Here is a 143,302-nt window from a genome sequence, read left to right on the forward strand (position 1 = left end):
TTTCATTGAAGGCATTTTTATTAGTTTTTGTCTCTGGTCTTTAGGACTTGATTCTAGTGATTTTACTGCCTGGGAAACTGAGAATAATGAGTATGAACGTTCTAGTTGTGCCTACCTACCTCACAAGATTTTTTTTTTTAATTTCTTTAATGTTTGTTTATTTTTTAGAGAGAGAGAGAGACAGAAAGCAAGTGAGGGGGGGGGCAGAGAGAGAGGAAGACACAGAATCTGAAGCAGGCTCCAGGCTCCCAGCTGTCAGCACAGAGCCTGATGCAGGGCTCCAACTCACTGACTGCAAGATCATGACCGGAGCCTAAGTCAGATGCTTAATGACTGAGCCACCCAGGTGCCCCTAGCTCACAAAATGTTAATAGAAACATTGATTTCCATATCAGGGCCAACAAACCTTGCCAAACTCTGGCCTGCTTTTGTACAATGTGTAAATTAATAATGGTTTTTATTTTTATTTTACTTATTTTTAAGGAACATACAATGTTATATTAGTTTCAGCCATACAGTATACGACTCAACGGTTCTCTGCATTTCTCAGTGCTCATCATGGTAAGTATATTCTTAATCTGTTTCCCCTATCTCTCACCTACCTTTCCTCTGGAAACCACCATTTTGTTCTCTGTATTTAACAGTCTGTTTTTTCCTCTTTTTTTCTTTGTTTATTTGTTTTGTTTCTTAAATTCCACACGTGAGTGAAATCATATCGTATCTGTCTTTCTCAATGTGACTTATTTCACATAGTATTATACCCTCTAGATACATTCATGTTGTTGCAAATGGCAAGATTGTATCCTTTTTGTGGCTGAATAATATTCTATAATCTATATTTGTATCTATATCTCTTTATATACACAGTACATCTTTAACCATTCATCCACAAATGCACACTTGGGTTGCTTTTATATCTTGGCTATTGTAAATAATGCTGCAGTAGGATGCATGTATCTTTTTAAAATAGTATTTTCATTTTCTTTAGATAAATATCCAATAGTGGAATTACTGGATCATATGGTAATACTACTTTAATTTTCTGAGGAAACTCCATACTGTTTTCATAGCAGTTTCACCACTTTGCCTTCTCAGCAGTACACAAGACTTCCTTTTACTTCACATCTTCGTCAATACTTATTTCTTATGCTTTTTATTTTAGCCATCTGGCAGATGTAAGGAAATATCTCCCTGTGGTTTTGATTTGCATTCCTCTGACAATTACTGATATTGGCCATCTTGCCATGTGTCTGTTGGCCATTTGTATATCTTTTTTAGAAAAATGTCTATTAAGGTCCTCTACATATTTTTTAGTCAGAATATTTGTGGGTGGTTTTTTTTTTTTGGTGTTGAGTTGGATAAGCTCTTTATATATTTTGTAAATCTTTATTTAATATTATTTTTGAGAGAGAGAGGGAGAGAGCACAAGCATGAGCGAGGGAGGGGCAGAGAGGGAGAGAGAATCCTAAGCAGACTCCCCTTGTCAGCAAAGAGCCCAACACAAGGCTCGAACTCACAAACCATGAGGTCACAACCTGGGTTGAGATCAAGAATCGGTCACTCAACCAATTGAGCCACCCAGGTGCTCCCATATATTTTGGATATTAAGCCCTTATCCGCTATATATTTGCAAATATCTTCTCCCATTCAGTAGGTTGCCTTGTTTTTTGTTGATTGTCTCCTTCACTGTGCAAATGTGATTTTATTTTGGTGTAGTTCCAATAGTTTAATTTTGCTTTTGATTCCCTTGCCTGAGGAGACATATCCAGAAAAATGTTTCTGTAGTTGATGTAAAAAAAATTATTGCCTATGTTTTTTTTCTTTTTAGGAGTTTTATGGTTTCAGGTCTCACATGTAGGCCTTAAACTTTCGTGTGTTTATTTTTATTATGGTGTAAGAAAGTGGTTCAGCTTTATTCTTATGCATGTAGCTTTCCAGTTTCCCAACGCCGTTTGTTGAAGAGACTATATTTTCCCCATTGTATGCTCTTGCCTCCTTTGTCACAGATTAATTGATCATATATGTGTAGTTTTATCCCTGGGCTCTCTTCTGTTCTATCAATCTATGAGTCTATTTTTGTGTTAGTACCATAATGATTTGATTATTGCAGCTTTGTATTATATCTTGAAATCTGGGATTGTGATACCTCCAGCTTTATTGTTCTTTCTCAAGATTGCTTTGGCTATTTGAGATCTTTTGTGGTTCCATACAAACTTTAGGATTAATTGCTTTAGTTCTGTGAAAAATTCTGTTGTTGTTTTGATAGGGATTGCATTTGATAGGAATCTGTAGATTCCTTTGGGTAGTATTGACATTTTAAGAATATTAATTCTTCCAGGGGCGCCTGAGTGGCTCAGTCGGTTAAGCATCCGACTTCGGCTCAGGTCATGATCTCACGGTTCGTGGGTTCGAGCCCCGTGTCGGGCTCTGTGCTGACAGCTAGCTCAGAGCCTGGAGCCTGCTTCACATTCGGTGTCTCCCTCTCTCTCTGACCCTCCCCTGCTCACACTGTCTCTCTCTCTCTCTCAGAAATAAATAAAACATTTAAAAAATTAAAAAAAAAAAAGAATATTAATTCTTCCAATCCATGAGCATGGAATATCTTTCCATTTGTGTCATCTACAATTTCTTTCATCAGTGTTTTATAGTTTTCAGAGCATTAGTCTTTCACCTCCTTGGCTAAGTTTATTCCTAGGTATTTTATTCTTTGGTGCAATTATAAATGGGATTGTTTTCTTAATTTCTCTTTCTGCTACTTCATTATTAATTTCAAGAAATTCAACAGATATCTATATATTAATTTTGTATCCTTTGACTTTACTGGATTTATCAGTTTTAGTAGTTTTTTGGTGGATTCTTTAGGATTTTCTATGTATCCTATAATGTCATCTGCAAATAGTGTAAGTTTTACTTCTTCCTTACCAAGCTGAATGCTTTGTATTTCTTTTTCTTGTCTGATTGCTGTGGTCAGGACTTCCAGTGATATGTTGACTAGAAGTGGTGAGAATGGACATCTTTGTCTTATACCTGACCTAAGAGGAAAAGCTCTCAGTTTTTCACCCTTGAGTATGATATTAGCTGTGGGTTTTTCACAAATGGCCTTTATTATTTTGAGGTATGTTTCCTTTAAACCTACTTTGTTGAGAGTTTTTATCATGAATGGATATTGTACTTTATCAAATGCTTTTTCTGCATCTGTTGAGATAATCATGGTTTTTAGGCTTTCTCTTGTTAATGTGATATATCATATTGATTGATTTACAATATTGAACCACCCTTGCGTCCTTGGAATAAATCCCACTTGATTGTGGTGAATGACTTTTTAAATGTACTATTGGATTCAGCTTGCTAATATTGTGTTCAGGATTTTTACATTGATGATCATCAGAGATGTTGGTAGTTTTCTTTTTTTTTTTTTGCAGTGTCTTTATCTGATTTTGGTATCAAGATAATGCTGGTCTCTTAGAATGAATTTGGAACCTTTCCCTCCTTTTCTCCTTTTGGGAGTTGTTTGGGAAAAAAATAGGTATTAAGTCTTCTATAAATGTTTGGTAGACTTTGTCTGTGAGGCCATCTGGTCCTGAACTTTTATTTGTTGGAATTTTTCAATGATTGATTCAATTCATTGCTAGTAGTTGGTCTGTTTAAATTTTCTACTTCTTCTTCCTGATTCAGTTTTGAAGGTTGTATGTTGCTGGGAATTTATCATTTTTTTCTAGGTTGTCTAATTTGTTGGTATATATTTTTTCATAATATTCTGTTATAATCCTTTGTATTTCTGTGATGTCAGTTATTTCTCTTCCTTCACTTCTGATTTCATTTATTTGAATCCTCTCTTTTATTTTCTTGAGAAGTCTGGCTAAGATTGATCAATTTTGTTGATCCTTTCAAAGAACAGTTCCTGGTTTCACTAATTTGTTCCATTGTTACTTTAATCTCTATTTAATTTACTTCTGCTCTAATCTTTATTATTTCCTTCCTTCCACTTGCTTTGGGTTTTGTTTGTTCTTTCTTTCTTAATTGCTTGCTTTTTTTTTTTTTTTTTAGCTCCTTTAGGTGTAAGGTTAGGTTGTTTGAGATTTTTTCTGTTTATTGAGGTAGAACTGTATTGCTATAAACTTGTGTCTTAGAACAGCTTTGTTTCATCCCAAAGATTTAACTTTTTTAAATGTTTATTTATTTTTAAGAGTGAGACAGAATGTGAATGGGGGAGGAGCAAAGAGAGAGAGAGGCGGGGGGAGACACAGAATTTGATGTAGACTCCAGGCTCTGAGCTGTCAGCGCAGAGCCAGACACAGAGTTCGAACTAACAAACTGTGAGATCATGATTCGAGCTGAGGTTGGATGCTTAACTGACAGAGCTACCAGGTGCCCCGCATCCCAAAGATTTTAGACCACTGTGTTTTCACTTATTTGTGTCCATGCGTTTTTTAATTTCCTCTTTGACTTATTGGTTTGCCCACTCATTGTTTAGTAGCATATTATTTAGTCTACATGCTTTGTGTTTTTTCCAGATTTTTTTCTTGTGATTGATTTCTAAAGTAATTTTTTTTAAATATTTTTATTTATTTCTAGGAGAGAGAGAGAGAGAGACAGCGTGAGCAGGGGAGGGTCAGAGAGAGAGGGAGTCACAGACTGAAACAGGCTCCAGGCTCTGAGCTGGCAGTCAGCACAGAGCCCGACGCGGGGCTCGATCCCACGAACCGCGAGATCATGGCCTAAGCGAAAGTCGGATGCTTAACCGACTAGGCCACCCAGGCGCCCCTCTTGTGATTGATTTCTAATTTCATACTGTTATGGTTGGAAAAGACACATGATATGATTTCCACATTTTTTAATTTATTGAGACTTTTTAAAATTTATTGTGACTAATTTATGACCTAACGTGATTTATTTTGGAGAATGTACCATGTGCACTTGAAAAGAATGTATTCCACTCTTTTTGGATGGAATGTTCTGACTATATCTGGTAGGTCCATCTGGTCTAATAAGTCACTCACAAGTGGTGAGATCATGACCTGAGCTGAAGTTGGACACCCAACCAACTGAGCCACCCAGGCACACTCCCCAGATGCTTTTCAAACTGCTCCTTCTATGCTGTGTCTCAAGGGGCTGTTTGTTATGCTGGCTCTTTAAGGTTGGGGACTCCGTTTTATATCATCTTCTGACTCTCCTAAGCCTGCTGACTTTTAAAGTACCCAGAGTTAAGCCCTACTGATTGTAAAAATTCACAAAATTAAGCCCCACTGGTTTTCAAAGCCAAATATTATGGGGACTCATCTTCCCAGCTCAGGTCCCCTTTGCCTGGTGTACCTTGGTATGGGTCTGCTCTTCTCCCTTATTGGGCTGTCCCTCCTCTTTGTGATTAGTTTTGCCAGGGGTTTGGTTCCCAACAGGGCCTCTGCCCCTCCTACCCTTTTTGAGATACACACACACACACACACACACACACACACACACACACACACATTTATACTAATAGTTAACAAATGCTTCTTCAAAACTGATGACTATATATACGTAATATTTATCAATGTACAAAGGATATTGTTTAGAATAGACTCAGTTACCTTGGGCACCTAAAATTTATAAAATATCTTATTTACTTATATTTCAACAGCTTTTCATAAGAATGTATCATCTGGAGTATATACCTGTGTATAAAATTAATAGAATATTTAAGGAAGAGAGTAGACTTATTTATCTTTTTTTCTTTTTTCTGTTTTTATTGAAATATAATTGACATGTAACATTGTTTTAGGACTACAACATGATGATTTGATATGTGTATATATTGTGAAATGATCACCACAGTCAGTTTAGTTTCTTTGACCATTACTTTGAATTCTTTATCAGACGTACTGTAATATCCATCACCTCACATAGTTAAATTTTTTCTTGTGATAAGCACTCTTACAGTCTAATCTATTAGCCATTTTCATATATATGACACAGTATTGTTAACTTTAGTTTCCATGCTGTACTTTACATCCCAGAACTTACTCATCTTATGCCTAGAAGTTTATATCTTTTGGCCACCTTCATCCACTCCACCCACGCTCGCCTCTGGAAGCCAGCAGTCTATTTTCTGTTTCTATGAGCTTGGTTCTTTTAGATTTTAGATGTAAGTGAGATCATATAGTATTTGTCTTTAAGTTATTTTACTTAGCGTAATGCCCTCAAGGTCTATCTATGTTGTAGCAAATGGCAGAATTTCTTTCTTTCTTATGGCCAAATAATATTCCATTGTGTGTGTGTGTGTGTGTGTGTGTGCGTGTGTGTGTGCGTGTGTGTACACATCACATTTTCTTTTTTAAGAAAAAGTTTATTTATTTATTTTAAGGGTGGGGGAGAGAGAGAGCATACATGCCTGAGTTGGGGAGGGGCAGAGAGAGGGAGAGAGAGAGAACCCCAAGCAGGCTCTGTGCAGTCAGCAGGGAGCTAGACGTGGGCTTCATCTTACAAACCCTGAGATCATGACCTGAACCGAAATCAAGAATCGGATGCTTAACCAACTGAGCCACCCAGGTGTGCCCACATTTCTTTATCTGTTTATTTGTGAGTGGACACTTAGGTTGTTTCTGTCTTGGCTAATGTAAATAATACTGCAAAGAACAGTGGGATGGAGCTATTTCTTCAATATAGTGATTTACTTCCTTTGGATAAGATGTGGAATTGCTGGATCAGTTGATAGTTCTATTTTTAATTTTTTTTGAGAAACCCTCACGCAGTTTTCTATAGTGGCCGCACCAACTTACATTCCCACCAAAAGTGCACAGAGTTCCCTTTTCTCCACATTCTTGGTAACACTTGCTATATCATGTCTTTTATTTTATTATTATTTTTAAAAGATTTTAAATGTTTATTTATTTTTGAGAGAGAGAGAGAAAGAGAGAACGCACGCGCACGAGTGGGGGAGGGGTAGAGAAAGAGGAAGACACAGAATCTGAAGCAGGCTCCTGGCTCTGAGCTGTCAGCACAGAGCCTGACACAGGGCTCTAACTTATGAGCCATGAGATCATGACCTGAGCCAAAGTTGGACACTCAACCTACTGAGCCACCCAGGTGCCCCATACCTTGTCTTTAAGATGATGGCCATTCTAACAGGTGTTAGGTGATATCTCATTGTGGTTTTGGTTTGTATTTCCCTGATGATTAGTGATGTTGAGTACCTTTTCATGTATCTGTCGGCCATCTGTTTGTCTTCTTTAGAAAAATATCTGTTCAGTTCCTCTGCCTATTTTTTAATCATATTGTTTGAGGTTATTTGCTATTGAATTATATGAGTTCTTTATATATGTCAGATATTAACCCCCTGTCAGATATACAAGTATTGACCTCTTTATCAAGGCTACCAAACCTTGCCTAGTCATAGCCCGCTTTTGTACAGTCTGTGAGCTAAGAATGGTTTTTAGATGTTTAAATGGTCAGAAAAAACTTGAAAATAATATTTTGTGACATGTCAAAATTATATGAAATGCAAATTTTAGTGTCCATAAAACAAGTTGTATTGGAACACAGCCATGCCTGTTTGCTTATGTATTATCTATGGCTGCTTTTGTGCTATAATGACAAAGTGGGTTCATTGCAACAGAAACCATATAGCCTGCAAAGTCTATAATATTCACTCTCGGGCATTTTATAGAAAAAACTTGTGGACTCCTGATCTAATGCATTTAGAGACATTGCCTTACCCAACTGAACACCTTTCAGAGGGTTCCCATCCATAGTAGACGATATAAGATAGGTGTTCCACATGACTTGAAATCAAGTATTGAAACTTCTGTTAGCTAAATTTGTAGTGCTGCTAAATCAGACAGGAGGAGGAAATAGTTGTTAATCAAATACCAGAAAAAGTATTAAAAATGAATATGATAAATGATTAAGTTGAAGTGGGCATTTAGGTTCTAAAATGAAATACTACAGGTACAAAATAAGTAAGGCCTGAGATTATGACATTAACAATCTAATGAATGATGTCAAATTATAGTGTTAAATAGAAGTGCTGTGTTCTCAAGAGAAGCAAACAAGATATGGTTTAATAGCAAGGAATGCCTATCGATTTGAGATCAATATTTGACTCAAGCTTGGGGCTGCACTTTTTGGTGCTTTGGATCCCCTCACAACACACTTAGTCCATAAAGGCTATTGACACATGACTTGGTCTATATTATGGTGTCTCGATTTTGGATCTTCAAGCTCTAGAAAGATATGGGACTGAGGGTTCTACAAAGATGATTTTAAGTGGGGAGGAAACAGGTATATAAAATGGTCAAATAATCCGATGTGTTTAAACAGGAATAAAGAAGGAGCAGCTTTGATGCTGTAGAGCAAGGGGACATTATAAAATAAATGACTTGGTCTATAATGCCCAGTCTTGTCACTTACCGGTCATGTACTTTAACCTATCTAAGCTTCTTTATCTAAGTTATAGAAATATCTCCCTTAATGATTCTTGGAGAAATTAGGATAATATTAAAAGAGCTTTGTAAATTCTAAAACACAGACAGATATGGGACGATGTTATTGCTAGGAAGCCAAGCTGTGATAATGATTATTCTTGAGTACTGATGAATTATTCTATATAGTTGTAAAGTTTGTGCACTGCAAAAAGGGTTGCAGCCAAGAAAGCCAAATGGGAGCGTGCCAAACTGCTCTGGCTCAGGCAGAATGCATCAGTGAGAGGAGTACCTTTTTCTCGCACCGTGGCATCTTTTGCTCACCAGAATATGCACCCACTTATAAGACATATCTTTGCTCATTCATTCTCATGAAGGTGCTGTGTAGTTTTAACATATTGATATATAGATATATAGTTGCACTATATATTTCAACAGCAGTCAAGAGGATAATGCTACATAGTTGTTTTTCATTTTCTTAAGAGGGGATGGAATATTTGGTCAGCTTGCAGCAATGAAGAACTCAGCTAGGCAGAGAAGCTGTCTGTTGATCTAAAAGAGTTCAAATGCTAGACTATGTGAGGTGAGAACAGAATATTCATCTGTGCAAAATCTTTTAAGACAAAATAGAAAAGCTTCCAAGTGTTTACTATTTAACATCTGCCTCACGCTCCTGTTTCTCTGATTCTCAAATCATGCTTCATGACTTCTCTGTGCTTCAGTAACCAGAAAATAAAATCGTGTCTTTTTTTTTAATGTTTATTTTTTAAGAGACAGCACGAGCAAGTGAGGAGCAGAGAGAGAGGGAGACACAGAGTCCTAAGCAGGATCCAGGCTTTGAGCTGTCAGCTCAGAGCCCATTGGGGGGTGTTGAACCCACAACTGGTGAGATCATGACCTGAGCCAAAGTCAACCTGTTAACCACCTGAGCCACCCAGGTGCCCCAAATTGTGTTTTTTTGTTAATTAGACTTGTATTTATCAAACACCAAACTGTTCTACATGATAATAAGAAAAACAGGAAATACTTGCAACTTTTTGGAGTCTTTATATCTTATGTCCTGTTCATATATCTTATTTACAAAAATTTTCTGACTTTTGTTGATTAGTCCATTTTATGTATGTATGTATGTATGTAAATTCTATACCCAATATGGGGCTTGAACTCATGACCTTGGGATCAAGCATTGCATGCACTTTTTACTGAACCAAACAGGCACCCCAATACATTACATTTTAACTAGCTCTGTGGAAATGCTTCCTGTATGATGTTTCTGCATCAGCAGGAAGCTGACAGTAACAGTGAGCAATATCGTCTGTAGGCATCAGCAGCAATAATACTGTCTGCCCTGAGCCAAGAGTCAAAATAAAAGCAAACAGGTAAGCTCTTTGCCTGAGCCTGATGTAGCTTTCAATAATCCCAGCATGCTGATTTCTTTCCAGTTTTGGGAATCCTGTGGATATTTTTAGCTGAATCTTTCTGGGCTGAAATAACGGCTTCCCTCTTAGTAATACTTTATGCAGAGGATTCTTTGCTTTCAATGTATTTTTGTAAAACAATGACCTTGTCATCTGTATAAATTTGTAAGATAGAGGACCATCTGTTTTTTTTTCAGTGATAGCAAGTGGCCCACAACATAATACTGCTTAGAATGCATTCAGCTACCAAAGGGATGCTAGAACACTAAAAAAATTTTTTTTTTGTTTATTTATTTTTGAGAGAGAGAGACAGAGCAAGAATGCGAGAGAGGCAGAGAGAGGGAGACACAGAATCAAAGCAGCTCCAGGCCCTGAGCTGTAAGCACAGAGCCCTATGCAGGGCCTGAACCCATGAAGCGTGAGATCATGACCTGGGCCAAAGTCAGACGCTCAACTGCTCAACCGACTGAGCCACCCAAGCACCCCTAGAACACTTTTAATACAGAATGGTTGACATTCTAAATGCCTTTCTATATTATATAATCTTTTATAAGAACTCTCTATGAGACATAGCCAAATATGATCCTTGTTTAGCAGAGGAGGAAATAGAGTTGGAAAGAAGTTAAGTATTGCGATTAGGATCACACAAGAAGTCAGCAGCTAAATCAAGTTTGACCCATTACTCTTGTCAAGTTCTTTTTAGGCTACTGCCTGAATAAGAAGCAGGAAAAGGCAGCTTATTTTTGGCTATTCTGAACGATAATGAGCAGATACCACCACCAGATCACATCGGGTGTTAAATTATATTACTTCAGTCAGCCTCCTTGCTGCTGCATTTTCTTGTATCATTTGGTTTTAAAATTATTTCTGGGGCTCCTGGGTGGCTCAGTCAGTTAAGTGTCTGACTCTTGGTTTCAGGTCAAGTCATCTAATGATTGTGAGATCAAACCTCGCATGGGGCTCTGTGCTGAGCGCTGAGCGTGGATTCTGCTTGGGATTCTCTGCCTCTCTCCCTGTGCCCCTTTTCCCCACCTGTGCTCTCTTCCTCTCTCTTTGAAAAAAAAAATTATTCTTCTGAGGTCTTATGAGAAGAGCATGGGATAAGATAGGTCTTCACCTGCTTTTAAGTGTTCTTTATTTCTCTTGATTTAAACCTGTAGAGGTTATTTTCATTCCTTCATCAATCAATAAAACTCCTCATTCCTTTGAGAAATTTATAATTGAGTCAAGGGGACTGATTATACTTATTCCAAATGGAAATTTTAAGTGTAATCCCAGTGTCCAAAGCTGGTAAACGCAACTATGATCCCATTAACATACATATCCACATCTTGATGGCAGTTGATGAATGAAGGTCCAATGTCTTCCAATGTCTTTCTCCCCAAATAAATCTTGGGATTCCCAGAGATGCACACTTGTGTCCAAGACCCAGTCTTGGTTATTGAAGCTACAGTGGGTGACAAAGCCAAGGTCCTGAGCTCCTGGTTCTGACAGCCCCCAGAAGTATCTCTGCTGATAGTGAAACACTGTCATACTCTGCATGGCCACTGAGAAACTACACATGTGGTCACCATGAGGATGCAGCTGGGCTGTACTTCCCAGTGTTGAGAATACTTCTGTGCTGTCCTCCATCCATGCAGGAGAGGGAAACCTATTCTTACTGACCATCCATTACATGCCAGGCACTATTACACCTAGGTACTGAGGGCACAGTGGTGAATAAGACAGAGTCTCTCTTCTCATGAACCTTATGTTTCTTTTTTTTTAATGTTTATTTTGGGGAGAGAAAGAGGGAGAATAAGTGGGGGAAGGAGAGGGAGAGAGGGAGACACAGAATATGAAGCAGGCCAGGCTCTGAGGTGTTAGCATTGAACCCGATGTGGGGCTCAAGCCCACAAACCATGAGATCATGACTTGAGCCAAAGTTGGACACTTAACTGACTGAGCCACCCAGGTGCCCCATGGAACTTAATGTTTCTAATGGAAGAGAAAGACAATAAACAAGCAAGAACACAATTCTGTCAAAGCAAACTCCTAAAAAATCAGTTTTCCCAAGGGCCTGTGTCTCTTTCTGGTGCAGTGTCAACAATAAAGAGTGGAACAAGGCAAGCATGTATGAAGATAATTACAAATATAAAAATACATTTGAACCTGTTTTGCATCCAATTTTTAGTCAGTCTAAGCCTAATTAGAAAAGTAAATCTCAAAGGATTGGTTTGATAAGTTTTAATTAACCAAGTGACTATTATCCCCTTTATTGGTTGTTTTGTCTTGTTTGATGTATGTACCCAGTTACAGAAAAATGCACTAAATATTATCGGACTACCTCTTGGCCAACCAGGAAATAGACTAGAGCAGTTTCATTATTTAGGACTATTTTAACCAATACATTTATACTAGCCTCTTAAGCAACTCAAGATTGAGTTTTCTTATTTTATTTTGGGGCCATCATCAGACATAAATTATGAATCTTACATTATAGTTCAGGAATCCTTGTATAAGCCAACAAAATCTGTATTAGATAACTCTTGGTAAGTTATCCTGTAAAGACCTCAATAAAATGTGAGTAAATGGTAGAATGGGTTTAAATGCTTGGAAAGGCCAGATTACCATCACCAAAAAACAGATTACATTTTAGTATGTTAAAGACAAGAAGGCTATTCATTATTCAAAAATAGACTCAAAGTGGAGCACCTGAATGACACAGTCAGTTAAACATCTGACTCTTGATTTCAGCTTGGGTCATGATCTCATGGTTTATGGGTTCAAGACCTGCATCAGGCTCTCTTCAAAATGTATTGCATTGCATTTTTTCCTCAAGTAAGCTTTATGCTCAATGTGTGGCTTGAACCCAGGGTAGATTTACGGCTGACCTTTCACTGGGGTCTCTTTGAATATATTTGATCTCCTAAATCTGTATCATGTAGTGATAATTTCAACCATGTACCTTTTGGAATGGCAGCTCACATATGTTGGACCTATGATCACATATCTACCTGATCACATCTGACAAGGCCAAGTGGAATCTTCCAGGGAAAGAGTCAAGCTGATTCTCACAGGGCTTTATGCAACAGTTTTATACATTGCATATTTATGGGGATTTTTACAGATCCCATTAAAATGGAAAACTGGAACAGTTTTTATTGTCAAAAACCATTAGCTGATTTTATGTTCTTAGAGTTTCAGGAATAGTATGTCAACGACATATTTCTTTAAATATTCCCTCAAATATTTTAACTTTAAAATCGATTTCCTTTAGATATTACATTGTTTCCAATAAGTAGACATTTATTTTTTAAATGTTTGATTGGAGTTTCCAGAGAGGTTAGAAACCCCTCCTTCTTAAAAACAATATGTCAAAATCATGAAAAACCTCAGCTTAGACCTGCCTTAATTGTGGCATGCTTATCTTAGAACTATCTGAGAAGAATGAGCTATTGGTAACAGAATATCTAGAATCTATTGCTCATACAACACAAAGTGTACATTGATTATTCTTTCTTTTTAAACTTTTTAATGTTTATTTATTTTTGAGAGAGAGCAGAGGAGGGGCAGAGAGAGAGGGAGACACAGAATCTGAAGCAGTTTCCAGGCTCTATGCCATAGGAACAGAGCCCAGTGCAAGGCTCAAATTCATGAATCTTGAGATCAGGACCTGAGCCGAAGTCGGACACTTAACCGAATGAGACACCCAGGGCCCCTACACTGATTATTCTTAAGATTTGAGCAATCACCAAATATATCATTGTCATGAGGACAGAACATCAAATCAGAACAGAAAGTGTGATGTCATGAAATTTGCTTATGTTAGAAAGGGAGTGGTGTGATGTGCCTGAGTGGCTCGGTCCTTTGAGTTCCTGAAATTTGATTTCAAGTAATTGAAAAATGTCCTTATCTCCTGGTCATGTGGTTGAGCTTTGAGTTGGGCTCTGTGCTGAGTGTGGAGCCTGCTTGGGATTCTCTCTCAAAAAGGGAAGGGAAGGAAAGGCAAGGAGGATGGTGCCTGGCTGGCTCAGTCTATAGAGCATGCAACTCTTATCCTGGGATTGTGAGTTCGAGCTTCATGTTGGGTATAGAGACTACTTAAAAATTTTTTAAATATTTATTTATTTTTGAGGTGGGGGGATGGGCAGAGAGAGGGGGAGACACAGAATCTGAGCTATCAGCACAAAGCCCAACGCAGGGCTCAAACCCCATGGACCATGAGAACATGACCTGAGCTGAAGTCTGACGCTTAACTGACTAAGCCACCCAGGTGCCCCCAAAATGTTTTTAATTAAAAATAAAAAGGAATGGAAGCGAGGGTTATTGGGTTCAGACCAAAGTAGCATTTAAGCAGTGTGTTGGAAGCAGACAACACAAGAATTTAATAGGTGATAATCAACTGGCCTAAAGTGCTGCTTATCATTGGGTTGCCTCCAGCAGATAAACAAGGTGGAGAAGCCTTAGATGAGGTGTTAGGAGAAACATAAGCAATGAGTTTATGATAAACTCCTTGTTTGGAATAGTACTCTTAAAATATAACCTTGTCCTTTATGCACAGATTGTGAGAAAGGGTTAGTATAGGTCAGAATGTCCATAAAGTTCTTGCTTAAGAAAGGAAAGGCTCATTTGGCATCTGGATCCAGAAAGCAGGCATTGATACAATTATTTCAGTCACTCATATAGCTGATAGAGCTACTTAAAATATAAAGAGCATGAAACATACCTTATTATTCTATAATAATAAGGTGAGGGGATAAACCTTTTTTATTATCTAGGAACCATCTTTTATGAGGTGAGTGGATAAATCTTTTTTGTTACTTAGGGACCATCTAGAAACCGCAAAGATAGTTTAGACTTAAAAGAATCTCCACATATATATTTTTTTAATAAAGTTTGAATTGGTGGTTTAAATTTAGGAAAGGCAAAAGAGTCTTTCTGCATTTAGGAATAATGATCCAGCATCTGTAGGATGATTTGGAGTGGAGAAGTTCTGCAGCCAAGGAGATTCGTTAGGAAAATATTGCCATAGTCTAGGTATGATGTAATGAGGTAATGAACAAGAATTTGTCCTTGAGAATGGAAAGGGGGAATGATGTGCAGCAGTAAATGAAGTGAGGACTGGCAGGTCTTAGTGACTGCCCGAGAGAGAAAGCACAGAAGAGGCTAAAGATGATGTCTAACTGTGATCCCAGGTCACTGAGAGAAAAGAAAGGAACCCAGGACAGAAATGGGTGTAGAGTACAGTGAAGCTGAAATGTAAAAGGCAAGGGAAAGGCATGTGTAACCTTGTAAAGGAAGAGATCAAAGGAGTGATAGGTATGTTTTCATTCATTCATTCATTCATTCAACACATCACCTCATTCCACAATGAAATGTGGTCTGAAACCATTTATAAAATTATATAGAGTATATATAGATTAGAGAAACAGACACAGAAAGTATCAATCAGATGTGGTATTAGCAGATAGGTTTGCATGCTAAAGATACTACACTTCATGTTACTGGGGTTATATTATAAATGTGGCTGTAGACTTCTGAATGACCTGTGTAGGTACAGAGGAGAATTTCCAGTATCCATGAAGATAAATCTACTGTTTGGTGGCAGCACAGCTTTTCATGATACATGTGAATGTTTTCCTGTGTTCATAGAAAGAAGACAAAGTGATATAACAGATGATGTAGTCTCTTGTTTAATCCCTGTAGGGATTGGAGATGATGCAAATTTATTAATATATGAATGCTGCCAGCCTTTCCCTCTCCTTGCTTCTTAAAGAGTATTTTGGTTTTGCTAACTAAGCCTCTTCTCCCCCTCTACCATTCGAAGACAGTTCTGCCTTTGCAGACTTTTTTTTCCCCCATGGATTTTGTTGATGACTAATTGGAAGAAAGGGAGAGGGATGGGAGCCAAAATATGTGTGAACTAAGATTGGGAGAGAAACCCTTTAAGGAGTTTTGGAGAAGTTTTGGCTTGAAAAAGCCATGAAGGATGAAAAAAACAAACACAAAGAGAACAAAATGCTTTGTGAGGGGTGCAAAAAAATATGAGTATTCCTAGCCTCTCCTTCTCATGCCTCTACTTCTTTGAAAGGAAGAGTCTGGCTTTAGCTAATTAGTTTTCTTCCTTTCTCCTGTTGCGTAAGTAGTGTCTTGCCTTTAGTAGATCGGTTCTTCTGAGGCTTCATGATGAAGAACTGATAGGAAAGGGAGTAGGATGTTGAAGGACAATGGGTAGGCAGGATAGGACAAGTCAGGAATTTTCCTAGAGATTTAGGAGTTGAGAGAGTTGGTGGGAACTACAGGGTAAGATGGCTGATCACAGATGGTATTTTTTCCGTAGCTTTGTTACTTTTTACAGCTTCATTGAGGTTTAATTGACATATAGTAAACTGTACATATTTAAAGTGTACTATTTGATGAGTTTTTCTATGTGTAGACAGTCATGAAATTATCATTACAATCAAGATAATGAGCCCGGGGGTTCACCCTGAGTGTGGGTGACTCGGTTAAGTGTGCAACTTTGGTCTCAGGTCACGGTTTGTGAGTTTGAACCCCACATCGGGCTCTGTGCTGTCAGTGCAGAGCCTGCTTCGGATCCTCTGTCTCCCTCCTTCTCTACCTCTCCACTGCTCTCTCGCTCTCTCTCTCAAAAATACATAAACATTAAAAAAATGATAATGAGGGGCGCCTGGGTGGCTCAGTCAGTTGAGCATCTGGCTTTAGCTCAGGTCATGGTCTCATAGTTCGTGGATTCAAGCCCCACGTCGGGCTCTGTGCTGACAGCTAGCTCAGAGCCTGGAGCCTGCTTCTGAGTCTGTGTCTCCCTCTCTCTCTGACCCTCCCCAGCTCACACTGTCTCTATCTCTCTCTCAAAAATAAATGAAACATTTAAAAAAGTTGTTTTTAATGATAATGAACTTGTGAAGATAAAACCTGATTAAAAATGGAGCTTTCATGCACTACCATTCATACTCCAGCAGGAGGAGGGGAAGAACTTCTCCATGTCCAGCAACACCCCAGCCAGTGAGAACTGCTTCACTCAGCTAGTGAAATGCCATTACCAGAACTCTTGGAAGCAGTCACTCCTGACTTCCTTCTTTCTTCCATAAAAGCAAGTTAGCCTCCCCTGTTATCTGGTCTTACCTGTGGTTTGCCATAGTTTGCTTATTCCAAATTGCAGTTCTCTGGTATTCCCAAATAAATTCACTTTGCTGCTAAAAGGGATGGCTTTTTTTTTTTTTTTAAAGACAACCAACTTATAGAGGACATTTTAATAAACACTGCTATGAACCATGTATTAACTTTGCTGTATTTAAGAAACAAAAGAGTCTGTGTTATTTTTTTTAATAAATTTTATGTTTTAATTTATTTTTGAGAGAGAGAGAGAGTGCGAGCGAGAGATATCGAGTGCATGTGTGGGGGAGGGGTAGAGAGAGAGGGAGACACAGAACCTGAAGCCGGTTCCAGGCTCTGAGCTGCCAGCACGGAGCCCACCGTGGGGCTCGAACTCATGAACCGTGAGATCATGACCTGAGCTGAAGTCAGACGCTTAACCGACTGAGCCACAGGCGCCCTGGGTCTGTATAATTTTTAAATTACTTTTTAGTTGCTGGACTATGTTTCTTTGACAAAGACTCCACTCAGATTCTGGGCCATTGCCTCAGTAGGGTTATATAGAATGCAGAATTTAGATGGCTGTTTCTTTGAGATTTTTCAGTTGAAAATATAATTTCAAAATCTAACTCTGTGGCTGACTAGTGTCTTGAGGGAGGAAAGGAGGCCTAGCAGTATAGCCGTGTTTTCTGGACAGTCTGCGTGAGCCAAGGGCAAAGTTTCTAATCTCCAGCAGAATGATGGATTATGTGCCTTTGTCAAGCTCCATTTTTGTAGCTGAACTTTGGATCCGTCTTGGACCACAGAGAGTTGAAAGTTGTAATATTTAGCAAAACTTGAAATCGAGATATTCTGAGTTGCTAATTAAAACCAGATCCAAATCTTTGGCAATCAGTAGAGTCAACAGTAAGATTATAATCCTCCTACTGAAATGAAGGAGCCTGACCAGGACAGTTGTTGGGACAGAACCATGGCAGAACAAAAATCATGCTCAGGAAACAATTCGGGGAGAGATGTTTTATTAGAAATAGAATGAAAACAAAACAGAACGTCCCAAGAAATGACCAACTTGTTTTCCATGTCAATATATATGAATGCCTCCTTTTTAAGAGAATTCCAAGAAGAGATATAGGTCAGATCCATATTCTAGGTGCCTGTGATTATTCCAGTGGCACATTTAATTATAGGACATTTCTTTGTGAGTGCTGAAAAAAAATAAGTGCTCCTAGCCTCTAAGTAATTATTAATTTCCCACCAAAGTCATAGAAAGCTGTAAGTTACCATAGAAATTCTGATTTTAAGCGGTGTACCTTTCTGGTTTGCTCACCAGTGTAAATGAATTCTAAGTTGTACAAAAGATAATGGAAACTGAAGAGGATGTCTAGTTAGAGAGCGTCTTACTGGTGGGGAATCAAAAGGAAGAGAGCATTGCTCTAAAATCTGCCTGGCTGGCTATGTGACCTTGAAGAAATGACATTATGATTTTGGATCTCTAGTGCCTCCTCTCAAACATGGATGTAATATTTTGTCTATCTGAAGGTAAGGCATATGCCAGATGCTTTGAAATACTCATTGATTTCTGAGCATCTGTGATCTTTGATTATTCCTTCTCTGTAGAATGAGAGCGTTGAATGACATAGTCTTTGATAGATCTACTTGTTCTTAATATGCTGTGGTTCAGTTCTCTAGGCTTTTCAGGGACATGGAGGCAGGCAGGAGGATGCAGAAGAGACCTGGGCAGGGAGAAAAACTTAGCCCAGTCTCAATGGTGAATTTGGAAGTAAGCATATGGAAGGATGAGCAAGAGGGTTCTGAGTAGCACTTAGAACCTAGCTAAGGTCACGTGAGCCCAGCCAGACTCAGCAGCCTGAGATCGAGATTGCAGTGGGAAAAGCTGGAGGCTGGAGAGACCCAGACAAGGCCAATTATGCCAGGAAAGCTATGAGATAGACCCTAAGTCCAGCCTCTGTGTGGAGAGAAGTGAATCCAGAAGCAGGTTGGTGTTCAAAGCAAATGGACTGGAAGGGGTATTGCCCTGTGGGACTTTGGTTCAGGTTAGCCTGAAAAAGCAGAATTCTGAAAGTCAATTCAGAGAAAGAGACTTGAAGGTTAAGGTCTTGGTGGTGAAAAGTTGTGGTCACTGTGTAGCCTGGGAAAATTGCACGTGGAGGAAAGTTAAAAAAAAAATCTGTGCTCTAGGCACACAATTAATAAGCTGTGCAACCTCAGAGAAAGGATTTCACCCCTTGGAGTCCTGTCAGTGGAACAAGGTGCAATTCTAAGCTCCTGTTTGTCTTTCCGGCTTCCATAGTAATGGGGGCAGTGGTGGTACAACTCATGGTTCAGAATAAAGAAGCAGCTGTCCATAGAATATCTTGACTTTACCCCGCTATAGAGTATATCAAATACATTACATGTTCCCAACAGTCTGTCCAGCAAAAGGAGGAGGTGGATGGTGAGGATAAAGAGGAAGTGATAGTACTTCCCCAGAACCCTGGAGGACCTGTGAGGGACCATCCTTTCCACATCCTTCCTTCACCAAGTTTACAGGGTGTAACTTCCGGAACTCCACCAGTAATCTTAAGTCATGTCTGCTCTCTCCTTTTCCTGCCCCACCCCTGCATGCCCTGGCAACAGAGGGAAAAATGAATGGATGACCCTTCACCCAACTGCCCATTGGACGGCCTTGCGCTATTGTGCCTCCCCGAAAGGACATCAACGGGAGGGTGACCAGCTACTCCTTTAAGATGTGGGAACTGGGAGGAAGGCTTGGGAGTGGACAGGAATCCAGTCCTGTGGTTGTCTGGATTATTCTACAGCACGGTGTGGGGGACCTCAGGCCCAGGCCCTTCATCTACATGCCTCTGAACCAAAGATTTTTATACTTTGAATATTTATTTCTCTGGGCTCTGTGCATCTGGACATTTTGAAGTTTGTTACACCCAAAATTTTAGCTAGTTTTTTTTTTATAAGAAAAACAAAAAGGATGAAAGCTTTAGGATATTCTAAGTAGGAAGATTCTCTTATTGGCATTGTATCAAATTCTTTTCTCTGGGGGAGGCCTGCCTTTGGGGCAGGGTGGGGTGGGTTCAAAAGGGTTGTAACATATTCTGGCTTTGGGCCCAACATTGTTGAAAAATGCTCAGAGGAGACTCGAAGCACTTAGATGTTTGGCTTTAAAACTTTCTTTGTTTAGATGTTCAAATTTGTTTAAATATTTTCTGAAACAGAAACAATTAAAGAACTTGAATAGAAATTTTTTTCCACGAAGCAAATAGTTTCCTGACTTAGACTGACAAGTTCACTCTAAAATCACATTCATATCTTTATTTAGTATCATGCAAAAGATGTGAAATATGTTTAGGATTTGGGTAAGTTTTAAAATAGTCCAGACTTTTCACAACAATAATAACAACCACTATCAACAACGATTTTGATGTTAGGTCCCAGGTCCTCTTCTAAGTGTTTCATATACCTTATCTCACTTAGTCTTCTCCATAGTCTTTCAACTAGGTAGTTTAAATTCCACTTTAAGTGTCAGGAATCAGACTCTGGCTCAAGGAACTTGGGTACAGTAGTGAGTGTCAAAGTTTAGGTTTGGGTACAAACCTAGATTGATTTGACATCAAAGCTTGGTCTCTGTCAGTAGATCTGTAATTCATCGTTGCTGATCAATATTCAATAACCAGCCCTCTCGTGTGGGAGGGGATGTCTGCTTTACAGTGTTTGCCGATTTCCAGTAGTGACATATTCAACTACCAGCTACCAAACTATCAGCCACCAAATGTTCAAGCCACCAATGTGATCTCACTTAGCAGAGAGCTGGTAAGAAATACACAAAATCAACTCTCACTGCTATCAGCTGCCTCTAGCACACCACATCTTACCTCGTAGATTATGTTGTCGCCGAATACATTTTGGAGCCTGGAGCAAACCTGCCTCATTCGCCATTTAGTGGCAAGGTCCACAGTCTTCCTACTCCTCATATCCCCACACACTTTTCTTGTAAGGTACCTTCTTAGAGCACTTTTACTGGGTCCTTGATTTGGCCAAGCACTGCCATAAATGCTTCCCATGCATTTTCTTGTCCGCTTTTCTCTACAGCCATTTTGAGGAGACTGCTGTTGTCCTTCCTATCTCACAAAATGGGGAACCAGAGGCTCAGAGAGTTTAAGTAATTCGGTGAAGCTCCCACAGCTCACAAGTGAGTAAAGTATAGTTAAACTAAGGCTAGACTTGAGCCTGTGAATCCTGTAGATGACGAATTTTCCAGGAAGAACTGGAAAATAAATAAAGGTGGGAGAGAGGCATTATTAGACAAGTAAGATCGGACATAAATGAAGTTTTTCTTTATGATGCCAAAAAAATAAAAACTATGAGTCATTTGTATCTGGATAATAGTAAATATCAAAATGATTAATTGTGTTTTTAATTTTAAAAGTCTGGATAATTCAGGAAAAGCAGCTGTGGTACAGTGAAAAGAACGTGGAGGAATTGAAGGGTCTGGATTGAGTTCTCTTTAGCCAGTGGATGGATAGATAGATGATCTTGGATGTGTCCCTTGACCCTTCCTAGCTTTGACAATCTCATCTCTAAAATGGTTGAATAGGCCAATCAACTGAGACAATTTAAGTGAATGGCGTCAATCATCCAAATGTTTATATAATATTAAGTTTTGGTGTTGAACAGACACAGCTGAACAAAAGGAATTTCCTTTTGTTCATAGCTTTTGAGCTTTCAGGGAAAACATTAAAAATTGAGAAATAGATCCATTATTGTGTAATTTGGGTTTTGATGATAAAAAATGATACATTATTTTGTAATCTTCAAGAGCTTTCAAAAATATGTCAAAAAAAGTATTTTTCATTTTTCATACCTAAAAAGGTACGAATTTAAGGATGAATATCTAGAGTCAGTCTTCTCCAGGAGAACTTGGTCCATTGTATTATTCTGTTTCTTAGACCTTTTGTTCTTGGTGATTTTAAGGCTAGGATAGAAAACCCCTGAATCCAGATGGCCTACACTGTTGTTCTAGTCCCTTTTTAGGGCTGCCTCTCTAAATTCACCGTACATGGAAATGGTAGGTGTATCTAGCCACAGGCTTATGAAAGTTTTCTCATACATTGATAACACGCAAATTGCAGGTAGTATTAAGCTTAATGCTTAAGGAATTAAATCCTCTACATTCTCTTTTGACCAGAAGGAATGTTGAGAAAGAAAAGTATAGCTCTGTTTCCCCATGGATGTGATAAAGTCTGAGCCTTGCAAAAGAGCTTAAATAGTACAACTTGTGTAAGAAGAATTCTTTGGGTGTAGTTAGTATAAACAAAGGGTCCTTGGCACAAACAGAGAACTAAGCAGCTGCAAGAGATTTGCTTAAAAAACCAAAAGATTAAATACTCTTAGGAGAGAGAGAGAGATTGAGAAAATACCACTAAGGTCTCTGATATTTCCTTTTTCTTTCCTACTTCTGTATAGTCTTCTAGGATTAAATAATGCCTATCTCTAGTTAAAAAGACCAAAAGAATCTCCTACTTAAGAATGACCATATTGTCAGCATTTTCCCTTTATCTCTTTTAATTTAAGCAAGCATAGAAGTCTAAGGTTAAGTCACAAGAGATAAATCATTTACATTCCCTTGCCACCATATCTATTCTCTGTGAGATCATCAGTGAAAGGATACTGATAGTAATTTAACCCCCGTGAGAATATTATGAGTTAATGGGAGTGATTGATGCATAAGGAAATTGCCTTGAAATGAAATAATTAAACGAACCAGTTTGTTTATTATGGAAAACCCCAGTGAGCAATAATACAGTGTAATAAATGTCTTTGTAGTCTTGCTGTTCTTTATGATACAGCAGCTACTCATATACCAAGTTTCTTAAGACATAAACAAGAAATTGACTAGACTTTGTTTCTCATATTTCCACACAATTCAACTGGTCACATCTTTCTAAAACAGTCCTTATTGCTGCAACATAATTCTCAATTCAAAGCTAGGAAATGTGCAATGTATAATTTCATCAGGAAATTTGTACAACTTTAAAATTTACTCAAACATGCTAGAAATACAATTGCTATTATGTTTGAAGCACATGGAATTGTCAAAACGTGATTTTTTCACATAAAAAAAACCCAGAACATTTTTGTTTTATTAGAAAAGAGAATATATAAGATGATGGAATAAAGCATACAATTGATTACCATGATGTCGAAGGCTCTCCAAGATTATTATTAAGTGATAAAAGCAAGTTTTCACACTATATATAAAAAATGCCACTGTTTTTGCACTTGTATAAAACTATACTATATACATAGTATAGCACATACATGGGAATGATATAGAGGAATTATGCTAAGCTGTCAACAGTAGCTATAACTAGAAAGTAAAATTATTGAATGAAACTTTGGTATTCAATACAACATACTTCTGTAATATTTTAATTTTTTTAATAACAAGCATGTATCATATTTGAAATCAGATAAAGAATATTTTTTAAAATCTGTATATACGGATGATAAGTAAGCTTATGAAAAGCTCACCATCATTAATAATTAAAGAGCATAAATTAAACCATAATGAACTACCACTATATATTATCATAATGGCTAAAGTGAGAAATAGTGGCAAAATTAAATGCTGGAGAGCATGTAGAAAAAAAAACCTAAGTCAGTGATACATTGCTGGCAGGAATGTAAAATGGTATGACCATTCTGGGAGACAGCTTGGCAATTTTTTTTTTTTTTAAGAAATAGGGACTGCATGTATGAGGGGTGGAGGAGGGGAGAAGGGCGGGGTGGGGGAGAGAATCTTAGGCAAACTCCATGCTAAATGTGGAGCCTGACACAGGGCTCAATCTCACCATCCTGAGACAATGACCTCAGTCAAAATCAAGAATCAGATGCTCAACCAACTGAGCCACCCAGGCGCTTCCCAGTTTGGCAATTTCTTATAAAGTTTAACATACATTTAGCATATGACTCAGCAATTGCACTCCTTGGACAAGAGAAAGAAAAACTTATTTTAATGCAAACACCTGCACAGGAGTGCTTGTAGCTGTCTTATTCATAATCATCAACATCTGAAAACAGCTTAGTGTCTTTCAACTGGTAAATGGATAAACTGGTATGCCAATAAAATGAACTACTATAAAGCAGCAAAAAGAAACAAGCTACTACACATGTAACAACATAGATGAATCTCAAATGCATTATGTTGAGTGAAAGAACTCCAGGCCAAATAGCTGTATGATTCCACTTCTGTGGCATTCTGGAAAAGGCACACCTGTAAGCTGCTACCCAGGGATTAGGGGTGGGGTAAGGAAAGTGCAAGCCCTGGACAGTGCGTTAGGGTGATGGAATTGCTCTGTACTTTGATTGCAGTGGTGGTTCTACAACTCTAAGCGTTTGCAAAACTCATAAACTATACACCCAAAAGTGAATTTTATTGCAGGTAAAATTTAAAAATACTTCAAAAATGCCATTGAAAAAAGATCTAATTGATGTTTTATTTTTAAAATTTGACAAGAATTGATTAGTCTTGTAAATTTTCTGGGTTAAGAGAAATTGCTTTAAAAAAAAAGAGAGAGAGAGAGAGTGGTGGGGGAGAGAGAGTGGACAAGCCAGGGAAGGGGCAGAGAGAGAATACATGGGGCTCAATTGCACAACTCTGGGATCATGACCTGAGCTGAAATCAGGACTCTGACACTGAACAGACTGAGCCACCCAGGCGCCCCAAGAGAACCTGCTTTTAAATTGACAAAGGTAGTTGCCAATTTTAAATTAACTGATATTCTTGCTACCTAAGGAGAGATTGGGAGTTCAAAGCCCTAGCTTGCAAACTCTCGGTGTACATGCAAACCGTATGAAGTGTGTGTGGGTCAATACTCAGTTATTCAGGAGCAGACTCTTTAGATTGTGAATGCTGTCCTTTAAGGCTTTAATCCCCTTCACACTGGAAGGTTGACCTGCCCACCCATCACTTAGATGCAAAAAAATTGTTTGATCATGTTTGTCTCAAATTCCTATGCTCCTTCTTCCTTTTATTCAGACCATGAGTAAAGAAGGCCCTTAAGGACCAGAGGAAGCAAGGTTCTATCTCCTCTAACAGTTTTGTGGACCCTAACTGCATTCTGCTTGGGCTTGAAAATGTAAAATGCAGTGCATGAGAATCATCTCTTTAGCAGTTAGCATGGAATATGGCCAAATAAAAGCACTGTTTCCAAGTATATTTTTCCTTTAAGGTTGTGCGTCTTATGGAGGGGCAATAAAAAAAAGATAAAATAAATTTAATATTTTTTAAAAGAGGTAAAAGAAGGAAAAGGAGAGAATAACAACACAACAAAATCTGCTGGCCCATAGCCAGAAGCCTGAGCTGTCCTTGGCCACCTCCATTTTCCAGCTCAGCCTAGAAAGGAAGCCTACCCTTTGCACATGGCTTATTAATGAGTCAGACTCGACAAATTGGGTTTAATAGAAGAGACTGAAACAGATTGTTCCATATAAGTAAGTTCTTATTTTCACTTATTTTTATTTTTATTTAATTTTTAATGTTTATGTATATTTGAGAGACAGAGCGTGAGTATGGGAGGCAGAGAGAAAGAGGGAGACACAGGATTCAAAGCAGGCTCCAGGCTCTGAGCGCTCAGCACAGAGTCTGATGTGGGGCTTGAACCCACGGACCCATGACCTGAGCTGAAGTTGTATGTTTAACTGACTCAGGTGCCCCTCACATAAATAAGTCTTTAAAGTGGTACCCTAAGTATGGTTATGATGCACCAGATGTTCTTAGTGAAGTGACCACCTCACATAACAGCATACACCTAAGAGTCTAAACTGAAGGAAGAACCCTCCCCCAAATGTCTATCATTTTATTTCCCTTCATCTAATAGAACACCCCCTCTGCCCCCCCCCCCCATCAGAAAAATAACAGTGGGAAACTAGCTTGCTGCCTATTTGATTCTGTTATTCTGTTTACTATGGCTGCCAGCTGCTTCAAGTATGTGCTAAAAAGGGGGTCTTTTCAACCCAAATCATCAAGTTAATAGGTGTGTTGAGCCCTTCCTATGTACCTTATCTTTGACAGGGTAACAGCCAGAAATCTCACGAAAGTGAGTGTCACCAATGCTTGGAACTGACCTGACAGAGGATGCTTCTTCTCATCATCTGTTTATATCTGGCATGCCTGTTTACATCTGGACAGCAAGGGCTGGAGTTTCAGCTCAATGATTGCTAGCCTGGGAACTAGGCTGGATTTTGTTCCTACTGGTGCTGTGATGTGTGACCGTAACTTTCTGAGTCAGAGTTTTGTCACACTAAAACAAGGCGATTAGATGACGGGATTTCCTGGGGCCCTTCCAGTTCTAAAAGGCCATGAGCCCATGAACTAAGGGGGAAAAATGAGATCATGAATCAGTAATGGAGTTCAAGGATACATAATACCTAGGATGCTTTCTGAATGATTAACTCACCTGTGTGTCAGAGTGTCATACTCATTCAATATACAGAATACAAAGTAAAGAAGGTGGAGACAAATGACACTATCAAAGGAGGACAATCTGAAAAGATTGGAGGTATTTCTAAAGTTCTTAGGGTACATGTCAGATAGGTTTCTGAGTGAGCCTGCCTGGCTTCCAATGTTAGTCTCAGCACTTGGTAGCCATGTATCCTTAACCATATTTCTTTTTTTTTTATATAATTTTATAATTGTTTTTAATGTTTATTCATTTTGAGACAGAGAGAGACAGAGCATGAGCAGGGGAGGGGCAGAGAGAGGGAGACACAGAATCTGAGGCAGGCTTCAGGCTCTGAGCTGTCAGTACAGAGCCCAACATGGGGCTCGAACTCACCGAGCTCACAAACCATGAGATCGTGACCTGATCTAAGTCGGCAGCTTAATGGACTGAGCCACCCCGATGCCCCTAGCCAGGTTTCTTTCTTTGAGCCTCTGTTCATCAAGTGTAAAAGGTGATAGTAAAATTCTCCTCAAAGAGCTGCTCTGAGGATTAAATACAAATAATTCATGCTTGCCTGGATTGTGAAACATTGGAAGTCAATTACTAACACCACTTCTGCTGCTGCTGCTGCTACATAGTCTTGAGGAAATTATATACTCCAGAAAAACATGGAGCAGCAGATGGTGGTGGGGAAAGGGACGGCTGTGGTGGAGGGCCACCAGACTTGGGTTCCAAAGCCTAGGGTTTTAGTTCAAGATAACACAGAGATCAAGAATGTGCCCACAAATTCCACAGTCTAAATTACATTAGGCATGTACTCTCACTTCCTACCTGGGTGACTTTGGCCATGTCACCCAACCTCTCCGAGCCTTGGTGTCCCCATGAGGGTATTGATGTCTATCTCTCCAGGATGTTAATATGAACTCTGAGAGATAGTGCATGTGAAATCATGCACTGAAAACCACAAACTCTGCAAATGCAAGGGTTGTTAGGAGCTAGTAAGATGATGAATGAAAACCAAAGGATAGAAATCTTTCTGAAAGAATACATCCGTTTCTCTGACATGTTGAAGTAATTTGCAATTTTTTTTGATGACTCAGTGTTATCTTCATGAAGATCTATTACTGACAAAATATACCTGTCCGTGGCGTTTCACCCCTTTAACCTGCTGTCACCTACATAACTTCCTTCTGTTCCCACAGAAATGTACATAAGCTGTTTGTCCCCATCCTGACCCCGTGCTTAGTACCCATCAGCATCTTCCCTCGCAGCTCCCATGGTCTGGCCGCGGCTCCCACTTCTTTTCTCTTATACCACATAGTTATTATTGGAAGCAGATGTAAGAATAATATCAAACACTCATGTTGAATGCTAGGTCAAGGGGAGTCTTTGAGTAAGGAGGGGCATTTTCAGGTGTTTTAGAAAACTTACTTAGCAGCAGTTGATCTGATAGACTGGGAGATGGAAACTGGGGTCAGGACAGAGGGACGTTATTTACTGACAAGGAAAGATGGTAAGAGCCTGTACTTGGAGGATGGGAGGCAGAAGGACATAAAGACTAAAGAGACTAGGAGACAAGGCAGTAAGTCTATAGAACCTGATTCACTCAGTAAGTGGTCTTTGAACCTTTACCATGTGTCAGGTATTGCACCAGGGGCAAGAAATACATCAGTGAATAAATTAGGTAGAATCTTAATCTCTGTGAAATTATGGTCTGTTCCATTTGCAAGTAACTGGGTGTCAGTGAGAAGGAAAAATGGGAAATCAAACAGAGGTGAATGAGGTTTCCTTCCAGCTTGAGCGTCTGGGGAAATGGTGGTACAATTGACAGCAATAGAAGGCAGGGGGTGGACTTGGTGTGGAAGGTGACACATTCAGTGTTCAGCACAATGAACTTAAAGAATTGATAGCTAATTGAAATGCTTTCCTAAGTGAAATGAGCTCTGGGTTTAACTCTTGAGTTTTGTGACTGGCACCAGGTGATCTATGTAGAATGGTATAGTTTCTCAGTACCTAATTCAAGAGACATACAGAATGGATGGAAGACATTCATTCCTGGTCCCAAATTTTAGGAGACATTTTTTTTTTATAAACCTTATATGAGAAAGTTCATTAACATAGATAATATCTATATGGTTTCTATAAATAGAAAGATACTAAAATATATGTCAAGTTCACTTTTCTCAATAAGACCTTCTATAAAATTTGAGAGCATACAAGTGCATCTTAACCCAGTCAAGGTATTTTTTGGAGGCAGCAAGACAAAATAATCCAAGTGCATTTATTTATAATAATATTACTTACTATAGGGATGGAATATAGGGATGGTAGGCTGTGTTTCAAATATCAGATGTATCTTGGAAACTCTTGCTAAGGGCCAGATTTTAGTTAATCCCTGAACAAATTCTCTGCCTAGTACATAACACAGCAGTATTCAGTGTGACTCATCAAAGAAAGCTCTGTAGGCCACAGATATATACCAACAAAGTTGACATGCTACTGGAAAATTTAGAAGCCTTACTCTTTTATTCTTTCCCAGGCCAAAGATCATTCTACTTCCTCACAGAAGTGGGCCACAGAGATGGTAAGATCATTGTTTCTCTCTCTGCCCCACCCCCCCTACAAAGAAGTATATTGAATCTGTTCATACTCCTAAAGGATTTGTTTAAACCTTACTGCTATGTACTATAGCTACAGAAGAGACCATTTTATCTTGAAAAAATATTGAGTATATTCAAACACTCAGTGACTTACAAATAGGTTTTCCTTAGGTCAAAGTGGCCAGCATGACCTATTTATAAGGTGTCTATAGAACAGTGCTTTTTCAACCTTGGCTATACTTTGAATCACCTTGAAAACCTTAAAACATACTGATACCTGAGTCTGACTCCTGGGGTTCTGTTTTAATTCGTCTTTGAGAGATAAAAAATGCCCAAGGTAATTCTCACGTGCAGCTTTTGTTAAGAACGATAGCTATAAAACATGGGATTTGGTATAAGACTATATCCCAGTGGGCCTTGCCAACATAAGCTGGCTAAAAAATAACGTCCAAATAAAGAAACTTATTTTCTATGAAACATGTTAAATTAGTGCCTGTCACTCTGATGTACTTTACATTGGCAGTAGAAATGCACCATAGCCAGTTCACAGAGTATCTTTAATAGGTTACATGTCCATGGTAAAAATAAAACAAGAAAAAGGAGGGCAGCCATAGGACATAGCCCACTGTACATCATTTAGAATTTGAGAGCTTGTTCTTACTTATGCTAAACTTGGTGGTATTATTAAAGTATAAAGAAACATGAGTAGCATCTGACACGGACATTCCTCTGCTTGGGGAATCTATCGATACGTTAATGGAATCAAGTACTGCGAAGATTTTGTAGCCTTCACATCTCTGTCTTTTCTTCATTTATTTGTTGTTTTTGTTATTTCTGACGTTTATGCTTGGAAGATTTCTGGCTCATTTTGGTGCTCACGGTCATTCTGGATGACTTATGTACTAGGTTCCTTATCACCGGATGCAAGAAACACAGCCACATTTACATCTGATATGACTGTTGGGGCCATCAGATCCTAGCTCAGCTACTGCTAGTTGTTATAGCCTGAGCAAGTCAATTACATTCTCAGAATCTCATTTTCCTTACCGTGTAGGGTTGTTGTAAGGACTGCAAATAATATATTATCTTGTCTACTGCATAAGAAATGTTCAATAAATTATAGCTGTTATTATCTCCAAATCTAGATTGCAAACTCCTTAAGGGTATTGGGTCATATTTCTGTATATAATTTAGGTATTTATAATTCCATAAACATGCATGAGATGGTTTTCAATAAAGATAACACAATTCCAACTTTATAAATAATAGATAATGTTAGAACTGATTACTTCTATCAGGCTTGCAGAATTAAAGGTACTGTCGCTGACCGTATTACCAAGCACAGTGACTGGTTTACCAGAGAATCAGATCCACAGTCTTAGGAGGTTAAAATCTTGGGTCCTGGAGTCGGATCACCTGAGTTTGAATTCTGGCTTCAATTCTTGTTGGCTGAATTCTTTATCAAGTTGCTTAATCCCTCTCAGCCCATTTCTTTGTCTGCAAAATGGGTGTGTTGAATGGATTAATGAAATAATGTATATATAGTCCTTAACTAGAACCTGGTATGTTATAAAGGTTCAATTAAGCCTTGCTAATCTTATTTTTGGCATTATTAGCATTGTTCTGACTTATGTACTAACTTCTAGAGAAAGGGACAATGGCCAGCAGGTCACATGCAACAGAAATGAGGTGACTCAGCTTGGTAAGACGCACAGGATATCTAGGAAAGAAGCACAGATGAAGCCAAGGACAACAGCCTTTGGAAACACAACCACAGCCACAACACAACGGAGACAGCACACGCTGAGGTCACTCTTGGGCAGTCACTCAACTCATTAGAAGTTGACCTGCCCTTATTTACTCAACATTATGTCAGATAGAGTGGGAGTCTTAAAGTAAGTGAAAAACAGAACCTGTGAGGAACTTAGAGTCTGGTTGGGGAGAGAAGTCTTTGTCAAGAAGATGGATGCTGATGTTAAGTGCTAACTTGTGAGGTTTGGCCTCTGCCTGCAGTAGAGTTATAAGAGGAGAGAGAACAATGTTGGCCTTTTTACACCATTCTGTCTGGAGGAAAATAACACCATTATCCATAAAACCTTCAAATATAATCAGTAATGAAGCTATTCTGGCTACCAATATAAATGGCCACACCTTTTAATTCCTTTCATTTCACAGCAATCCAGATTATAACTAATATGTGAAGAATCTGGGAGTAGATTATTCATGGAAAAGTATGGGAGTTATGGAAGATTTATTTTTATTTCTTTTTCAGAAAATTTTTAAAATGTTTAATAGAGAGAGAGACAGCATGAGTGGGAGAGGGTCAGAGAGAGAGGGAGATGCAGAATCTGAAGCAGCTCCAAGCTCTGAGCTGTCAGCACAGAGCCCGATGTGGGGCTTGAACCCACGAACTGTGAGATCATGACCTGGACCAAGGTCAGACACCCAACATCTGAGCCATCCAGGTATCCCTATTTATCTTTATTTTTAAAGTTGACTTATTTATTTTGCACGCACAAGTGGGAGAGGGCCAGGGAGAGAGAGAATCCTGGAGGCTGATATGAGGCTCAAACTCACGAGCCTCGAGATCATGACCTGAGAAGTCAAGTGCTCAACCAACTGAGCCACCCCGGTGCCCTGATTTCTTTTTATTTCTTTACTTTTGGGGGAAGATTTCCTTACAATACTTTTTCCTAATTCAAATTAACAATAGTTGGGGTGTCTGGATGGCTCAGTCGGTTAAGTGTCTGACTTCAGCTCAGGTCATGATCTCACAGTTCACGAGTTCCAGCCCCACGGACTCTGTGCTGACAGCTCAGAGCCTGCAGCCTGCTTCAGATTCTGTGTCTCCTTCTCTTTCTCAGCCCCTCCTCTGCTCATGCTCATGCTCTGTCTCTCTCTCAAAAAACAAACAAACATTAAAAAGAACTTAAAAAAAAAGAAACAAATCAACAATTGTTTATGAAACAGCCCAGAAGGTCGTACCAGGTACTATGATAGACCTGTGACATTTAGAATGAGGAAGATTGGTCCTGCCTTCAGGGATGGTTCACATACTGGTAATCATGTGGGACTGTCAAGTCCTGTCTCTTTTTCTATGCTCAGGTTTGTGGCAAAAATGATCTGAAATAGACGTGCTGAGGCCTTAAGAGTGCATAAGAGAAAAAAGAAGACGAATATGCCATTAAATGAAAACTACCCCTGAGGCCCTTTTAACCAGTCTAAAAGGACAGATACAAGGAGACCATTTCAGTATTTTTGGTGAGGACCTGAGACGCAGGTGTGCCCAGGTATTACAACCACGCAGGGTGGTTCTCTGCCAGAACTCCGTGAGGCTGCGTATGTGGTGTCTGAATTAAATCCTGGAGGGAATGAGAGATCATCAGGAGGTAGGAAGGGTGTTCCAGGCAAGGAATAGCATAAACAGAGGCACACTGGCATCAAGCTATCTGTGCGGAGGGGAAATTACTATAGTTCAGGATTGCTAAAGGTAAAGGTAGGAAAGGGCAAAAGATGACAGATAGAGGCCACGCCACAGGGCCTTTCCAGCTTAAGATTCAGCGTAGAGGTGGGAGAGAATCTACCAAAGGGTCCTAGGCAGGAACATGTGATGGCCAAATTTGTGGGTTTATTTATTTATTTATTTATTTATTTTAATGTTTTTGAGACAGAGGTTGCAAGTGAGTGTGGGGCAGAGAGAGAGAGAGAGAGAGAGAATCCCAGGAGGGCCAGAGAAAGAGAGAGAGAGAAGTAGGCTCACCCTAAGTGAAGTGGGGGATGTGTTTTACCCTAAGTGGGGCTCGTGCTCACCGGATGCAGAACTTGAACTCATGAACCTTGAGATCATGACCTGAGTTGAAGTCAGATGCTTGACGACTGAGCCACCCAGGTGCCCAGATTTGTGTTTTAGATAGTTGTAGGGAAAGGAGTTAGCCAGGTATCAGGATAGGTGCATGTACCAGTGGCTAAGCCAATGGGGGGTTGTTTTCTTACATAACAAAAAGTCTGGAGGTAAGCAGTTACTTACTCACTAAGACACTCTTCTCTCTCTCTTTTTGCTTTGCCATGTTTTTGTCCTCATAGTTGTCACTTTGTGGTTAGAAGAGGGTTGCCCAAGCTCAAACCAACACATCCATGTTCAAGGCAACACACATGGAGAAACTGTTCCCTTTAATCACCAAGTAAAAACCCTCCTGGAAATCACCGGACTTCCTGCCCACAGCTAGCGATTCGGTCAGGACTGTACCAGATGGTGACTCTCAACTGCAAGAGAAGCTGAGTGAGCACTCATCTTCTCCCATCTAGGGGGGATTCATGCAAGGGAGGAGGTTGGGAATAAGGGGTGGGTAGATATCAGGTGAGAGCTGAGGAGGATGAGAAATAGGCAATGGTAATAAAGAAGAGTGGCTATTGCTGCCATTAACAAAAAACTGAAAACTCAGAAATTCACAGGAGCGGATCTAATTCTAGAAGTGGCTTTGATGTGCCATCTCACCTGGGGAGGGGTATAAATGAAACCTCAAGTGAAAGTTGGAGGTCATTAGAGTGTAGGGATCTCACCGACTATATCTCAAGCCCTACTCAGAATCTCTAAGTAGTGCATGGTTTTTCTTAGGCCTAACAATTTCAATCAAGTCTAAGTCCGTGGAGATGTGCTAATTTGCACAGCTCTGTTTTTTTCCACATGCTAATATACCCACCCTGGAATTTAATGGATAGTAAAGTTATGCAAAGAATCAGTGTGTGCAACCAAGCACCAGAACACTTTCTGCCAATCCCCCCCCCCCAACACAAACACATACACATACCAGTCAGTGCTATACATAGAACTTGCTCTTGAATCCCAACATCTATTTGCCACACTGTGGAGCAAATGTGTTTTCATTCTCTTGATCAAAATAACAGGAAGCATCATCATTCTTGAAGTCTTGGTATTTACAACAGACATATAACCACACGCGTAAAAACTGTGGAGACTCTTGCTGCCGTCTATCGGCGAGGCATCTGGTACCATTCCTGCAAAAGTCCTGCACTTAAAAATCTCACCTCTCGAGCCATGCTCAGAGCTACTATGAAGATGTCATCCAAGAGAACTAAAACGTCTACAGAAGAAGTCCTCTGTAACCACCAACCCAGAAGGGGCCTCTGCCTCTTTAGCCGGGCTGGCAGGTCATGGAAATTCTACTCTGGTACTGGATACAAGAGAAATATTTCTTCAGGATTTACTTGGACCAATGAAATCACTATGACAGATTTTTTCTTTTCCCCGAGACACAGAGTGACATTTTCAGGGAGAAACCACTCTTTGGGTGCCATAGTCTTCTAAAAAATAATATCAGAATAAGAGCTCAACGGAATGTCTGCTCCAGCACATCTGTCTATAGCCTCATATTTCAAGAAGAATGTGGCCACTTTAAGCAGACAGGAAGCCGGGACTGCCCAGGTCAGCCTCTTCCCTATTGGGTCGAACTCGGTTGTACGCAGCATCTGATTCGAAACCAGTGACACCCTCCTGGTGCAACGGCCCTTTTGTCTGCTTTGCGGCTAAATCCACGCTACGTCGCGGTGTTGCTGCTTTTTCATATTTCTACTTTGTTTTCCAGACCAGATCAAGGGCGCCCCAAGGTCAGCGGTCACACCTTATACTCCATTACGTCTTGCAGAGTTGTGTTTGGTCACGGTCAACTTACAGGAAGTTGTAGGATGGATGAATAAAAGAATGACCCAAACTGGAAAACAGTGAAAGGTGGGCTGTGCTGCTGTCTGGTAAAGCGATCCTGAAACACAGGTTAGATGAGCAGGAGACGTGGTGTGGGGGAAAGAATGTTTCATTTGAGTCAGCCCACAGGGACCGCAGCGCCAGGTCGGCTAGCTTGCTTTCACTCATTCAACAAACATGTTTCGAAGCTTCTGCCAACGAGCCGCCGGGAGAGTATCACGACAAGCCCTGGATAAGACAAAGTCCCTGCTCTCAAGGTGTGGTGGTGGCCGGTGAGGGGGACATGAGGCAATCAGGGACTGTAGGAAATATGGTATAATTGGCAGCATGATAATGAAAGGCACAGGGCACATGGAGATTCTAATCAGACTGCGCTTTCCAGGAAAGCTTCCTAAAAGAGAAGGATTTTTTGTTCAAGTGAAGGATGAGTGAGTGATGGCTAGAAGAGACTAATTGGGAAAAGCATTATAGGTAGTGGGACAAGCATGTGAAGATGTTCCAAACCATAACATAGGAGGTTGCATTTGTGGATTAAAGTCTCAGCTGAAATGGCAGCTGTGTGGCCAGAGCCGAAGTTAGAGAGATAGGCTGCAACTACCTGGCAAAGAAAGGACCTTGTGGCAATATGATTTAGTGCCTCGGCAGAGGTTTAGAAATCAGGCAGAACTGAGTTCAAATCCCAGCTCTGGTACTTACCAGCTCGGTAACTAACTGATTTTCTTTTTAAACTCCTCAGTTTCCTTTACACAGTATCTACCGTATCTCTTCTCTAGCGCAGAATAAGCCATTATCCCAAACCGTAACAGTGTAAAACAACACTTGTTTATTATGTTCTCACAGTTTCTAGGGGTCCAGAACCTGGGCCCTGCTGAGTAGGGTCCTCTGCGTCAAGGTCTCCTTCCACAAGGCTGCAGTCAAAGTGTCAGCCGGAGATGAGGTGTCATCTCAGACATGACCAGAGAAGGATCCATTTCCAAGCTCCCCATACATGGTGGTTGTTGGCAGAATTCAGTGCCTGGCTGGCTGTTGGCCAGAGGCTGCCCTCAGTTCCTTGCCATGTGGGCCTTCCCAGCCTTAATAGCTTGCTTCATCAGTCAGTGAGACAGAGTGACTTCTTGTCACTGTTACCACATTCTGTAGGTGAGAAGTCACTAGGCCAGCCCATACTCTGGGGGGTTCATGTGAAGAGAGATGGGATTATACAAGAGAATACACACCATGAAATGGGGATCTTTGGGGACCATTTTGGAAATTTTGGGGGGCCTATAGCTAGTAGCTTATAGCTCATTACCTATTAGCCTATAGCTTATATTACACTGAATAAATGTTAGTTATTTTTATTATGCTGAATTGAGAGATTTGGAAAACCTAGAGAAAGCCCATGAAGGATTTTCTATCAAAGAGTAACTTTTGGTGACTTTGGCTAAATCCAATCACCTCATGTCTTTGTTCCTCCTCAGTCCAGTGAAAATACCGATCTCCTAAAGGAATGAGAATGTATATGCGCAAGCACAAATACATCTTTGTAACAACAAATCTACAACTCTTCACAGTCGGAGGAAGCCTACTGCTTTGGGCCAGATTTCCATTTTGTGTTGGTTCTGTGAGTCTCACAGTCTGGTGTCTTCAGGGTTTTCAGGGCTTGGCCCCTTCAGCCCAGAAGGATTTGTATAACTGGAATAAACACCCACAAAAAGAAATTTGTCCTTTGAACATCCCTTAAGGCGTTTCCAAGGGTTAACTTTTTTCCTTCTTTTTAAATACCTTTGTTCCAAGGACCCCATGGTGTGTGTGTGTGGGGGGGGGCAAAGAGAAAACAGACTATCTGGGAAATTTCAAGCTCTTGATAATAAAAGTGGTAATAAAATCTCGCTGGCTCCCGATGCATCACAGAGGGGCAATTGGTGGTGGATGGGGTTCCCCCACACCTAGCTGCTGGTTTCAAGGCTGTGCGGTTTCCAGCCCCAGGGAGCGGCTCAGGTTACCGCCTCCTCGCCCACCGGGTGAGAGACCCAGGGTACCCCCACCCTGGCGCCTCGCCCATTTCCGCTTGGTGCTCAAATAGGATGCTTCGGTCCATGCCCTAAATGGAGCCGATCACACACACAGTAGTGTTTCGTGGTCTTCCCAGGTGCAGTTTTCCCCGGGAAAGGTAAACAGCTCCCTCTCTCCCTCTCTCTTTTTAAACAGCCCCTCTAGACCTAGACGGGGGGGTGTGTCGGCTGCGCAGCCCGGTTTTCCCGGTCTGTGGCCTTTGGACCGGGGTCGGAATTTAGGAATTAACCCTCTCCCCGCCTCGCCCACCCCCGTTCCTTTTCCATACAAAGGCACGCTTCTCCGCAGGGCGTCTCCGGGTGGAGCCCAGGAGCTGCGGCTGCGACATTGCCCGGAGCGAGGGGCGCCGGGTACCCCCCCCCCCCGCCGCCTGCCTGCAGCTGCACACGCCGCCGCGGGGTTCCCCCTTGGCGCTGAAGTCCTCTCCCGCAGCGCCGCCGTGGTCGGACTTCGAGGGCCATTTGGCCTCGGGGGAGGGGCTCGCCCGCCCCGCGGAGCAGCCCCTGCGGGGGGGCGGGCGGGAGCGCGGCCGACAGCTCTCGGGTGGCGGAGGCGGAGCGGAGCAGCACTCCCGGCAGCCCTGGCCCGAGGCTTCCACCTCGCCAGCCCCGCCGCTCCCGCGACCGCTGCCTTAGAAAACTTTTAACGAGAACCAGATGTGGCAGCCGCTGTCGAACTTTCCCCGAGCCGGCGATTGGTCCCCGGCCGAGGGCCGCGGCCAGTCGGCGCGCCGCGAGGGCCCGGAGTCCCCGCCCGCCCCGGCGCCCGCGGGGACCCAGGTCGGAGGCTGGCGCCGCGCCGCTCGCGGGCTGGCGGGCAGGGTCGGGACGCGCTCGGCCGCGGGGCAGCCCAGGAGCCGAGCCAGCATGCGGGGGGACCGGGCGGCCCGGCGGCGGGCGCTGCGGGCGCTGCTGCCGCCGCCGCCGCCGCCGCTGCTGCTGCTGTTGCTGCTGCTGTCCCGCGCCGCGGCGCTGCACCCAGACGAGCTCTTCCCCTACGGGCAGTCGTGGGGGGACCAGCTTCTGCAGGAGGGCGACGACGAGAGCTCAGCCGCGGTGAAGCTGGCCAGTCCCCTGCGCTTCTACGAAGCTCAGTTCAGCTACCTCTACGTAAGTTCAGCCCACGCTTGGTGTGGGAACCCGCACCTTTCTCGCAGCTTCTTCCCAGGGGTCCGTGCAGTGTGGCTCTCACCGAAGCCGTGCCTTCCGAGGGGAGGAAACAGTCCGCACGCCCGGCTGTCCCCGAGCGCCCCTGGGGTGGGACCTGGCTTTGCAGCGATGCTGCTGTCTGACTTTCTTTTCTCCATCTCGAGGCGAAGCGCAAGAATTCAGCCCCACAAATTCGCAGCCACATAAGCGTCCCAGGCAGCAAAGGAGGTGGGGATGCTGGGGCGGCCAGGGGTCTTTCCAGGAAGGACCTCGAGAGGGCTGTGCGCGTCTGCAGGGCTGGTGTATTCCCTCCTCGGACCCAGAGGCTGACTCCAGCGGGGTGCGGGAAGGGAGATGTGGGAACCAGGAGTTTCAGGACTTCTGGACCTATCGCACCGCGCTGTGGGGTAGCAGTGGCGGGTGGGACAGCGGCTAAAGTTGCTCTGAGTCAGGAGTCGGGCTCCCAGCCCGTGCGGAAGGGGAGCTCCAAGCCCTTGCCGGTTCTCTTCCCTCCTCCATGTGGAGCAGGGTGGGCGCGCACATTTGGACCTTTGGTGGCCGCCCGTGGGCCTCCTGCCGCGTACGCGACCGTCACCCTTTGTCCCCCTCCTCTCACAGGTGGGCACCAACGGTATCATCTCCACTCAGGACTTCCCTAGGGAAACCCAGTACGTGGACGATGATTTCCCCACAGACTTTCCGGCCATTGCTCCCTTCCTGGCAGACATCGACACGAGCAAGGGCAGGGGCCAGATCCTGTACCGTGAGGACACGTCCCAGGCGGTGCTGGATCTGGCTGCGCGCTACGTGCGCTCAGGCTTTCCGCGCACCGCGGCGCACTTCACCCCCACCCACGCCTTCTTGGCCACCTGGAAGCAGGTGGGCGCCTACGAGGAGACCACGCGCCGGGCGCCGCCCTCGGAAGAGGTAATTGACCAGGGGTGCTGGGCCGCAGGGCCCGTGGAGGGATGGGTCTGAACTCCGGGCTGGAACTCAGGGTGTGGCTTGGAGTTTCCTCGGAGTCCCCTCTCATGCTGAACCTGATATATCTTGGGGTGGGACTTGGGCTGAGGTGGCTTGAAAGTGAAGAAGCCTGTTTTCTTTATAAGGCGTCCTCTGAGGATCTGAGAGGTGGCTGCAGAATTCTCGCAAAGGGACAGGAGGGCCCCAGTGCGGACGCGGAAGGCCCTCCGAACACAAGGCGGTTCACTGTTTGGTTGTTTATTTTTAGAGTCACCTCTAAGTATATAAGAATTAATTCTAATTATATGTTCATTGAAGGAAAAACATCAGCAAATACAGGCAATTAAAAAAAGAACAACTGCTCATTTTCCTACCACTCAAAGGTAATCACTGTTAAACATTTTCATTTATATCTTCCGGAGGTTTTTTTCCCCCCCTATTAATATCTGTATTTATCTGTTACCGTCTATTAACAATAATGGGTTCACACTGCACATACTGCTTTGTAGACTATTTTTTTCCACTAAATAATATATTGTCAAAATATTTCATTGTAACGAAATATATTTCTCCAACATCATTTATAATATCTGAATAATACTCTATGCAGTGAATTGATGACCATGTTCAGTGGTCATTAAGGTTATTTCCAATTTTTCATCATTATACATAATTTGGTGAAGCACTTTTTTTTTAGCTAAATCTTTTGAACGTGTCCTTACTGGATAGTCTAGGAAGTGAAATTGATGGGCGAGAGAGAATACACTTTTTCTTTTTTCTTTTATTTACTTATTTATTTATTTTAAAGTTTGTCTTTTTTTAAAATGTTTATTTTTAAAAAAAATTTTTTTTTAATGTTTTATTTATTTCTAGGAGAGAGAGAGAGAGACAGCGTGAGCAGGGGAGGGTCACAGAGAGAGGGAGTCACAGACTGAAACAGGGTCCAGGCTCTGAGCTGGCAGTCAGCACAGAGCCCGACGCGGGGCTCGAACCCACGAACTGCGAGATCATGACCTAAGCGAAAGTCGGACGCTTAACCGACTAAGCCACACAGGCGCCCCATTAAAATGTTTATTTTTGAGAGAGTGAGAGTGAGAGCAGGGGAGGGGCAGAGAGATAGAGAGGGAGGTACAGAATCTGAAGCAGGCTCCAGGCTCTGAGCTGTCAACACAGAGCCTAACACAGGGCTTGAACTCACAGACTGTGAGATCATGACCTGAGCCGAAGTCAGTTGTTCAACCGACTGAGCCACCCAGGTGCCCTTATTTATTTATCTTTGAAAGAGAGGGTGTGTGTGGGCAGAGAGAGGGGGAGAGAGAGAATTCCAGGCAGTCTCCATGCTACCAGCGCAGAGCCCAGCGTGCGGCTTGAACCCACAAATTGTAAAATCATGACCTGAGCTGAAATCAAGAGTTGGATCCTTAATCAGCGGAGCCACATAGGCCCCCCTATTTATTTATTTTTTTAAGTTTATTTACTTTGAGAGAGAGAGAGAGAGAGTGTGTGTGTGTGTGTGTGTGTATGTATGTGTGTATGTTTGTGTGCGTGCAGGTGTGCATGTATGCACAAGCTGGGGAGGGACAGAGAGAATGAGAGAGAGAATCCTAAGCAGGTTCTGTGCTGTTAGTGCAGAGCCCCACACAGGGCTCCATCCCAGGAACCATGAGATCATGACCTGAGTGAAATCAAGGGTCTGATGCTCAACCAACTGAGTCACCCAAGCACCCTGAGAATACACTTTTCATCAGGTTCTTAATAGCTTTTGCCAAATTGCCCTGCAGATATCAGTTTACATGCTCCCTAGTTTACAGGGGACTGGCCTCCATTTGTTTTACAGTCTCTACCTGAGCAAGTAAACCAACCCAAGCTCTCGGTCTTTAGGCTTAGCAACAACATTAAAATACTCCAAATGGACATCAGGTGGGATCAGGGTAGCTTGGCAAATGGTGAACTGCCTCATTCTTACAATAGGTAAGGGCTCCTGTGAAATTAGACCTCAATCTAAAATGTCATACTTGAAGGGCTGAAAGTCTTATAATTTATCTCTATTTTAACTCATCATTGTGTGTCTTAGCTATAGAATGATGGCACATTTCCTCCCTGAAAGATCAAGATCAAGTAGCTTGTCCACACTCCCTGAGTAATTCAAGATGGTGGCTATTCTTGTTTTGTGTTCTGTAAGAGCAATATTCCCAGAAGGCTATTCTAAGAAGATCCAGAAGAAAATATTTGAATTTAGGATATTTTTGACATTTGTTTTTTGGTCAGGCAACACTTAGTGTTGTTCATTGAGTAATTTTTTTTGACAGATGTGGATTTGACATTTCAATTATTCAGTTCAACAGAATACATTCAATTCAAACAAATACATTGAGCACTTTCTTAGTGCAGGGCATTGGGCTAGGTGGAAGGTTGGAGAAAGATGAATAAGGTAAGGCTCCCCATCATTATGTTGCATTCATTCATTCATTCACTCTTCCATTCATTTTTGTAAGTAAGTTTAAAAAACTTACTTACAATTAAATACAACATACCTATAACCAAAGACTTGGAAAATAAGAAAACAAATATTATTTACTGTTTCACTAATCAGAGATTACCACTGCTAATAACCTCTTCCAGTCTCCTTTTGTAAACATATTTCTTGTATGTGGAAGATGTTTGTGTGTGTATAAGTAATTTATATTTAAATGTAGTTAAGATTTATTCACCTTACAAATTGTTTTTGTACACTTACTATATTTCAGAACTGGTGTAGATATAGTGAAAGGAAATACTCTTTACTCCCAAGGACCTCATAGTTTAGTGGGGACATTGATTATGTGAATATAAGTGTAATAGCATCTTCACTTAAAAATTTTTTTAATGTTTATTTTTTATAGAGAGATACAGAGCATGAGCAGTGGGTCGGGGTGGGGGGGACAGGAGCAGAGAGAGAGGGAGACACAGAATCTGAAGCTGGTTCCAGGTTCTGAGCTGTCAGCACAGAGCCTGATGAGGGGCTTGAACCCACAAACCGTGAGATCATGACCTGAGCCAAAGTTGGATGCTTAACCGACTGAGCCATCTAGGCGCCCCTTATCTTCACTTAAGAAGACTAACTTTGACCCTTCCTGGTTAGAAGACTCAATCATTTAGGTGTTTTTTGTTATGTTTTGTTTTGTTTCAATTTTTTTACATGTTCTTATTTATTTTTGAGAGAGAGAGACAGAGTACAAGCCCACGAGGGACAGAGAGAGAAGGAAACAGAATCTGAAGCAGGCTCCATGCTGTCAGCACAGAGCCCAACAAGATGTGAGATCATGACCTGAGCAGAAGTCAGATGCTTAACCGATTGAACCATTCAGGCGCCCCTCCATCTGGGAAGGTTTTAATGAGGAAGTAGTTTTGAATCTGAGTTGAGCATAGTGAGTCTCAGAAAAAATAGTGTGTGATATATCACCCATGTGCTGTAAAGTATGATGTGTTTTGGGCATTGCATGTGGTGCATTATTACTGAAGAGGAAGGGTTGTTGGGCACAAGGATGAAAAGGCCATGGGGTGGGGACAGATCATGTCTGCTTGGAGTTTGGACTCGGTTCTTTGGCAGTGGGAAGAGTTTTGAAGGATTTAAGCAGGGGATTGAATTTTTTTTCTTCAAGTTCTTTTTGTTTGTATTGAGAAGGTAAGGGCAGGGGATTGAATTTTTTTTCTTCAAGTTCTTTTTGTTTGTATTGAGAAGGTAAGGGCTCAAAAGAAAGATTACTAAAACAATTACTATATATGTTGTTTATTCAGGTTATCTAGTTAATTCTTAAAACAATTATTTTATCATACTGTCTTCCCACAACAATCCTACAAGTACAAGAATTATGTTTGCATCTCACAGATAATGGCAAATAGAAGATAATGCAGTTGTCCAGAATTCTCCTCATGAGGCAAAGGCAGGCTTAGAGTACACATTTCTCAATTCTTAGTTTTTTAATTGCTTTTATTTTTAAGTAATCTCTACACCCAGTGGGGGCTTGAACTCATGACCCTGAGATCAAGAGTTGAATGCTCTACTGACTGAGCCAGCCAGGTGCCCCAGATTTTTGTTTTGTTTTTTTTTTTTGTTGTTGTTGTTGCTTTTAACTCAGATTTTTCATGCAAGACCCATTTCTTTGGCTTGAGTGATGTTGGTGGACACAATAATAATTGTGCTTTTTCCACAGACTTCCAATAAATAAGGCTTGGTGTGATCTTAGTACAAAAAGAATGCTTGGAATCCTATTTCATTCAAAGGAAGAATGAACTTGCAATGAAATTGGCTCCCAAGGATGCTATTGATGCCATATTACTTCTAAATTAATATTCCAATGCTCTGAAGAGAATTCAGCTGCTGTCTTACTTCTGTTCTTACTTTTCAATAGAATAAAGAGAGGTTCAGAGAGGTGAACAGTGACACAGAAGTGTTGGGGTCGTGAAATCACACTAGAGTTTTATGATTCCATTTTTATCAGCACTCATTTGAAACCAAAAATGACAATACAGACAAGGTGAATTTGTTCATTGTTTTTTCAGTTTCATCTGTAGCCTCAGAATACTGCTCTCTCACCAAATTTTTGGGTGGTTGTCAAGACAATGACAATATAATAACATCTTGAAAGAAGATGTAGATTATGAAAGGTTAACCATTGACTTTGGAAGTAATGAAAGCCTCATTCTTAGTTTCCTAACCTGTAAAAGGGGGGAGCAATGCCCCCCTTACAGAATTGTTGTGAGAATTAACTAATGTGGCAGTTTTAAACATATTTTTAAATTTTATTTATTTAGACAGAGAGAGAGAGAGCATGCGCGTGCATGCACGCACACACACACACACACACACACACACACATAGATACACACACGCGTGCGCGAGTGAGTGGGGGAGGGGCAGAGAGAGAGAGAGACAGAAAATATCAGGCAGGCTCCACGATCAGTGCAGAGCATGACATGAGACTTGATCCCATGACTGTGAGATCATGACCTGAGCTGAAATCAAGAGTTGGTCACTTACCTGACTAAACCCCCTGGGCATCCCTAACTAATGTGGCATTTTTAAGTAGTCCCTGTATTCCTTTAGACCTAGTGGATATGGATACTCAGCTGATCTGTGTGACTTTGTGTTGGCCTGATAGGACCAGATTCTAGTTTTTTAATTTCTCTAACTTGTAAGGACATTGTGATGTAAGCCCTTTGCATAAGGCTTCTTTAAATACTAGGTTTTCTGAACTGCAACTTTTGTCTGGTCTCTTTTGGGTGAGAAGGACAAGAAGATTTGTAGATTCCATCTCTCTTTTACTTTTCTAGTTAAAATCATTCTCCAGACATCGCCATATGCTCAGTTGGCTTCAGAATTTGTTTCATTTTGAGAGGAGATAAGGGTTCTGCTTGGAGAGAGGCTGTTTTTTCAGTTACCCACATTGAAGTTTCTTCTGAATACTTTAAAGAGCCCTGTGATTTGAGTTCTTATTTTAATAGCTCTCTGGAGATAGATTTTGGCAAGCAGTAATCTGCCTTGCCTGAAGTGCTGTGTGAGTTCTGTGTGACTTTCTTAAACCTTGACACGCTAACCTGATGTCACAGAGTTGCTGGAAACTTGAAGATATTAGAGGAATGACATCTTTACCATTTAAAACAATTTCAGTGTTGCTCTTTCCTTCCATGGACATGATATTGCAGGAAGGGCACAGTGTGATTGCAACTAAAAAAAAAAAAAAAAAAAAAAAAGAATAGTGTTATCAGTTCAGGTAATCTGAGATTCCTCGGACTGTCTTACGTACCTCATAGGGCAACGAAGTCACGGTATTGACCTTCAGAGAACTTGTTGACGGATATAAAGAGAACTAGTGTTTACTTTAGCTGTGGTTTTTTGGGAGCGGGAGGTACTGTTTTATCATTGTTTGAGTGATGGGAGTTATGGAGAACCAGGTCACACAGATCTGTGTGATATGGGGGATGTTTTGTGGACCTGGAATTTAAGTTGAGCTGAAGGACTGAAAGAATGGATCTTGAGAATAAGGCAGCAGAAGAAATTGTTCCGAGCGGGGCTTGTCCTGACCCCGGAGAGTGGATGTGAAGGGAGGTACGGGACAGACGCACAAGATGAGTAGAATGTTGCAAGTCGGAGGCCTCAGTCTGGAGACTGCGGTGTGTTGACTTGTGTCACAGGATGATTGTTGTTGATGGAAGGGGTGGTTCCACAGAGAAAATGAGAGGTAAAAGCAGGACTTTCTTGTAGCTTGTTGATTTCTGGAGCTGAAGCCCAGAAGAGGAGAAGTCTGACATTTTATCTGAAAGAGTTTAACCTGAGTCAAAGATATAGTTATGAAGATGTACTAAACAGAGACATATATGGAAATTGGTTAATGAAATACTGAAGGTTTGCTAAAGACTAAGAGTCAGGGAGGATGTCACATTAGAGACTAGAGAGTTTATCTTTGAATTTGGGGCAGGCTCTGCAGGATTTAGGGCATAAAAATGAACAAGGGGAGATCTTGCATGTGACGGTGATGTGTAGGTACATGGAGATGGAGAAATCTCTTAAAGAGTGGAGGTTAGTGCTTGCACCAAACACGGGAGACCAGAAGTCAGTGATGCCACCACGTAGAGAACATGTGACCCTAAGGAAGATAGGAAAGAGAACTTTGTGACCCTTGCAGGGAGTTATCCTACTTCTTAATTTTCATTGTATTTTTTGTAAGTTTTTATTTATTTATTTTAATGTTTATTTTTGAGAGAGAGAGACAGACAGACAGAGTATGAGTCAGGGAAGGGCAGAGAGAAAGGGAGACACAGAATCAGAAGCAGGCTCCAGGCTCCGAGCTGTCAGCACAGAGTCCAACGCGGGGCTCAAACTCACGAACCATGAGATGATGACCTGAGCTGAAGTCAGACACTTAACCAACTGAGCCACCCAGGCGCCCCAAGTTTTTATTTATTTATTTTTGAGAGAGAGACAGAGTGAGAGAGAGCAGGGGAGGGGCAGAGAGAGAGGAGCAGAGAGAGAATCCCAAGCAGGCTCCGCACAGTGAGCGCAGAACCCTATACAGGGCTCGAACTCGCAAATCACAAGGTCATGACATGAGCCGAAACCAAGAGTCAGATGCTTAACCCCAGCTGAGCCACCCAGGTGCCCCTTTCACTGTAATTTTTGTGGGCTGCTATAGGCAAATTTGGGACAAGGCTGGCTGGCGCTGTTCTGATTTTTTGCCAGATGGCTGAAATCCATGAAATGGATTGCAAACTCAGAAGCTTGCAGAGGGGCATGTTTTATATCCACCAGCGTGGCTCTGCCCAGCGTCAAGTCAACACTGATTGGTGATGTCCCATACCTGCAAGGGAGAGGCAGACCCTGCCTGGTTTCTGTTGATGACTCTGGCTTGTCTCTCTTTCTGATAACAGAAGGGCACAAACCTTGAAGCAAGACAGCTGCTGGCCCTGATCCTCTCTGTGCTGCCTCTCTTCCCTTAGAGGACTCACCCTCCTCCATGAGGTCCTGAGGAAGTTGGGAACCAGTGACCCTTTTGTGGGGTTTGGCAGCCCATCTGAGGGTATATCTTGAGAGAAAGAACATGTGGGGCTCTTGCAAAGGCTCTTGTCTCCAGGGATGTGAAGACCTTCCCGGTCTGGAAGCCAGTCGAGGGGTGCTTTGGGAGGAGGACCCCTTCAGGACTTCATGAAGTGTGCTCTTCAGCAATTAGATGTAGAATTTTGTGGAGCCGAGACAGAGAGCTTTAAAAGTGATCATTTGGTGTGTGGGTGGTTTTTAAACAGCCAACCTCTTTTGGCCTGTACTTTGGGATCATAAATTCTATCTAAAACCCTCCTATTTGCCTATTTCAGTGGAGACAAGTACAGGAAATAAATGCTTGTCACCTGTTTAATCAGCGCTTGGCTTAGGGATGGCATATAAAAGGCATGGAATAAATTTTTATTGGAATGAATTTATTGACTGATTGAAAGAATGAATAAAATAAAGTGCTAAATTCCCAGGCCCTGCAGTAAAAGCCAGACACTCCCCTTCACAGCTCTGTTTACTTTCTCCCTCCCTTCTTCCCCCATTCCCTTCAGTTCGCTCACAGTCTGTAGAGACACCCCCCACCCCACCTTATCTTGCAAAATGTCTCTAAACTTAGAACCAGGAATCTTCCTTTCTCACATCTGCTGTAGGTAATCAATGCCAGGAGCTTTTTGAAAGTTGAGATGATTACAACGGGTCCTTTCTCCTTCCTCCAGTACTTTTCTTTCCCTAGCTGAACATTGTTGATTCTGACAAATGGGGTACTCAGAAGTTACGGAATCAACATTAATTGATGGTGTGGGATATATTATGTATAGATATGATGACTTTGTTGACATTCGGCAGAAGTTCTGGTTTCCTAGATTTGAGACATTCTAGAAAGCATCCTCTGCCCTTTGTTTTCAGAACACTCAAGCTTTGCTAATGAAACAATCGACAACTACAAAAATAACAAATACATCAGTGCTCCCCCCCCCCGCCAACTCCACCTCTGCCATCTTTAATTGTCTGAGCTTAAAGAAAGAAAGCAGGGCTGCCTGGCTGGCTCAGTCAGTAGAGCATGTGACTCTTGATCTCAGGGTTATAAGTTTGAGCCCTATGTTGGGTGTAGAGATCACTTAAAAATAAAATCTTGGGGTGCCTGGGTGGCTCTGTCAGGCGTCTGACTTCAGCTCAGGTCATGATCTCACGGTTCGTGGGTTCGAGCCCCGCTTCCGGCTCTGTGCTGACAGCTAGCTCAGAGCCTGGAGCCTGTTTCAGATTCTGTCTCCCTCTCTCTCTGACCCTCCCCTGCTCACACTATCTCTCTCTCTCTCTCAGAAAGAAATAAAACATTTAAAAAATAAAAATAAAAAAATAAAATCTTTACAGGGGCACCTGGGTGACTCAGTCGGTCAAGCGTCCGACTCTGATTTTGGCTCAGGTGATGATCTCACAGTTCATGAGTTCGAGCCCTGCCTCAGGCTCTGCGCTAACAGTGCAGAGCCTGACTGGGATTTTCTCTCTCTGTCTCTGCCCCTATCTCTCTCTCTGTCTCTCTTTCTCAAAATAAATAAATAAACTGAAAAAATAAAATAAAATCTTTTTAAAAAAGGAAGCAAAGTAAGGTAAGTTTTTCTGTTAGAGAACAAACAGAAAGGTTGTATGATATTTTTTTCTTAAAAAGCGTTTTAACACCTAAATTGCTTTGTCCTATAAGCAAAGCCTCAAAACTATATTTTGAATTTAAGCTTGTGAAAGGAAGACTAAACGTTAGGAGACGAGTCCCCATATGGGGAAGGGCCCAGGACAGAATGAAATACAGGACACTTTCCTCTTGTTTGCCTTGATTTACTAAGATGTGATGTTCTTCTCTGTGCCTGCTTTTATCTGTCTAGCAAGATGGAGAAATTATACTCCTTGCCCATAAATAAGAGTCCCATTATTTAGAAAGTAGTGTTATTTATAAATACTTCCCAGTTCCCTACCAAATTGTAAAAGGAGGGGGATTTAGTGAGAGAAGCCTTCTCCAAGTCCTAAATATAACATCGTTTTAACATAAGGAAGTACCATTAACAGATCATCTGGGGTTGGGTGGAGATAGCCTTATGTAGGTAAAGGCAAAAAGTGTCTGGCTGAAAATACAAGAGTAAATTGAACTTGAAGAAGTGATTCTATTAGGACCTGGGGGTTGGGTGTGGGGCTCATTCAGTCTCTCACTCTGGTCTGCCTTGGCTCCTTCCTGTGTTTATAACATTCACAGGCCGCCTCTGTGACTCCTCCCCAGCCCAACCCTGAGGTCTCACACAGCCTCCTCTGGCCTCTACAGTCTTCTCCAGTAATTCTCCGGAATTCCAGCCATGGCCGTTCCCTCTCTGAAATAGTGAGAATATCCTGAGCAGACCCTCCCTTCCTTTGCTCCTTTGCTTCTTCAGCACCAAGCATAATGTCTAGTGCTCTGTAGGCACATAGTGGGCACTTGGCTGAATTAATGTGCAAGTGAATTAATAGCGGAGTTTACAAACAAATAGCTAACTAGGCAAAATGAGGTGAATGCTAACCAGAAACACCCACAAATGTGTTATGGATGGTCAGAGAACAGAAATAAATCTATAAGGAATCGCAAAATACCTCAGAAGTACAGCATTAGAATGTTAGGAAGGTTTCCAGGCATGGGGGAACATGAGCAAAAACACAGAAGCACGAAAGTACGTGACACAGGTGGGGAACATTGCATAGTCTGAGGAAGGCGCAGGGGATCTAAACCTGGGGAGAGTTTAGGGCACTTACAAACCACCTTGAATGGCATGCGAAGGAGTAGGTAGGGTGGCCTAGTGGTGCAGGGCATGGACTCTGGAGCCGGCTGGCCTGCCGTCACGTACTAGCTCCCAGACCTCAGGCAGATCTGTTATCCCTCAAGTCTTGTTTCCTGATCTTTGAAGTGAGAGTAGGCTGACTCGGGTGCTGGTGTGAAAAGGCAGATGAAAAGAGAAAAGAGAACAAGCCTGTGAGAACAGTAAGGAAGCCTATAGATCAGCCAGTGGCTAATACCATGCCTGCCCACCATAGTCATTCAATAAACAGGTGAATGAATGAATGAGTGAATGAATAAACAAGTGAATAGATGAGTGATCCACATGAGTGCCGGGGGCAGTGAACTAGGCCAGCGGCTGTAGGAATTTACAGGTTAATTTTGTATTAACTTCGCTCTTAGCTCTTAAAGAGGCTTGCGTGAGAGGGATATGAAACTTTAAAAACATTATTTTTGTAACCCATGTTTCTTACCTATGGACATTTCAAGTGTTTTCCTAAGTGATAAAGAATTATGATAATACAGCTTACAAAGTTACAACTTGGAGAGGAAACTGAGAAGAATATAGCAATTTGGAGGAATCCTAAGAAGGGGGCAAACCGTGTGTACTTTATGATCCTTCATCTGCATTCTGTTTTGTTTTTCTTTTCTGTTTCTTTTATTAAGAATATTTCCTACTTTTTGTTTTTCATAGCGGAACACTTTCCAAGCAGTCTTGGCATCTGATGAGTCCGATACCTACGCCCTCTTTCTCTACCCTTCCAATGGCCTTCAGTTCTTTGGAAGCCGCCCCAAAGAGTCTTACAATGTCCAACTCGAGCTTCCTGCCCGGGTAGGCTTCTGCCGAGGGGAGGTCGATGACTTGAAGAGAGAGGGTCCCTACTTCAGCCTGACTACCACTGAACAGTCTGTGAAGAATCTCTACCAGTAAGTAACACTGGGCGTAAGCCTTTTCCTGTCTGATGTGGGGACCCTTTGGAGCTACCTAAACTCAAGCAGCCATAAGATCATTAAATAATATCTTGATGACTTCTACGGGAGGCATCAGGTCAAAACCAGGAACTAGATTAGACCCTGGGGGAATATAAAAGGCCTTTTCTTTTTCCTGCCCGATTGGGTACAGATACCGGAAACAGAGCAGTGTGTATGTGTTTGCACAGCCACTGAGGCTTGCTATGGAAAACATTGCTCTTGGAGCCACATAAAAATATCCAGTAATATAACTGCCGAGACTGAGATTTTTCCACGTTAATCATTTCACAGGAGGAGATGTTGTGATTTAGTCTTTTAGACAGATACAGGCTAAAAGTTCAATCAAGAATAGTGTAATTTGGGGAAAAGGGAAAATCAAACACACTGGTAGCATTTTCACGGTCTCAGGGTTTCTGTACGGCTTCATTGACTGAAACCAGACTCGGTTTTCTGTGAGGTCGCCAGAACTGAGAGCATTCCCGAGTCCCATCAGAGGCTTCCCCTGCCAGGGCAATAATACGCCCTTGTGCTGTGTGTCAGTACACATCAATAATACACCCTTGTGATGTGTCAGTACACATCAGCACGGTATCTGGGTCGGCCCCAGTTGATGTTTATTAATTGCAGGTCTTGTAAAACATGTCTTTGCTTTTATTCCTTTCCCAAATACTGGGCTAGAGTCCAGGCAGAACACTTTTCCTCACGTTGGTTACGTACCCTCCCGTTATGTTATTCCTGGGCGCTGGTGCACCTTACACTTTCCAGGCCATCTGCTCCACTCAGCTCCCAGAGAGCAAGCCCTACCACCAGATACGATTACTTAGTGCTGACATGTTTTGCCAAACATTGTGTAAAACACTTTCCAGAAGTTGTCTTAGTTAAAACTCAAAAGATTCCTGGGAGGTAAGTTCTACTGTCTTCTCAGTTTGATAAATGAGCTTAGGGAAGTTAAGTTACAACCTCAAAGTAAGTAAGTGGCAAAGCCAAAATTCAAGCACAAGTCTGGAGTCCCAAACTACTTCTGTTATGCTGAGTTCTGGTCCACTTTCCAGTCTTATGACCAACCTTGGGTATCTTTAGGTCTCCATCCAGGCTGCCTTTTAGTTCAGACGTGAGAACACTTAGCTGTTCACTTTTTCTCCTCTGGTTTCACCTTCCTCCTCTTCTCTGGAGGCCACAGATTCTCTACTCCTCAGACATTATTAAGAGATCACAGTGGGCAAAGCACTTGAAATGCAAAATGTTTGAGACACAGGCCCTGCACACTAGCAGCCTGCCCTCTGGTAGGGTAGACAGACAAATGGGTAGAACTTCAGAGCACTGGAATGAGTGCTAACTGTACTCCTGGTACAGTAGGCAGTGGGGGCCAAAAAGCCTGTGGGAGAAAGCACTTGTGTTCCCCCACCATGGTGATAAAGACCCCTTGGAACGAACATACACACTTACACATGTGCACACACATGCACACACACACAGACTTGCATACACACACAGCCCTATTTGTATCTTTGATGCTTCCTAAGAACCTGAGTTGCTTGCTGAGAACAGAAAGATATGGGACTGATAGAGGGATTTTTCCTTATTTATTTAAAAAAATTTTTTAATGTTTTATTTATTTCTGAGAGAGAGAGAGAGAGAGACAGTGTGAGCAGGGGAGGGTCAGAGAGAGAGGGAGACACAGAATCTGAAACAGGCTCCAGGCTCTGAGCTGGCTGTCAGCACAGAGCCCGATGCGGGGCTCAAACCCACGAACCGCGAGATCATGACCTGAGCCGAAGTTAGACACTTAGCCAACTGAGCCACCCAGACACCCCAGGATTTTTCTTTAGTATAACCCATACTTAATATAAAAAATAAAGTACAAACAATGCAGAATAATGTGAAATAAAAGCACAAATTACCCATTATAACTGCTTTAAGCTATAACCAATATTACCAGTCATTCGAGGACTTAAGGATTATGTAAAGACATTTTAAAAACAAAATGGTTCTTTTGCTATACATGCAGCATTTTCCCATTTATCAATGTCTTATGGGTATCATTTAGTAAGATACCTGTTTTATTATTTTAAGCCTACAGAACATTACATCATATTTATATGATACTGTTAAGATAATAAGTTACTGATGAATTTATTTTTTTATTTTTCCTTTTAGAAATATCATTGCTATAAACAACATGACACACATTGCTCAGATTCTCATTTCTTCTAAAGATCACTTCTTAAGAGTAGAACTGCTGAGAAAGGATAGATAGAATTTAACACTTTGATGTACATCAACAAACTGCCGTTCAGATATATGTGCAGTTTCTATGCTCACCAATGGTATAGAACTGTGATTGACAGCTTCTTTTCTTGTTAAAATTTATGAATCTGATAGGTATCAATTGTACTTATCCTCACTCTGATTTCTTTGATTAGATCCTCACTCTCATTTCTTTGATTATACCTTTTATAGGTGTAATAGCCAATTATCCATCTTTGTGACTTCTCTGCCCATGCCCTTTGCTATTTTTTATTGGGGTGTGCACAGAGAGCTCTTATAAATAAGAAAAATCATAGCAAGGGTATTAGTCTTCTCATATGCTATGAATATTTTTGCCCAGTTGTTCATCTTTAAAGTTACTTCACTTGAAGTTTAGTGTCATCAACGTTAGTGCTCTTTTCCTTTGTTATTCTTAGAAAGGCTTTCTCTACCTCCCCATTGTAGAAATGTTCCTCAGTTTAACCTTCTCTTTTATTTTTCCTTATTTAAATTTTCAAAAATACACAGAAAAATGGAGAAAATAGCTGAAAGAATACCCAGAAGCTCATCACTTAGATTTAGAAGCTGTTGACATTTTGCCATGTTATTCTTTTTTTTTTTTTTTTTTTTTTTTTTTGCTTAAGTATTTTAAAGTAAATCACAAGGGGCACCTGGGTGGCTCAGTCGGTTAAGTGTCTGACTTTGGCTCAGGTCATGATCTCACATAGCTCGTGGGTTCAAGCCCCACGACAGGGCTCTGTGCTGACAGAGCCTGGAGCCTGGAGCCTGTTTCAGATTCTGTGTCTCCCTCTGTCTCTGACCCTCCCCTACTCATGCTGTCTCTCTCTTTCTCTCTCAGAAATAAATAAAACATTTAAAAAAAATAAAGTAAATCACAAACATCGTGTTAATACTAAATACTAAATACTTCAGCATGCCTCTCTAAAGAATAAAGTTATTTTCCTAGTCAGTGGAATCTGTGTCTTCCTCAACTTGTCTTATAATTGTGAGCTTAAAGGTAATGAGTTATCTAATTCGTAATGTATTTGACATAGTGTATTTGGCATAACTCCTCTTCTGCAAATTTAAATGTGAGTGCACACATTTGTGTTTTTTGAAATTATACTTTGCTGTCTCCTTAAAGACAGTAATTGCTAAGTACTAATCATGTGCACGGCTGCATGCTAGGCATTCTATATGGTGTTCTTACTTAATCCTCCTAACAATCCAGGGAGGAAGGCACTGTCATTTCACTTTGTAGCCTTGTTTACCTTTCTAGAAAAAAAATTAAATTTTCTCTCTCTCTCAGCTTTCCAAATGACGTCTGATTTTAGGATAAACTCAAATGGGTTACTTTCCCATCACTCACAACAACAAAAACCAGGATAGTGATTTGTATTTCATTAGAAGGTTATTTTATTTAGCTGTTTTTGCCATAATTTGTATTTTCCTAGTCTTTGAAGCTTTTATAGTTTTTCTAACTTCAAGAAGAAATTTCACAGCTGCAACACCTCTGATGCAATAGTAAACTGAGTATCCTCAGATCTCAGGATTTTCTCTTCTTACTAAAGTGTTCCTTATTTGCTTGCCAGAAAAACACAAGCATTGAATCTTAGAACGTACCAAGCATACATAGCATGCTGCATGAGAGATCACAGTTTTGCTTTCTCTGCTCCTCTTTCCCTAAAGTAACTATCACAGCAGCAGCAGCAGAAATAACCACCACCACACACACACACCCACACAGGATAGAAAGAGGGAGAGGGAAGGTGGAGAGGGGAAGAGGGAGAAAGAGGCAAGGGATTGACAGGTAAGGAAGGAAGGAGACATTATTAGAATTGTACTGGAATTATTATTGCTATGGAAATCCATGTGAACATGATGAGTTCCTATCCAAATGAGCAAGGGTCTCTTGTTCTTATGACGATTTGATTAACTTATTATTCTCTTAATTAACTCTTATGCCTCATTGACCCTCATAATTTCTTCGATAAGAGGGAGGACTTTGAGGTTGGTATTTCGCACATACACCAGAGGAGTACAGAAACCTGTGCATTCAAGCTAGCCAGACCCTTGTTTGTTCAAGTTTTTGTTGTTGTTTGTTTGTTTTAGTTTTTGTTTGTTTGTTTGTTTGTTTGTTTTTACAAATCTTTTATGTAGTTCTCTTTAGAATGTATCATTGACTAAAATAATGGGTCCTTGGGACATTTAGAAAACTGAATGGGGTCCATGTTCTTTTCTAGTAAAGAAAACACGTGACCTCTCTGGTCCAGATGTTTTTGAACACCACTCACCTATAACTATAACCTATGGCATTTTTATTAAACTATTTTCTTTTTTTCCTTAAGTTTATTTATTTATTTTGAGAGAGAGAGTACATGTGCACATGCAGGGAAGGGACAGGAGGAGAGGGAGAGGGAATCCCAAGCAGGCTCTGCACTGTTAGTGTTGAGCCTGACGTGGGACTTGATCCCACTAACCATGAGTGAGATCATGACCTGAGATGAAATTGAGAGTTACATGCTTAATGGACTGAGCCACCCAGGTGCCCCAGAAACTACTTTCTTATATTTCCCTTAACTTTGTTCTGCATTTGCTCAACATTTTTTACACTTGGGCATTTATATTTCTTTGAGTTTTCTTACATTGACTCACAATTCTATGTGAATTAGTTTATTGATTAATCCATGTGATTAAACAGTAAAATGTCTGTAACATTCTGAAGACCAGTGATCATTCACATGCTGATTGACTCCAGTATATTGGTCTTTCTGACATAATGTAGATATTTAGAGTATGTGCTTTGGTGTTAGTGGTGAATTCATGTCCAAGTTTTGCCAGTTATTAGTTGTATGACCTTAAGATTGGTTAGCCTCTCTAAACTATTTTCACCGCTGTAAAATTGGACATAACAACAGCCCCTACCTTGTAGATTGTACTGAAGAACATTAAGCACTTGGTACATCGCTAACTCTCTAAAGTACGTTGTAGTCATTGTTGTTTTAAATGTTTGGCAAAATGGGGCATCTGGGTGGCTTAGTCGGTTAAGCGTCCAACTTTCGCTTAGGTCAGGATCTCGCGGTTTGTGGGTTCGAGCCCCGCGTTGGGCTCTGTGCTGACTGCCAGCTCAGAGCCTGGAGCCTGTTTCAGTCTGTGACTCCCTCTCCTCTCTCTTTGAACCCCCCCCTGCTCTCTCTCTCTCTCCTAGAAATAAATAAAAAAAACATTTAAAAAAAATAAATGTTTGGCAAAGATGTATAAGCATACATTTTCCTAAGTGTGTTAAAAGTAGAGGAAGTATAAAATATTCCTGCATTCTCTATTTGTTTTCAGATAGCCAGATTTTAGATAAAACACATAAATTTTAGAGGTTTCTTTTTTAAAATGTTTATTTATTTATTTTTGAGAGAGAATGGGGAAGGGGCAGAGAGAGAGAGAATCTCAAGCAGGTTCTGTACTGTCAGCGCAGAGCCTGATATGGGGCTCAAACTCCCAAACTGAGAGAGATCATGCCCTGAGCTGACATCAAGAGTTGGAGGCCAAACTGACTGAGCCACCCAGGAGCCCCTTAGAGAAGGTTTCTAATTTGATGGCCCAGCATTCTGAAAGCTAATCCTGAGTAAAAGGCAGTTTACATCAAAATTCCAGTATAATCCTTTTAGTTATAACATAAGCCTGGTTTTATGTGGTTTTATACACTGGTGAAAACTATGAATCTGATCTTAACAGTGCTTAGGTTTTAAAATAAATTACTCTAATATGGAACCAATTTGACAATAAATTATATTAAAAAAAATAAAATAAATTGCTCACCTTTGTAGGGTTGTGGGTGAATGAATGGACACTTTGGTCATGCACCGTTTCCTTTTTATTTAGACAAAGCAACCTGGGGGCCCCTGGAGTGTGGGCTTTTCATATTGGCAGCAGCAGCACCCCGCAACCGGACAATATCAGGCCAGCAACAGTTGGAGGAGACCTCGCCAAAGGCCACTCCTCAGCCCCTCCGGAGCATTCCTCCAGCCTCCCTGCAGTCCTGGAAAGTGACTACACTGAGGACAATTTGGATTATTATGATGAGAATGAGGGGGGTGTAGAATACCCACCGAGTGAACCAGAGGAAGCACTGAATGGCCACAGCAGTGTTGATGTTTCCTTCCAATCGAAAGCTGAGTCAAGACCCTTAGGGGGTGGAATGTATCCGCCAAATTCTGATCTGGCCTCCCCTTCACCGCATCTGGCCACTAGTAATTTGCCATTCTACCCAGAAACAGAATCTGCCACCTTGAACCCTCAACCCAAAGAGGCAAGACCTCCATGGGGGATGGACACCCGAGATTTAAATGGCCACGTTGAGTCATCTGAACAGCCAGGGACCAGAGGCCCGGCTCCATCAGAGATAGAAGGAGAGTCACTGGATCCTTCCCAGGGAACCCTGCCTCCGTACCCTGAAAACAAAAGCATCAACCCCTCCACACTTGGAGGGGCACCACCGTCAGAAGTGGACGTTCCTCCAGCCCGCCCCGAGGGAAAGGTGGTTCTACACTATCCCTCGCCAGCTCACAGTATTCCACTGGGTCAAGGGAGGCAAGTGTTAGGAGTGGAAGACGTCATCACTTCCAACACTGAAGGTAAGTGCATGAGAAAACTGAGCACGGAGACTTCATTTTTAAAATGCTGGTTTTGCACAGAGTTGTGATTTTTCCCTCCAGGGAGTTGGTGAAATGTTCAGCAAAATGAAGGTTGGAACTGACTTTTAAACCTACGTTTCAGGAGATGGAGTATCTTTCCTCTGCCAAATAAATCTTGGCAGGCAAAGTCTGTTGGAATCTCTTGACCATTAATAATGCTTTTTGGTTTTTTTTAAAGTGGGCCTCATGAAGCAAGTGGGGAAGAACTAGGTTGTTCGTGTCGGTTATGCTGTCAAGTGTAATGAAGTATTTCAGTTTGAAAGTTCAGCAAAAGTGGGGCACCAGGGTGGCTCAGTCAGTCGGTTAAGCGTCCGACTTCTGCTCAGGTCATGATCTTGGAGTACGTGAGTTCGGGCCCCGTGTTGGGTTCTGTGCTGACAGCTCAGAGCCTGAAACCTATTTCAGATTCTGTGTCTCCCTCTCTCTCTGTCCCTCCTCCACTCATGATCTGTCTCTCTCTCTCTCTCTCTCTCAAAAATTAACAAATATTAAAAAAAAAGTTCAGCAAAGGTAAACGTTCTGAGTCTTCGTATACGCTATAGTGATGGAGGGGTGAAGGCTTTAGTTTTAAGTGGCTGGTTGTGCTTCCTCAGACACACATTCTAGGTTCTTGCTCTGTTCTGGGACAATGCTTGTGCTCCCCTTAGTTAGAGACGCACTGCTGGTGTGTGGGAGGGGAGACGCACGGGGAAAGAAGGCTGCTAACCACCTGTGCCCTGTCATTTCTGGTTCGTGGCGGTGCAGCTGTGGTATTCACCCCCCTGGAATCTTGTCCTCACGTCATGACTCACCGACTAGGGTGAGGGGGCCAGCAAAGAAATGCCAAGAGGAGGCAGTGGTTAATTAATACAGACTTGGAGCCATGTCGCCTTCTCTTCCAACTCAAGTCTTGTCACATCAGCTCTTTCTTGCCAGTCAGGGATGGAAACACATGAGTGGGAAACTGAGCACAAATTCATTCCCCTTGTTCCAGGGATTGCTCATCTGACCTCTAATAGGAGGCGAGAGGCCAGAGGTGAAAGCACTCTTGAGGACCTCTGCCCCCACCCCCCCTTTTCTGTTTCCCCTTCCTTTTGTAGTAAAAACATGTTGACCTAGCAGAGGGCCTTCTGGGTTTTTCTGCTGTGGTAGCCATCTTGAAGCACAAGCTGGAAAAAGTGCTTATTTTAGGAGGATAGAAACTATTTTGTGATGAAAGTGGCATTGTGTAATGATTAGAGGGAGAACACTGGTGTCAGACTTAGGTTCAAATCCTCGCTGCCTCGCTTGCACACTCACTTGCTGAGTGACCTGAGGCAACTCATGAAACCCTCAAACTTCTGATTTCTCCTCAGTTTGCTGAGGGGACCATCTGAGATAACAAAGTTCTCAGTGTCTGCACGGCTTGATCCTTAATAAATGGTGGCTGCTTTTACTAATTATGGGAGATTTAAGGCAGTGGGAATGAGGTAGGGCAGGGGGGTGGCTGGAGGTTAGACAAGAGGCTTGTTAAATCACTGTGCCTTAATTTGTGCCTAAGGGCCACTTTTCTGTCAAATCGAAGATGTGAATTTTATTGGGAGCCTTTTCAGTGAAAATTACACATATCTAAAGAAAATTTAAAGCCAACTACCAAAGATTTTTAGTAAAGGGAATTTGGAGGTAAAGATGCAATCCTAAAATGATCTTTTCACTTGATTTCCTGCACTGGGAAGAGGTTGGAATATTAAAAAGCACATCTGTTGGCCAACAGACACATGAAACGATGCTCAGCATCCCTCCTCATCAGGGAAATACAAATCAAAACCACACTGAGATACCACCTCACGCCAGTCAGAGTGGCTAAAATGAGCACATCAGAGAACTCTAGATGCTGGCGAGGATGTGGAGAAACGGGCACCCTCCTGCACTGTTGGTGGGAATGTAAACTGGTACAGCCCCTCTGGAAAACAGTGTGGAGGTTCCTCAGGAAACTAACAATAGAACTCCCCTAGGACCCAGCAATAGCACTGCTAGGAATTTACCCAAGGGATACAGAAATGCTGAGGCATAGGAGCACATGTACCCCAATGTTCATAGCAGCACTCTCCACAATAGCTAAAACATGGAAAGAGCCTAAGTGTCCATCAACAGACGAATGGATCAAGAAGATGTGGTTTATCTAGACCATGGAATACTACATGGCAATGAGAAACAATGAAATCTGGCCATGTGTAGCAACATGGATGGACCTTGAGGGTGTTATGCTGAGCGAAATAAGTCAGGCAGAGAAGGACAAATACCATATGTTTGCACGTATAGGAGGAACTTGACGGAGGACCAAGGGGGAGAAGAAGGGCGGAAATGGTGGGGGAAAGGGAGAGAGGCAAACCATGAGAGACTCTTGAATGCTGACAAAAACTGAGGACTGATGGATGTGGGGGGGAGGGGGGGATGGGCATGAAGGAGGGCACTTTGGGGATGAGCACTGAGTGTTATGTAGAAACTAATTTGACAATAAACTATTTGTAAAAAAAATAAATAAATAAATAAAAAACAAAAAAAAAAATAAAAGATCCCTAGATACAGAAAAATGAAGGTTACCATTCAAGAACATTGAAGCAAAAAAAGCCATTAAGTGTAATAAATAATAGCATTATTAGAAATATAAATAAAAAAAAAAAAAAGCACATCTGTGGAGTGATTGATTAAAGGGTTAAGAAGAAAGGGGCTACACAGCCTGCCTTGAGCTGTGAAAGGTTGAGCTCGCTGGAGTGAGGGGAGGAGGCTTAAAGAATATAGAGAACAGAGGCGGCAGCCATAACCCTCCTAGAGCATGAACTGTGGTATTTAGCAGCTGCTGGAGGGCATCTACTCCTGACGTCCTAGAAACGGCAAAATGCATATGAAAAAGCTGGTTAGTACACTGAGATGTTATTAAAAAAATACCTAACTAGGAATTTTTGAACCGTGAAGAAAAAAAAATCAGCAACCGCATATTAGCACAGAGGGAAGACTTTAAAACTTGAGAGGAGAGAGGGAAACTTGGTGAGTTTGTGTTTTCACCTCAGGCTTTAGGAAGACTGTGTGGATTGTAGAACCATGGAGTTATTACATACTTTTTTTTTTTTTTTTCCAAATGAAACACTGGCGCCCCAGGGGTCCATCCAGCAGAAGTGGACTTCCTCTGTGATAGCTGCTGGAGGGGGGCAGCAGCGACTCACACGGAACATTGCCTACAAGTGGCCAGTGGAGAGCTACCTGCCTGGCTGTTTCTCCCAATGGAGTGAGGGAGGAGGATTTGGGTGTTGGGTGACTTGTGCTCGATTCTCAGCTCTGCCCTGTGGCTTGGAGTAAGACATATACTCTGACCTTCTTTTTCCTCAGCTATAAAATGGAGAAAATGTAAACCGTGTGAAGTAGCTGTGAGGATTAGAATTGAGTATGGCAAGCACCATGCCCAAAGCACTTTAATCTCCCCTTTAAACTTACAAGTCGTGTTGCCAAACCAAAATATTAAGATTTAGTTAAAGAACCCCCAAATATCTCTCCCTCTCTTTTCAAACTTTTTTTTCCCTTAGGGACTCTTTGTATAGACTTTTCTTCTTGTTGAGAAATCTAGAGTCTTTTTCAGGTCTGCTGACAGCTAGCTCAGAGCCTGGAGCCTGCTTTAGATTCTGTATCTCCCTCTCTCTCTGACCCTAACCTGCTCACACTGTCTCTCTGTCTCTCTCAGAAATAAATAGAACATTAAAAAAAAATTTTTTTTAGAGTCTTTTCAGAACATGTGTACATCACTCAAGAATGTCCCAACCACACTCTATTTTTAAAAATTTATTTATTTTGAGAGAGGGGAAGGGAGGGGCAGAAAGAGGAAAGAAAGGATCCCAAGCAGGCTCCGCACTATCAGCACAGAGCCTGACACAGGCCTCCAACTCATGAACCCTGAGATCGTGACCTGAGGCAAAATTAAGTTGGACGCTTAACCGACGGACTCACCCAGGGGCCCCCATATCACACTCTAGTTCTGGCCTTAAGTGTATTATTTGCTTTGTTCTATTTTCATAGACCACAGAGCCAGCAATAAAATGGATATGCAAGCACCTTCTATCTAAGGTGCCTTATTTGTCCAGGGAGCTCCAGGAGCTTGTTGGCAGAGCAGAAAGTTACCTGAGCACCTACCACGGGCCCTGCTCTGACCCAGACACTAGTGGAAGTGGCATTTATCACATACACCCTGGGACTCTAAGTGGGAAATACTTTTAGTTTGTGCTGTGACAATCAGCCTTCAGAACTGCGCTGTGTGCTTGGAGATGCTGCTATTCTTCCCATTTTATGGAGGAAGAAGCTGAAGCCTGGAAATACTGAGTGACTTGTCTGAGTAAGAGACAAGGAGGCCATGGGAAGGATTGGCACACACTGTAAGGTGACACAGCAGAGGGCGGACCCACGCATCCCTGCAGTCTGGGAAGTCTTTGTGAAGGACAAGGGCCTTGAGCCAGACCATGGCGTCAGAGTCTGAGCTGAGAGAGGGAAACAGGGGAAATGGTCTGGACGGAGAACTGACAAGTGAAAATGGAGAGGGAGAGCGTGGAGGGGGTGGGGGAGAGAGGTAAGGACTACAGCTGACTAGGACCAGGTCTGGCTGTGTGGTGGGTGGTGGGCATGATGGCCTGCAGAGCTCGCAGATACTCCTGAACCCGGTGGGGTGGTGCTGTGAGCGCCGTCATCTAACCTCAGCCTGCATGATGAAACCTCAGCTGTTCCCGCTCACCGTGGGGTCCTGGTGTTCCCACTTAGACAGCAGTCGAGCCGGGAAAGCGCAGGGTATCCCAGGGATTTCCCTGTGGCTTCTGGTCCAACCCTCCTTCCGGCTTTGGGAAAGGCTGCAGGAATGTGTTACTCGTGAGCTTCCACCCTGGGATGAATTAGAGCCGGCTCTACCTCCCACTCCCGCCCTTCCAGATGAGAAGTTGTCTCTCCTGGGGACACGTCCAGGTTGCTGAGGGTCTGTGAACACAAAGGCTTCCCTTCCCTGTGGACACACCTGCATGGGAGCGCCTGCTGGTGTCATGACAGTAGATGTAAACCACTGCTCATACCACCCCCCAACTCCTAGTAACTATCTACCCAGCCAGCATCACTGTACACTACACACACACACACACACACACACACACACACACACACCCCAGAAGAAAACAAACTGAAAATTGGAGGGAAAAGTATACCACTGTTTTTTTTTTTTTAATTTTTTTAATGTTTATTTTTGAGAGAGCGACAGAGCATGAGTGGGGGAGGGGCAGAGAGAGAGGGAGACACAGAATCGAAAGCAGGCTCCAGGCTCTGAGCTGTCAGCACAGAGCCTGACATGGGGCTCGAACTCACAAGCTGCGAGATCATGACCTGAGCCAAAGTCAGACGCTCATCTGACTGAGCCACGCAGGCGCCACTATACCCCTGTTTTTCATTACAAAGTTGGATGTGGTATTTCATACTAGTCAATCATTCTACAAGGCAGGGAAACTTAGGAAGATCTTTCCTGCAGTGAAAATGTGGGTCCTTTTCCTGAGCAGTAAAAGCTGTTGAAAGTAAAAAGCCACTCCAGCTGCCAAGGTCAGCTCCCTGTGAAAGCCCTCATCTGCTCTGTGTTCCTATACTGCCCAGAGCCAGTCTGCCTTCCATGTTCCTCGATGGCTGGCCAGAGCCTTTAGGGAAGGAGGGCGGTCCCAAGGGTGAAATTCGGTACATATGTATTGCTGGCAGAATGAAGACTGAAGGGCAGATCAAATCTAGGGCAGAGAAGTTTTCCTTTTTTTTTTTTAAGTAGGCTTCATGCCTAGCGTGGAGCCTAGCGTGGGGCCTAGTGTGAGGCTTGAACTCTCCACCCTGAGATCAAGACCTGAGCTGAAATCAAGAGTCTGTTGCTTAACCAACGGAGTCACCCAGGCACCCTTATTTTCAATTTTCTTTTTTATTTAGAGAAGTTTTCCATTTTTGTGAAGAACTCCCAATGAAGACGAATCTCAGGAAATTTGAAAGGTGCCTTCTTTATGTATCCCCACCCCATTTTTCTTTCTGTGAAGGATATGAGAAGAGTGAAAAAGCATTAAAGCGGAAAATGAAATGAGATGGGAAAGTCCTCATGTTAACAAACCTTTGTAAACTGAGCACATTCAAATCTGGCCGGCCTCTGCCCTCCTGCTGTGCCCGGGCACAAGCCAGCCGACTTGTCTCTAGCATTTTGACTCCCTGTGACAGGTGCACCCAGGCAGAGAGTGGGTCTCAGGAGGGTCTGGAAGACAGCCTGTGGATACATTCAGGAGAGAAGAAACCATGGAAGAAAAATGATTTCTCCAAGTGTGGGCTTTAGTCCCCTAGCATCTGATTCACCTGGGGCCCTTGTTTAAAATGCCGATTTCCACACCCCTCCTCCACCTTCTGAACCAGAATCTTCATTTTTAAACTAGGTCCCCTGGTGTGATGGAAGGGGCATGGGATTTAGAGCCAGAAGATCATATCACCTCCATGGGCCTCAGTTTCTCATCTAGAAAATGGAAGTAATACCTCTTCACCAGAATAGGAAAAAGTAGATGAAAATGCATTCAAAACTCTGATGTAAAGAGGCATATAAATGATCAGTGGAGAAGAAAACGGTCACTTGTTTTGGGATACGCTCATGGCACACTCATCCAGCTCGGATTCAGACATTGATTCTATACCTTCAAGTGGCTCAGCATCTTTGGATGTACCCGCAGTTCCCGTAGAAATTGGAGAAGGCACGTTGGCCAGAAGCCTGGCTTTTCTTGCCTTGGACTGATAGCTGCATGTGGGATCCTGTTTCTAGGTCCAGTTCTGCCTCTTCATCAGGGAGGGGATTGAGCCTCTGGGCTGGTGGCTCTGGGCCCAAGCTGGCAGTAAGCGCTGAGTCCTGCTGCTCCACTGGCCAGGAATGAACGTGAGGGCATTGCCTGAAACCCCGCCACCCTCAGTGGCTGCTAACTCTCAGGTGAAATTCATTAACTCCCTTTAAGGAGCATCCTCAAGCTCAGAAATGGAAAATCTACAAATGGCCTGAAGGTCATCACCAGTGGGCACAGGAACCCCCTGGGGAGTGGCTCAGGTGCAGGCGCCTGGGACGCACCCCTAGAGACTGACCCTAAGGTGTGCCCTGGAAATGAGCATGTTGAAGAGGCACCCCAGATGATTGTGATGCAGTGGTTCCCCATGGTCCACGGAGAAATGCAGCTCTTCCGAGTGGCTGAATGGTGCCCTCCCAGGGTAGAAGTCCTGTTGGAGGGGGCAAGAGCATCCCTGATGCCTCCCCACCATTGCTGGTACGGTTCCCTCACAGACCTGCTCTTCCAGTCTCCCTGTCTCAGGCGATGGCAGCTCACCCAGATGTGAACGTCACCGTGGGCTTCTCTCTGTCTTCTCTCTTAACTCTCACCTTCTCCCCCTTTCTGCACTCCATCCAACCCATCACCAAACCCTGTTGACCCCGTCACCAAAATATTCTCTCCACCAGATCTTCCAGCTGCCGGGTACACACTCACTCAGTGGCTCGTTCCTGAAGTATCGTAGGTCAGATCTCGTCACTCTTTGGCTCAAGATGGCCTGTGGCTCCCCTTCTCTCAGATTAAAGCCCAGCTCCTTCCTGTGACCTACAGGGCCCTGTGACAACTGGCCAATATCTCCCCAGCCTTCTCTCACCACCCCTGTTCCTCTCACGTGCCCCTAACTCCAGACCTCTGCCCGGAGGTCACCTTCTCCCAAGGTCCCCCTTGATCCTGTGCCCGTCATCAATGGGCGCAGGAACGCCCTGGGAAGTGGCCTAGGCCCTGGGGAGTGGCCTAGAGCCAAGTCTCCGCTCCTACTCCCAGCCCTCTCCACCTTCCCTGACTTAAGATTCTGCACAGCTCTTAAAAACAACCTCTGTACTAAATAAGTTACCTGTTTGTTCAGTGCTGCCTAGGAGTATGTAAGCTGCAGGACAGCATATTAGTCGGTTGTCGCCCTAATTCCTGGGTCAGAGTCAGGCAGTGCTCAGAGTGAGTGCTCGCTCACATTATTTGTTGAATTAATAAATGAAAAGTGCAACAGGCATTTACCTACGTTTTGCCTGACAAGCCGATACTGTATTAAGTGTGCATATCTGCGTGCACACCTGTGTGAAGGCAGGCACACTGAGGAATCCTGAGGGGAGCCTGTGTTTCCCTCTGTCAGGAGCGAACTCCACTTCTTTCCCTTGTAGCTGTCACGGGGCAGGAAGGCTGAGCTTATATTTGTAGCTCGACAAGCTCCATCCTGAGAATGCAGTATTCTACAACAAAACCTGCTTACAAATCTGCCTGAGCCAGTTTACTAATAACCAATAACCTGTTCTAATTATAGTTTGTCTCATAATGGCCTTTCATGGGACCCTACCCATTACTTACTTTAGAAAAATGCAGTCTGGGGGGCGCCCGAGAGGCTCAAGGGGTTAAGCATTTGACTCTTAATATCTGCTAGGGTCTTGGCTCCTCCCACTCCCACTCTCAAATAAGCTTAAAAAAAAGAAGAACAAAAATGCAGTCAGTATGCCCATCAGCTTAAACTTTTGTACTGTTGCCTTTGTAAGTGCTGAGCAGCTGTTTTACCCCTATGAAAGCCGTGCCTGCGCCCTTGCTTTTTAGTTAAATAAACCTCAACTCTCCCAATCTGCATTCCTCCTGCATCCCATCTCTCCGTGCGTGATGACCAGCTCTTGCAATGGGGGTTGGGTGCAAGAACAAGTCTTCACGAGAGAAACGGGGAATACGATACAGGGAATACAGACCCACTGTTTCTTTAATCCAGGAGAACAATGTTTAGGGTTTGGTTTTGTTTTTACTGGACTTAACCGGAATATGGCTACCCTTTAGAGCTGTGTCCCATCGCTTTTGTACCTTGGTCCTCAGAGGTACGTTCAGGAAAAAATGTGATTGCTGGCAACGGAGGTGTGAGAAGGGGTGTCGCCCTGATTTTAGAGAGCATTTCTGTGGTTTGCACAGAGCCACGGCCAAGGTTGAGTTCTAGAGGTTGGGGTCCTCCTGCCACTCCCCCCCACCCCACGTCCCTCCCACCTTGTTCTGGAGGAGAGTCCAGATGGCAGCTCTGCGCTGAGAACTTGCCAGGGTGCCAGCTCCCCCAGGAACTCCTTCTTCACACTTAGCTGTTCCCTTCGGAGCTGGACGAACCCAGGCTGACAAGTTACTTTTTACTCAAACTGGGTCCCAGCCTCTTAAATCAGTGGTAGACGACGATACAGTTTTCTTCACAGCAGGCTCTAGACTACCCATTCTGGATTGTTTTTGGGGTGGGGGGAGTTCGGAGGTGGTTGTGAGTTCTGTGTCCCTTTCCTAGTTAAAAAAAGAAAAAAAACCTTCAGGATTATGGCTAAATTTCTACTTTATCAAACTAGAATTTCTCAGCTGTGTCGTCAAGGCCTAATACCAAGTCTTGAGTCCCTGACTTCATTCTCACGCTGTTCCCAGAGGTTTCACTTGCGTCCAGATTACCTGCCCCGCCAGCCCCTCAGCCTGCTGCTTTCTCAAGAATCTGTCAGCAGCAGCCAAGTGCTGCCCCGGAAGTTAATGCTCCTGCTGCTCCTCCCTCCTCTTAACCTGTGCTCTTCCCCACAACACACCGCGACCGCTGCCTGGGTCCCCTCAGCTCTCTTCTACCATCAGGCTTGATTTATAAAGTGCGCCTCAAATCTTACTTGCTGAAGCCAGTGCTGATCACCCACCAGCATCTGATCAGACCCTTAAGCCAGCTCTTGCGGCCCGTGTACTTGGCTCCCACTGGAGTGCAGCTGGAGCCAGACCTCCTGGGTTCAAATCCAGTTGCCTGTAGTGACTTCAGGAAATTCACTTTAATCTGTGCTTCAGCTTGTTTATCTGCAGAACAGAGATAAAAACAGTCCCTGCTCTTGTGCATACTGAAGGCGTTAATAAAGTACATAGAGTGGTATGTGGGGTAGAGGAAGCGCTACTTAAATGGTAACTTTGTTGTCTTTTTACCTGCTGATACAAGTCTCTGTCTGGCTGTGTTTACTTACCTGGGGGTACAGCTCCCCTCCTTTGGTTTCCTTGTTTGCTGTTCTTCCCTGGAGTCCTGTGTACATGTTAATCTTCCCATTTCTTCCTTACCCTCCGGTTTCCTCCTCAGACCTAGGTCCGGAGCCCAGGTCCGGAGGAGTAGGGCGTCTGTCTCCCTCTGGAGCTGGCACCCCGCAGCAGCAGCAGAGCCCAGCGCTAGAGTTCTGTGCTGTCCCTGCTTGTCCCCGCACTCCCCGAGTCTCCACCCAACCCCCCCCCCATTCCCCCGCCCCCGGGATGTGAAGACCAGGTGTGCACAGCCACTTTGCCTCCTGGTGGCCACGCTCTGGCTTAACATCATCCCTGGTGTCTGAAGAGAGCCCTCTCTTCTCCGTTAGCGCCACCACACCCCCACCCCACTCTCTTGGCCATTTCCTTTATGGAAATAGCATCTGCTCAATTCCTTTGTTTCCTGGTAGTACAGATTGCCCCCCCCCCATGTTTTTTTTTTAATGTTTATTTATTTATTTTGAGGGGGGAGTGGGAGGAGGGACCTAGAGGGAGAGAGAGAGAATCCCAAACAGTCTCTGCACTACCAACGCAGAGCCCGACACGTGGCTCGAACTCACAAGCCATGAGATCATGATCTGAGCCGAAACAAAGAGTGGGACGCTTAACCGACTGAGCCAACAGGTGCCCCTGATGGCCCCTTTTTTTTTTAATGGGCAGAATAAGTGGGAGATGGAAGGAACCCCTACTGCGCCACTGTGGTTTCGTAGAAGAGCTGTAATTGTGGCCCCTCTCTCCTACTGCAAAGCAATCTGGCTTGTGCCATACCCACCACCAGACACTCTGCAAAGGCACAGGGTATTTTTTAAAAAAAAATTTGGAGAGTGCTGCTATGAACATTGGGGGCCATGTGTAGCAACATGGATGGACCTTGAGGGTGTTATCNTAGTAGTACTATAGCCATATTGGAGAACTTATCCTCTCTCAAATGAGTTTAGGCTCTAATTTATCCCACTTAGATGTCATCATGTAGCAAGTGGTTTTGACCTTTCACTATCACAAGAATTTGTACAGGATGTTTTAAGTACTAAGTGGGTCCTAGAGTCTATCCTCATTCTCATCAGGCTGGGAGAATATGATCTGTAAGTTTTTTCCTTGGAGATTACATAGCAGATTTCTCTCCTACTCCTCCTTTTCCTCTTTCTTCTCCTATTTTTTCTTCTTCATCCCCTTCTCTTTTTACTCCTCCTTCATAGAAATATAGTGTGGCTATTAAAGCTAGAGTTTTGTAGAGCTTCAAATGACCCAAAGAACCATCTAGGCACTTCTAAGACTTGGAAATTTAGGACCCACAAGGTACAGGCTCTGCACAGGACCTGTTCAAGATCATATAGCTCATACCGTCTTTAGAAATCTACCTTGAGGGTGTTATGCTGAGCGAAATAAGTCAGGCAGAGAAGGACAAATATCATATGTTTGCACGTATAGGAGGATTAGGAGGAACTTGACGGAGGACCAAGGGGGAGAAGAAGGGGGGAAATGGTGGGGGAAAGGGAGAGAGGCAAACCATGAGAGACTCTTGAATGCTTAGAAACAAACAGAGGACTGATGGATATGGGGGGAGGGGGGTGGGCATGGAGGAGGGCACTTGTGGGGATGAGCACTGAGTGTTATGTGGAAACTAATTTGATAATAAACTATTTGTAAAAAAAAATAAAAATAATGCAAATTATTATTAAAAAAATTTAATGTTTTATTTATTTCTGAGAGAAAGACAGCATGAGCAGGGGAGGGGCAGAGAGAGAGGGAGACACAGAATCTGAAGCAGGCTCCAGGCTCTGAGCTGTCAGCACAGAGCCCCACTGAGCCACCCAGGCGCCCCAGACACAGGGCACTTAACAGCTGGACCCCTCTTCCCCTCCCCCTCCTTTTCCGTACATTCTCCGTAGGGGTGTGTGTGTCCTTTAAGGCCCTTCTCTATCAGAAGGAAAACCTCCCTCTCTGGGCAGATGAGACAGGCTACAGGCTATTCTCTTTAGGTACAGGATCCCCTAGTGCTTGGACCTAAGACCACATTTGTTATTTCTCTTTTCAGTCTTCCTCTCCAGGTCCTTACTCTCAGGTCGAGTCACATAAAATTGCTATTTGACCATTGTAAACCCACAAAATGGCAGCTTGGTACAGCCGGGCCTCTCGCGTACTTGCTGGTTGGTTTGGTGCTCCTGCACTCGCCCCCGAGCCCACCAGCTTTGCGGTGGGACCAGATGGGAGCAGTCGGTGGTATGTCTGGCCAGAAGACAAAGCCAGCCGACTCCCCTGGGTTGAGTGTTGTCGCCGTCTCTTAAACATCAAAACCCCGTTTGTTTATTACTATCTAAACTGATTTTGTGGAGCAGATGTGGTGTCCACGAGGAAGCCTGGCAGGAACGATGCTGGAACCACTTAGTCCTTGTAAGGCAAGTTTGTTCTTACTTTCCAGTCTTCACGTATAATGCTGCCAGCAAGGAAACCTGTGAACGCAACCACGGACAGTGCTCCCCGCACGCCTTCTGCACGGACTACGCCACTGGCTTTTGCTGCCACTGCCAGTCCAGGTTTTACGGCAATGGGAAGTACTGTCTGCCAGAAGGTAGGAGATGCTGGATTGACTGGACTGGGGGCTGCTCTGTGTATATTTTTGCCGCTTGCCTGTTTCCAGCCGCCGCTGTGACTCTGCTTATGGACCTTGAATCTCCGACCGCCTGAATCAAAGCACTGGCAATGTGCAGGTGCTTAATAAGGAGAAATGAATGCATTTGGGCTGGTTTCCCAATTTGAGGATTAGCCAGAAATCTTTCCTCCTTATTGCCAGCTCATTAGAGTCAGGGCGGATGGGAGAGTGGATGGGAGAAAATAAATTGAAGACAGGTCTGTTTTGTACTTAGATGGATAATTGGTTGGTTAGGGAATCATGAAAATGGATAAAAGACCCGAGTTTCCGGAATTGTGAGTGGAATTATTTTCTGTGTACCCATCCCCAACCTGGACCATGGTCAGAGTTGACCGAATTTGCTCTCTTTTAGGGGTGCCGCATCGAGTCAACGGGAAAGTGAGTGGCCACCTCCACGTGGGCCACACGCCCGTGCACTTCACTGACGTGGACCTGCATGCTTACATTGTGGGCAATGACGGCAGAGCCTATACAGCCATCAGCCACATCCCACAGCCCGCGGCCCAAGCCCTTCTCCCACTCACACCAATCGGAGGCTTATTAGGCTGGCTCTTTGCTTTAGAAAAGCCAGGCTGGGAGAATGGCTTCCGTCTCACAGGTGAGCAGCAGGGGCCTTTAAGGGGGCCGATGGCTACCAGCCGTCATGCTTGGGTTTTTATTCCGTAAAAGAGGATCCGTTTGTTCAATATTCTACAGGTGTGTAGCTGGGCCTGGTTTGGTCTCACAGGACTGTTTTCTTCCACATGTTCTCCAAGTTGTCCTGAGAATTGGGATGATTCCATTTGGACCCTTTATGTCCTTTCACCGGAATTGGTTGAAGCTTGTTTGTTAGGTTGTGTTTACGTGAGTTGTGACCCACAGATCTGTCAAATAGAGATGCACAAATGGAGATTACAAGGCATCTGGTGAGGAGTTTACTTTGCCAGTAAACTTCCTCCTCTCTCACCCCCACGACTCTGACCTCTAATGGTACAGACCAGGGAATGCCTCCCACACTCTAGCCTGCAGCAGATCACCTGCAGTGCTTGTGAAAAGGCAGATTCTGGCTCTGTGAGCCTGGGCTGGGGTCTGTGATTCTGTTTTCCTAACCGAGCTTCCCAGAGATGCTAACGCTGGTCTAAGAGGATCTTTTTTTGGCTTTTCCTTCCCTACCTGAAGAGGTTGGTTTCCTGCTGGCTTTATCACAAGCAAAGTACTGAGAGAAAAGTTCTTCCCCCACCTCCAGAGCTATTTGTAGGATCTTGTTTTCAATCAAGGTTTGAATAAAACTTTGAGTCACAAGTAGGTGCAGTATACTCCGTCACATTTGAATTTCAGGTAAACAATGAATTATTTGAATAACTTAGTAAAAGTATGCCCCAAATACTGTAGGAGACGTGTTATACTAAAAGTATATTCATTAATTATCTGAAGTTCAAATTTAACTGGGTGTTCTACGTTTTTTTTGCTTGTTTGTTTTTCGCTAAGTCCAGCAACCTCAGAAAGAGAAAGGTCAAGATGTTACTAGTAGCTTCTCATGGAAAACAAGCTGTTACAAAGAGAAGCAGTGTGAAATGAGGCAGGATGAAACCACACTGTTTAATAGAAACTTTGGGGAACTGACGAAATCGGCAGCTGATGGTACTTAGTCTTGGATGGCAGATGATCTCCGTATGCACCATCGCCAACAGCAGTAGGAACGAAGAAGCGCACTGCGGTGATTGTTACTGGAAGGTGCAACACCTCCTGTTAGCTTTGTGCTGAAGTCTTTGTTCCTCCCCAGGTGCCACCTTTACCCATGAAATGGAAGTGATTTTCTATCCAGGAGAAGAGAGAGTTCACATCACTCAAACCGCCGAGGGACTTGACCCAGAGAACTATCTGAGCATTAAGACCAACGTTCAAGGCCAGGTGCCTTACATCCCAGCAAATTTCACAGCCCACCTAGCTCCCTACAAAGAGCTTTACCACTACTCGGAGTCAGGTATGTGTAACCGTTTTGACATTTGTAAAATGGGCAGAGTGCATATCTTGTAAGATAGTTGTGAGGATGACGAGTTATTACATGGAATGTCCTTAGAAAAGTGTGGTACGTAAAATGAGGTCAATATCATTTTATTACTCTTATTAAATATGTAGTATACGTGAGAGAAGTGTTGGCTCCTACACAAATGAATATCAATATTCCTATGCCAGTACTTTCAAATAATGAATGAATAGCAACTTTGTCTATGGGGGTGGGTAGGGGTTGTATAATTATATACAAATTTTAACCACCTGTGCTATCTGGGCCATGGAAAAATATTATCGGAATTTTTACTTGTCCCATAACATTGTTTCAGCCCGTTTTAAAATGAGATGCTACACTGTTTTGTACAACTAATGCTACATTTGGAGTCACAAGATAGGAATTCACATCATGGATTTGTAGCTTAAAGTAGACGAGGGCTAAGGTCACTTGCCACCTGAGAGCCTATTTTCTCATCTTGAGAATGAGCAAAAGAACACCTTTTCTCTCTACCTTCCATGGTTGTTGTGTGTAAATTGTGCTGAGTTCTAGAAAACTACCTGAATGCAAGATACTGGCGTAATCACATCTGCCGCCCTGTGGCACAGCAGTTTGCTTTGAGCCGTGCCTTTCCTGCTTCTGTGTTGTGAGAGTTGGGATGCTGGACAGAGGGTGGACAGAGGAGATTGGGCAGTGGAAACCCAGCGAGTGCACAGAGCAGCTGATGGCCAGAAGACTGGTCTGGGCTTCCTACTCCACGCTCACACTGAAAGAACGTCCCCTTCCTTTGTCCAGAACCCTTCAGACTTAAGTCGCGAGCTGTCCCTCTGTGCAATCTTGAGCAGGAAACCTTGGGGTATAGAGTCGGGCTGCCTTGTGTCCCAGTTCCCACTCTCCCACATGCTGGCCTCGCGTCTTAAGCCACTTCTTAACCTCTGCAAGGCCCCCTGCGCGCGATCACCGCACCCACCCTGCTGGGGTGAGGCATAAACAAGGCCGTGCTTGGAGAGCACCTGGCGTGGCTGGCATGCGGTGGCAGAATTGATCCTTTGCTAATAATGATGGCAATGATTGTACCTCCTCCTCCTCAGCACTTCGGCTTTGCATCTGCTCAGATTCCCGGAATTGCCTGACGGGTTTTCCATATTAACTCAGGAACTTCCCAAGGGAACATGCTCCAGGAATCATATGAAAAACAGAAAAATTGGCCCCACGTGAAAATCTCTAATATTTAAAAAACTTATCAGTTTGGCTGAATGATGTCTGTTGCAGCTGTGACCTCCACAAGTTCCAGAGACTACTCGCTCATCTTCGGTGCCACCAACCAAACACTGTCCTACCGCATCTACCAGAATATCACCTACGAGGCATGCAGGCACGCCCCCAGACACCGGGCCATTCCCACCACCCAGCAGCTGAATGTGGACCGGGTCTTTGCCTTGTACACTGAAGGGGAAGGGGTGCTTAGATTTGCTGTGACCAATCAGATTGGCCCAGTTGAAGGTATGTTTCCTTTTGTTGTTTTGGGCAAAAATTGCATCCAGCATTTTTATAATTCCTTTTTGAGTAGCCTCAAATTTCTGAGTAGCCTCAGAATGATTCACAGAAGTTACTAAGGGTTACTGAGTACCAGGCTCTGTGTTAGGTGCTGGGTGTAAGGATGAATAAAGCAGGGGCTTGTCTGTGAGGTGGAGAGAGAGGTAGAAATGGAACTTTTAGAACAGTGCTCCTACCACACTAAGGAATAGAGTACAATACACGAGGCTGGTTGGTGGCAGCACACCACGTTTGTGCCAGTCTCTGTTGTGGATATATCTGTGAACAAGGTGAGGCCAAGTTAGGAGGGAGAATCATGCTGACAAGTATTTGTTACAATACTGATAAGAGCATGACGCTATGAGCCTAGTCTGTAAGAGTAGGGAAGAGGTCTTTGAGAAGGGACACTTTAGCTAGAACTTAAAGGATAAGGATTTCACCAAATCAAGATAAGACAATGAGCCAGTGCCTGGAAGAACAAAAGGAACCACATGTGAGAGAAACCCAAGTTAACATTATACTCAGTGAGGAAAGCCTGGATGCTTTCACTCTAAAGATAGCTATTCCTGCCACTTCTACTCAGCACTGCATCGGAAGTCTTAGCCAGGGCAATTAGGCAAGAAAATAAAAGGCATGGAGACTGGAAAGGAAGAAGTAAAATTATCTCTGTACTCCTATGATGTGATCTTATATGTAGAAAGTCTAATTCATTAAACTATTAGAACTAATAAGTTCAGCAAAGCCAAAGGATATAATTTTTGTATATTGATCTTACATTTCTGTATAGTAACAATGAGCAAACGGAAAAGGAAACTTTAAAAACAATTCTGTTCCTGAAATATTTAGGAATAACTTTTTAAGTAAAATACTTTTATACTGAAACATATTAAAGCATTTTTGAAAAAAAAATTAAGACATAAATAAATAGAAAATTAGACCTAATACCATGTTTATGAATCAGAAGACTGATTATTAGCATAGCAGTGCTTCCTAAATTGTTCTATAGATTCAACTCAATCCTATCGGTTAACCAGTTGGTCTTTCTGCAGAAACAGAAATTGATCCGAAAATTCATGGAAATTTATGGAAACCAGAATAGCCAAAACAAAATTGAAAAAGAGCAGTTGGAGGAATTCCACTTTAATCAAGACCATATAGTCCTGGCGGAGGATGGATATAAAGATCAATGGAATAGAAATGAAAGTCCAGAAATAAACACTCACAGCTACAGTCCATTGATTTTTGACAAGGTTACCAAAACAATTCAGTTACCAAAACAAAACAAGTGAGGGGAGAGAGTAGTTTTTTTAAACAAATGGTTCTGGGACAGTTGGATAGCTGCATGCTAAAAATGATTATGGACCCCTATCACGCCATATACAAAAATTAACCAAAAATGGGTCAGAGACCTTAATGTCAGTTAGCCATATTTTAGAAAAAAATACAGGGGCAAATTTTTGTGACTTTGAATTTGGCAATAGCTTCTTTTTTTAAATGTTTATTTTTGAGAGATAGCAAGCACGAGGGACAAGGGGGTTGGGGGGAGAGGATCTGAAGCAGGCGCCTCACTGACAGCAGAGCTTGATGTGGGGCTTGAACTCACAAACTATGAGATCATGACCTGAGCTGAAGTTGGACACCCAACCAACAGAGCCACCTAGGCACTCCAGCAATAATTTCTTTATGTATGATACTGAAAGCATAGGCAATAAAGAAAAAATTGGGTGTCATCAAAATTAAAAACTTGTGCTTCAGAGGATAATACCAACAAAGTGAACATACAACCCTCAGAAAGGGATAAAACATTTGAAAATCATGTATTTAATAAGAGACTTGTATCTAGAAAATATGAAGAACTCTTACCATAAAAAGAAATAATGTAAAAAATTTGGATAGAACATTTCTCAGAAGATGTGCCTACTGGGTAGTTTGTATATGAAAAGATGCTCAATATCAGTCATCAGGAAAATGCAAACACAATCAAAATCATAATGATACTACTTTACATGCACGTAGATCACTATGTTAAAAATAACAAGTGTTGGTGAAGATGTGGAAAAATTGAAACCCTCATACACTGCTGGTGGGAGTGTAAAAATACCTACTGTGAAAAATAATCCCAAAGTTAAACACAAAGTTACCACTTGAACAATTCTTTTTTTTTTTAATTTTTTAAATGTTTATTCAGTTTTGAAAGACAGAGACAGAGCACAAGTGGGGGTGGGGCAGAGAGAGGAGACACAAAATCTGAAGCAGGCTCTAGTCTCTGAGCTCTCAGCACAGAGCCCAACGGACCATAGGATCATGACCTGAGCTGAAGTCAGACATCAACTGACTGAGCCACCCAGCCACCCCACCACTTGTGCAATTATATTCATAGCTATATAACCAAGAGAAAAGAAAACTTATGTCCCTATAAAAACTTGTACATGAATATTCATAGCAGCATTATTCAGAATAGGCAAAAGGTAGAAATAACCCAGATGTCCATCAGTTGATGAGTGGATTTTTAAAATGTCCTAATCCATACAATGGAATATGATCAAGATATAAAAAGGAATGAAGTACTGATACATGTTACAATATGAATGAATTTTGAAAACATGCTGAATGAAGGTAACTAGTCACATATTGCTTGATTCTGTTTATGTGAAATCTTTCCCCAAAGAGGCAAATCTACAAAGAGAGTAGATCAGTGGTTGCCTAGGCCTGGGGCATAAGAGAAAGATATGAAGTCGATGGCCAAGAGTACAAGGTTCTTTTGGGAGTGGGTATTAAAATGTGTTAAACTTGATTGTGGTGATGGTTTTTAGTATATTTACAGTTAAGCAACTATCTAATTGTATTCTTTAGATGCGCTCATATATGTTATGTGAGTTATATCTTCACCGGAAAAAAAATTGCTGTGGGGTAAAAAACAAAAACAAAACTAAAGCAGTATTTCTCAAACTTCAATTAGAATTAATCACACCTGTAAAGCATGGTAAACATTTAGATAAGAATGTTCTAGGCTTGTTAAGGCACTAAAGGGCATGAGGAACCTTAAGTACATATTACTAAGTGAAAGAAAGCCTGAAAAGGCTACATCTGTGTGATAACTACAGTTGACCCTTGAACAACACAGGTTTGACTCCGCAGGATTACTTATGTGTGGCTTTTTTTTTTATACAGTACTGTAAATGTATTTTCTCTTATGACTTTTTTTTTTAACTTTTATTTAAATTCTAGTTAGTGTTTTTTGTGCAACATTGGCTTCAGGAGTAGAATTCAGTGATTCATCACTTATATACAACACCCAGTGCTCATCACAGGTGCCCTCCTTAATCTCTGTCATCCCTTTAGCCCGTCTGCGACCCACCTCCCTCCATCAACCCTCAGTTTGTTCTCTATCATTAAGAGTTTCCTATGGTTTGTTTCCCTCTCCTCCCCCCCTTCCCATATGTTCCTCTGTTTTATTTGTTAAATTCCACCTGTGAATGAAATCACATGGTATTTGTCTTTTTCTGACTGGCTTATTTCACTTAGCATAATATCTAGCTCCATCCACATTGGGGTGCATGTAGCCCTTCAAATCTGTATTTTTGTATCTACTGGGTAAATGCTTAGTGGTAGAATTGCTGGGTCATAGGGTAGTTCTATTTGCAGCTTTTTGAGGAAGCTCCATACTGTTCTATAGAGTGGCTGCACCAGTTTGCATTCACACCAATAATGCAAGAAGGTTCCCCTTCCTCTGCATCCTTGCCCACACCTGTTGTTTCATGTGTTGTTAATTTTAGCCATTCTGACAGGTGTGAGGTGGTATCTCATTTTTTGACTATCATTTCCCTGGTGATGAGTGATGTTGAGCATCTTTTCATGTGTCTGTTAGCCCTCTGGATGTCTTCCTTGGAAAAAGTGTCTATTCATGTCTTCCCATTTCTTCACTGGATTATTAGTTTTTTTGGGTGTCGAGTTTGGTAAGTTCTTTATAGATTGTGGATACTAACCCTTTGTCAGATATGTCGTTTGCGAATATTTTCCTCCCATTTTGGTTTTGTTGATTGTCTCCTTCACTGTGAAGAAGCATTTTATCTTGATGAAATTCCATAGTTCATATTTGCTTTTGTTTCCCTTTCCTCTAGGGATGTGTCTTGTAAGAAGTTGCTCCAGCTGAGGTCAAAGTGGTTGCTGGCTATGTTCTCCTCTAGGATTTTGATGGTTTCCTGTCTCACATCTAGGCCTTTCATCCATTTTGAATGTATTTTTGTGTATGCTGAAAGAAAGTGGTCTAATTTCATTCCTCAGCATGTTGCCATCCAGCTTCCCCAACACCATTTGTCGAAGAGACCGTCTTTTTCCATTGGACATGCTTTCCTGCTTTGTTTCCTGATGAGTTGACCATATTGTTCTGGGTCCATCTCTGGATTTTCTGTTCTATTCCATTGACAGACATGTGTGTCTCTTTTTGTGCCAGAATCCTACCACCTTGATGACTACAGCTCTGTAAAATACCTTGAAATCAGGAATTGTGATGCCTCTAGCTTTGCTTTGCTTTTTCAGGACTGCTTTGGCTATCTGGGGTCTTTTGTGATTCCGTGCAAATTTTAGGATTGTTTGTTCTGGCTCTGTGAAAAATGCTGGTGGTATTTTTATAGGGATTGCATTAAATGTGTGGATTGCTTTGGGTAGTATAGACCTTTTAACAATGTTTGTTCTGGCAATCCATGAGTATGAAAAGTTTTTCCATTTCTTTGTGTCCTCTTCACTATCTTTCCTAAGTGTTCTGTAGTTTTCAGAGTATAGATGTTTTACCTCTTTGGTTAGGTTTATTCCTGGGTATCTTACTGTTTTTGGTGCTCTCTTCTGATTTTCTTAACATTTTCTTTAGCTTACTTTATTGTTAATAATACGTTACATGATATATAAAGTATGTATCATATTTCCTTGCCTTATTGGTAAGGGTTTTTTGGTTAACAGTAGGATATTAGCTTTGGGGGAGTCAAAAGTTATATGCAAATTTGCAGCTCTGCAGGGGTCAGCACATTGTTCAAGGGTCAACTGCATGTAACATTCTAGGAAAAGTGAAACTACAGAGAATAAAAAGATCAGTGGTTGCCAGGAGTTCAGGCGGAGGGTTGTGGGGGAGGGGACTAGGGAGAGCACAGGGGTTTTAGGGCAGTGAAACTACTCTGTATGCCTCTATGTTGGTGAATAGATGTCGTTATACATTTGCCCAAACCTATAGAACTGCATAACACAAAGAGTAAGCCCTAATAAACTATAGACTTTAGGTAATAATATCAGTATTGGCTTATCGTTAAAATATATCACAGTAATATAAGAAGTTAATGAACTGCACTTGGGGGGGCTATGGAACCTTTCATTTATGCTCAAGTTTTCTGAAAACCTAAAACTGTTGTTTTAAAAAAAAAAAAAAAAGTCTTGATTAAGAAAAAATTTTTTACGTGAGCCAGAGGATGTGCCTGCAAAGTCCAGGAACCCTAACAGATAGGAAATTGTCAGATGAGAGGAAGGTTTAGTTCTGAGAGCCAATAGCTAGTGTTTTCTCCTAGAATGTGAGGCACACCTAAGGAGTAAAGAGAGGGTCTCCCATGTTTGGCTCTGTATTGATGTTGTTGAGGCCAGAGTCACTTCCATAGGTGATTCTGTGCCTCAGCAATGGAAAGGAGGGCTCAGTAAGCCTCCTCAGGCTTGAACTGTGAGCATCACTTCAGCAAGATGATAACAATATTAAGGCAAGAGGGCTGGACTCTTCACAGATTCGGAAGTGACTCAAAATGAGAATCCTGAGTTTGTAGGTGTAGGTGTGCGGGTGGTTTGGTTTTAGGAAACTTGCTTGGGGGTACAGCCATCGGGAACCCAAAGATGATAAGGTATTGAATTAATACAATGGAAATGTCAGTTGATTTTAGAGAAATGTGCATCCCACAAGGGAAAAGGTTATTGCCTATTTCTCAAGAAAAGATTTAAACAAAAACAGCTGAGGACAACATCCTTCAGCACTTTGCTGGGTGAATGTGTCTGATCTGTAAGAACAGTGATTAGTGGAAGAGCCTCCTAGGCCATGGAATCCAGCTCAGATTCTAGAATTCTGTAGTGAAAAGATAAATCTCTGGGTGTATTTTTCCTGGCGACGCACCAGATGAGAGTAACAAAAAGAATGCTGGCAAACTGGCAGGTACCAAGTTGCTAATTTGTCTTTAGAACTTGATGTGATTTTTCCCTTCCATGCAAGTTAAATATAATAGCAAAGGACAGTTTATTTGGTGCTGAGCACTGCTTTAAGTACTTTCATGAATTAACTCAGTCCCATAAAATCCACTGCCCAACAAGGGGTCATCATCCCCCATTTTACAGAGGCTGAGGTATAGACATGAAGTAACTTGCTCAGTCACAACTAAAAAGTGTCCAACTGGGTCCCAATCCCGGGCCCCAGATCTAGAGCCCACCTCCTAACTTGCCCGGCACTGCTTTTCCACATGGACTCCACTGGCCTCAGGACTGCCCCATAATTTGGGCCGAATTTCAAGAGGGAATGTGTTTTAACCCTGTGTGTTTGCACCCCGGTTCATCCACCCTTGTGGAAAACTGCAATACTATTGTTTCTATTCCCTGAACAGGAGAAAAATGGGACTGGGGGGGTGGTGAGGGTGGAGGAGAAAATAACGAACAACTGACAAAATAAAACCTTTTTACCTTTTTCTCCCTCCCCTCCTCCCCCCAGTACCTAGCAGTATCATCTCAAGTGTTGCGTTTCTCCAGAAGGAATGGCGATCTGGTTGGAATGTCTGGGACACGGCACAGCTGCCCCATTAGATGTGGGCACTTGTGGCTTCCCAGGGCTCTGGAGGCACTGCTGTCCAGTCTTCCCAGTGAGCGGTCAGAGCCTGGGGCTTGGCCCACTCTTTAGCCGCAGCACCCAACACCCCCCCCCCAATGTCTGAGCTTCAGGTGTGGGTTGGCTGTCTCCTGTGGGGTCCTCAAACAGGACCCCGTTATGCCTCCTGTCCTTGTGCCCACCTCAAGGCTCCTGGCACGTCGAGGAGACTGGGCAGAGGGCCACGCAGTGAGGCGGAACGGACTGTTCCTTGAAGGAAAACTGCTCTTCTCTTCTTGATTAAATGAGTAAATTAGTTCCAGATCCCCTGTCAGAGAGTCAAGCTGTTTAAGAGGGTGAGGGCAAAATAGAATACGTCGTAAGGAAGATAGTGTTGTTCTTGCTATAATAGGAGAAAGCTAACAAACCATAGAGAGTGAATAGCCAAATGGTTTTAGAAATACATTTTTATAAGCCATGTTTTGGAAACCAAATTCAGCGAGCAGGGCCCATGCTCAGACAGGCTTGGTTTAATGCTCTGTTGTTGTTCTCTTGAAACTCTTCATTTTTGAACAAGGGGCTCCGTGTTTTCATTTTGCACTGAGCTCTGTGAATTATATAGCCCCTCCTGTCAGTGTAGGATATTTTAAATCAATTTCATGTAATTATGGACATTTTGCCCCCTCAATTTCAGGTAGGCCAGAGTATCCCGTCCAAGTTTGCAAGTCAACTTTTGCACTGCAGGGTTGTTTTTTTTTCATGCCTAACAGGGCGGTGAGCTCTCGAGGTCTATCCATACTCACTAATCTTTGCTAGAATGTGCCACCATGCAAATTTGATGCTGGAAAGTAATGCACAAGAAGGTTAAGCATTGGTATTTACAAACGAAAACATTTCGGAGATCACTTCCCCCTTTGGCTGGGTAGGCCAGGCATATTATACAGTATCTTCTCCTAAAATGGAGAAATAAGGAATTATCTTGCTCTCAGCTTTCAGTGAGGACATGACCCTGTTCTTAACCATAGCCATGCTGTGGACTGTCTCAGGAACGCGGCCTGTACTACCCTGTAAGCACAGCAGCCTGCTTGGGTCCCGTTCACCAGGAGATCCAGAGGGGAGAACGAGGGATGCTCCAGGGTATCTGCTGGATTTGCAGAGCCAGGCTCACGCTGACATACTTAAGTTCATTGGGGTTTAAAAAGCACTGGAGCCATATGTTGGTCCTTTTTTCTTGGCAAGGTGTCTGTAACATACACCACCCAGCACCACTGAGGCAAACCAAGGATAAACCCGTGGCCCTCCTTTATTTAGCCATAATATGGGAACAAGAATATTGTTCCCATAAAGTGTTTTATAAACACTTATGTGTTTATTATAAAGTGATAGGAGGTATTTACCAGAGAGCAGGGAGTCCTTTCAGAGACTCAGCGATGGCATCCCAGCTCCTGGCATACTGGCAGAGAAAAACAGAAGAGTCCACGTGGACAGTGGGCAAGCCCTGGGACAGTAGCTGGATGTCCTGAAGGACTGCAAGGGAGTCCAGTCTGAGGCAAGTGACAGCCACAAGTGTCACCTTGCATCTAGACTAGGAGTTAACTTTGGGCAAGGCCTACCCACCTGAGGTACAGTGGGTGGGGAGATATGGGTGAGCTAGAGAGAAATAAGAGCGGATCTCAGAGGAGGTGGTGCTAGGAAGTTCAAGTAGGTGGTGTTGCCAACGTGTCTACCGATGCCAAGAGCTGGTTCCTGGAGCAGTGGTAGCTGTCAAGATCCAGGCAGAACTTGGGGTACACTGAGCTCGCTGTGAAGACAGGGACCGGGCACCGGCAGAAGTCCAAGGCAGAAGCTCCAGTTATGACTTAGATGAAGCTCTAATGGTAGCAGCGATAGCTACCACTAGATAGGGACAGCAGGAGGTTTGGATAAAGCTCTTGAAATCATTTGGATCTAAGATTCAAATCAATTCTAGGGACTGAGACATAGCTGAAAGCAAGTTGAGGATGAACAGTGGCGCCACTGAGGAGGAAAAGGGAACATAGTAAGGACTGGGTGGGCCTGCCCACTGGGGACGGAATTGCCTTCCACATACATTATGTCGGGTTTTCTTTATTTTCTTCAGTTTTACCCGATCTAAGCGTTGTCTTTATTCCCATTTCACACCTGAAGAATCAGAGGGGTAAAGGGAAGTGCCCAGAGTTAATGGATTCATTGTGTCTGGGGCTATCTCCAACACCATCTCTGTGTCCTTGGCTTAGATGAGATGACTTTATAAAGTTCCTCCAGTGGTGTCTGTAGCAAAGTGGTAGAAAGCATGGACCACCTGGCTTCTTATCCCCACTCCATGCTCCTTGTGTCTGTGACCTTTGGCACAGTACTTGGCTTTTCCATGCTATAGTAAAGATGAAGATATTAACGCTATATGTAAAGGGTTTAGAACAGTGCCTGGCAAATAAGTGCTCACTGAGCATTACTACTGTACTCTGTCTAGAAATAAAACCCTTTAGGAAAGATCTTGGGTGTTAACAGTTATCACTACCCAGTGGATGGATGGATCTCTGGCAAGGTTAATCCTGAAAAGGAAATACTGCAAAAATCGTTCCTCTTTAGTCTTCTAAATCTTATAAAAGCAAGATTTCCCATTAATGAAATTTTGACTTCTAAAATAGTGAATTTTAGTGAGAGATTGCCCACTTTCGGGGCAAAATTTGGGGGTATGAGCTCCTGCTATATCATTTCAATTTTTCCAGTGTCGCCCATGGATCTGCAAGAATAATGGGGATGAGAGCCAACCTCAAAGCTCTCTTGAGAATCACATGAGCTGATAGAGTGAAAGCACTTTAAAAGTATGCCATGTTTTGGATGTTTTTATTCCCTGGGCACAAGTCTAATGTAAGTAAGAAAAGGTTAGGTGTCTGTAGAGTAGGCAAGAGGAAGCCATTCTGGAATTTAAAACTGCAACTTGGACAATCCAGCCCAGCTTTGGGTATTAATAATTTAGTAAGGTTGCCTGGTGGGCTCCCAAACAGATAAGGACACAGTCAGTCTCATGGAGTCTTTAAATTATTGTCAAGTTAGCTAACATACAGTGTATGCAGTGTAGCCTTGGCTTTGGGAGTAGATTCCCTTGATTCATCACTTGCATACAACACCCAGTGATCATCCCAATAAGTGCCCTTCATAATGCCCATCACCCATTTTCCCCACATCTCTAACTACCCCCCCTCATCAACCCTCAGTTTGTTCTCTGTATTTAAGAGTCTCTTATGGTTTGCCTCCCTTTCTGTTTGTAACTTATTTTTCCATCCCTTCCCCTAAGGTTTTGTGTTAAGTTTCTCAAATTCCACATATGGGTGAAAACATGATATCTCTTTTTCTGACTGATTTATTTCACTTAGCACAATACCCTCCGGTTCCATCCACGTTGTTGCAAATGGCAAGATTTCATTCTTTTTCATCTCTGAGTAGTATTCTATTACATATATATACCACATCTACCTTATACATTCATCAGTTGACAGACATTGGGGCTCTTTCCATAATTTGGCTATTGTTGACAGTGCTGCTATAAATATTGGGTACATGTGCTCCTACGAATCAGTACTCCTCTCTCCTTTGGATCAATTCCTAGCAGTGCTATTGCTGGGTCGTAGGATAATTCTATTTTTAATTTTTTGAGGAACCTCCATACTGTTTTCCAGAGTAGCTCCACCAGTTTACATTCCCAACAACAGTGAAAGAGGGTTCCCCTTTCTTGACATCCTCACCTACATCCTTGTTTCCTGAGTTGTTAATTTTAGCCACTCTGACTGGCATGACTTGGTATTTCAATGTGGTTTTGATTTGTATTTCCCTGACAGTGAACAATATTGAGCCTTTTCATGTGTCTGTTAGCCATCTGGATGTCTTCTTTGGAAAAGTGTCTATTCATGTCTTCTGCCCATTTCTTCACTGGATTGTTTGTTTTACAGGTGTTGAGTCTGGTAAGTTCTTTGTAGATTTTTGATACTAACCCTTTATCCAGTATGTCATTTGCAAATATTTTCTCACATTCTGTTGGTTGCCTTTTAGTTTTGTTGATTGTTTCCTTTGCTGTGTGTTTTCTTAATCTGGATGAGGTCCCAATAGTTCATTTTTGCTTTTATTTCCCTTGCCTTCAGAGACAGGTCAAGTAAGAAGTTGCTGTGGCCAAGGTCAAAGAGGTTGTTGCCTGTTTTCTCTTCTAGGATTTTGATGGTTTCCTGTCTCACAGCTCACATTTAGGTCTTTAATCGATTTTGAATTTATTTTTGTGTCCCACGGAGTCTTTGATCTCCTTTCTGTGCCATTCTCTTTACAACAACCAGATGGTGCCAATGTGGTTTATTCCCTCTCTGCTCATGCAGGGGACTCAGCCCCCACCCCAGTGAATCCTTGCTATGATGGGAGCCACACGTGTGACACGAAAGCTCGGTGCGATCCAGGGACGGGTGTAGACTACACCTGCAAGTGTCCCTCTGGGTACCAGGGAGATGGACGGAGTTGTGTGGGTAAGTTGTATGTGCTATGTTCCTTCATGGGGTCCGGTCCGCCAGCTCTGTGTTTATAGAAGACAAGTGTGTCTGCTTTGACATCTCCACTGATCAACAAGACAAGTCTAGCAGCTGTTAACCTAAATGCTGTTATTTAAAAACTAAAGCATATTCTTGTCAGGTTTGAGCAGATAGGTTTGATGTGGGTGGGTGGGACTGGGAAAAGAAGACATCTATTGTAATTCCTACATATTTTGAATTCTTAAGTCTTGTCGTTTTAATCCTGTATTACATATTTTCTTATATTTACTAAAACGTGTTTTCAGGTTGTCTTCAGGTTTCAGACATTGTGTTTCTTTCCCCTGTTACATCCCCACAAGCCACAGAAATTTCTTTCTTTACATTTCTAAAAGAAGAATCATTAGTGTGTTTTTCTTTTAAATGTTGAGGGGTTTGTTCTAAATACTTAAAGAATTCTTGGAATATTCAGATATTTCTCCCTGTGACTTATACTTGCTGGAGATAAATATTATAAGCTGCAACGTGCATTCACATCGATGCTTAGAAGTCTTACCTTTGCTCTTCTGTTTAGTCCACCACCCATTTGTCCTGTGGAAGCTTCATAGTAGTGAGAAAACATCGTGTTTTCAGACCTTCTACCTGTAGAACCCTTGACTTAAGCAGCGCCTTTCTATCCTTATTTCTTCTTAGATATAAATGAATGTGCAACTGGCTTCCATCACTGTGGCCCCAACTCTGTGTGCACCAACCTGCCGGGCAGCTATAGTTGTGACTGTCGGAGTGGTTATGAGTTTGCAGATGACCGGCACACGTGCATCTGTGAGTGTTAAGCCATTTCTCGTTTTGGCCAAAATGGTGCTGAACCTTGCTTTTTGATTCATTAATGTTTCCACTCTGATGTACAGAAGCTCTGCTGTATGGTTTCCAAAAACCATTTGAAATAACCCTATGGCTCAGTTCAACCCTTTATTTGGATGTTGCTTTCCTCCAAGTATATACTTTTGGTGTTGAGTTATTGGAGGGTGTTCACCCAGTTGGGATTCCGTTTGTCTTGGTATTTGGCCCAATCATGTAACAAGAGGATGAACCTCTAGTACTACCACTTCTAGACAAAAGTAAAATATTGCTCAAATTTAAATGAAATGGATTTATAATTCAAAGATGCTCACCCCACTGGACAGATTATACAACTCTATCTGTAATAAATGTACTCTTTCAAGGGTTAAAAAAAGAAAAAAGAAAACTTTGAACCTAAAAGTGAATCCAAAAGAACTAGGATTCCAAATTCATCCCGTTGGTAGAGCCAGATGATGATAGAGAAAATGCACTTTTTTTTTAGAAAATACACTTTTTAACCCAATGGGATGAAAAAGTAGCAGTGATCATAGAAACTGTGTGTGTGTGTGTGTGTGTGTGTGTGTGTGTACACATGTACGCACAGTTCTTCTGGTGAGTTATAAACTTTATCAAGGAGTATTTTAATGACTGATCTTTATGTCTAGAGTTTTCACCACAAACTCAGGCCAGCACTTCTTAAACTTTAATATGCATACAAGCCATCGAGGAATCTTGTTAAAAGTCAGATTCTGGCTTACTGGCTCTGGGATAGAGCCTGAGAACCTATATGCCGTCTCAGCCCCTAGATGTCCTGATGCTATTGGTGTGTGGCTCACACTGCGAGGAGCAATCTTACCCACTCGCAGTCCTGAACTCTTGGGCATCCTTGCCTCCTTCTCTTCTCAGTGATCGCCCCCCCTTCCAACCCCTGTGAGGATGGCAGTCATTCCTGTGCTCCTGCTCACCAGGCCAGGTGCATTTACCACGGAGGCGACACGTTCAGCTGCACCTGCCTGCCTGGTTACACTGGCAACGGGCACCAGTGTACTGGTGAGTACCTGCGGTCGTCAGCCTCCGTGACTCTGGAAAGTTGCCTTGTATGCAACATCCCCACATACCCAGAACCTTTCTCAAAAGGACTTCTCCCTTCCTTGACTCACACAGCCTTGGAATTGTCCAAAGAGCAAGAAAAAAGCTGTCCTTTGAGTCAAAAAGCAGAGCGAAGGGTATTTTCCCTTGGACTAGATTGTCGAGCATATGGTGAGGATGTTTCTGGAGCACTAGGAAGCCACTGCCTGCTTGTAGCCAACCTTCTGTTCCCTAGAGCTGGCACAGGCTGGAGGAACTTCGGGAAAGCCTATTCACCTGTTGGGAAGTCTCCATCCTTCCATGTCTGGCTAACGGCTTAGTCTAGCACTTCCCAGTTGTACCTGACTTTGAGTTGCTATTCCACTGGTTAAAGTGGTATTTTAAGTAATCTCTAAACATACATGCAATTCTTTCTCATTTTTTCCCTCTGTCCTCTCTCTGGAGAGAAGGAGAGGGGGTGGGGAGAGAGAAAAAGAACTCTACTATTATAAGAGGACAGTAATGCAGATCTAAGTACCCAAAACTTTTCTCCCAGAAATCTAACCAAGTCTAAGGTGGTTAAGACTTGGTATGGTATTCTATAAAATCACTAAACTGGAATGCAGGACTAACTGTGAAAATTTAACTTGGTTAAATAATAATAATGTTTGAGGTTGTTACGGAACAAGGCATAATTCTCTGGGTAGCAATGTTCATGAAACGGGGATTAGTAGTACTTTAATATAGAGATTATTTAACAAATCTACATAATCCACAAAAGGTTTTCAAAATATATCCAGTGACATGATGGAATTGAAACTCCATTTCATGCCGTCTGTCAGTAATGCACACAGAGTTATAGTAAAATGAGACACTAGGAATGAGAGAATGGTGGGAAAAGGGTCTGTTTGGGAATTGTAAACCCAGAACACAGGCTTTCCCCTTCTCTTCAGATTGCTGCTTGCATTGGCTGGGCCACTGTTGATTTGCTAGAACAGCCGTGTAACTCCTGGAAGCTTCACAGCAGATTAAAGAGCATGCCGCCCCCCACCCCCACCCCTTATCAGATGTTTGCTTCTCATCTTGCTCCCGATTCCTCTTCCCTTCCCTCTCGGCGGAGAGGCGACTGGACGAGCACACTGATGCCCTATGTTCTAGACAGAACACAAGCGTCAGGGCAGTGCAGTCATCTCCTTCCTCTCCTTCCTCGCTGTGCTGGGCCATTTGGTGGTATTGTCTGAACTGGCTCTTTAATGTTCCCACTTGTGTTGTACAGAAGTTCTGCTGTATGCTTTTCATAAAAACACAGTTTATACTGAAATGGCCAAATCTGTGGCTCAGTCCAGCCCTGTTTTGTTTTGTTTTGTTTTTTCCAACTAAAAATACCCCCAGCTTTAGACAGAGCTCAACTCTTTCCCAGTTAGAATGAGGTAGATTGGGAATCCACAGCTGCTTCTCCCACTTGGCCATCCCACGAGCGCCATCTGTAATAGATACACTCTTGACACACAGAGGGTAGCCTCCGCAGGAATGGGGGTCAGGATGTGAGGTGCACCAACTCCTCATGGTTCCGTTCTTTGTGCGGGAATAGTGACTTTCCCACCTTTGTGGAACCTTACCAATCAGTCCTATTTACCACATTTAAGAGCTGAGACTGCCTAGAGAAGCGAAATCTTGTCAGTAGAATTTCATATTCAAACATCAGGCTGCTCAGGTCAGCAGAGGTTGTGCCTTTAAAGTATTTAACTTCTTAGGTCCTTGGGTTAAAGCTAACAAGTTGAAATTAATTACAGCCTAGGTGTGATGAGTGTTAATCAGAATGTTAATTAAGTTAGATACTTCTTGCCCTTTTCCCTTCCAGAATCATTCTCTCTTCCTTCTTTTAACTTGTATTTGTCCTGTAAGACTTTGATTATCTTTGGGATCATGTTAGGATTGGTTACTTTTCCATGTTGGGAACTTGCGAGTAATGCCATTCATTGTTATTACTGCCCTCTTGCTGATTTCTGCCATTTTAAATGGCCCCTATACAATCTCTGCTTCTCTATGCTTGGGATTTTCTTTGGAACCCACAAATCTAAGACCCATCAGTTGCTTCCTGAGTGTACTAGTTACCTATTGCTGCATAACAAATTACCCCAAGATATAGCAGCTTAAAGCAATATAAATTTATTATATATAGGTCAAGGGCCTGGGTATGGCTTAGCTTGGTCCTCTGCTTTAAAAGATTCTCACAAGGCTCCAAGAAGGGGTCTGGTAGACTTGAGGTCTCTTCTAAAGGCCTAACTGGAGAAACATCCTCACATGGTTATTGGTGAGATTCAATTCCTTGAGGACTGAGAGCCTCAGGTCCTTGTTAGGTAGCTGTTGGCTGAAGAACCAAGGACCTTCAGCTTCTTGATGTGTAGACCTCCAACAAGGTAGCTTACTTCACCAAAGCCAGTGGCAGAAAGTCTTTAAGCAAATTGGAAGTTATAATCACAAAAATGACATCACCTCAGTATTGCTTTAGTGTATTGATTAGATGCAAGTTACTCAAGGGAAGGGAATTATACAAGATTGTGAATGCTAGGAGGTAGGGATCTTTGGGGCTCCTTCGAGGCTATCTCCCAGGATCCATTACCATGTGGTTGCCTTCCAAACTTTTCAGACTATGGAGTAGATGAGAATGAATAGTCCTATTCCCAAAGACCTATGCCATGCCCAAAACAGGCTGGGCTAGTCATGAAGGTGATTTGCAGGATAAGTACGTGTGTGTGTGTGTGTGTGTGTGTGTGTGTACACATGCATGCACATATTTAAAGACATGCTACAATGTGCATGTGTCCCCATGGCCATAGAGAAAAATAGAGATAGAGGTGCTATTTTGTGGACAGTGTGCATTCTTGAAGCATACATGGTATTCTTTACTCCGTTAAGCAATAAAAGGGTGTGTGGGTTTTTCTCTAGCCACTTTGTTAAAAACCAAGTACCCTGGGGAGGCTGGACTTGGCTTTGGGTTCTCAGTCTAGTCTGAGTCACTAGCAGTAATTACTTTTATCCAAGTGGAGTTCAGTCTTTTCCAGCTTCCCTCAATCAACCCCTATTTCAATGGTTTCGGGGTTGAGTTCCACCTTGTATTGTTGGAAGCCGGTATTTCTCAGGCATGTTTGTCCTCATAGATCTTGGTGACTTTGACAGGCGCAGAAGCAGAGTATCTTGAGTTGGGACCTTTCCGGGGCGGAGCAATTGAGTTGAATGGGTGGGACATCGCTCAGAGCCATCACTGCTCAGCAGGGACATGAGGAGAGCCATGTAGGTTATTCTCTCCCTGGTTTTCTGTTCCAAGAACAGAGATGTTGGGTAAAGTATTGTAAAGTTGGTGCAGGCACAGGAGAATAAAACAAGGCTTGCAAGGAGGGAGTTTATTACGCTCATGGGCAGAGAGAGCATCACCATGTAACACACAGAGACCCAACCAGCAAGGTACTAGACCAAATAGGTGAGGAGCTAGAACTTGTTGGCTGAAGCCTTTATTGGGGTCCAGAAATTTCACTGGATGGCTCGAAAGCAAAGGGAGTGGGGTGGAATCAGTTAAGGGGAGCTAGAGTCTGGTAATCCAGTGGTTGGGTTTGTTTTGAAGGGATCTCGCGTGGTTTGGGTATGGGCTTAGAATCAGGGCAGCGAGAGCACTGAAACACCAAAGCATGAATTCAAAATGGAGGATTTAAATGAATGTTCCATACGGGTTTTGTACCAGCTTAACAGAATAGAATGGAGGGTTGTGCTGAGATTGAGCCATGTTTCATTTTCTGAATAGCGAAGGAGTTCTACTGTGCCTCGAACATTGTTGCCTTGACCTCAGTGTTCTGATAGGCCCTAAAGAACCCTGACAGGGATTGTTAGGCATAAATGGCAGCCTCCAGGCTGAGTGTAGCAATAGGGAGTTTCTCCCTTGCCTAGGGGCTGAAAGTGTTCCAGGCTTTCTGTCCTGACACTTGACATCCTGTCATATAGGGGCGAGCTCCCCTTCTTTAGACAGAATCCCCCAGTCCCCTCCACACCCCTCAGAGTTTTGCACTGCTGAGGAGGAGCCATAGCCCACTCTGAGCCCACGCCCTGGAGCGGCTGACTAGACTTCTTTTCTGCCCTGGTGTGAGGCCTTCCAAGGAGGCATCGGGGAGCTTTACCTCCTCCAGCTTCTAGGGGACAGAGGCTCCTCACTTGTGGTGCTTTCCATCCCTTTAAGGGCTTTCTCCCTGCTGGTCATTCATAACCATTATTGTCCCTCCCCATGACTCTACTAACTGTGGGAAGACAACTGGTCTTTCACTCTGATCACAGTTCCTAGGCCATGGGCTTTAAGAACATAAGGAACTTGGTAGTTCTGGGGAGTCCCCTCTCTCTTAGTTCAAAAATAATCTCAAGAAACTGATCCATGGGTTCTAGAAATAGGCCCTGTGTCTCAGGAATTCCTGCTTCCTGTCATTGCCTGGGGTTCCTGTTAGCATGAGAAGTCCTTTTAGCATATGTATTATGAATAGCTTTAATTTCCTGCATTTAATTTCCTGCTGGATGTTCAGTTTTACAACTTTGCTTTTACAGCCAGTTTTATAGTCTCTCGCAGGCCCAAAGAACTGGATAGTCACTGGCTTAGCCCAGCTAGGTATTGGAGTTGTCCCTTTGAAGAAACTGAGGGCCAAACTCAAGGATAATTAAGTATGACAATATAGAAGCGTCTTGATCAGATTGGAGATAGAGTTTTTGTTGTGATTGGTTTTGTTTGGTTTCTTTCTGGTTGACTGAGGACCTCACCAGAAAACCTTGTTTGTTTCTAACCTTGCAGATGAATTTGTAAGTCCCCTCCTGCCTTGGTAGGTGGAAAGAAGGTAACCAGGGAGGCCAGTTGCTTATCTGGGCAGAGCCCCTCTGGGTGGCATTAAACTTGGCTCTGTCAAGCATTCAGGGTTCTTTTGGATTTAAGGGAGCTAATGTATGTTGACTAAACTTCCCTAAGACTGAGGATAAGCAGAATGTGAATTTGCTAATTAAGATGTAAGAGAGTCTTCTCCCATGAACAGAACATCTGGCATGTGCGCTCATTGGTCCCTGGGAGGATGGCTCAGTGAGAGCGTGGTCGTAGCAAGGCTGGTAGTGATACTTCTAGAAGAGATTTCATCCCAGGCATGGGAGGCCAGCATGAAGTTCTAGAATGTTGTAAGTTAAAAAAAAATTTTTTTTAAGTTTATTTTGAGAGAGAGAGCAGGGGAGAAGAGAGACACAGAGAGAGAGAATCCCAAGCAAGCTCTGCACCAACAGCACAGAGCCCGATGTGGGGCTCGAAATCACGAACCACAAGATCATGACCTGAGCTGAAGTCCAGAGTTGGACGCTTCACCGACGGAGCCACCCAGGCGCCCCACCCTCCCTAGGATGTTGCAGTTTTGAGAAAGAGGAAAATCAATCCTTAGGGGGTACCATGTGGAGAGTGGGAGGGCCTGAACTGTGTGTACTGATGAACCTGACAAATTTAGATGTTGTTTTTAATGTGTTGTTTCAAAACCTCTGATAATATTTTTCTGACGCTTTTCTAAAGGTAGAAAGTAGAGAAAATTTCTGATTCCTTGGGCATTCTGTAGATAGTAGGACTCTGATTCCAGGAGACTGAATGTGCTTAGTTGAAAAAGCATCTGGAGCCTCACAGGGCTTCTCCGCATCTGTATATTCGTGTTACAGGGACATAGTGCCAGCAGGGCAAGAACGAAACCATTGTTACACGTATTTACTGCTGTGGTACTGAAGGAAGTGAGTGATTTACAGCCCAAAGGCTAGTTCAAAGGTAATAACTTCCTGGAATTCACTGTGGATGAAAGATACTCTAGAAATATACTGCAGGATATTTTTCTTTTCTGGAAGTGACCACACATTTGATTTCTACTCTGCACATTCTTAGTCTAATGGGTTAGCTCACGTGTCCCTCGACTTTGTACGTTTAGCCTGCCTTTCACTGTCAGCAGATTTCTGTCCATGCCCAGAGGTCTTCTAAGGTTGACCCTTTGACATGGACTCATGGGCACTGGGGCCATTTAGTAGCCCCAGTTGTGCGCAGTGAAGTCATGCTGTTCCTTCCTCTGCAGATGTTGATGAATGCTCGGAAAACAGATGTCATCCCTCGGCTACCTGCTACAATATCCCTGGCTCCTTCTCCTGCCGGTGCCTCCCTGGATATCATGGGGATGGATTTCAGTGCACACCTGGTAAGGTCTGGAGGGCCGGCTGAGACACTGAAAACTCCTGGGTCCTTCAGTGTGCTATTTTCCTACAGCCTCAGCCTAGTCTTATTGGGGACCAAGGCTTTTTTTCTAGGCTCTGGATTTTTTCCTGTTCCCTCCAGCTACCTAGTTTACTTAGAAGTCACTGATAATTAGTATTCTGGGAGGCCAGGAGTGTGACCCCACCCATTGTCCTACCTAGTGGCAGCTGTGTTCAACTCCCTTCATGGTCTGCTTTGCCTTGATAAGTGTCATTTAGATGAAGTACTGAGATAAAGCCTACTAAATAGGAGGCATATGCACTAGTGAGCTGGTAGTAAGCCCCAGGGTGACTCTTCTAGGAGGTCTTGGCCAGTACTGTGCGACCTAGTGATTGCCATTGACCTGGAGCATCTCAGACTTAGACTCTGGACTTCAGAGGATGAACAGAGTTTTATTTGTTTTTTCCCAAGTCTCTTGGGATGTTTGGATAGAAGCCATTTTACCCTGAGTGCTAAGGGAGGGGTGATTTTACAGTATAGTCAGCTCAGGACTTAATAGGGTGAACTGTGAGAATTAGGGAGAAATGAGGTAGATAGTGGCAGAACTAAAATATGAATCCAGTTGAGAATCTCAGTGCCTGGCTCTTTTCCCCATGTTATGCTGTCTTCCAAGTACAAGGAGGGGGAAAGAAACAATACCTCAGATGAGAGACTTTGAAGTTAGCGGGTGAAAGTAGATGGTTGCAATGTCTTTTATTCCTTCTTTGTACGTCTCCTCCACCCTAGTCCCAGAAGACCCCGCATCAGGACTGAAACCCTGTGAACGCCAGCAGCGCAGTGCCCATGCTCAGCATGCCTATCCTGGCTCCCAGCTGCACATCCCCCAGTGCGATGAGCAGGGCCACTTCCTGCCACTGCAGTGTCACGGGAGCACTGGCTTCTGCTGGTGCGTGGACCCTGATGGTCTTGAAGTCCCCGGCACCCGGACTCCCCCCGGCTCCATGCCGCCTCACTGCGGACCAGCAGGTGAGCCGGTCGGGAAAGCTTCTACCGGTGTAGGTGCGGGACTTGAGAAGCTGAATGGTGCAGATTGTGGGGTGTGTGGGGCAGACTGTGCAGACTCGGGGCCTTTTATAGCCTCCTTCCTCCTAGGACCACTCGAATGATCTGTGTGCAGCTGTGCACACGTTCATGTGACCGGGACATACAGACTGGCGTATGTCACTGTTACACATTGGACTCCAGCCTTAGGCTTGCCCGGTACAGGACGGGAAGCTGAGATGAACGGTGTAGGTCAGGCTGAGGCCCTAGACCTGTTATAGCAGCTTAGAGAGATCTTGGAGCTAGAGGTCTTGCCAGACCAGCCTTCTGTCCAAAGAAGACTGCCTGCGCATATTCCTTTATATCACTTCACTGTGCCTTCTGAATTGCAGGAAGCTGTATGAAGGCCATTTTAGTATTAACAGGAAAAATAAGCAGACACCTATGGGTGGAGCCAGCTAATTTGCTCTAAGCAGTGACCCCAGTCTCCAAGCAGGCCCAGCCTGTCAGCAGGGAGGCCCCCTTGCCCCAGCCACAGTCAGAAGAGATGCAGGGATCTGTTGTGTTAGCCTGTGCGGTCTGAGCCGCTGATGGTGAGTGTGTCTGTTAGCATCTGAGCGCTCCCCGTGCTCCGCAGGATGTGGGGCCTGGCAATCAAGTGCTCATGTGTCCTGCCCACTGTGGGTTGCCAAGGCAGATTGTATTCCTTGCGGAATTAAAGAGTGGGAAGCAATTTTTTAAAAACACAGAAAAACTACATTATGAAGAATGTAGGATTGATTGGATAGCATTTTAGCCAAAAATTAATTCCTATAGCCACGAGCCTGCTATTTGAGCTGGAGAATTACCACTAGTTTTGATCCTTTCAATACTGTTATGGCCAGGGCATTAGTAGTTCTTAGATTCGTACAGGTAAAAATTGGTAATGCTTGATCTAGATGCATACCTTTGTTTCCACAATGACATTTCTAGTTCCTCCCATCCCTATTTTTAGGAAAAGATTTTACAGGTCCAAGGGGGGCGGGGGGTGGGGGGGAGAAAAGAAAAATCCTGTTTCACTCCTTTAAAATCTTTAAAGTCTTGGTTCTAACTCCATCTGGGATTTAAAGAAATCAGATGGTTGGGACATGCCTTAGGGAATGGTTCAGAGTTCTATTTACTAAGACAAGCATGTGGTAAGGACCATGATTCAGAAGGGAGCCAAGAGAATGAGAAGTTTAATGACTAAAGGGAGAGACACATTGTCTTGTGCAGACTCTTTCCCCATGGCCCAGGCTTCTCTCTTGGCACTGGTTTGGCCTTGGCTGCCATTTCTGACTAGTCTCATCTGCATAATGGGGCTGGCTTGAAGGGAGAGAAAATACTCTGTGTCCAAGATTTCAAACTATTTAAAACCCTGCCAACCAAAAAAAAAAAAAAAAAAAAAAAGAAATCAATCTGTGGTTGGATTAAGGAGTAGCTTCAAATAGTAAGGAATGAGAGGGATGCACACATTATCAGTGATGTGAGGTGCCCATTTCCCAGAAGCTGAGCGTGCCGTGTGTCTGCATTCCAAACAGAGAGCCATGCCTCATTGGGTAGTCCCCTGAACCAAGAAAGTCCCCCCTGAGTTTGCAGTGTGGATCTGGAGCTATGTTGGGAATTTCTCCAGGGAATCCCCCCTTAAGGTGAATTGGTAGTGTTTGAAGAAGTGACATTTCCCTATCCAGGTTCTTTGAGACCTTTCTGGGTGAGGAAGTCTCCTTCTCCATCGGGTCTTAAAAAGAACTTTGCTTCCCAAGGGTCATAAGCTATCATGGCCACCTGAAGGGCATCCATTTCCCCCAAACCTGGTGAGTCTTAAAGTTGAGCTAGTTGGGTTTGCGTTTGGAGGATTTTACTAACCATCCTACCTCTTTTCTAGAGGAACTGTAGGTACTAGAACCAAATTGTAATGTTTCTAACTTTGTTCAAGGCCAGTAGAAGTTTTGACCAAAGGAGTGACGTGAAATGACTGTGTTTTAAGTATTTTTTATTTTTTTTTAAATGTTTATTATTGGGAGAGAGGGAGAAAGAAGAGAGAAACACGAGTGAGGGAGGGGCAGAGAGAGAGAGACACAGAATCTGAAGCAGACTTCAGGCTCTGAGCTGTCTGCACAGAGCCCAATGCAAGGCTCGAGCTCACAAGCCGCGAGATCATGACCTGAGCTGAAGTCAGCGCGCAACTGACTGAGCCATCCCGGCGCCCCAGAAATGACTGTTTTAAAGGGACTCTTCCTGGCTGCTGGTTGTTTATACTGAGGGGCAGGAAAGAGGGTGGAAGCCAGGGAACAAGTAAGAAAGTTTTTGTAATTTCCTAGCGGGAGACCGTGGGGCTCAGACCAGGGTGATAGGGGTGGATGTAGTGAGAAGTGAGGATTTTCTGAATGCATTTTGAAGGTACCACTGACATTTTCTGACCTACCAGATGTGGAGTGCAAGAGAGAGAAAGGAGCCAAGGATGACCGGGCCTCCACAATGGAAAATGGAGGTGCTGTTTACTGATATGAAAAAGTCTAGGGCAGAGCGGCTTTGATGGTGGAAACGGGGGACCCATTTTTGTTCTGAGATTAATGTTGGTGGTATCAAGTAGGTACTTGGCTGTATGATCCACAGGCTTTGAGTTCTAGGAAATAAAAAAGCAGCTTCTGAGTCCCTTTAGAAGCTCCTATGATAGATGGGGTGTACAGGTTTTTTCAAAAGCCTGCAGCAGACTCCCTGCAGACAGAGAACTGCATGTTTGGGACAGAGTGACAGCCCAGCGGAAGGAAGCTGGGAGAAAACTGCAGCGAGAGAAACTACTCTGCAAGAGCTCCCCGGAGCCCAAGCCCGGTGGTGAGCCGGTGGTGAGCCGGGAGGGCGAGCAGAGAGGGGAGGGTGCTGGAGAGGGGAGGCGCAGAGCTATGGGCAGGAAGCTGGAGCCTAGGAGAAAGCTTCAGCTTTGAGCCAAAGGGCTTCCAGAAACTGGAGCGTCTCACGCTCAGTATGGAGTTGTTGGCCACCACATCCGCTTTGCTCACACATACTCATTACAGTGAGTCTTACTCCATAGAGTTTTCCAATGAGCAGACGCTGAGGGCCACGTAAGTAGGGCACTCGGGAATAGTGTCTAAGACACATGGCCAGTCTCAAGATTGCCCTCTGAGGTGCAGGCCTGGCACTTGAACCAAGTGGGAAAGAAGAAATATTGCCTCTAAGTATCATATAGGCCACTGAGTCCCCGAGGAGGGTCCCCACGAAGTGCTCTGTTAGCAGAGGCCCTGGGCCCCGGCGGAAGTGTCCCCGTGGGCCTGGCCGGAGTGTGCCCTGCACCCCTCATCTTACCTCCTCTTGCTCTCTGCTGACATGGCTGGCCTTGACAAATCCTCCTGGCCCAGATTTTCTCCTTTTTCCGGATGCCTGTGGAGAGCTGCTTAGAGCACTTTATTGGTCCAGTGTCGGGAGGCTTGGCTGAGGCCTTGTTAGCAGACACTAGGAGGGGGGAGGCCAGGTGTGGGGAGCTTCAGCTACATGCTGCATTCTGTCCTTGGCTCACCATCAAAGGCTTTTTGTCCCCATCTGCTCAGAGCCCACCCGGAGGCCCCCGACTGTCTGTGAGCGCTGGAGGGAAAACCTGCTGGAGCACTACGGTGGCACGCCCCGGGACGACCAGTATGTGCCTCAGTGCGATGACTTGGGCCACTTCAACCCCCTGCAGTGCCACGGGAAGAGTGACTTCTGCTGGTGCGTGGACAAAGATGGCAGAGAAGTGCAGGGCACCCGCTCCCAGCCCGGCATCACCCCTGCATGTAAGCACCTGGGGTCAGCCCTCATCCCGCTCATCTGCTGAGGGCTTTCCATACAGAAACTGTAGGTGAAGCTGGGGAAAGGGGGGGGTCCACAGGTCCAGTGAAGTCGTTAAGATGCTGTGTTGATTTATAATCTGGTCTCTAATCCAAGATCCCAATTTGGATTTAATGTTTGGTTTTGTCATTAGCAGTTTCTGTAATAAGAACATCTGGAACTTAGTTCAACAAGCAGTTCCTCCTCCCCAGTCCAGGGTGAGAGGGGACACATGTCACCCTGGGGGCCCAAAGAAAAGCGGACACAATACTGGCTGTTTTTTCCCCCTTAAAAAGAAAAAAAAGTTTTTTGCTTTGTTCTGAGGGAAATGTTTTGTTGTCTTCCTCCCTAGTAATTGGCAGTGTTTTACATAATCCTGGGGGGGGGAGGGAACCCTAGAAGTTAGAATTTCTTTTAAGGAACATCTGGAACACATCTGTCTAGGCTAAAAACCTTCTGATGTCTTCGGAGGTTCTGGTATGTGGAAAGGAACTTCTTGCCTTCTCCCCACCCACCTTTTGTTTCCTCTCCTCTCCGTTCTTCATACCCTCCCACTCCTTCCCACGGCAGGTCTGCCCACGGTTGCACCACCCACGGTCCAGCCCCTGCCCCGGCCTGATGTGACCCCTCCGCCTGTGGGCACTTTCCTGCTCTACGCCCAGGGCCAGCAGATCGGTCACTTGCCCCTCAATGGTACCAGGCTCCAGAAGGACATGGCCAAGACCCTGCTGTCACTGCATGTACGTGGATTTCTCCTGTGGGGATGGGACTGTACAGGGCTTTCAGATCTGGACCAGGGCCTCCGGTAGAGGGAGGTCCTGGAGGGCTTCTGGGCTGCAGTCCCACTCCTTGAGTCTGACACTGCTGTCCAAAAAGTGGGGCACTGTTTGCCAGGAGTCCCCTCTGACTGACCAAGGCTTTCTCCAGTGGTTCAAGGGGTTTCAGATGGGTGGAAAGGGAAGTTCAGCGTTGTCAAGATATCAAGGTGGTATGGTGAACCAAGGGGAAACGGACAGAACCTTAACCCAAGTCCCCAGGGTTCCCTCCATGCCAGACATCTCCACAGAGGGTCCAGGAGGACTGGCTAAAGGGTGTGGTTTCTCTAGTCAGTTGAGGATCCCAGGCAGAAAGAAGTTAAGGACCACCTCATTGCTGCAGCCCCCTCTCCTCCCGTTTTGGTTCTCTTGACCAGTCTCCTATCTTCTCTAACGCCTTCAGAGATGAAGATCTGGGTGGAGTGGGACGCTGGGAAAGGAGTGGACAAGCTTTCCACAGGAGATGCTTGTTACTTCCCGAGCCAGGAGGCTCACTCCATTTTGGAGGACAGATTACTTCTCTAAAATGGAGAAAAGAGAAGGGAGTTCACCAGAAAGGCACTGATGGTTATTAAGGAAAGCCATCCGATTCCATTTCTAAACTTCATGCAGCAGGTACTTGCTCATCTAGTAAAACAGTATAACGTCCGTGTTTCCCTTTACTTCTGTTATCAAACTAACTCCTTATTGGATTCCGAAAAAATTTAGAAGCAGCTAATATTCTGAGCAAGATGTTTGTTTTTTAAGATTTAGGTTTTGGAGTTTTGTGTGTGTGTTGGCAAACACTAGCATGTAAACGCTGATGGCTTTACTGCATTTCTGAGCTTGCCTCTCAGATGGGCAAGGTGGTGGTGGTGGCAGAACTGAGAGAATGGAACATGGTTGATAAGCACATCTTGGGGAAATTTAAACTGAGACTCATTCTTCCAAGAAACCCTAAGGTCAATACATGGGTTAATGGATCCCAGGAGTCCCGAGGTCAGTGGAAGCACATGGATGTCACTCCTCCCTGAGACAGATGACTCACTTTTCAAGTAAAACTCTATTTGACCTTCGGATCCTTCCAGATAAACTGTCCCATTTTCTCACAGGAGCCAAATCCTGCTTTGTACGGTATTTTTTATATTGACTCCTCCCCGAGAGGCACGCCACACCAGCGCCAGGAGGCTTTGTTAGGCAAGCAGGGAGCTGGTGTGACCTCAGGGACAGCCCACCCAGATGGCCCCTAGATGTTGGCTCTGCACACCTGTCGGTCTTCTCAGACCAGGAGTCTGGGCTGGGAACCGAATGAAGCAAGTACTGTGCAGGGTTTTGCAAAGAAATACCACAGACTCTGCATTTAAAAAAGACTGTGTTATTTATTTAGCAACAGGGAAGGGAAGACCTCCCCAACCAGAGGTTTGGTGACCAGCAGTCTCCAGTTCCTTATGCCATCCAACTGGAGACTTTCTTCTTCATATGAGTATAACCAGAACATTTGCTTTGTATAAGCAGCAGAGATGGGGTAAGGGATTAAACCTCAGGGGAAAGATCTCATATTTACAGGAAAAGGGAGAGTAGTGGATTTTGTTGTTCTATAGTGCTTAATTTTCAAAAGTGCCAATACCATTTGGAAGGAGTAACAGCTTTTGTAAAATACTAAGTAAAATATTAAGGACTGACTTTGCTGAGACTAGTGTTTGTTCTCTTATCACTAAAGGGGCTGATTTTTTTTCACGAAATCATCTTACTAGTGCTGACAGTAATAGTGCTTATTGAGCACTTGCTGAATACTAATGACTGATGAGGACACTTCACAAGAACTTATGGTATCAAGTTTTATAGCAGCACTATAAAGTAGGGACTATTATCTTCCTTTTGCAAATGAAACTCAGGCCTAGGTTAAGTACCAAAGTCACACAGCCAGTGGCCAAGCCTGGCTGGGACCCCAGAAGTCTGCCTCTAAGCAACTTGTGTAATCGTGCTGCATAACGCCCCCGGAGCTACAGTGAGTGGTTTGCTGCAGCCACGCGAGCAGCAGCTGAGCACGAGCTCTGGGGAAATGTAAGGAGTCCTAACTCTTCCAATGTCACGTTTTGGTCCACAAAGGGTTCCATAGTCGTGGGAATTGACTACGACTGCCGCGAGAGGATGGTGTACTGGACAGATGTTGCTGGACGGGCAATCAGCCGTGCCAGTTTGGTGCCAGGAGCAGAGCCCGAGACGATCATCAACTCAGGTCAGCAGCTTCATCCAGAAGATGCTCTGTATTTCATGGACTCTACTAAGTTCAACAGGGGAAGCGCCCTTCAGGGCACTTCATCGAGTGCTTCAACACTAGCCCCTCTGTAAACACACATTCATACATATGAAATGAGAAGGTAATTCTTACTGTGAGCCTGTTGAGAAACAGGAACTCCCAACAGCAAAGGCTCACAGTGAGACCTCAGGGTGTGGCTACAGCTGCTGCTGCCTGCCCTGTCAGGCCCAGTGCCATCAGGCTGGTGGGTCTGTCAGTCTAGAAGGAAAACTAATGGCAGCAGGACAAGTAACAAAGGGTCTGTTCCTCAGTTAACCTGATTGTTGCAAGTGAGAACCTCTTGGTATTTTTTTTTTAACTGGTCAAACATAGTAGATCTGTCTGCTTCAGGTTCCCTTTTCATACCTGCAAATGTTCCAGTCCTGCTACTCTGTTTCCAGGACTGATAAGCCCTGAAGGACTTGCCATTGACCACTTCCGTAGAACGATGTACTGGACAGACAGCGGCCTGGACAAGATCGAGAGGGCCAGGCTGGACGGCTCTGAGCGGAAAGCCCTCTTCCACACGGACCTGGTGAATCCTCGAGCCATTGCTGTGGATCCAATCCGAGGGTCAGCTGGGCTTTCCTATTCTCCTGTCTGTAGATCCTAATTTGGAGCCTTTGGATTTTAAATGCAGTGTGGGGAGGGTCAGAACAGGAGTGCGAAAGCTCCAAAGCATGGACTTCCAACAGTATTTCTATAGGACCTAGTAGGCATCAGACACTGTTTTAGGCAAAGAGGACAAGGTCTGCGCTTTCATGGAGCTCACATTCTGGGAGGAAGTAAGGTAGTGAACTAATGAATAAGCTAGAAAGTTAAGACAGGGGTGCCTGGGTGGCTCAGTTGGTTGAGTGTCCACCTTCAGCTCAGGTCACGATCTCCCAGTTCATGGGTTCGAGCCCCGTGTCGAGTTCTGTGCTGACAGCTAGTTCAGAGCCTGGAGCCTGTTTCCGATTCTGTGTCTCCCTCTCAAAAATATATAAAACATTAAAAAAAGAAAATTATTAAGATGGCGTGATATACAGACGATTCAGAGTATGTGAGAAGCGCTGGGGGCCACCACAGATCACATGATCAGGGAAGGCTGTCTAACACTTAAACTGGATGGGGTGAGTTTCTTTCAGCAACAGACTCGGGAAATCTTAGTGCTGAAGCCAAAGGTTTAAGTTCATTAAATGGTGAGAGTAACCAAAACCCAGACACAGGCATTTTATTTCTCTGGCCTCATTTTCACTGTAGCAAAAAATCTTAATTTATCCCACAGCAACTTGTACTGGACAGACTGGAATCGAGAAGCCCCTAAAATTGAAACGTCTTCTTTAGAAGGAGAAAACAGAAGAATTCTGGTGAATAAAGACATTGGACTACCGAACGGTTTAACCTTTGACCCCTTCTCCAAACTGCTCTGCTGGGCAGACGCAGGTATTACTGAGGGCTTCAGTACCATGGGTGCCAGCACTCTTACCGCAGATTTTACAGCAAAACCAATGAATCCCTGTATGTAGAGCTTTTGGCTTAAATTTTCAACAGTACAGCACAGAATCTACTCCTTTGGCTGGTGTATAAACTGTTACAGAATACTTTTAACCGATACTTCTGATCCTTCCTGGGGTGGGAGGGGGTGTCTGTGAATTAGGTGATAATCTGAGGGCTGGTACTATGTCCAACTCATTTTTGTGCTGCTAGCCCCTCCCACACAAGCACTTGGTACACTTTTTAAAGTATAAATTTTACCCGCTGTTGGAACTGGCAAACTTAGATAAGTGAACAAGAGGTGTTTTTTTGTTTTGTTTTGGCCAGTCTTAGAACATTTAAAAATATCTGTTGCTTTAGCAGTTTGCTGTTATGCAGAGGACAGTGCTTGGAAAGTGATGTGGCAGGCCGCCCTGGGTAGTACGTTCAGGTGACGAATGCCCAAGTTCTTTCTCTTGTGTGATTTCCTTATTCGAAAAATGGAAAAGATGTTATATATCCTCTTACATACTAAAAAGAATATGAAAATGTCCACTCTAAATCAAAGGGACTGTAATGCAGATGGATCAGTATTATAACCTGGTTGGTCCAAAACGAGTTATTTTTTTAGACAGTTATAGTTTCAAAAACTATTTGAAATTTAAATCCAGGTTCCATAAGACACATGAAAACTTGGAAACTCCTGACCTGTTTAGGTACTGTAAGATTTTCAAGAGCCATATCACCATTTTAGTTACTTTTAATTCCTATCAAGAAGATAACCAGTCTTTTAACTAAAATCCTTAAATGCTTTTCAAAGGCATTATACATTGCTCACGAAGGGCAAGTGTTTGTCTGATGTTTACAACAATTTAGGAGATGACACTTGAATTTAATTAGTACAAAGTTTACCCCTAATGTTCTAGTTAGGAGGGAAAAAAATGCAGTCCTCTCTTTGAAGGGATCAAAGTCTAAATTCTAAAAACTAGAATGGTATTATAAACTGAAGAATAGTAACAGAACAGGAAAATTTTAGTTTCTAATTTGCATCACTGCATTGGGAATGAAATCTCCTATTTCCTTGTCTACCTTTGTTTCCTTTCGGAAGGCCTCTACCTGCCACAATTATTTTTGGCAAATGACTTTTCTCATGGTATGAAATGATCCCATTTTCTGTTTTAAAAGGAACCAAAAAACTGGAGTGTACACTACCTGATGGGACCGGACGGCGTGTCATCCAGAACAACCTCAACTACCCCTTTAGTATCGTTAGCTATGCAGATCACTTCTACCACACAGACTGGAGGAGGTGAGCCTGATGCACACTGAACACGGCTGAGGGGGTTGGAATTCTGGAAGATGCACCACCTATTTTACCTAATGTCACTGAGCATCTTTGGTAAACTAAGCCCTCTACTCAAGTTTTCATTATCTCTTACTAGTAGATAACATCATTCGAGTGCTAATGCTTTTAAAATCCTACTTAATGCTGTTGCTCAAATGTAGCTTAAAAGTGGCAGAGCTTACACTAAACTATCCAAAAAGGAGGTACTTTAATCTAAAAGACTACCCTTAAGTGGTACCATGTGATTTAAAAAAAAATTTTTTTTTTAAATTACCTGATGGATATATTGTCCACCCAGGAGGAGGAAAAGAGCTCTCTGAGGAGGAACTGGGGAACATTAAAAATATAGAGAGATACCTAAGCTCTTCTACCCCATACCTTGCAATCTTGATTTAATTGGTCTGGCATGAGGCCTAGGCATCAGTATTCTACTAGATTTTCAAGTAATACATTGAGCAAGGGTTGAGAACCATGGAGTTAGACCAGTGGTTCTGAAAAGTTTAGTGTCGCATTAGAATCATTCCAAGGGATTGTTAAAACCTATATTCCTGATAACTCAGTAGGTTGGAATTGGTGCCGAAGAATTTGTATTTCTAGTAAGTTCCCAGATGATGCTGGTCTGGGGACCACTTTGAGAACCACTCATCTAGAAAATCTTCAAATCTAAATGAGTCAAAACTCATTTGGTTACATTAAAAAAAAAAAATTCTAGAAGGTTAGCAGAGATACTCTATTGAAACGGAGTTTCTATCCAACCTTAAATCCCGTGATTTTCCTCTTCCTTCCTGTTACCAGGGACGGTGTTATATCCGTAAACAGAGACAGCGGCCAGTTTACTGACGAGTATCTCCCAGAGCAGCGGTCTCATCTCTACGGGATAACTGCAGTCTACCCCTACTGCCCAACAGGTAAACAAAATGCTCCGGGCTGCTCCTTCGGCTCAGCAGGGTAGAGGAGAAGATCCCTCCTAACTGATCACCCTTGGCCCAGATACCTGCTGCCGCCACTAACCTCACCACCAGCAAGGGAGGGCCACTTTGAATAGAAAAGTTAATGGCCTGTGTAGTAACATGGATGGAACTTGAGGGTGTTATGCTGAGCGAAATAACTCAGGCAGAGAAGGACAAATACCATATGTTTGCACGTGTAGGAGGATCAGGAAGAACTTAACGGAGGCCCATGGGGGAGAAGGGGGGAAACACTGGGGGAGAGGGAGAGAGGCAAACCATGAGAGACTCTTGAATGCTGAGAACAAACTGAGGACTGATGGATGTGGGGGGGAGGAGGCATGGGCATGGAGGAGGGCACTTGTGGGGATGAGCACTGGGTGTTGTTGGAAACCAACTGGACAATAAACTTTGTTAAAAAAAAAAAAAAAGTTAATGGCCACTACACAGGGGGGACCAATCTTGATTACCCTAAGTCTACCTAGCTTACCTATACACAAAAGTCAGCCTAGAAGGATATTTCATCTTTAAAATGCTGTTGCAACTGGGTTATAAAATATTCACCCACTGTCCCTTCCACCTCCCCTCACAGGAAGAAAGTAAATACGACATCACAAAGGATTTGGAGATTACAATCAGAATCTGGACCCTAAAGAACATTTGAACATTTACTACATACAAAGGCAAAGAAAGTGAGAAAGGAATTGGACCTACAAGGTGAACATTTTCAGTACAAAAAGACTAAATAGATCTTGTGAAAAGTTTATACCTCAATCGTTACTACTGTATTTTGAAAAACAAGTTACTACAAGTTTTAAAAAAGGAACAGAATTTTAATTGTTGCTTATTAAAGCAATTCTACCATATTTAAAGGGTCAAACTCACCAGAACATGTTAAGACCCTAAATCTAATCTTTCTAAGGATTCTTTCTGGCCAAGAAATTAAAGCATTGGTTGTCAGTATAGAGACACTCCTAAAGATAGTAAGCCTTGACCTAAAGGCGGCTATGCAGAACTGGTGGGGAAATTTCCCAGCAAAAGTTCTAAGATTTTTTTTTTTTTTTTTTTACCTCTGTATTTCTATTTATATTAAAAGGTGCTAGAATGTTTCAATTTGTATCTTCTGATCCTGTAAGTCCCTCTATAGTTACCCACAGAAGTTACATTTATAAATACCAAAGATGTAACGATTCTCAAATTTCCTAGATTACTCCAATAAAATATTTTAAGTTTTCCTATGATTTGAGGATCTGTATTATCTCTGTAATAGTGCTGGGGGCTGGCATGTACCTTAACCACAAAAGAGGATCATTAATTATAGAGACAGAAAAAATTACATAAATATGCAAACAGTCAAAAAATCCACTTTCCTGAACTTTATTAAAGAAAAAGCAATGATGGTAAATCTCAAGAACAGAGTCAATTTTCTAGGATTCTTCCCTTGAAAATGTGACATTTGATTTCCAAACACATGCCAGAGTGTACATGGTTCCCAACTTTACTAAGTAGGTGAGAAGCTGAAATCCTAAAACGTTCATCTTCCAACTTTCCCCAGTCTGTGGTCTGTCTTTGGATCAGCAATAATTGCCTGAACAGCTACTATGGCTTCATTAATTTTTGTCTGTAGCTCTCTGAGCTCTTCTATATGCAGCAATCGCAGAATTTGAGCAGCTTCATTAAGAACTGCATCTATTTTATAAGAAACACTGCATTAATCTGTGTTCAATACCATTCCCCATTTCTCCCCCAAATAGTCACCTAGTCTCTAAAGAGTTTAAATTTAAACGAAATCACTTACCTCCTGTGTCAAAACCAAGAATGTGTTTATCTAAAGCAACAGGCAATCCCTTAAAAGGACAAAAAAACACCTTTAAGAGTAATGTTCTTTTGTCATCCGTAACTGAAAATCAGCTAGCAATTCTGTTAACCCTTTTAGCTGTAGTAGCAAGGGGGCTAAGCGTTTTCTTTCTCGATTTGCCTTTTGATGAAAATAATGGCCTCTACATGTAGTGGGAAGCTAGTTTGGCCAACCATTCCCTTCTTTAAGACTAGGCATATAAAATAGTAGCTCCTTTCACAGCTGTGTTCTGTCACTGCTGCTGTCCTATTTTAGCTACAATAAGCAGCACAGTTCAGGGCAAAGAGGTTTACTTTTAGTATTTCTGAGCACATTAATTTGTCTTGATACAAAATCTAAAATCTATATTAAGCTAGTATGATCTTCACCAGATTGCCTTTCAATAACAGTTTATTTGGAGGTGATTCTTAAGTCCAAGAAAATGAATGAACTTTAAACCATTTAGTTAACCGGTCAGAACCTACATACACATATGCCCAACATGGGGACTATAAATGCCAGCCTCATAGAGTAGAGAGTAGCAACGAGGACAGTCTAGACTTTCTAATTATACTATATGAAATCTATACTTGCAATGTTATAAAGGCTAGGGTGTCACTACTCAATTCTTAACTACTCTATTAAAGCAAATCTATCTAGTCTCCAAACACTTCAAAACAGCTTAAATATATAGGTGAAGAAATGAATGGATATGTAGATTTAGCAAGCAAAATGAAAAAGTAGACTTGGACTGAGTAGTTTTCCGGGTCAGTCTTATTTTTATCTGCCAACAGACCACCAAGGAACAGCTACCCCTAAAGATGACCACATGCCCCAAATGCTAGTTATGGTTATAAACAAGAACACTCATTGTAAGAACTTCTCAACTGTATACCTATAGCATGATACCTTTTAAGAGGACACTAAACCTTAGATTTGAATCACTGAAAATAAAACCGTACTTTGCAAACAAGAGTAAAAGATGTGGCTATGCCCTCAAACAGAAGATGTAGTTTTGCTGAACCAACGAATGGATGATTTTACTATGGCCGAACAATTTACTGTCTGTTCTACAGTGTGGGTGAAATAAGCTGATCTTTAATCCAATTTCCAGTGGCCCAATTCATACATAATTAATAAGCAATCAAGATCCTTTAAAACAAACCGTGTCTTTCAGAGAACTACAGTGGCCTGGCATTAATAACCTTTTAACACTGCTGGGCCTTACTAAAGATGGGATCAGAGGACAAAAGACATTGGGGAATTAGGGGAGACAAAAAAAGGACAGGAATCTAGAATGCTTGTTGTGTCCAAAGCATTCACTGCAATATCTGCTCATACCAAGAGGCATTATGAGACACCTGCTGCCACTAACCCTGAGGACATTGTCTGCACTGTCCCATAGTCAAAGAGACTGTAGGGATTTTGGATTTCTAGTAGAATTTATCTAAAACTAGATCAGAATTAAGGTAAAAACTGTTATGGTGTGTAGTTTTCCTCAGCCTACAAAGCAGGACTGAAAGAAGACAGCTGCAGTCACCTGAACCCTGAAACTTATACTCTAATAGAGCCTCCACACCCCCTCCCCAAATTCTCCTGGGCTGACCAATGAGCTCATGTAGGGCTTCATACATAGACCTTTGTCCCCATCAACGATTAAGAGCACTGCCTCTTGAATGAGATTGCTTGAGCTTAACCACTTACCAACTAGGTGGTCTTAGTCATAAGTTATTTTCTCCTAGGTGATGCTAGGAAATAGGACTAAAATGAGAAAAGATTTCTCTGAAGAAATAAAAGAGCAAGGGCAGGATTTAGGTCAAAGAAGAAAATTTGTAACAAAGACCAAGTATGTCCTGTTTTCCAGCATTAGTCAAAATTATACAGTAAATTTTACAAGGCAAATTCTTTTAAATATACGGGCACGAGCAGTGGTTTGTACTGGTGGACTATGGATATGCTACTGGTAGCTGCTTTAACGTATGAAGTGAGGTAAGTTTATTTTTCACTCAAAAATGGCTATGCTTAAGAACCAAATTCAATCCCAATGAAATAAGCTATCCTTTCTCTGGACAGTTCTGACCATAGGTTATCTTAAACAGATACAAAATTTAAACTCCTGACAACACTAGAAGTAACTTTCATTAGTAATCAACTTAGAATTTATTAAAAAAATAGTACATACCTCTTTTGTTTGATTTGCTTTAGCAACTGCATCCTGAGTCAGGCGCTCCTGAACCAAAATGCGAATTGCCTACGAAACCCAAAAATATTTTTACTTGTTATTAGCTGTTCATCTTTTCTGAGTCTGGAGAATAAGGATACCTAGTCTGATCCAAGGTAGAATTCAAATTCCCCAATGAACTAAACAAAAACAAAACTATTAGAATGAACGTTTTCACTTTTAATACTTTATAGGGTGGAAAGAAAAACTAAAAACTTTTTTTTAATACGTAATTCATGTGTGTGAAAAATAAATTTTTAAATCAAGGATACATATTAAAAAAAGGGCAGGGGGGGGTCTCCTTCCTACCTAAGCCTTAGCTATTCCTCCAGAAGACAATATGGAATGAACCATATTACTGTATATCCATCCTTACAAAGACTTGATTATAAGCATGCTCAAGCATAAATGTGCGTGTACACACACACACACACACACACACACGTGCGCGACAGAAAGAATAGCATATCATATATACTGCCCTTGATTTTTTTAGATTATACTAAAATGTTTTCAGATCTCTCATACAACTGGCTTTTTCCAGCACCAAAGCATTTCATTATGGCATACATAAGTCCATGCATGCACCTATACACACTTAAAAAATAAGATTTTTTAAATGGAATTCTAGTGGATGCTAATTTTAACTCAAATGCAAAAATGTGAAAAGTTATTAATAAGCCAAACACTACGTTTAAAAAGAATCATTAAACCAATCTTTAATAGTGATCACAAATTATTAATCAGGCCAGTTGCCAAACAGTCAATATATATACTGATTCTCACACTTGGCCAACCTATGAAGATGTCTGCCATGTTGTCATGGATTATTTGAATGCTTCTGAACTACCAGGACAAACAGGCAGCTTAGAATTTAAAAAGCTTTTGATCATAGCTGATTTATACTTTTTCCCTTTCGGTTTTTAAAGGCTAACAAAAGCAGCCCAAATATGCTGGACAAATTGTCCTCTTGTTCAGTTTTTGACTAAAAGTGACAAGACCACTGCAGAAGCGTTCCAAAGCAATTTACATAATTGCCTGAGTGAGGAACAAGCCTTTGAAAGAGCTAAATTTCAATAAAAACAACTTTTTGCCTTTTAGAGTTTTTATTTATTCATTCATTTAAGTAATCTCTACACCCAACATGGGGCTCAAACTCATGACCCCGAGATCAGGAGTCACATGCTCTGGGCACCTGAGTAGTTCAATTGGTTAAGCACCCAACTCTTGACTTCAGCTGAACTCATGATTTCACAGCTTCATGGGATCAAGCCCCATGTCAAGCTCTGCACTGACAACACAGAGCCTGCTTGGGATTCTCTCTCTCCCTCTCTCTCCACCCCTCCCCTGCTCACACATGCTCTCTCCTCTCAAATAAGTACATACATATTTTTAAAAAATAAGAGTCACACTCTAACCAACTGCTCCAGCCAGATGCCCCAACTTTTTGTCTCTTGGGAATCAATCTGAGTTGAGAAAGTCTGAGTTAACATTTAGATTCAGTATAGAGAATTATAATAATGTAGAAATAGTTTTTCTCTTGTTGGAAGTGTCATTAATACACGGTTTTAAAAAGTAGGACAAATTATGGCTTAATCTCTTATGGGTAGAAAAGTATTCAATTTACTGCAAAGGACATTAAGGTAATTTAATTTACACATATAAGGTATAGTCAAACGCTCCTTAATTTCTCATAAAATCAGTTATAATTTCTAAAATAATTTCCAAGCCTGGAATTTTAAGTATCTTAAATACCACTCCCTTCCTCCCACCCCACTGTACTATCACAGTTGCAGGACCTATATCTTGTGGAGTATGTTTTTTCTCTTAGAAGTAAGAGACCTCTTTCAGATCAATGGGTTCCCCAATGTGCAGGTATGAACTGAGGAGCCTATCTGGGATGGGGCACTGGGAAAAATTAAAACATTCATTCCTTGCAGAGATTTCAGGGTACATATTTTTCGCCAAATCCACCATTACCAATTTGGCATTTCCCATTATTTTAGTGAGTACAGATCACAAATCTTTAAAAGGAATGATTAAGTAGAACTGGGAGATACAGGAAAAAGAAAGGGCCACAAGGTCACAGTGTCCAGATACAATTCCTGGCTCTTTCAGTTTGTGTGTCATCTGGACATTATCTATTCACATTTGGTCTCAGTTTCTTCATATACAGATTAAAATGAAAGGATATCAGCATTTGCCTCCAGGACTTTTGGGAGGACTGAATGAAATATCTTTGCCAGGGATTTAGCAGTAGCAGGCACAAAGTAAACACCCTCTGATGTTAGCTGTTATTAGATAATCTTAAGCAGATGAAATCATGAAATCTGCGTTAAGTCCCACATTGCTGTCATGTAACCATATATCTAAATAACAAGCACAATTTTTAGAAAATAATTTTTTTTTTTTCTACACACAAGGTTTCTGTCAGGAATCAAGAATATGAAACTGACCTTAAGCATTACCAGGTAATCATCATGACGCTGAATCTGAAGAAGGTTAGCCAAAGCCATTACACCAGCCTTAAAATCTGGATTATTTACTATAAAGAATAAAAAATGGAAACTTTCAGCTCGGCAAGCATGTAATTACAGACCTATGTCTAAGTATATAAGCCCACAAAAAACATTTTTAATTTTCCAATAACAAAAAAAACCCGCTTAGTTTTTAAAACTGCTGTTGGTAAGAGCAGTGTAGGGTCATCAACAATTAGGTAAACTGATAAGCTTAACAGGTTCCCTATTAATCAGCCACACTGAACAATCCAATGAATGACTAAATTTAAGTCCCATTAGGTTTGTCCTGTAACATTTCCCACAAGACATGTTTATGTAGCACTTTTTAAGTAACATTTCTTCCCAAAGCTATCAATCTTAAACTTGACTCCTTCAATGGACAATTTTCCCAAAACCCTTTCTCCAAGCAGCAGCTCTAGAGAGTCTGTCCAAGCAGCTTAGTAATTCATAAGAGTAGGTTGTAAATTACAGGTCACAATGAATCTGTCATGGAAGAATCCTTAAATTATTATAATTTGGAATCTTTACACTTTTAAAAAGAAAATTACTTAAAGGCATGTGGAACTTCAAATAATGAAAAATTTTTGCACTTGTCTCATGTCATTAGGTTAGAAAAAATATTTTATGCATCCAGAAAGGCAAACAATCACCACCATGATTAAATGCAAATAAAAACCCTCAAACTACTATGAACACATCAAAAAATAGCATTCTAACATTTAGATATTCAACTGTAAGAAGAGGAAGAAAACACATTGTAAATGACAATAAAAAAAGTCACAAAGAATAAAGGAACATAAAACATTCTTACTTTACTAAAAACCAAGTTAAACCCACACTTCTTCATTCAAGGAAGTAAAAAAACATTTGAGAGACCAAAATGTTGATGATCATTTTTATGCATTTATGTCCTTACCATCCAAATTGATCAATGGCTCAGCATTTTTAGCTGTATTGTCAGCATTTTTTGTATTATCAGGTACCAAGTCCTTGTATTTTTCAGCTGTAAACACAGGCAAAAATAGAATTTGTAAACTGTTTTACTTAGGGTAAAACAAACATTGCTTACTTACTGAATTTAACTAAGCCAAACTGATTTATAAACATAACTCATCCAACCAAAATTGTTTTTTGCTAAAAAAAAAAATCCATCAGAAGACAATGTGATTGTAGCTTTCTCATTAAGCTAAAATGATTACTGGCATATCTATACAAATACTTTTAGAAATGTTAATGAACAGATAACACATTTCACACACCATCTGAATCTAAGGAGAGAAAGTGCTTTTACAGCCTGCTCACAAACAGGGGCAGATGAATGGGAGGAAGGCAAGTATAGGTTACATGAGATTAAATACAAGCTCACTAAAAATCTCTTCCCATTTATGGCATTCCATATATGGCATCCAAAAGACTTGCTATAAAAACCAGCACTTCAAGTACACTACAAACCTAAACTAATTTTATGGAGATCTGAAATTCAGAATTCCAAAGGCAGGTTTTATTACTTTTACCTGAGAAATCTTTAACAATACTTAAAAGAATTTGCAATTAAAGTATTTAATAGTAATTCAGTAAACAAGTCCCAGGTGCCACCTTTGGTTATAATGCTCCTATAATCTGTTAATGAAACAAGAGGGAAAATAAAAATAAAAGCGTAAAATTTAAGTCACACAGGAGTTAGATCAAAAACTGAGCTAAAATTGGCCCACTAGCCAAATCCAGAACAGTATAAACATCAAATACAGAAAAAAAGATTATGACTCATGAGTAAAGAATCTATATATCTACACTAATTTATATAAACAAACATAAATTGGAGAAAAGGGAAAGTCCTCTTTACAGTAAAAAACCAACAAATAAATGTAGAACAAATGATCGAATTAGAAAAACACTTCTGGCACTCATCATGAACATAATAAATGACTCAGGCAAGAATAATCAAATGGGTGCTAAAGGCAGACGTGCTGGGGTGCCTGGGTGGCTCAGTCAGTTAAATATCACTACTGAGAGCACTGGAGAAATAATAACAGCTGTATGTAACAGTACCGAATCAAAGTTAATTTCCTGTTTTTGAGAACTATAATCATTTAAGACAGTCTTTTTTAGCAAATGTGCATTAAAGTAACATAAGGGGGAAAGAATCGTTTACAACTTATCAAATGGTTTTAAAAAAAATTACACCTATGTATATATGTATGTAGAGAAGGATAACGCAAATGAAGCAAATGGTAGCATTTTTTACATATGATATGAGAAATCCTTTGTACTATTTTGCAACTTCTGTAAATCTGAAATTATGTCAAAGAAGAAAGGAATTCAAGAAAAATGCAACATATTAGCATAAAACAAAACAATAGCACCTCCTACTGGTAAGGGACAGTATTACTACTTTATCCTTTTTCAAAAATAGCTTGTAATTCTGAAGTTTAGAACTAAACACTTGTCTTCTAGTTTAGACTTTTAATACATGTCTGATAAATGTACTTAAGCGTTACAGCCAACTGTAGGACAATCACATGACATCTACTGTTACTGGTACCTAAGTAACCTAAGTTGCAGTATTCTAAAAATAGGACAAATGAAATGAATAGAGGTAAAACAGAAATTAACAGATGTGACTACAGTTTTATTTGGGAATAGCTGAAAAATACTTTAGAAAAGCTGGAGAAAATTTTGTTGCAAATTAAGAGTTACTGTCAAATCAGACCAGAACAGATAAAGACTTTGCTAAAGACCCTAAAAATCAACTAAAGAGAATCACAAATATTTTCCTTTTTTTTAAGTTTATTTATTTTTTTAGTAATCTCTACACTCAACATGGGCTCAAACTCATGACCCTGAGATCAAGAGCCACACACTCTTCTGACTGAGCAAGCCAGGTGCCCCGCAAGTATTATCTTTCTAAACTAAAACTGAAATATTCTTAGAGCTTTCCTTAAGATTTCTGCCATAAGGCTTCTGAAATGTGAGTCTGAGGAACCAGCAAAAAACAGCTGGTTGATACTCTGTATCAGTATACATAAATACTCATAAACGGCATTCACCAAACATTTATTAAAGTTGATAAGCACATCTATTATATCCAAAAAACTATGTCAGATACTGTGGCAGATAAAATCATGACTGTTCCCCTGCCTTCCCACCTCCTCCGCTGCTCCCAGCCCCAAGATGTCAATATCCCAGTTCCTGAAACCTAGGCGTAGGTTACATGGCAAAGGGAACTTTACAGATGTGTTTAAATTAAGGACCTTGAAATGGGGGGGTTATACTGGATTACTCAGGTGGCCTCAATATAATCATAACATCCTTGTAAGAGGGAGGAAGGAAGATCAGAGTCAGAGAAGATGTGGCAATGGAAGCAGAGAGGTCTGAAGATGCTATGCTGCTAAATTTGAAGATAAAGGAGCCAGAGTCAGGGAACAAAGGCAGCCTCATGATGTTGAAAAAGACAAATGAATCTTCCCATAAAGCCCCCAAAAGGAACCAGCCCTGTGGACAAATGGACTTTAGGAAGGCAGATGTTGGACTTCTAACCTCCAAAACTAAGATAATTGTGTCTTAGGTCACTGAATTTGTGGTCATCTGTTACAGCAGCAACAGAAAACTAATAGAGATACAACATAGGAAACAAAGCAGAGTATCAGCTTAAAATTTAGTGGGGCAAATAAGACATACAAACAAAATGAAAAGTGGTGAATAACATAAAAGGTATACAAGGGACAGAGTTAAAAGCTATGAAAGTTGAGGGGTGCCTGGGTGGCTCTGTCGGATGAGCATCTGACTTTGGCTCAGGTCATGATCTCAATAGTTCATGGGTTCAAGCTCTGTATCGGACTCTGTGCTGAAGCTTGCTCAGAGCCTGGAGCCTGCTTTGGATTCTGTGTCTCCTCTCTGCCCTTCCCCCACTCGTGCTCTCTCTCTCAAAAATAAATATAAAAATTTGTTTTTAAAAAAGCTATGAAAGTTGACAGAAGGAAATATTATTGTTGCTGAGGTGGCGGTTGCGCTGGATCTTACAAAGACGAGTGGGATTTGGATGCGTAGGGATAGAGTGACACGACATACTGGCCAATGAAAAGTGTAAGCAAAGAAGTGTAGGGGAGAAAAAACAGATGCAAACAGGAAACTGTGCTCTTCTAGTTTGGCTGAGAGTCAAGTATGTGAATACTGATTGGATCAGTTATCAAAGGCCTTGAATACCAGGCCAAGGGACCTGGAGTTCCTTTTGTAGAAAATGGGAAAGCAATGGGGTTCCTGAATAGGGACTGTTCTTTAAAAACAGAGCGTATCATTCTAAAACACTTATGATTCAAAAAAGAACCCTGGTGGGCCACAAGGATGAAAACAGAGGATGATGCTAATGGGAGAGGAGTCTGAAAGATACTAAAATTCTCAGCAGAAAGTGACAAGAGCCTGAATCAGGGTGATAGCAATGAGAATGGAGATGAAAAGATCCACTGGACATCAAAAAGATGGATGGCGACAGGCTGGGAGGAAAAGGGAGAAGACAAAGATCAAAAAGGCAGATGGAAAGGAATGTAAGAGAAAGTCAAATAAAAGATAACAACCTAAAATGCAGAGGATGGAGGTAAGATAGTTGGATGCTGCATTTAGATGTTGGCATCCCTTTCAAAATGAAATGGTCTAACGAGAGGAAACACAAGTTTACTGGAAAAAAAATTTTTTTTTACTACAGGTAGTAATAATTCAAAAGTTTCCAATAAAATAAGTACCTATAATAAAACATTAACAAAGTAAACATATTTTGGGCTATAGCACCTATTGGCATTACATGTTTCAGTTTCCTGTGAAATTACCAGCTGCAACTAACACTCTGAAATCCCATCAATTCTAGGATTCTAACAACAATTTAACTCAAAAGGCTAAGGTGCAGACTGTGAAAAGACAGCAAATTTATCAAAGTAATGTTACTTTGAGAGAAGACAATTACCAGGAGACACCATTCCCAAATTCTAAAAGAAAAAAAATCTAAATACCAATAAAAGGGGCATGTGGGTGATTCAGTCAGTTAAGCTCCTGATTCTTGATTTTGGCTCAGGTTGTGGTCTCATGGTTCATGAGTTTGAGCCCTGCACCAGGCTCTGCACTTGCAGCAGGAAGCCTGCCTGAGATTCCCTCTTTCTCTCTGCCCCTCCCCCACTCTCTAAATAAATAAATAAATATTTTAAAAAGTACCAATGAAAGACAGTTGCTTTTTAATGCTTTACAATAATGAAGAGACATTTTTAAAAGAAAACTCTTTCCTAGAAAATTTGGGAGTAATTATCTAGGAAAGGGGTAAGAGCTAGACACAGAAGAATGGTTTCAAAAAGTAAATTTTTGAAAAGATGATAAAAAGGGAAATGAGGATGTGTAAAACTAACAATGAACCAAAGGTAAAACAACAGAAGACACAGAAACTCAAACTGGTAAATTCCCTACATTCTGACACTCCTTTAGCCCTCACTTTTCCTCCCCTCTCTGTGAACACACATTCCCCACAAAACATACCATTATCTCCATATTCAAGTCTAACAGCTAATCCAAGAAGCCAGTCAATTGCTTCTTGTCGATCCTGAATCTTGAAAGGACAGTTAACATCTCTGAGATACTGTGAAGAAAAAAATACTTGATTTCGTTATTACTGTAACATCACAGAATCAAAAAATGGTAGAGTTGAAAAAGCTCTTAGTTTGGATCTCTAGAAATATAAACATTTATATTACTAAACTGTTGATATAATTACATAACCCGAAGGATGGAAACATTTAAGGGTACTACTTAAAAAAGAAAAAAAAAGTATTTCCAGCATGCTTTTTGAAATTTTTACTTTAGGAGATTCTAGGTAAGGCACCACTGGTCTAAAAACAACTTTCTTATTTTACAGATGAGGAAATATGGCCTAGATATTAACACCTGCTACCAGTTACACAACCTAGATCTAGGACTTGAACCTAAACTTTCTGATTCCAGTACTGAAAATACACAGATTTGAAAAAAACACACACACAAACCTTTAAAATGGATATACAAATAAACCAATTACATCTACACTGTAGCTTTCCAGTCACGGAAAGCCACTGAATAGAGATAGCATTTTAGATAAAATGCTGAAGCTGTACATCCAAGTGAACCCTGTCCTTCAGACGGGTCTTAGGAGCTCAATATCTAATTCCAGGAACAATGCTATGTAGCCAAAACTTCTGCAACTCCCTTTTGGAAATCCTTTTAGGGTAATTCATAACTCAGTATGTTTTAGCTAGATCTCATTTTCTAACCCCAAATTTTATCCACCTGGTTTAAAGAAAACACCTCACTCACATGATTTGGTCACGATGCAAAAAGCAAAACCACCTTCCAAGTATAAAAAATTACCAATATTAAAGATATTCAAAACATGTCTCATAATCTAACAGTAATTGCAAAAGTTCCAAATATGCTTTAAACAAGGACTTCTCAAAGAGACCAACTTGAAAGATATCTGTTTGGATTGTAGTTCTAATACATTCACTTACTTTACTGTCACTTCTAGGTGTTTTTCATTAGAAAACTTTTCATATTTTTTAAATACTCTTCTGTGAAACTTTGTGTTGTCTTATACACATGAATGGGTCATGAGAGGTGATATATACAAATATAAAATCATGACAACATATTTCCAAGTCTTAAACCTACCAAAAATTTCAAAAACAATACTTTTTAATAAAGTATTGTTAAGGAAATAGAAAATATAAAAGAAATAATCCAGTAGTAGCAATAATGGTAATACCGGCAGGGGACATAATAAGCATACAACACTGGCTCTGGGTCCGCTGTAGGTATAAATCCCTCACTAATACAAGCCGCCACTATGGCATAGGTACTACCGTTATCGCAGTTTTTGATGACAACATTAAGACACAGAAAGCTTCACAAAATTTGCCTGTGGTCATAGAGCTAGTGTATAACTTACACAATCCCTTAATACATAAAATCTCTGATTCTATAGAAAAAAGTACCTATATCACTTTGCTGCAGCAAAAGAAAAATTTACTTTTCATATTCTTAAAGGAAAATATCTTATTCTTCAAAGTAATAAAGTTGATGAAAACATTTAATGTAAATAATGATACCGGGAAATGTGATTTTTATTCTAATTTGAAAACAATTCCTTTTTGTGCAAAAAAATGTTACCACAATTAAGTCAATACGAAAATTATGCTAGCCGCAAAAATAAGATATACACAGACCTTTTCAGGAACATTTATAATTTACAAAATACATAACGGACATCTAAGTACATTCAATATAAGCCCAAACAAGACATAATCTTAGTTTTCAAGTAAGTCAATGTCTTAATTTAACATAATAAATGTTACTTCTACCTCTTTAGTCTAATGTAAAAATTCTAATTTTGGCCACTTTTACCATTTACAGGATACATGTCACATTTAAGAAACCTCACAATGTTTCCAGACAAAACTACTTCTACCTAATACTGAAACCCTGGTAGGGAGAGATAATGTAATTTGGTTTAAAAACAAACATGAAAAAGTTAAACCCCTGAAATCCAGCTTTCCTAATACTGAACATTATTATTTTTATTTATTTTAAAAGAACAAAGTAATTTTAAGCTCAAATGGCTTCATATAATTTTTGGAAAAGTCCTCGTACTTTTATTCACTTTCTAATTCATTACCTTTTCAAAGAACTTGGGCCAGTCACTGCTGTGGATGTTTCTTAAATTACCTCTGTCTTCAATCTTGTAGTGTCTGATTTTCTGGTCTTCAAGCCAAACAATAAAGTTTCTAAATTCTGTTTCATCTGCAACAAAGATGTTTCAGAAATCATTAGAAGAATTAGAAAAAAATCACTTCCTTCTCTGCAAATAGTTTTTTAACTCCAAAATAATGTTAACCGAGCTGCTTAAAGTAGAGTTGGAAGTACAGGCTTTGGATGAACAGATTAAGAAACTGTTCAAGCCCTGGCCTGCATTCATCTTCTGGCTGCAGACTCTTGGTTGTGTGAACTTGGGCTGATCACCTTAAGTTTTTGGTGCCTCAGACTGAGTTACACAAAATGAGAGTAATACTAAGACTTACCTCTTGGAATTGTTATGAAGATTAAATAAATAAGGTTAAAAACAAAGTCTGGCACATATTTTTATTACTTTTTAAGTGTTACGTATTATACCAGTTCCTTTGAGGACTGGACAAAGTTAAATTTATAGCAAAGTAATAATAAAGTACAAGAAACTAAATGACAAAACAGTAAAACAGAACATACTGACCACTGTTGCCATTTACTGTCATAAGTGCAAACATGAGAAAGTTCAATACATTTCATTTAATCCTCTCGCACTTTTTTGAGGCAGGTAATATCCCCAATTAAGATGAGAAAATTGTCTTAAGACTCAAATCTAGATCTAAGCTCTGTTGCCAATGACTTTATTATTATTATTATTATTATTATTATTAAATAAAGACCAAGTTAAAAAAAAAAGATTCTATAAAAATGTATATGCTTCCACAAGAGATTAAAAAAATACACTTATACTGCTCAGCAATCATTTCCCATCTCCAATCCCGGCTTCCAGTATGAAGTCTTGAGAATTACACAATGATCTTAGTACGCCAGGCGTTGTACTCGATTACTTTCAAACTTCTTAGTCGACCAAAAGTTAAAAACTCTAGAAGAAATGCGTAGTGGTGGGTAGCAGCTGAGCAACAGTGGGTAGCAATGTTAACCCCTTCTAAAATTTTAATGCTATGAAATCCCAAATCTTTCCATTTTACAATTCAACCCCCTGAGCATCTGCTATTAACTTTTTTGCACGAATCCACAAGCTTGTTACTTTACGTGTTTACCCGAACTCTGTCAGTCATGGACTCCCCGTGCGCTCTCTTGGTCTCCCAACTGCAGGGTGAACTCCGACTGTTCCCCACCCTCACGCTTTAGTTCCTGGCGGGCAATGAACTAGTGTTCAAGTTACTCACCACCTAGCTCAGATTTCAGCACTGTGCTCACGGTATCGCCCAATCTCCCGGAGAACCATGGAGTTGAAGGGCTAAGTTAGCAAATACTCTCTAGCGTGCTGAGGGTGCGTAGGTGGGACGTGGTGGTTAGAGTTGAGCAAGTGCACAAAGTGGCAATGCCCAGGCAGGAGTGGGTGAGGGGGGTCCGAAGCCAAGCAAAGGCGGCAGAAAACAGAAGTGCTTGGCGGTCAGGAAAAGAGGGGCCGGAGGACCCCGGGGGGAAACAAGGCCGCGGAGGGTCCAGGTGGGGGCACCGAAAGAGCGGCCGCCGGCTGGGTCACAGACGTGCGGCCGGCCTCGGGCCTCCGCCTCACCTTTGCAGTTGAAGCCAGCCGGGTTGTGGTAGTCAAGGGCCGTCAGCTTGCGTCGGAACATGGTCCCCGCGTCCCGCTCTGGTCCCCCGGGTTTCGGCCGGGAGAAGAGAGGCGAGGAGGAGGACCGGGCAGCACAGGCACCGGCGACGCGGCGAGAGGGCGGGCAGGCGCCGGGACGCTCCGAAATGAAGGTTGCTCTGTCCAATCAGAGTTTAGGAACGGCGGAGCCGGGGAATGCCCACCAATCGCGGCTCTGGCTGGGTAGGCGGGGCCACGTCGGGGCACGTCGACGCTCAAATAAACTTTATTGTCAACTTCCTGGTTGTACAATAGGCAGAAAGCTTCTGAGAAGCCACTTATCACTTGTTTTCGAAGCCAGTTTCCTCTTGTTTTTGTCGCTTTCTGGATACAGCAGGCAGAGAATAGTAAATGTAGAATTTCTATTATGGCCTTTCCTCTCATTGGGCCATAGAATTACTGTTTAGTATTTTCAGTGTATTCATTCATTCATTCATTCAGTGTTATATGCCTCACAAATATTCTTACACTGCTAATTAAAAGATTTAGCAAGGTCCCTTCCAGACTATTTGGGAGAGACCCACAAGTAAACGTACAATGGTAACACTGTGTGATGGTTCCAGCCATCATCACCACCAGCTGTGGAATCTCTGAAGCCAGAAACTGGGCATCATCTTTTACTACCTTTCACCCTCAGTCGCAGCATCCAGCAGGTCATCCATTACCTTATACCATTACCGTACATGCAATTACCATTAACTTACATGGAAAAAATTTAAGTGTCTCAGGCCCCCAAAATAGCCCCCCTTAGGCTTTCCTGATACCTTAAAGCACATCTCGCTAATAAATGCACGAAATAAATAAAAATAAAGCACAGATGCTCACAGATAAAGCTCTGAGGCTTGATGCTGAGATGCTGCTTGTGGTTCCTGGGGAAGGGGGCTTGGTGGAGTCTTGCTTGCTGCTTCAGGTGCTGCTGCCTGTATAATGGCTCGCTACAAAACAAATGTGGCATACTAATTTTGCTTTTCCCCTTTTATTGTAAAAGCAAAAATCCTCTTTAGGTTTCTTTCAGTTAGCAAAAAGAGGTACCAATGGGTTGTTGGGTTGTTGTTTTTTTTGTAAAAGTGAAGTGGCATAATGCAAACTTTTGAAAAGCAGTGGGTACCTGTACGGCTTTGAGGAGGTACTGTGAGACAATATGTGTTTTCCAATTTAGATGCTTAAAGAGTGAATCAAGAAACCCAGTTTCAAGAGTGTCTTGCTTCAAATAAGATTTGATCAAAGTGCAGTTGTAAGTATATACTCTGGTGCATTCTAGTTGTATAATTAATGAAATACTAGTGAAAAAATAAAAAATGAACCAGACACGGAAGGGAAAATAATAAAGGAATGCTTACATGCAGTTGCAAATAATGCATTTCTTTATTTTTTAAATGTTTTTTATTTTTGAGAGAGACAGAGTACATGTGCACAAGTGGGGGAGGGGCAGAAAGAGAGGAAGACACAGAATCTGAAGCAGGCTCCATGGGGCTCAAACTTACAAACTGTGAGATATCATGACCTGAGACAAAGTTGGACACTTAACCAACTGAGCCACCAGTCACCCCTGCATTTCTTTAAAAAGTGGGGAAAAGCAGCTCTTAAACTTTGTTTTCTGGAACTGACCCTTGAATGCAAAACAAAGAAACAAACAAAACCACTTTGGCCTTGTCTCTTTCAGGACCCTCAGTTTCCAGCCATTGGGAACTGTCTCTGGTCATCAGCCCCAGCCAACCCCAGGCATGGGAAGGTTGGAAGAGGATTCACACACAGAGAATGCTGAAGGGACCCCCAGACTTGAAGTAGGGGTTAAAGCTAATATTGGAAAAGAAGTATAATAGGTTATAAGCATTCCATCTCTCTTTTACAAAAAAAAATATTTTGTCTTTTTCTCCTGAATTGGAAGGGATACTTTGGCCATTTTTGAATGAAATGTCCAATAGGAAATGAATTATAGACAATTTCATCTCTAAGGACTAAGTCCTCTATGCTTCAAGAAGGAGAAACCAACTCTTGCCATCAAATGACCCAAACTCCAACCTCATGGTTGATCAGGGTTTTGATGGGTCATGAATCCATCTGTTTAATTATTTAATTATTCAACAAAGCTGTTAAGTGTCATCTGCGTGCCTGGCAGTCTTGAGGCACTTTGGATGCATCTGTGAACGTAAACACAGGAACTTCTGCCCTCAGACAGCTTGCCATCCAGCAAGGGAAGACAAACAATACTATTATAAATAATTACGTTATTTGGTATTTTAGAAGGTATAAGTCCTATGGAAAAATCATAATGAGATAAGAGGAGTATGGGGTAAAGTTGGGGACTGGGGACCATAGGGGCAATGGGGAATGATGCAGGTGGCAGTTTTAAACAGGATGGTCAGGTTAGGCCTCACTGAGAAAGTGAAATGCAGAGACTTGGAGATAAGGGAGTTAGCCACATGAATAAATGGATGAAGGCAGTTCTAGATCAAGTACTTGGTACAAATGAGACCTAAGAAGTGCTCATATATTTTTAAGTAGTTGAAAAATCAAAAGAAGAACAGCATTTCATGATAGAGGGAAGTTACATGAAATTCACATTTCAGTGTCCATTAATAAAGTGGTAATGGAAGCCAGCCACACCCATTTGCTTACTGGCTTCTTTGATGCTACAAGGGTAGATAGAGTTGGGTAGTTGCAACAGAGACCATATGGCCCACGGACCCTAAAATATTTGCAAAAGTTTATATGGTCCATCAATGCAGAGGTAGCAATTTCACCATTATTACCAGGCCAACACGTTACCAGGGAAGACAACAAATGAGAGATACAGGTTGTTGTTTGAAGATTATTTTTGCAACATTTCTTCAAGTCTTAGCTGTTTCACTAGACCCCTGTGTTCCAATTATTCTTCCAAAGACAGTGAACAGAACAAGTTGGTAACAGGAATATCTACAGAAGTCTCTATATTGCACAAAAAAAACAAGATTGACGTTCTAATGAATGTTATCAACTTAACACACTATTAAATCAGATCTTTTTTTAACAAGTTGTAAATGTAGAGAGGACTTTCTTCTTCAGAGCATACTGAAGAGTACACATCTCAATCATCTCTTTATGAGACTCTTTGTTAATTATGAAGACTTGCTTTTTTTTTTCTTTTTAATTTAGGTCAAGCACTGGGATTTAATGATTTAGCATGCAAAGCAAAAAGCAAGCCAGTAGAGCTCGATTTTAATAGTAGAAACAGAAAGGAATAGGAATTTCCTTAGTCATACAAGGATCATAAATAAAAGCTTCCATATTTGATATAGTAGAGGAAAATCTTGCTACCTCAATAATGAAAACAATTAAGAGAAAGCAGAGCCAAGAGGGGGAGAAAGGCAATTTCTGAAAACGTCTTATGAGGACCCCGACCCAGCTCTTTAGACATGTGAGCCAATAAATTCCTTTTGATGCTAAAGCCAGATTGAGCTGGGTTTTGTCACTTACAACTCAAATAGTCTCAGGGTGCCTGACTGGCTCAGTCAGTAGAGCATGTGACTCTTGATCTCAGGATTGTGAATTTGAGCTCCATGTTAGGTATAGAGATTACTTAAAAAGAAAATCTTAAAAACAAAACAAACAAACAAAAAAAAACCAAAAAAGTCCTAACATGAGGACAGATTCCAGAAAGAGTTAAAAGAAATGGTCCACAGAGTTGGTGAGACTCCATGTGGGATGAGAAGGAGATGGATGGCTTAAAGGTGACCTTGGGAATGTCTCACATTAGAGATTTGAAGAACAGTGGCTGCAGGCATAAAAAACAGGAGCACTGGTAGAAGTGAACCAGATGGGGAGGCTCAGGAATCAAGTCCAGGAATCAAGTTCAATTTGAGTTTGAGGTGATGGTAGATGTAGCTCATGTAGGAAACCCTCTAAATATGCCACTTTGACATACACATTATTTTGAGCTGAAAGTGATTAGAAGCAGCAAACCTAGCAAAATCTCGCCCTTTTGTGCCTAAAGACAAGGTAGGATTTCTCCTTTTACTAGAGACAGACTCTTACCAGCCCAGAGATACATTAGAGGAATCTGCAAATGAAACTTATTCTGTTTCTTCTCATATATTTCCCTTCCCAGTTCGCTGTCCTTGGAGACTAAAACTTCTTTGTCCTATCATTTCTTTACAAATGTATTGTTCTTTGTTGAAGATGCCACATCAGCTGGAATTCAAAGCCTCCACATGGAGTTACTTTTGGTTTAATTTTCTGCTGCATGATGTGCACCACAGGCATGAATACAGGCATATCTCAAAGATATTACAGGTTCGGTTCCAGACCACAGCAATAAAGCAAATAGCACAACAAAGTGAATATCACCATAAAGGAAGTCAAATGATTTTTTAAATTTCCCAGTGCATGTAAAAGTCATATACTATAGTCCATTGAGAATGCAATAGCATTATGTGTTAAAAAAATGTATAATCTTATTTAAAAAATACTTCATTGCTAAAAAAAAAATGCTAACCACCAAATGAACTTCCATTAAGTCACGCTTTTTTTTTTTTGTGCTAGAGTAGCCTTTTGCCTTGGCATTGATGGCTGCTGACTGGTGAGCACCGTGATTGCTGAAGTTTGGGGTGGCTGTGGCAATTTCTTAAAATAAGACGACGGTGAACTTTGCTGCATTGACTGGCTTTTCCTTCACGGATGATCTCTCTGCAGCATGCTTGTTGTTTGATGGCATTTTATCTACATTAGAACTTCTTTCAAAACTGGAGTCAGACCTCTCACACCCTGCTCCTGTTTTATCAACTAAATTTATGTCATATTCTAAATCCCCTGTTGTTATTTCCATGATCTTCAAAGGATCTTCAACAGGAATAGATTACAAACAATCTCTGCTAACTTCAAACATTTCTCAGTCACTTCCTCGCCTCTCTCAGCCTTCACAGAGCTGAAGAGAGTGAGGGCCTTGTTCTATATAAGGCTTTGGCTTAGGGGAATGTTGTGGCTGATTTGATCTTCCAACCAGACCACTAAAACATTCTCCACATCAGCAACAAAACGGTTTCGCTTTCTTATCGCTCGTGTGTTCACTGGAGTAGCACTTTTAATTTCCTTTAAGTACTTTTCCTTTGCATTCACAACTTGGCTAACTGGTGCAGGAGGTCTAGCTTTCAGCCCACCTCTGCTTTCAACATGCCTTCTTTCTCACTAAGCTTAACCATTGCTAGCTTTTGATTTAAAGTGGGAGGTGTGCAATTCTTTCCTTTCACTTGAACACTGAGAGACCACTGTGGGGTTACTATTGGCCTAATTTTAATATTGTTGTTTCTCAGGGACTAGGGAGACCTGAGGAGAGGGGGAGAGAGCGGCAAACAGCAGGTCAGTGGAGGAGTCAGAACACCAACAGGATTTATCACTTAAGTTTGCCCCCTTACATGGACATGGTTCATGGTGCCCCAATTAGTAACATCAGTGATCACTGACCACGGATCACCATAACAAATATAATAACAATAGTAAAAAGTTTGAAATATTGTGAGAATTACCAAACTGTGACCCAGAGACCCGAAGTGAATAAATGCAGTTGGAAAAAATGGTGCTGGTAGACTTGTTTGATGCAGGGTTTTCACAAACCTTCAATTTTGGTAAAAATGTAGTATCTGTGAAGTGCAATAAAACAAAGTATTCCTGTAAACTGTTTCTCTCCTGTTATTCTGTCTTTTTGTTACCAGGGTCTCAGCCAAGACCTCAGAAAATACAAGGAAAAGCAGGTCTTCTCTCGCAGACCCGTAAACACTCTGAGACTCAGGACTGAGGTTGAGTCAGTGGTCCAGACTAGAAATGTCAACAGGGAGCCATCTGCGTCAAGGTCATCTGTGTCAAGGTCATCTGCATCCAGGTGTGGTTGAAACCACTAGGATGAGCTCCCTGAGACGCCATGGAAAGAAAAGAGAGGTGATGACTACATCTCAGGAAAACCTGGTATTGCCATTTGATTGGTTAGGAGAAGAGTCGTGGAAACGTTTTTGTGAGAAAGTGGTTGGAAGGATAAATGGAATGAGGAATATATTGTGTCCCAAAAGGCAGAGAGGAGAGGGTTTGGAGGGACAGGGCAATGGAGATCAACATTTGAGTAGTAGAATTCTGTGGAGGCTTCTCCTAAGATTATTAAAAAGCTCCCTTTGAGGGCTGGAAAGCAGGTAATAAGGGAGAGATTATGAACGCATGTATTAGCTACCATACAGTTGAATTTAGATAATCTGCTTCACAGACTCTGGTAGATACTCCTCTCCCTTCTCCTCTCCCTAGTGAGCCCTCAGGCAGATCTGTTGACTCTCTGAGACACCCACAAAGGCCTGGCCATTTCCCTTTTTTCAAATTTCTGAGAACTGGTCTTTCTCTAGGATGCTGGGAGTTGGCCCCGGGCTACTCCTGCAGGGATCCTGGTAGCGCTGTGGCAAAGTCCGATTTCTCAAAGGATCTGTGTTCATCTTGTCAAAGGTCTTGTCCTTTTGGGTGGGCTCCCAACACAGGCTTCCCTTTGGGACCAGCCTTCCCGGGGACCTCCCCACACACCACAGCACTGGGGCTCGGCCTGTAAGCTATAAAGAAGGCGAGGGACAGTGAACGCCTCCATATCTGCCCTGATCTCACACTGGCTCTCAGATGTGAGGACACTTTAGGTAAAATTCTATTTTGATGCAGGAACACAGGATTCTCTCCCTTTTGCTTCAAAGTGTCACAGAATTATTCTGTGCTCAAATCACATTCAGGCGCATAAGCCAATAAATTCCTTGTGGTGCCTGTGCCAGGTTGGGTTGGATTTTGTCAAATTAGGGCAATTTAGGAGGAAGTCAGTCCTGGGTGTGGGTGAGGAACATCATCCATTCAGTAAATGTTTATTGAGCACCTGTACCTTATTGAGCACCTTATACCTTAAGGTATAAGGATGAAAACAGATCTTCTCACTTCCATGGTGTGTACAGCTCAACAGGGAGACAGAATACAACCGCAATAGGCAAAGGATATGGAGATGAACATAATGGGACTTAGACAGGGTGGTCAGGGGGGAACTCTGGGAGGAGGTGTCAGTGAGGCTAAGTCAGAAAATCGGAGCTGTTATTAAATGTAGCAATGAGGGAAAGAACCAGAAACTAGTGTGAGGAGCACAAAGGCCATTTGGTAGGAAGGTCACGATACTGTGGAGCAGAAGGCACCCCAGAGTGTGGTAGGAAGGCAGTGAGCAGGGCGGGTGGGGGGATGCTGTTCAGGGAGGAGGGAGTGAGGATAGAGGAAGGGCAGGTGACAAACCCTCTCTCTGTGGCTGCACTCCAGCCAGGTGCTCAGGGTCTCCTCGACTGGCCCTCACCCTTGGTCTATAAAGACAAACAAACACTCACCTAGCTTCTAACGCTTACGCTCACAGACACAGATGACAACAGCCCTTCCTTAAAGTACCTGCCTGAGAAAGCGCAAGCTATCAAAAAACCTTGCTGTTTGGGGGCGCCTGGGTGGCTTAGTCGGTTAAGCGTCCGACTTTCGCTTAGGTCATGATCTCGCGGTTCGCGGGTTCGAGCCCCGCATCGGGCTCTGTGCTGACTGCCAGCTCAGAGCCTGGAGCCTGTTTCAGTCTGTGACTCCCTCTCTCTCCGACCCTCCCCTGCTCATGCTGTCTCTCTCTCTCTCTCTCCTAGAAATAAATAAAAAACATTAAAAAAAAAAAAACTTTGCTGTTTGTTCTTGAGTCATCACCTGAGGATCGGGCCCTGCCTCTCGGTTCCACGGGAGGATACAGTCCTAACTTGGATACTGCCAGCTAGCAGACATAGCTGGCTTAATCACATTTATACCGATAAGCTCTTTGTCATTTTTCATTTCCCTGATGGTACTAAGGCCCCGTTTACCCCCTCTCCCTACCTCTTCATTGGCCCATTCACCTCTCCAGCTCCAGGTTGAGTTCAGTTCAGGATGGACCCTGTTTCCTATTGCAGTAGTTATGACTGATCAAAATCTGTCCTTACCACTTTAACTAGTGTCCAGCTTTGTTTATCTTTGACTCAGGCCAGTGGGGCCTTGGAGGTCATGGTGAGAAGTCTGGATTTTATTCTAAGTGCAACAAAAAGTCATTCAAGGCTTTAAACAGGGGGTGGCAAGCTGTGACTTGGGTTTTAAGATCCCTCTGGCTACTGCGTGAACAGAATATAGTTGGAAAAGGGTAAGGAAGCTGGAGGCCACTAAGGAGGCTGCCGCTGGGGGTAGGGTGAATGTCGAAACCATGAACAGTATCTAGTACATCATAATGTATCCAGAGGGGATTCGCTGTTGCAAATCACCCTCCACTCTCTTTCAGTCAACATTGTGGGTGACTGAGAGGCATCCCCATGAACTATTTGCCTTCCTACCTCCTTATTACTCGGCATTGCTGGAAGAGCTAGATAGCCATTTGGGCAATTTTTCAATTATAGAAAATAAATTCTAAGGCTGAGAGAAAGAGAACATTAGAAAGGAAGGGAGAAATACAGCCTGTGATCAGTCAGGAGACATATTTCCCAGCTCTCCCACTGTGACTGACTCTTCATTCGAAGAGATTTTCCTACTTTCCAGTGAGAGGCCGCTCCCACTTCCTCTCCTACACTCAGGAAAAGCACAGGAATTTCCTGTGAAAATGCTTTTTCTTTTGCAAAGCTCCCTGGAAAATATTGGGAATGTGCAACTACACTGGGGTTTAATAATGAAGCTAAAGAGCAAAACGTTTCCTCTAACACTTGAACACTGTTTATTTTTCACGTTTGCTGGGTCATTCCTACTTTAGTTTTGGCAAATGAGAACAGCAGCCTCCTGGGAATTCAGCGTTCAGTACCTAATATTCCATGCTGGGCACGGGTGTCCGCAAGTGCAGAGAAAAAGCAATCTTTGCCATCCACTCCTCTCCAGCTGAAATCAGGCAGTCTCCAGGACAGCATTGCTGGAACCTGAGAGCTGACCTCATGGTCCTGCTAATGACTATGTAGGAATAATTTAGGTTGTTAATGAGGGTCTGAGCTATGTCCCCAGTGAGCCCAGCTTTCTGGCAGCAGCTGCCGTTTTCACACCCTCGCAACACAGTCAGGAAATAGTTGCAATTTGGTTTTCGTAAAAACCATAGATTTACTTTTGATGTGGGTCTCTTCCGTAGTGCCCCTGGGAAGTAACCTAGGTCCCAGCTTGTCCACCCCAAGCATCGCTGGAGAAAGTGAAATAAAAATAGTCCACAAATGTGAACCTGATTTCTGCTTTGCAGAAATCCTCCTTCCTACACATGGGAGAAGCAAAGTCACAGTCAGGTACGATCTCTTTCTCTAGGAATGGCACCTACATTTGAGGGGAAATTCTGAAATGCCAAGGCGTGAGTGGCAGCTGGCAGATCGGGTCGGTGTCCTTATTGACCTCCCCTGGCATCCTCTGGGATGTTCTCATTTCTGTCCAATCTTTGTTGGAGCACAAGTCACTGCGGTGCCTGCCTCGTGCCCATGACCAGGTGGGTCTTCAGTTCTCTGTGCTGCCCTCAGTTATTCGGGAATACGCCATGGCTCCTGGACCACCGAAGTGACAGGAATTCCATTTCCATGGCCTCAGGGACCCTGGGGACCACAGCACTGATCCCCTGCCACAGCCTATGAAACAGAGCAACGCAGCCCTATCTTCCTACATTGAAGGATACAGCTGGTGGCCCACATGCAGCCCTCATGGATTTTGTTTGATATGTACTCATTGATGAAAAACATTAAAAATTAGAGCTATCATATTAATCAGAAAATGTTGCATATTTCAGATCCTTCTCCCATCCTTTTCTGTCTCTTTACTTTCTCTGAGCCTACAAATAGACTTATATCACCTTTTTAAAAAAAGCATTCCCAGGGTGCCTCTCGGCTCATTCGACTGAGTGTTCGACTTCGGCTCAGCTCATAATCTCATGGTTCCTGAGTTCGAGCTCTGCACTGGGCTCTGCGCTGATGGCTCAGAGCCTGGAGCCTGCTTCAGATTCTGTGTCTCCCTCTCTCTCTGCCCCTCCCCTGCTCATGCTGTCTCTGTCTCTCTCTCAAAAAGAAATAAACATTAAAAAACATGGAAAAAAAGCCATTCCTCATAATACGTTTCCATCTGCCACTTCAAGCTTACTTTTCCAGTTCTGCTTCACATGTTATACCACGTCGTACTAAAGACTCGACATTTCCTAAACCCCAGTGTTCCTCAAACTATGGTGAAGGACCAACTTTTAAATTTCCAATCTATCAAAGACTATACTTTTGTAAAATAAAAATGTAACTCCAGAAAACTGAAATTAAAGAGATACACACAAATACAAGCTCAATTTATTATTCTTAGTTTAAATAGAAATAAAATTACTATTTAAGCTTTTTATTTATTTTTTGAGTTTATTTTTATTTATTTTTAAAATATATTTATTTATTTTTGGGAAAGCACAAGCGGGGAGGAGCAAAGAGAGGGAGACAGAGAATCCCAAGTGGGCTCTGGGCTGACAGGCTGACAGCAGCAAGCCCCACATGGGGCTAGAACTCACAAACCATGGGATCATGACCTGAGCCGAAGTTGGACATTCACCTGACTGAGCCACACAGGTGCTCCCAAATTTATTTATTTATTTTTTGAGAGAGAGAGAGAGAGGTGGGGGAGGGAGGGTCAGAGAGACAGAATCCCAAGCAGGCTCTGCACCATCAGTGTGGAGCCTGACACAGGGCTCAAACTTACAAATCATGAGATCATGACCTGAGCCAAAGTCAAGGGTCAGACACTTAACTGACTGAGCCATCCAGTTGCTTCTATATAAGCTTTTAAATGCTTACTCTCAGTGGCAGTACTTCTTACATTATGGATCAACAATAATTGTAAGCACAACCCTAAATAATTCCCAGACTTCTCTGCTTCTATGACTTTGCCTATGCTGTTCCATCCACCAAGATGTTGTGCTTTCTGTCCATCTTCCCTTCCTTACCTTCCCTCATTACATTTATTTTACAAAGATCTTGTGATCTTCCAAAACCCTTTCAAATGCAACCTCCCAATACAACCAGGTAAGGAGGCATCTTACTTGTTTGGTGAGCCCCTATGGGACACAGATCAACTATCATCCTGTTGACATTGTATAATGATCACTGTATTTATGTCATCATACTCCTACCTGATGCTAAACTTCTTCAGCTCAAGAACTTTCCCATGAGTTTCCCAATGGTTTCCTAAGGCTAACCCAGAGCCCTGTATCATAGTAAGTTTTCAACACATAGTTGCTGGGTTGAAGTACTTCAATTAAAAAAAAAATGGCAATGATGTCATTGGTTGGCTACAGAGTATTACTGGCAAAGGTGGGAACAAAATTCAGTACTTTGGGCTCTTAGTTTAATTGCCACAGATTCTCACAAATTTAGTCCTAAACGTGGGATAAATCAGAGATAAATACTGGATGATATCACTTACATTGGAATCTCAAAATGCCAAACTCATATGCATGGAAAGTAGAATAGTGGTTACCAGGGGCTGGGGGTGGAGAAATTAGGGAGATGTTGTTTAAGGGTAAAAACTTGCAGCTCTAGAGATTTAATGCACAGAATAGTGAATATATTTAATAATATATTTAATAATACTGTATCATAAACTTCAAAGTTGCTAAGAGGCTACATCTTAACTGTTCTCACTCCAAAAAAGAAGTAATAATTATGTGACACGATAGAGGTGTTTGCTAGTCTTATTGCAATATATAAATGCACCCAACCAATATGCCCTCTACACCTGAAGCCGGTATCCATCCTGTTCTTTCCAATGGAGAATTAACACCAGGAGTCATATCAGGCCCAGGCACAGCTGGACCAACTGAGGAAACTGTAGGAATTGCAACCCCACAAGCTTACAAGTTGTTAACCAGCATTACCCTAGTGATATAATCACCAAGTGTACCTAATGAATTCTGTAACATAAAGAACAGAGAAATTTTTTCAGATTCCAAGTGTCTTGAGATGGAAAAGACCTCAAGGGACCAGATGAAGCAGTACCACAGCATCTGCTAGCATGACACCATGGGCATCCAATCAACAGCACCCACCTTCTCAGAAGACCTCTGTCCAAACTCTGCCCTTAACAACCCTGACTTTGCAAGCCATCAGGGAGTTCAGGACTTTTGAGCGTTACCCCCTCTTCTCCTGGGTGATGCCAAAAAACAGGCTATGTTTCTTCCCTGCAAAAGTTCAGTGTCAGTTTTTATTGGTGTGCTGCACATCAGGAAGACAAACTCTTCTTTGGTTCAGTTAAACACCTTAAACTTACACGATGTTATGTATCAGATCTCAGTTTTAAAAGTAAAACCAAGGGGGGGGCGCCTGGGTGGCTTAGTTGGTTAAGCGTCCGACTTTCGCTTAGGTCATGATCTCGCGGTTCGTGGGTTCCAGCCCCGCGTCGGGCTCTGTGCTGACTGCCAGCTCAGAGCCTGGGGCCTGTTTCAGTCTGTGACTCCCTCTCTCTCTGACCCTCCCCTGCTCAAGCTGTCTCTCTCTCTCCTAGAAATAAATAAAACATTTAAAAAAAAAAAAAGTAAAACCAAGGGGAACCTGGGGTCTCAGTTGGCAAATGTCCGACTCTTGATTTTGGCTCAGGTCATGATCTCACACTCATGAGATCAAGCCCCACGTAGGGCTCCGTGTTGAGCATTAGTATTCTTTCTCTCTGCCCCTCCCCCACTCATTCTCCTTCTCCTTCTATCTCTCTCTCTCAAAATATATGCATAAGCATTTAAAAACAAAACAAAACAAAACCACTTGAACTCTATATTACAGAGAATCAGAAAAATCTGATTAACAAAAGAAAAACACAGCTTTATTTATTATTGCCAAATGAAATTTGGCAGTCTGAGTGTCTTACCTGAATTATAATGAACGCTCAGACATCTTGAAGCAAATGAAAAAGCCCTTGAATTAGAATTCACATGTTCTTTGACCTTGGTACATTTTCACCCAAGAACTGGTAATTCCTGATACTTTTTCTGGCTTAAAAAAGGAGGAGGGGTGGGGTGAGGGCCTCAAGAGAATTAAGAGATCCAAAAGGTGTGTTACTTAGCAGAGTGCTAGAGGGAGGTCCTCCAACCTCATAGGGACTGCTTTTGGAAGAGAACACCTCTCTGGACTGGTGCAGTGAAGGAATCAGCCATTTGGAAGGAAGATCGAAGATACATTTAAAATCCTGACTCCCCATTCAGGGTCTCCCTGAAGTTGAAGGAGGTCAGACATTTTCCAGTTTTTGAGGTTTTAGGTTTATTTTGAAAATCAGGGAACTCAAAGCCTTGTAAAAATTGTGGTATATATTAAATGTTTAACATATTCCAAATTAACACTTTTCTCTCTCTCTCTCACTATATATGTATCCTAAATGTGGAAATTTAAAAGTATGCATGTGAGAGGCTGTGTGAGATTCAGCCAAGATATGGGGGTTCAGATTATTTGTCACTGATGTTCCCTTCTTTGTGTCCCCAAATTTTGAATATTTGCCTCCTAGTTTTTCTTGGAAATTTGCAGCCATTTTTCCTCTATGGACAAACATTCCCCAACATTCCTATTCATACCTATGATTTTAATTGCCATGTGTTTGCTTATTCTCAAACATCTTCAGGTCTGGGGAAATTATTAAAATTTCCATGCCTCAGTTTCTGGATCTGTTAAATGGGAATAATAATGACACTTGCCTTGTAAGCTTATGAAGATTAAATTTTAATCAATATATGCACCAATATATACTATACATATATTATACATGCATACATGTATACACTTAATGCACATGAATATGTATGCAACGACAGACCTATAACATACATATTTTGCATGTGTATGCATATGTATACATGTATGTTAATTCATATGGACATATACATGTATATATGAATATACAAAGAATGCAAGTGTGTATACATGTATATAGAGTACTTGCAACAGTGCCTGGCACATAGTACACATTGTATTATCTTATCACTGCTTCTCAAGCTCAGTGCTTGAACCACACTGAACCAATATTAGTTCCCTCTCTGCTCCTTTGCATTTATTCCTCTGTCAGCCTAGAATAGCCTCCTATCCTTCCTCCATTTGGCTGTCTTCCTGACTCAGATCACCACCTTAGAGGGGTCTTGGATCACCTTCTCTCCAGTTGGTGGGGCTGGATGTCCCTTCCACACGTGTAACTTCCTTCAACATATCGTCATTCCATGGAATTATTTCTTATCTGTCTCCATCACTAGATGGTGAACTCCTTGAGGGTAGTGTTTGTGTCTTACTGCTTTTGAATCCTTAGCACAGTGTTGGCGCACGGAGCAGGGCTCATGAAATATTTGCTGAACAAGGGCAATCTAAAAAATCTATAGGCAGGGCTTGTATATACATCAAAGTGTGGGCCAATGAGCCCTGTGGAGAGCTTGGGCATCTACAGGAGAGGAAGGAGGGCCCAGGGCAGGTCCAATGGGAGAAGCCCTCCCCCTCACCCCCCATTGGACAGGAGGGTGGAGGAAGGAAACAGGGTTAGCAGGAATATGGACAGCTGTCCCTGTGAGTGCCCTGGGGACGCTTTGTTCTTCTTTGCAATGCTGTAGGTTCTAGTCGTAGCTTTGCCCCTAATTGACTGTGATCTTGGAAAACCAGTGCTCTTAACTCCAACTTCCTCATCTGTAAAACAAGGACCCAATTGACTGCTCTACCTGGGATAACATGTAGCTGTATTCGCCTCTACAGCAAAACTGACTGCTTTTGGCCGTGACCATTCCGACAGGGCAGTGTCCATGTCTTTCTGGTTGTTAACTTCGAACGTCCACCCTGACCTCCAGCTACATGCTAAGTACACATGTAAAGTTGCTTTCTTTTTATTTAGTAAATATTAATCATTTGCATACTGCTTTCTGAATTTTCCTATATTATTTTTACCTATACTACCTCTTTGATTAACATTTTTATTTGAATTGGTCACATTTTATTTATGCCCCCTTTTAGCCTTTCTATACAAAAGTATTCTTAAATTCACAAATTTCACATGCAAGTGGTACTTTTTCAAAAATAGAGCTTATTTATTTTGAGACAGAGAGAGAGTATGTGCAAAGCAGGAGAGGGGCAAAGAGAGTGAGAGAGAGAGAATCTCAACCAGGTTCCTTGCTGTCAGTGAGGGGCCGGAGGTAGAGACTGATCTCGCAAACTGAGATCATGGCCTGAGCTGAAATCAAGAGTCAGACACTTAACCCATTAAGCCACCCAGCCTTCCGGCAAGACTTTTGAATACACATGAAAATATAAGCATAACTGTTGTATTATATTCATCTGTGGGCTTTCTACAATCATCTTGAGTGACGGCGTGCTCACCACCCTTTGGGGAATCTCATATACTAGTGGTTCTTAAAGGGGGACCGACAACATCAGCATCACCTGGGAACTTGTTAAGAATGCAGTTCTCAAGCCCCACTCCAGACTCATAGACTCTGAGCCAGAGGGTGGGGCCAGCAATCTGCATTTTAACAAGCCCCCAAGGTGATGTGCTCAAGATGGAGAGCAGCTGTCCTTGAACTTGGTGCACTCCTGTGAGCTGAGCTGACCTCCTCCACACAGGAGTTTCTAACTCGGACTTTTCGCCACCTCCTTCCAAGACTGTTTGTTCTGGTTCAGCCACTGAGACCTGAACAACAGCGAGGCACCGTTGCTTTTCCTGAAGCGGGTACAACTGGATCCCCACTGAGTCTGCCTTCATTGGAACAATTTCCTTCCCTTGTCATTGTTTTCTGATCTTTCAGGCATTGAATTGATTACATTCGGAGGAAGAAATAGGTCAAATCCTCTGTTCCATAAAAACTAATTACCTTCTCTGTCCTCCTGGTGAGGTGGGGTAGTCTTTTGCCTTCCCTTTTCTCTGATGTCAAGGCTCTCTCCGCTGGGCTGGTGGCCTGAGGTTCTCAGATGTGTGTAGGTACCTAAGAGGCTTCTCTGCTCCTCTGAGAAGAACCGCAATCCCTGCAGGGGGAGGCATAGGAACTTGTAAGCCATCTTGCTTTGCTCAGCCATTGACATTTCAGCACCGGCATTGATGCCAACAGGCCAAGTTCAAGGACCCAGAAGGGGTTCCTGTAGCACCAGCGAAGAGGGTCCTTGGCTTCATGCAGGATGGAAAGCAAACGTGAGCCAGCAGGAGGTGAAGAGTTTACTGAAGATATATACGGAAAGACAGACAGACAGAGCATCTGGGATACTTGGAAAGGAAGAGAAAGAGTTTCATGCTTGTTTGGGGATGTCCTGTCAGGCATCCAGAAACTGGTTAGAATGAGGACAAGGTCCAGGTGTCCATTGTAAATCGCTTATTCCCTGAAGCTGGGGTCTTGACGTCCTGAAGATGTCTTAGCACCAGTGGCCTGGAATACACACGATGGCTTCTTTCCTCTGGCCATTCTCACCTGGTCCTTCCTTAGATGTATTCTATTCTAGAGAAACCACTAACTCCTGTCCCGTACAAGGACGACAAATGCAATTTACATTACAAGGCATGGGTAGAGTGGGGTGGGGGTACAGGTCGTGGCAAGAATAAAAGCCAGAAAAGAAGCAAAGGGAAAAACATACCTGTTCTCTCATGGGGTGCCTTCCATTTCCCTGTCCAGTATCACGGGTTCCTTCTGGAGGCTTCTTCATCTCTTCTCCACTTACACTGACAGCTATGCAAATCTCAGCTACTTTGTGCTTCTGCTTCTTACCTGCCTGGGCAGCTTAACTGTTCCATCCCCACCTCTCAGAAGAGCTCTACTTTTGCATTTCCTGGAATAGCCCCCTCCTCCGTACCTCTCAGCCAACACGTACAAAGCCGAACAGATCATGTTTGACGGGACGGGAAAAAAAATATTCCCTCTACCCTTCTAAATTCTTGGTTGGGGCCCTCTGTTACAAAAGACAGATTAACAAGAGAAAAAAGAACAGAGGTTTTAGCATGCATATCTTATGTATGCATGAGACACACCCAGGGAAAAATAAGAAACTCTCCAAGAGGTATCTTAGAATTTAGGCTGAAATATGATCATCAGCGAAAACCAAAAAAGGGTTTGGGAAGTCCAGTTGTAGGGGGTCGACCAGGAAAAGTTTGATCAGTAAGAGGAAGGCTCATTTTTTTTTTAATTTTTAAAAATGTTTATTTATTTTGAAAGAATGTGCAAATACACACATATGTATGAGTGGGGGACAGAAGGGGGCAGGGAAGAGAGAATCCTAGGCAGACTCCATGCTGTCAGCATAAAGCCCCACGTGGGGCTTGAACCCAAAACCGTGAGACCATGGCCTGAGCTGAAACTGAGTCAGACACTTAACCGACTGAGCCACCCAGATGTCCAGAGAGTAAGGTTTGCTATGAGGGTTTAAGTCAGTGGCTTCTACACTGATGAGAGTTTCTTAGGCTTCACTCATCTCTCTAAGGTACGGGAGAAGGAGACACCCTCACAAATGTAATCACAAATGTGATTTCTTTTATAAATGTAAATTTCCCTTACAAAAAGGTAACTACTCTGTTTTCAGAGCTTCTCTCCTGCCTGTTTTTCTTAAAATAATCAACTCAAAATAATCTTTATGCCAAAGGGGCGTATTTGGGGATGATAAATTCTCACCCCCCACCCTCCACAGTAACCCGCTTTTGTTTTCCTGCATTTCCTATCTCAGCCAATTGCTGTATCATCCAAGACAGAAATCCTTCCCTCTTCATCGTACACATTCAGTGGGTCAGCAAAGCATGGCAGTTCTGTCCCTTGCACCTGAATCTTTCCTCCTTGCACCCTCGAAGCCACTTTCTTAAAGAAGGCCCTTCTTCTATTTCAACAACAGCTTCTAGGCTGGTCAGTCCTTTCTGCGCCTGCCCGTAGCTCCGCAGCTGAAGTAGATTTTAAATAACCAATCAAATATTGGTGCTTCGCTGCAAAAACTTTTTCAGCTGCCAGCTCCCTCTGGCTAAAGTTCACGTTTGCAAACCACGCCCTTGAGCACCTGGCCCCAAACTTCTTTCCTGCATTGTTGCCATTCCCAGAACCCAGGAGCTTTACCCCCTCTGGGCCTAGGAGGCTTCCCTGCCCCCAGCTTAGACCCTCCTTTCCAGGTCTGGGGAGTTCCCACCAGCTGGTGAATCTCAGCTGTAGTGTCAGCTCTGCAGGTTTCCGTGACTTCTCCCCACATCCAGCCAAGCCTGGGTCCTGTCCCCTGTGCAACTTCAGTGGCTCGGAAGTGAGGGCCTCTGCGGAGCCCCTCCCTGCTAGGCCCCCTCAGGGCCCAATGCAGACACTTATATGACTAACCAGCACTGCACCAGCCTAAGGAGATCAATCCTCCCCGCCCCGCAGGTGCAGGGAAGAACAAAGTTTTTCTCTACCCTCCTAGGGTCCCCGGCCGGCGGAGTCTGAACATTAAACTGAAGGACAGCTTATCAGGAGAAAAGCATAAACATTGTTTCTCTTTTTAATGGTTATTTTTATTTTGAGATAGAGCACAAGGCAGGCAGAGGGGCAAAGACAGAGGGAGAGAGAGAATCCCAAGCAGGCTCTCAGCACAGAGCCTGCCTCGGGGCTCGATCCCATGTCCCTGAGATCATGACCCGAGCTGAAATCAAGAGTCAGAAGCTTACCAGACTGAGCTATCCAGACACCCCAAAGCACACACATTTTTAAATATATTTACATGTACCTGAGAATCTTCACAAGAAGTAAAGTGACCAGAGCAGGCAGTTTTTATACCATTTAGACAAAGAAACAGTAAATTTGTGAAGAATTGACAAGATAAAGGGACTTGGGCGAGGGGTAATCCAACTAAGGCTAGGTAGTCTTTGGAAGACAAGGGTTAGTTTAATACGATTTGTTGCAAATTCCTCTGATGCCATGTCTGGGCTGATTGGAGTCTGACTCCAGAAAAAGAAGAATTTCTTTCCTGCTGATTGTCAGAAAGGGGGGGAATTTTCCCCCAAGATTTGCTTTCAACTCGAAATAATTTTTATGTCAAGGACGCATATTTTAGGGTGACGTATTCTGGTTTCCTCATGGGCTACCTCATAGCCACAGAGTGCCACATCTAAACATGAAAAGTTGTTAACACAACTCTATCTCAAAATGAATAAACACACAAAAGAAAAGCCCTAACAAATCTGGAAGCCTGGAGCAGAACCGACATTATGCATCAGGTCCCCAGGGCACTGGCTAAGCCCACATCCCAGCCACACGGGGCTTCTTAGAGGACAATCCCCATCTCGAGAAGCTGAGAACCCAAGCCATCTATCCCCAAGCCCCACAGTTTATTGTCTACATTAAGGTGTCCTCACTGTTCTATGACCTTCATTAGCATAACTTTACTAGTACAGAGACTCTTACGTTGGAAGAGCGAAGTTGGAAAACTTTGTTTCATTAGAGAAATTCTGGAAAGTTGTCAAATCATCAGCAGATAGTTTACACTCCTAGATTCACCTTACTTACCTTGTTTGTATCAGCTAGTGGTAAATTGTTGCACTGTAATCCTTACCCAATCCTAACAAGACCTCCTTCCCTTCACATTGAAAAGTCTACATTAGGAGTACCTGCTGGCTTAGTCGGTAGGACATGGGACGCTTGATCTTGGGGGTTGTAAATCTGAGCCCCACGTTGGGTGTAGACATTACTTAAAACAACAGCAACAAACTTAAAAAAAAAAAAAACTACCTTAAAGCAGACCTCAAAGTCTTAATCAGATCATCTCCTTTTCCTGTTGAGTCTTCAGTCTCCTTTATGCGGATGAGTAATAAACTCAGCTTTGCCTTATTAACAGGTGGTTTGGGAAGCCTGCAGTCAACAGGACTTTGCGTTCCCCAGGCTTCTCACCGAGTCTGACAGTGAAATTCTCTATCTTCAGATGTTAAAAACCTGTGAAAAACCTGACCCAGCATTGAGATAATGCTTCTATCTCTAGATCTATCTCTATCTCTAGATCAAACTCTGTCTTTGGCTTTTCCCTGACGGCAAAACCCACCTGCAGATGCAAATGCGACCACATGGTGCTTTCTGAACACTGACCAGCAGAGGGTGCTCTTGAAAAAGATTTCTTTGGAAGCTTCCTGTCAGGGACTGGAAAATTCCCACACAGGAGGCACTGCTTAATTTTCATTATTGTAATTAATGGTAAATGCAAGTGGAGCTTCCCCAGGACATAAACCAGAACAGGAACAGAGTGATAGAGGTGCCAATGGCAGGAAACCCAGTGGAGAACCTTCCCAGAGTGGCCCTCGGATGACAACTTAAAGCCTCTAGTGCGGTTTGCCCTCTTACCAAGACTGTGGCAATAACAGAACTCTCTGTTATTCTGAGACCTGCCTGAGTAATTCTGAGTAATTCTGAAACCTGCTACATTTAGCTGGTGCCACGTAGAAGTCCAGAATGACTTACTTTGGGGTTCCTGAGAAATTATTCTCAACATTCATGCAGAAAGTCACTCTAAGCCAGGAGTTAGCAAACTTCTGGTAAGAGTGGGTATTTTTACTTTTGCAGGCCGTGCGGTTTCTGACATAATTTCCCCAATCTGCTGTTGTAGTTCAAAGGCAGGCACAAAAAGTACAAAACGAATGGGTGTGACTGTTTTCTAATGACACTTAATTTGGGGGCCCTGAAATTTTGAATTTTGTATAATGTTTACAGGTCACACATAGCTGCCTTCTTCTGACTTTTCCCCAACCATTTAAAGATGAAAAAGCATTAAAAAACATTTTTAAATGTTTATTTATTTTTGAGAAAGAGAGAGAGAGAGACAGTGTGAGTGGGGGAGGTGGGTGGGGGGCAGGGAGCAGAGGGAAACACAGAACTCAAAGCAGTCTCCAGGCTCTGAGCTGTCAGCACAGCCCAACGTGGGGCTCAGACTCACAAACCATGATATCACAACCCGAGCCAAAGCCAGACACTCAACTGACTGAGCCACCCAGGCACTCCTAAAAACCATCTTTAATTTTTCGGCCATACAAAGACCGGATTTGGCCCACAGCCTGGGGTTGCCAAACTCCTGCTCGAAGCCACCTGTCCGCCCCAACTTTTTACTCCATCTGTAATTTCTACACCTCTCTGAGAGAATATCTTTGTATATTTTCCCCCCGATACCGTCTAGGAATAGCCTCCAAAAAAGGCGAAGGAAACAAAACATCTCTTTGAGGTCCTCCTATTACTGAGCAGAGAATTGTTGAAAATTCTGGACCGAATTCAGGGGTTAGTAAAAACCCATGATTTTCAAGGGTCAACACAACAAACTGCTTTTTCTGGAGTGAATATTTACTGCGAAATGCATGTTTTGCCAGGGAGGCTCTGCCACATCAGCACTGAACTAGGGGGAGGGAGGGAAAGTGAAGCCAGATACTTCAGGGTTTGAGCTCAGAGTCTTAGTAAGAGAGGTCTTGGACGTGTATGTGACTTCACTTCTTCAACCACCCCTCTCTGTAATATGAGGAGATAATATTATCTATCTGAGGGAGCTATAAGGAGGATACATAGCAGGCACTAAAGGCACTAAATACCCAGAAGATGGAAAAGAACCTAAGAATGGCTTCGTCAGTGTATGAGAACCAGCCTATGCTCCAACTTCAGTAATGGAATATATAGCATCTTAGCCCCCCCTGGGCTGTTATATCACAGGACACAGTGGTTCAGGTGGGCTAGAAAGCATAGGCTGGGTAGATTTTGGTGACAGAAGTGTATTGCTCACAGTTCTGAACGGTGGGAATCCAAGATGAAGGTTCTGGGAGATTTGGAGTCTGGGCAGGTTCTGCTTCCTGGTCACAGACAACCGTCTTTTCTCTGTGTCCTCACAAGGTGGAAGGAATGAGGGATCGCTCTAGAGTCTCTCTTATAAGGGCACCAATCCCACTCATAAGGACTCACTCTTATCACCAAATCACCTTTTAAAGTCCCTACCGCCAAATGCCATCATATTGGGGGTAAGATGTCAACATGTGGATTTGGGGGGACACAAACATTCAGTGTATAGGAAGAATAGGGCAAAACAAATGGATTGTGAGATCCTTGAGAGCAGGACACACGCCGAGTTCCTCTTTTTCTGACTCCCTAAGTTTAGTCAGTGCCTCACCACCTAAATAGGGCCTCAGTTGAGGGGAAACACGTGTTCCTGGATGGAAAGCTATGCATTGGTCAGAGCACACACTTCCCACACCGATTCCATGGGGGCTGGGCCACCTTTTCTTGCCTTTGGGCTATTTTATAACTCTGTGAGTTATAGATAACTGATAGCTATGTGAAATACTTCCTACTTTAGATAGGCAACTAAATTCTGCCTAGTGGTGCTCCAATTGGCTTCTCTCTCCTCATGTGAAAGCAGACAGTTTTATACCACTTGCAAATTCATTTCAGTATTCCTGCTCTATAAATATGTCTGCTTTTTGACCTTTTAAAAAAAATGTTTATTTATTTATTTCTGAGAGAGAGACAGATAGCATGAACAGGGGAGGGTCAGAGAGAGAGGGAGACACAGAATCTGAAACAGGCTCCAGGTTCTGAGCTAGCTGTCAGCACAGAGCCTGATGTGGAGCTCGAACCCACGAACCGTGAAATCATGACCTGAGCCAAAGTCAGACGCCCAACCGACTGAGCCACCCAGGCGCCCCTGAACTTTTTTGGAACTAGTTGTAACATCTACCTTATTTCTTTAACAATAAGGAGTTAAATAAAATCTTCCACCTGTGTTTATTTTATACTTGTGTGAGAATCATGATTTTTTTTTTTTTAACTTCTGTTTGTGGAAAATTATCTCTTAACACACTCATTGTGAAACTGAA

The 143,302-nt window shown here is 42.5% G+C and overlaps 2 protein-coding genes across 3 annotated transcripts; one reads left to right on the top strand and one right to left on the bottom strand.

Annotated features, from left to right (window-relative positions):
• The first annotated feature begins 37,314 nt into the window (after positions 1 to 37,314).
• NID2 (nidogen 2) lies at positions 37,315 to 105,652 on the top strand. 2 transcript variants are annotated; one of them, XM_039256116.1, is made up of 21 exons: positions 37,315 to 37,853; positions 38,511 to 38,819; positions 49,866 to 50,098; positions 56,267 to 57,018; positions 69,586 to 69,735; positions 70,169 to 70,414; positions 71,579 to 71,779; positions 73,076 to 73,306; positions 84,500 to 84,682; positions 85,376 to 85,504; positions 86,429 to 86,572; positions 92,707 to 92,826; positions 93,609 to 93,848; positions 97,448 to 97,669; positions 98,274 to 98,443; positions 100,607 to 100,736; positions 101,198 to 101,369; positions 102,064 to 102,221; positions 103,437 to 103,560; positions 104,392 to 104,504; positions 105,136 to 105,652. In XM_039256116.1, the coding sequence occupies exons 1-21, from the start codon at positions 37,401 to 37,403 to the stop codon at positions 105,144 to 105,146; spliced, it is 4,491 nt and encodes a 1,496-aa protein (XP_039112047.1). In that variant the 5' UTR covers positions 37,315 to 37,400; the 3' UTR covers positions 105,147 to 105,652. The 2 variants fall into 2 exon arrangements, with proteins under 2 accessions (XP_039112047.1, XP_039112048.1); XM_039256117.1 differs by having other exon boundaries at positions 37,316 to 37,853; positions 84,539 to 84,682.
• A 252-nt stretch (positions 105,653 to 105,904) lies between these two features.
• RTRAF (RNA transcription, translation and transport factor) lies at positions 105,905 to 120,620 on the bottom strand. The gene is made up of 8 exons (XM_039256119.1): positions 120,452 to 120,620; positions 118,802 to 118,926; positions 116,635 to 116,734; positions 112,037 to 112,123; positions 111,058 to 111,146; positions 108,563 to 108,631; positions 106,342 to 106,390; positions 105,905 to 106,232 (listed from the first exon to the last, which is right to left on the bottom strand). Exons 1-8 carry the CDS (start codon positions 120,510 to 120,512, stop codon positions 106,078 to 106,080), a joined length of 735 nt encoding a protein of 244 aa, XP_039112050.1. The 5' UTR covers positions 120,513 to 120,620; the 3' UTR covers positions 105,905 to 106,077.
• Positions 120,621 to 143,302: the final 22,682 nt, after the last annotated feature.

Source organism: Hyaena hyaena, unplaced genomic scaffold (assembly GCF_003009895.1).
Source record: "Hyaena hyaena isolate Hyena2069 unplaced genomic scaffold, ASM300989v1 scaffold_559, whole genome shotgun sequence".
Classification (NCBI taxonomy): Eukaryota; Metazoa; Chordata; class Mammalia; order Carnivora; family Hyaenidae; genus Hyaena; species Hyaena hyaena.

Excerpts from the sequence above, each read along its gene's own strand:
- NID2 (XM_039256116.1), top strand. The coding sequence starts at position 37,401 with ATGTGGCAGCCGCTGTCGAACTTTCCCCGAGCCGGCGATTGGTCCCCG. Across the intron at positions 73,307-84,499 it reads TCAGATTGGCCCAGTTGAAG|ATGGTGCCAATGTGGTTTAT; the intron begins GTATGTTTCCTT and ends TACAACAACCAG. Across the intron at positions 101,370-102,063 it reads GCTGTGGATCCAATCCGAGG|CAACTTGTACTGGACAGACT; the intron begins GTCAGCTGGGCT and ends TTTATCCCACAG.
- RTRAF (XM_039256119.1), bottom strand. The coding sequence starts at position 120,512 with ATGTTCCGACGCAAGCTGACGGCCCTTGACTACCACAACCCGGCTGGC. Across the intron at positions 118,927-120,451 it reads GGCTGGCTTCAACTGCAAAG|ATGAAACAGAATTTAGAAAC; the intron begins GTGAGGCGGAGG and ends TCTTTGTTGCAG. Across the intron at positions 106,233-106,341 it reads TCTTGGTTTTGACACAGGAG|ATGCAGTTCTTAATGAAGCT; the intron begins GTAAGTGATTTC and ends CTTATAAAATAG.